The sequence below is a fragment of the Hippoglossus stenolepis genome, chromosome 20 (genome assembly GCF_022539355.2).
Source record: "Hippoglossus stenolepis isolate QCI-W04-F060 chromosome 20, HSTE1.2, whole genome shotgun sequence".
Classification (NCBI taxonomy): domain Eukaryota; kingdom Metazoa; phylum Chordata; class Actinopteri; order Pleuronectiformes; family Pleuronectidae; genus Hippoglossus; species Hippoglossus stenolepis.
The window spans coordinates 1,650,336-1,794,514 of NC_061502.1; the positions used below are offsets into that span (position 1 = coordinate 1,650,336).

At 40.9% G+C, this 144,179-nt stretch overlaps 1 protein-coding gene across 1 annotated transcript; it reads right to left on the reverse strand.

Annotated features, from left to right (window-relative positions):
- Window positions 1-2,877: 2,877 nt before the first annotated feature.
- LOC118099494 (heparan sulfate glucosamine 3-O-sulfotransferase 5) lies at window positions 2,878-78,959 on the reverse strand. The gene is made up of 4 exons (XM_035144149.2): window positions 78,579-78,959; window positions 35,852-35,927; window positions 6,657-6,798; window positions 2,878-4,608 (listed from the first exon to the last, which is right to left on the reverse strand). Exons 3-4 carry the CDS (start codon window positions 6,761-6,763, stop codon window positions 3,678-3,680), a joined length of 1,038 nt encoding a protein of 345 aa, XP_035000040.1. The 5' UTR covers window positions 6,764-6,798; window positions 35,852-35,927; window positions 78,579-78,959; the 3' UTR covers window positions 2,878-3,677.
- Window positions 78,960-144,179: the final 65,220 nt, after the last annotated feature.

A 144,179-nucleotide genomic window follows, 5' to 3' on the forward strand; every position in this document is an offset into this window, starting at 1 on the left:
GAATAGTTACTCCCGTCGGACCAGTAAAACTGAGGATCTCTTGTCAAGCCGATTGATGCCCATTTGAGAGGTATTATCAATTTCTGAATCTTGGTTCTGTCAGCGTCGTTCCTCACAGTGGCCAGATCTGTGTAGTGTTCTCTGCAGTGCCTCTGAGCCTCAGTCCAATTCTTTGCTGTATTCACCAGCACAAAGTCAGAATCCTCTAATGTTCCTGCAGTTAAGTTTGAGAACAAGAGAGGGATAGTTGAGATCACACAATGGTTTTCAAAATCATATCTTATACATTATGTTGTATAGTTAAGATCAATATAAAGCACATTACCATTGTAGCAGACATATGGACTCTGTGCATGGCATTCAATATCATACCATGTTCCAGACTTTGTCTGGACCACACATAACTGATTGGCTTTAAAATTGTTTGGGTCCCCAGAACTCCATTTCCTATATTCAGCTCCAGTCCCTGTGAACCCATCTGACCACTTCCAGTCAATATGACTGTACAGGCCAATCCAAACCTCAGAGCTGTGACCAGCGGCGGAAACTGTGTCTTTAAGTTTCTTCATTTCTTCTGTGTTTTCAATAGTGGCCAGGTCTGTGTACGTCTCTCTGCAGTAGCTCTGAGCTTCAGTCCAATTCATTGCATCAGACACAAAGTGGTACTGACGGAGGAGGCATGTGGAGAAGGTGAGGCACCCTGAGGATGAAACCAGTTATTTTTGTTATGTATGAGGACGCAAATGAATCTCTATATTCAGATTTCCTGGTAGACATGATACAAACAATGAAAGTCACTGACCTGAGAGACACAAGACACCAATGAAGATCCCTTCCATCCTGATGCTACTCTGTGGACTGTCTGTGCCAGTGTTCACCACTAACACCTAACTTAACTAGTTCTAGTGCAGCTTTAGGGAAATGTAACACCGGCTCTCTCTCTCTCTCTCTCTCTCTCTCTCTCTCTCTCTCTCTCTCTCTCTCTCGTGCCTTGAGATAATCTATTTTGTGATTTGGTGCTAAACAAATAAAATTGAATTAACTCATTACCCAATTGCATATCCTCAGGCTGTAACCCTCAAACAAAAACAGCAGCAATGCATGGAAGAATTATTCAAAATCCTAAAATAATTCAAATGAGTCAACATGATAATTCTTCTTTCCATTGGTCTGGCTGCTTTGCATTGTAAATCCTCTCTGGCAGGAGTTCTTGTCCTGGGTCTATGAATGTGTTTCAGGATGGAGTTTGGAAACTTGCTGATTTCAGAATGTCAGCTTTCACGGCAGGGTCATTCAGATCCAAAGGAGTCCTGCAGCTTCACTTCAAGAACGAGGAGAGAACGTTTACAGTGGTACTAGCTTTGTGAAGAAGTACTTGGATCTTTTATTCAAAACACAGTGATGAACCTCTGGTCTCCAGGCTGCATGTTGCCCACAAGACAGTTTGATCAGGTGTTCGAAATTCCTCACTAATCTCTGTATAGTGCACTATATGTTGACTTCGCCATTTTTTAGTGGTGTCTGAATTTTGTATATACCTTTGTGATTGATCAATTATTTCCCACACCGCATCAGTAAAAGTACTGTACAACCAATGGTCACTAACCACTACTGCATATTCATAAACCTGCAGAGCCTCTAGAGGAATGATTGTATGTTGAAGTGTGTGGAATCATTTTTTTTAAATGCAGATAGACATCGCCCATCGAGGGCCTCGAGTCTGGAGTGAGGACCTTCTAAACCCTGTAATACATGACCCTGTAATACTGAGACTTTTATGTCCTCTGTATTTTCTCAAGGAATTTATTTCTTTAGCCACTTACAGGAAGTATCTTTCACAATTAAAAATAATACACTTTGAGTATTTCATTGATGTCACGTCCCTAAGACGTCTAGGGCATGAGGGACAAACAATTAAAAAAGAAACCGGGCAAAAAACAAGAAACCAGTAAGATGCTTTCAAATAAAACAAGTATTTTGTTAAATAACTGTAGGGTGAACACAAAACGCCCTTCCCAAAACGGAAGAGGAAATAATAAACACAGCGAACCCCAAATTGAAAACAATATGCACGAAAAGAAGAGGATCCTTGGAAACAGGAAACACCACACAACGAAACACCAACTACTGCACACTATAAGTCCACACGCAGCTTCTCACACTGGAGAACTACAAATTTACTCCTCATGCTTGTCTCCTGTTCTTGGAACGATTGGCTGTCTCAGGGCTGTAGCTGCTGTTGCTCTCAAGATATTGAAAAAAAATTATAATAAAAAAATATATAATAATAAAAAGTATTGGAAGCACGAGAGTTACCTTCTGGTACCTCTACGGTATTATACGCCCTTACAAGAACTTGCATTCGGGCTAAAGAACAAAGTTGCAACAATCTGGTTTTGGGTAAAAATGACAACATAGATGGAGATTTTCTCCTCTGACATGCTCGAAAAACTCACAGGTGCGGGGTGGCTCAGCAGATAGAGTCGTAATGTATAAATTCCTCTTTTTCATCCAAGGATGCAGATACAGCCCCTTCGGAGAATGTCAGGAGATCATCTTCACTTCAGTGCAAGTCTGAAAGCAGCTATTGGGAATTTTATATCCAGTTTCGGCCAATAGACTACCACTCTCTTGTCTGTGTAATGAATACGAGCTGAAGTCAGGAGATGATTAGCTTAGTTTAGCATGGCCAGTTGGAATCATTGTGAAACAGCTAGCCTGGCTCTGACCAAAGCTCAAAAGCTAAGCTGATCCCCTCCAGACTATACTCAACGCAGATGGGAGAGTGGTAACTGTCTTCCTATTGATTTCCCAAAATGTTAAACGATTTCTTTCAATACCAAAATGTCAACAACAGCACACAATAAATCAGTTGACAAATGTCTACATGTTCTTTTAATTTAACATTTTTTAACAACACACATGATACAGAATAAATATCTGCACAGAAACAGATTATTCGTCATCTAAGAATAAGCTGTTGGTTTGACGGAGGAGGACAGGACATTTTTTTCAATATGGCTTTTTGCCAGGTATTTCGCTAACCAATGAGAACGCTGTAGGGGAAGAAACAACATACTTACAGTAAAACACAAGCTCAAGTCTAAAATGCTTGGAAGGTGCTGAGCCAAACTTGAATCACTTTATTCTATTGTCATGGTCCTTGTCTGAATGACGTTAGGTAAAGAAGAAGAGGTCACTGTCCAATGGACCGATCACAGCAATGATGGGGAATAAATGAACAATTTTGTTGATCATGAGATGTCATTTTTCATAGAGTTTTATGATGAAAAGAAAGCATCACGCTAAAAGCTTATCTTAACAGCATAAATGTCAGTGTTTTGATAGTTTTTTTTAAAGCAACAAAAATAATCACAGTTTGGAACAGTTTTTTTTTTCCGCAGGGAACATTGACAGACAAGTGAATTATTTTGCGAGATCAAGTGCTTTGAACTGAATCTTTTAGTCAAACCAATCAAACCATTTTGTTCTATTTTCACACATGTAAAAACAAACTCACATCAAGTTCCTTTTATATTTGGTCACAATGTTGTTTTTGTATTAAATCCAGTCAAAGTGCTATTAATATCTTTTGAGATCTTAAAGTGAGGTGTTTTGTTTTATTTAAAAAAAGAAAACACCAATCCAGGGATCTCATTTGAGAGGTTCAAAGCTCATCATGGCCAGTTGAATGTTCTACCAGTGATCTGGTAAAACTTCTGATTGAAGGGGTGAAAGAACTTCTGCAGTTTTGTCACCACTGACGGGTCCACCTCTGGATGGATGCGGCCCTTGCTGCCTGCCAGGCACTTGTTGAAGACAATGTTAAATCGCAGACAGTAGAATCCCCTGGTAGCATTGAAATACAGATTATATTGGCTGATCCTTGAGGGTAGGTTGAGGAAGCGCTCAACGAGCTGCAGCTCTGGCAGTGGGTCCGTGATAAGACGGTCCCCGTCCACAATGTGGAACTGCTCCACAGGAAAGTACTTGAGCCAGCGCTCCAGGTGTTTCGTGTAGATGCTGGTCCGGACAGCTTTGTACTTGGTGTTCACCTCACAGGTGTTGGTGTCGATGGCCAGCTTCTCAAACTTGTGGTAGGTCTTGTTTTTACGCTCCTTGCCCTCCAGAACTTGAGTGTAGTCAGACACAGCTCTGGTGGTGGGTTCGCGGACGATGATCAGCAGCTTGATGGAGGAGTTCATCTTGAAGATGCGTTCAGGGACCTCCTCTGTGATGAAGTACGCGGGGCTCTTCTCAATGGTGATCTGGTGAGGGAAGGAGAAGGGCATTTTCCCTCTGTACCAGTCGATTCCGCGAGCATAGTTTTGGTCATTGTCAAAAAAGTGAATCTCCTGTGAAGCCTTGACCACCGCTGGATGCAGGTTGAGCATCTCCAGCAGGGCGCGGGTGCCTCCCTTGCGAACCCCGATGATGATAGCCCGAGGCAGCTGCTGTACCAGGTTGTGCAAGTGAATTTGCTCTTTGGTGGCATTGCCCTTACGTAATTCATGGAGCAGGCCGCGCTTAAACTGCAGGGTGCGGAGAGGGATTTGCTCTGGCTCAGGGGGGTTCAGTCTGCCTTCAATGGGGCAAATGGGCTGTAGCCTGAAAGGGAAAAAGCAAAAGAGGATATATATATATATATAATATCTTCTTTATAACAAGGATTCCTAGCTTCATTTGTAAAGGGATGTCTTGGTTAAATCAGGAGTGAAACTTGTTTTTGGTACAACACACCCTGGAACAGCCATTTACTAATTTGCATTAGAAATTATTTTAATTCAAGACAGATTCTAGGTGTGCTCTCTGTCTGTTCTGCCATGATAACGATGCAGCATATCTACAGATGCTATTCATAACTATATCCCAAATTATATATTACATTATTAATTTTAATTTTCTATCCATGCTTCAAAAATCTTCCCAAGCATTATTTATCACTTTTTGCAGTTTTCTTATAATTATTTCCTCTTCTTCTTCTTCTTCTTCTTATATAACATTTTTAGCATCCAATAGACAATTTCAATAGACAACTGATAAGTAGCAATAAAAACCTTTTGCAGTGTATGAAAAGGAGGGGACCGTGAGGATGTTTCTTTTAAAGTACACAAATTTGAACAAGGCACCACATCATTACATTTTCTTCACCACAACCTGACAACATAGCAGTGATGTATTATCGTGTATTATCATGTGTTGTGTCATATTTTAGCAAATATATATATATATATTTACACTTTAAAATTGCCAATACTTTGGAGTTGTGTTTCTGGTTTCTGTTAGCTAGCTGTTTCTTACTAACAAACTAGGCTACTAAGTCCAATACTCCACTGCAAAGTATACTTTTCTGTTCAGGTCTTCTGTAGCTGTTAAATGCTCCACCACGTTTACCATATGGTTGTAACCAGTATCCACTCTCTGGTGCTAGAGAAGGGTGGGTTTAGAAGAGCTTTTATTGCTAAAAACACACTGGAAACAACGTTGATGAGAGCAGCAGACTGGAGGCAGCTGTAAAGTTGCTGGCAATAAAACCCCAAAAATCTTTAGAGATGCTTAAAAGGTTCATAAAACTGAGGGAAGCTTCGGAGTCAGAGTCAGTCACTACAAGGAAGAGACTTCTTCTTCTTTCACATTTGCACATTTGACCTGTTGGTTTTATACAAATTATGGACTAGTGCAGTCCAACACTAACTTGTTCATGAACCCCAGCTCACACCTTTGCACAGACACATGGGATAATTATCAGCTTTCTCAACAGCCAGAACCCAAACATAACCCAAATATGTGGGGTGAAATGTTTTGTCTAAATAGCGGAAAGCACCACTCCATAGAAATCATATGAAAATCAAGCCATCACTTTTCCTAATGTTGTTTAAAAGTTGCCAGTCTTCCCATATAAACTGCTGTTACTGCTGCTCCACTGGAGAAATTCTTGCCCTGAGATTGGTCTCTCAGGAGGCATTTCTTTTTTATTCTTTATAATAAAATTATAATAATACATTTAGTTATACAGCACCTTTCATACAGACAATGCAGCTCAAAGTGCTTTACAATAACATCAAGACATGAAATAAGAGATCAATAAGAACATGTCAGCAATAAAACAAAGACTTAGGAAAAAATACAAATAAAGATGAAAGATAAAAATAAAACAGATAAAATTAATTAAAAGCAAGATCGTAGAAATATGTCTTGAGTTGTTTCTTAAAACTATCAACAGAAGAAGCTTGTCTGATGTGTGGTGGGAGTTTCTTCCAAACCTTTGGTGCATGGAGAAAGCTGCTTCAACAAACTTTTTATAGTTTGTTTTGGGGATATTGAGCAAGCCCGCGGTAGACAACCTGAGGGAACGGTTTGGAACATATTCCAATAAACAGTCAGAGATGTATGTATACGTATGTATACGTCTAGGAGGCCGAGGAAAACCTCTCAGGTATGTCTGGGACATGGCACTGCCCTGTAAAAATATCCCTTTTTTGTTCTAAGAGCAGCTAAGTTCTCGTATGAAGCAGTACATTTAAATAACTTCATGAACCTACTTAACCTGTGCTATATTATCCGCACAATATCCAGTGAGAATCTTAAAAAAATAACGATGCAAGATTCAATGAAATGAATATGCAGTATTCTTAGGAGTGCCAGTGATGACTTACCTATCCAAGGTCCCAACCCTAGCCACGAGATAGAGGACACTTCCGATAGCGAGGCTGCCCAGTACGAAGAGCTTTTGTCTCAGCAGTGCCTGCTGTTTGAATAGCATGGCCCTCCATCAATCTTCAGGACTGCGTCTTCAGCCTGTAGACAGCAGAGCACATAAACCACTAATAGCCAGGGGAAGAGAGACAGCCTAATGTTTATTAACACACACTCAATCAAGTCTTACAAGTGATTAAGCCACGTTCACACGAGCCGGAAAAGTGCTGCAGTGCCATTACAGAAAACGCTCATCCACCAAACACCACTTTGTTACGTTCATTTATTTGTCTATTTCTGGCAAGTGGTGGATTGATTTGATCTAATATACTGATGTACTGTGGGAGCCCTGCTTTGATAGTATTAATGAGTAATGTTTAAAATTAAAAGATTGATATACTTCAGAGGAAAGATGATCCAACTCCCTTCAGGAATACGACTACATTTGACAAAATCTGGTACCCAATGCCAAACTCCCACACAGCACAGAACAAATAACAACAGCAAAAACAACAGCATGTTTTCTTCTCCGTTTGCTCCCCTCCACCCCCCTGCCCAAAACCTAATCATACTGATTTCTTTTCAAAATCTCCTCAAGTACTTTATCATCAAACAATTCCCCTGTCTTTTTTTATTCCTTTGCTGATGACTCTATACTATTTTATATCATCATTACTATAATTATTATCAATATTATTTTAATAATTTCTCTCCACTTCTTGTCTCCCTTCCTTGGGGGCCAGTTCAATTTAGGATTGATCTTTAGATTCTTTTAATGAGCTCAGCAACGCCTGGCCCCCAGTTATATATATGCAGAGTGACTAAATCCCCATGCTCCAAGCTCCGATCATAAGATGTATTATTATTATTATTATTATTATTATTATTATTATTGTTAATAAGAATTATAATATTATGTGCAACATAAACGTCTCATATTTAGCATAAAAAAGGAAAAGCTGGGGTAAAGTATTTTATATATATAAATATATACATATACTGTGTATATATATATATATATATATATATATATATATATATATATATATATATATATCTCAATCACAACTTAAGCATTTTTGTATACGTTTTCCTCTTGACTTCAGTGAAAGTCTAGACTTTCAAAATCGAGATCTCCAAAACTCGAATCCCCAAAAGTACAGAAATGTTTGCTAATTCTACAGAGAAAAGACATCTCAATATCATCTGACATCTGCCGGCTTACCACAGTGTGACTGGGAAAATCACATCATGGAATAACCGATCTCTACAGAAGTCATAGCACTGTTACATAAGGGCCAGTTGCACTCAAATCCAGCCTTCAAACTGCCTCTCATTACCAATAGATCAGATCCTCGAAAACATCTCATGCACAAGTAGAGAGAGGTTTTGACCCCAGTGTGACTGGAAAACATTTCACTTGTATTGCCTTGTGGTGACTTCACAAGGGAGACCAGCAGAGCATCTGCAATTTCATCAGTCTGACAGAGCAAAGGAATAAAGCCAGTTAGCCAGGGGCCAGCCCTGTTTGTGGAGTCCCATTTGGAAAATAAATGCTTTTCATTACATCCAGTATACCTCTGAAACAAGAGGGAGCCATACATTTAGTGGTTTCCATTGTGTTTTTTTTAGGGGCAGTACACATTACTTCTAAAGTACTCCACCTTCTTTCAGTGTAATGTATTTCAAGGAGATTTGATAATATTTTCATTTAGACTGTAACCAAGATTTTGTTTTTAATTTAAGATTTTTTATTCCCAGATAATAAAAGGTTGAATCCATTTTTTTAATTCAATACACTCTGGTGTTTTGCTGCTACAGACTTACTGAACTGGTATGCAGTGGCACGGTTGTCTTCCTTCTCTCGTAACAAAAAAGGTGTATTTATAATTATGTGCTTTTTAGAAAGTGTTCTCTCGTGGATGTGGGGATGGCAATGAGGTGATGGCAGAATTGGCTTGTTACGAAGGGGAATGGTCATTGGGTCATTTAGGTTGAAAAGTAGCCTAATGGCATCCCCTGTTATCATCCAACAAATTGGCTACTGGTTATAGATAACACAAGTCTTTGCCTTGTCTACATGATCAAACCGCTAATATTGTGTTGCTAGTGTGGTCCTAATCACCACCTCTTACTTAGCGACCTATGCTAACTGAGCTTAGACAATATGATAATTAGCTACACTGGACTTCTTGGATACTTCTAATCTGACATTCCTCTTGTAATGCTGTTGCAAAACAAGGGCTATCAGAGGTTTGCTACGGTGAAATATCAAGAAAATCTCCAACCCGCAAGTTGACAGGGCTGATTGCCTATAGGTATGTGGCCAGGGCTTAAGACTAAGGACGTCCGGTTGTCCAGGGCAGTGGTTCCCAAAGTGGGGGTCCCGACCATCCGGGGGGTCGCGAGATGCCGTCCAAAATCCAAATACAATTTTTAAATAATTTAAAATGGAATATTTAACCCATTATTGTATAAATAAATACATACATATGAGTTGAAATTAGAATAAAACCATGCAATAAAAACATTTCCATCAGTTTTTTTCCTTTTTCTTTGTTGACCCTTGAGGTTATTATGACACGGATTAGCGGAAGGAGCGAGAGTTGCAAGGCCAAAAGAAAGCCCTTACTAAACAAACAGACAATCCCAGCCGAAGGGCATCATATGAGGTGGCATATTGCCCGTGAGCTGGGATCAGTGCCGCTGTCTAACGGGACTATTGCCCGGCGCATCCCCGACATGGCCCAGGACATAAAGTGCCAGCTGGTGGATAGAGTTAAGAAAGGGAAATATGCTTTACAGTTAGATGAATCCACAGATATATTAAACTCTGCCCAGCTGCTTGTTTTCATCAGATACAGTTTTGACGGAAAACGTAATGCTGTTTTGCTCCACGCTGGAGGGGACGTGCACAGGTGAGGACATTTTTACAAAACTAAAAGAAGAGGGACTATCTTGGGAAAACTGTATTGGTGTGTGTCGGGACAGGGCTGGAGCGATGCTGGGGGAAAAGGCAGGACTGAAAGCGAGAGTCTTACAAGTGGCGCTGCACGTAAATTTCACACACTGTATTATTCACAGAGAATCTCTTGCAAGCAAAACACTTGCACCAGAGCTTAAACATATTCTTGACACTGCGATAAAAATGCTCTACTACATAAAAACACTTCCACTCTGTATCAGACTTGCCCTTGCGGGGAAATGTGCTGAGCCGCCTGTATGAGCTGCGGGACGAGGTGCGCATATTTCTGATGGAGCATGGATCCCAGCTCGCTGACCACCTCACTGACCCTGACTGGTTAACAAGGCTGGCGTACTTGTGCGAAAAGACTTGCTCAGCCCTGACTAACATAAAAAATAAATACAGAGCGCAGCTCAACGTGGAGAATGATCTTTGAGTCGCCGTCTCCAAAATACAGCCCAGAATGGACTTGCTCTGCTCCATGCATATTGCCCACCTATCTCATTAGTGAGTTTAACAAAATGAAAGTAATGTTTAGGCTAAAATAAATAACCCTCAAGTTTTTGCACATGGCAGCAATAAGGTGTCTGGTGCTCGTTGTGCATACAGACGCGCACAGACAAACACAGACATCACCTGCGCACTTGTTTATACTTATATGTTCACTCAGCCCTGCTGTTTATACAGGGAGATTCCCTGTATTCTGGTTATATTCTATTTCTTAGAATTGTTGTTCTTTTGTGGTGTGTTAATGCCCCAGTTTGCATAGGCCTAATAGTGCGTGTACGTGGCTGTGCGCAACATTATATACCACATCCAGGGTCGGTGGGGGTCGCCAGTCTCTGGCACCATTATTTTGGGGGTCACTGGCTGAAAAAGTTCGGGAACCCCTGGACTCCAGGGGATGGCAGAAAATATGTTTGGGACGGACAAAGCTCTTCCCAGGGACGCCTCCGGGACGAACAGGAGATTTATATGCTTGTATGTACAACAATGTTTGTTTTACTGTTGTAAATAATATCACTGACTGGCTACCTAGCGCAAGACCTGGGAAAGATTCTGACATTTTCCCGCACCTCAGGTCACTGGTGCTTGTGGCAGGAAACTGGAACCTGCATGTTGCACTGGTAAAAATCGAGGCCAAAGACTGCCCTCCATCGCATTCAGCGAGCCTGAGTACGCCTACAAACCCCAAGTTTGACGTAAGGACAACTGGCCGGCTGCTTGCTTCTTGCTAGCTAACGTAAGCCTGGTGCTTCCCTGGCTATGAATGACTATAGTCCTGTTATGTTGTTTACGTCTGAAGTGTATGTCGCCATTTACTTCAATTGTATCGGATTCGGCTGCAACTCAGTTTACCCCTGAGACTTCAAAACCCACCCCTCCGTCGGCATAGTGGTGATTAGATGATGAGTGAATTTTCATTTTCTGGTGACCTATCCCTTTAAGGCAACACTCCTATTCAGCACAAGTTGCATAGTCTTGTTTTAAATACTAAACACCCAAACTCATTAAAGTGGAAACTCTTTTGGACTGTGTAGACAGTTTCCACAGTCTTTGACCTGCAGAGACCCATAGCAGCTCTCTGCAGACACTACTCTGTCCTACTAATGAATAGAGAGTACCACTTCCTGCACATTCTTTATGCCTTATTTATAAGCATACAGTACATGGAAATTAATTGTTTGCCCTGTCAAGGAGCTGCAGCCAGAAAAGCTGTGTTAGGCCATGAGCACAAGAGGGGGATTCGTACAGAATTATCAATTATGGAGCAGTTTGTTTTCATAAACTATGCACTGGGACAAAGCCACACATTTTTTTGTGTGCATATTTAACTCTGCTATACAATTAGAGAGAAGTATATGCAGTACTATAGCGAAGAGAAAAACCGTCGTCACTGTTTGCTAATCTACAGAGCTGGTAAAGTGTTTCGTGCTGCTCACTTTAGAATTGACACATCTGCTCCTGCCAAGTAAGATCAATCCTGAAAGGAAAGTGTAGAAGTGATTTATCGTGTCCTTAATGAATACAGTGTGACCTAAATCAACTCAATAAATACACTTCAAGACAGTGGCATGTTATGAGCAAACAACCAGAGGGTAGCAGCATTGAGAAAGTGTTTTTCACAGATGTTAGGGATAATACCTTGAACACAGAAATGCTCAGCAGGGGAAATAAAAAATGTCTGCAGATGCTTTAGAATGAAGTTCACTGTCAGTAATATTCTTTGGGGGGAATCCTCCTGCAGTAAGATGGGCACAGGGTGTCTGATCAGAAAAATCAAATCGCACTTGAAAAGTTTTTCCCACTTGAGAGCTTGGAAAGTTCTGCTGATTTAATTTTTTCTGGGGAGCTGACATTAGTGTGGGACTTTTGCAAGAATTATGCTAGTGCTCAGTTTAAAGATCGCATGCATAATAATGTGTGCTCATTAAGTAGTATGTAGTGTGTAGTGCTTTGTCTATAAGCCAAACAATGACAGTATGTATATATATATATAATATTTACATCAAGATGGACAAAGTCATAGCTCCCAAAAGTAAAGCCAATACACCTTGATTGGCCCCATGGTGGCTGGGTGCAGTATAGGTCATAAAGCGATTCGACCCTCCCAATCACTACTACGTAGATATAACATCACCACTGCAGGATGGCAGCGCATGTACCTGAGCTATTTTGGCTTTCTTTAGTAGAGTGGGAGGAAGTGGAGACGTGTCATCCATCTATACAGTCAGTGATGCAGGAAATATAATGGGTGTTCAGCATTGCCAAAACGCCAATTGACCTTGTGAGGTTTTAAAGTGACACTATGTAGTAGAAGAAATAGAAGAAGAAATTAGTCTCTCTACCTCTTACAAGTCAAAAGTTGAATTCATGAACACCCTTGCTCAAGGATATATAGTGTTTAGATATATATTGCTCTATGATTACCAGTTCACTAGTTTTCTGATTTGTGCTGCACTATAGGATTTACCATTATCCTGCATTTGTTGGCCAAGGTGACCATTGTTCTGCAAAAGTTACACATGCTCCAACCTGGCAACGTAAACTTGTTTTAGTTTTAACACAATGGAGATTCCACAATTAAATTGATTTATCCTCTTTGAACCCTGAATGGGCTCAATGTATATCATACTAATCATCACTAACCATTAGAACTTGATATTTCTTGTATAAAAAATATGGAAACATGTTTGACTTGACTGAGGAACAGTCAAGAGGTCCATGGACAAAGACTTATTATCTGAGAACCATGAATATCCACTGTTAATTCCATTTTTAAAGTGTAAGTCAGGTGGAAACTGTGATCTAATGATAGTTCTGAACAAAAGGTCAGTGGGTCACAAAAATCATTAAGAATCATCCTCTGGGGGTCGATAATCTTCAGGTGTCAAATGTAGGAGAGCAAAATGACAGCCATCTCCATCCTTGTTCCTGTAACTTTACGAGCATTTCATGTCAGAAATGTAAAAACCAAAAAAAACCCTGTCCAAACATTTTAACATTCCAGTCCACTCCAACAAAGATCACACTCCTCTGTCAATTTTTCATTTTCTCTCATCTCAGCTCCTGACCTCTACACGTCTCACATCACCCTGCTTTCATTCACTTTGACCACACACAAAACAGGAAAGAAATGCAAAGCAGGTACATTTGCACACACACGTCTGTGGCTCAGCGGTCGTCCAGAAGGGCGGCGGTTCGATCCCAGTCTTCCCCATTCTGCCGAAGTTGCCTTGGGCAAGATACTGAACCCAAAGTGCTGCACATAGATGCACTGTATAAATGGGTGTGAATGGGTGAATGGCAAAAACTGTACTGTTAAGCGCTTTGAGTGGTCAAGACTAGAAAAGCTCTAGATAATACAGACCATTTACACACACACACACACACGCAGACATGCACACACACACAGACACACACAGTTTTCACTGACACGTCATTACTGATCCAACCATACATGAGCACAGTGTTCTGGGCTAATGGGCTCAGAAGGAAGCGCAGCAGAAAACAATTACAAAAAAAACAATTAGAGAAATGTTGACCGGCTTTTTTGTGTGTATTTAAAACACAGCAAAGTGCTACTGTTTACAGGCCTGATAGGAACTAATTAGTTTCCAAATTCGGGAACATGTGAAATTTTAATACCAAACTACACTGCTCTGTTCTCACTGGTAAAGCCTGGTAAAGTACCACAGCATCTTAGATTACTTCCTATCCTGTTATTGTGTCAGTGAAAATACCGCTGTAGGAAGAAGACCACCAACCCCTTCATCACACACATTTACTGTAAACTGTGGGGCCGGGGGCCTCAGTCGTAAGGACAGCAACGGTATTAACAACTGGTGGTGGCAGGAACAATCTTTGGAGAGACTAATGCTACATTGTGCCCAAAACTATCAAGTCGGATCAATTCCATATCCTGCACTTCACACATAACTCAGAGGGGCTTTGCTGTTACAGTGGGCTGTTGATTTCCTAATGTTTATAGAAGCACACAGTATCCATACAGATGAACAGGGACATGACAGAACTGAAGAACTGTGATAGTAATAATAATATGTCCAAAGCCTTATTACAATTTTAAATTTCCTCTCCGGGCATTGATTAAACCTCTTAAAGGTCATATCTTTGCCTCAAAATTACACATTTAGAATTTTTTTCAATAGAAAAAAAATCCTTCCTGGCTTTGAAATGGCTTGGATGTCATCCTACACATTTATATCATTTAGTATTTTACAGATCTATTTATATATAAATTAGACCTGCCGCTATCTCCTCCCACCCAGCAGCCGTTAACCTGCAGCTCTGACTGTTTATCAAACACACAAACCTTTGTTAGTTTGCTGTTCTGTTACAGTAAGAAAGGCAATGTATTAAGGCCAATTCATGCTGCTGCGTCGAAGCTACGCCGTAGCCTACGTGTAGACGTGTACGCTACGCAGAGCACTACGCACCTCCCCATAAATGTAACTATGAGTCGAGGCGACGCAGACTGGAAGAGCTGTGATTGGTCCGCTTGGTGGCGTCCCAGTTCCGGCAGTCTCACCGCCATTTTTTAATTGAGTTGAAGGAACAAGCGCCTTTTCTTCATTGCTGCTCTTTAAAAAAAATTGCTCTTCAACATCTATCAGCTCCAACTCCAACATGATCCGCTTAGTAACACTCGCCATTGTTCTGAAGTAAACAGATACGCCAGTGAACTTGTAAATAGGCGGACCAGAAACCGGTAGACACTCAACACCATAGAAACTCTACCGCTACTAGCGTTTCGGCGGTGTAATTGCAGCACGTAACACACCACATGCACAATAAAGGCAGAGGTTTAGCATGTAGTGCTTTTGTCAGACTCAGGCTATGTCCACACTAAAGAATTGTCATTTATATAAATAAAAAAATCCATCCATACATACAATACTACATCATTGTTTAAAGTCTCTGTTCCTGACCGTCTGACTAAAACGCAACCCCAGAGATTTCAAACGTCAGCAGGAGGTGATTGAGGTAATTTCTGTTGAATTCAAGTGTTCATTTTCAGCAGAGTTTGCTGATCCTCTCTGCAACAGAGGTGGTGAGTAGTGTTATCATGCTCCATACACACAATGTTGTAGAAAATTGTAAAATTAAGACCCAGATTGGATTTTTTTTCCCTTCAACAGTTTGAACTGCAGGATATTTCTGCACATAGCTGACTGTTCATCTTTTATTCGTGGAGCGAGCCAGCGAGTGACTATAAATGGCCGTCACCACAGTCGACTTCACACGGTCTTACAACTGTTCTCTTATGACAGAACTGGTGCACACTCCAAAGCAATGAAAGATCGAGTTATTCAGTCATCAAAAAACCTTTACATGTAAGAAAAACAGACAATAAATATTATGCATTCGGTTCTTTGTTGGTGAAAATATATTTTTCAAAGTTGGATGGAGACGCTTCGATGTTCATGCTGGAGTTGAGTAAGCTGAGGACATTGCGGAGGGAGACATGAAGAGGGCAGAGCATCGATGAATAATTCAACACTATGTGCCTTATTATTGTTATTGATGCACAAGGGAGTGATTCTGCTGTTCAGCTTAGAGCTCCAACCTTAACCGACCTCCACCCCACTCCTCTAAACTCGCGTCCATTTTGTGATATTGCACCTACATTATTTATCACCCATCACTACAGATCCCTTTGGCTCCAAGTCTACTGCCATCATATTATCCTGTGACAATGTGTTTTTTTATAAGTAACATCAAGGTAAGATATATATATATACGTACATGGGGTAGTATGTCAGAGAGAGTGTTTGTGTGTGTGTGTGTGTGTGTGTAAGGGAGGGATTCTTTGTTTCATTGTTGTATAAAGAAAGTAATCTTTTTTTATTTATGAATTCATAATCTTCCAAAATAGAAAGGTCCCGTCATTGTCAACTGATTGACACAATCAACGTTTTGACACTGATGAAAAACAAACTAGTTCACAGTTGACCCCTAACAAGTTTGATCAACATTCAAAGCATGCATCCTAAAGCTGAGCAACATCCCCTAAATACACTACTTGAATATAAATTCATTATTTTCCAAATAGGGGGTTAGATTAATTAGACTTTGGTGAATGTGAGCGTCAATAGTTGTTTGACTGTATATGTTGACCCTGTGATACATTAGCAACCTGTCCAGAGTGTACACATGTCCAATGTCAGTGGAGATTGGCACCACACACTTTTATTGTTGTTTTGTTTTTGGTATAGGTGTATGTATGAGTTGGTGTCTAACAACTGAAACCACCGAACAAATTGTCCACCGTTATCAGCAGGATTCGAACTTACACGCTTTAACCACTCGGCTACAACAACAAAACACTAGTGTGGATTGAACCCGAGGCCTCAAACATTTAAAGCCAGCACCTTACCAATGAGCTGCATGCCCTATGTACAGCATTTACATAATCTATCCAATACACAAATATCTCCTCATGTTCCGCTCGGTGTCCTTTCTCTATGTGGAAAACAAAACAATGTTCCTACACAACCCTTGCTCTGAAAATGAGGAACAATAAATCAAAGAGCTTGAGACAAAACTAGCTGCAATGACCAGCGACAACTGCTTGGAAGGCAGCAATGCCCACTACTCTACCACTGCTGCCCAAAAAACAAAGAATTTGGCTGCTTGATGAGTTAGCTGGGAGAAAAATTGAAAGAGGAGACAAGAAGAGAAGCCCATGAGAAGCAGAGGGTAGTACACCAGGACCATCTTAACCTGACCTAAAGCACCTAATGTTAGTAACTGCACAACCTTTACTAAGTTCTTGTTATCACAAAGGACAAGGTGACAGAGAACATGCTTTGCAATGCTGTGTGCATCCATGTATTTGAAATACAGAACTCAACATCTCCCCCTGGTAATAGCCTATCTCTGCCAGGGTGGTACTGCTGTATGGTTATGAGTTGGTTTCTAAACACTGAAAGAATCTAACTATTTTCCACACGATTTCAAACCCATGAGTTCGTCAGTCTCAAGACGGTGCAGAAACCGTGGATTGAACAGAACTATGATCAGGAGTTCCGTTGGGGGATGGTGCCAATCCCAGCCCTTGGGTGAGAGGGTTTACTTTGGAGAGTTCTATGCTCATGATTTACCACCATCGCTACAAAAACCAAGAATTTGAGAATGTCTAACCTATAGATATAAAGAAATTATGAATCTTTTTATTTCTTGTTCTTTTGTGCTGATGTATACTTTCTCAGTGTCGAGGAATTTTTGACCATCCTCACACATTACTGTATATGCCACTATATATTATGTATATTGTATACTATATTATATCTGTACAGGTGAATAGTGCCTGTCTAATTCCACAGATACTCTTGTCTCTCGCTATCAGTACCCAAGGTCAGGTTATAGATAAAGGACCAACCAACAGTACATTGTAGTGTCTATGTTGAGGGACATTCATGTCTAACTCAGATGCACCAGACAGAGAGACAACAACTTCAACTCTCACCAACTTTAACTCTTTTGTGTATTTCACCAGTGGCAAGACGTAAGGACACAATGTGATTTAGGAATGCATACTTTAGACTTTACTATAGGATGCGAACACCTACATGTAACATGGAGAGTGACAGCAATTCTAGCAATTCATGGATGTGCTGTTGGAATGAGTGACGCAAGTAGAGGGAGTTATACTGGGAGGCTGTGGGAGACATATTCAGACTTGGTGTTGACAATTGCTCATGTTACTGTGTTAGCGTTTGGATATTGTTCCACCTTCTGGTCGCCTTGATGCATCAAGTCCGCATTAAAATCTTCTGCATAAGACATCAGCTGCAGCCCGAGTTCTCCTTTCAGAAGCTTCCAGGAAAAAATTCCATAACAGTAAATTACCTCACTCAAGACACTAGAAACAACTTCAGATTTACATCAGTTCAAGTTGTAAATTTCCACCCTGGGGTGATTAAAGCCTATGTTAGATATGACATGAATGAAGACAACATACAAATGCCCAGGGAATAGTTTACTGAATATGACTCATGCAACATGAATTTGGATGGACTTCAAAGTGTATCACACTGTCTCTTTTATGCCTTGAGTAAAATACAAACTTGCGCAGCACGATAACAGCGCTGTCATGGCACTCAGATTTGTCAGCATGTGAAGAAGGGGATGTTCTAGAGTGTGGCAGTTTCTCATTATAGAGACAGTTTTCACAAATCCAAATTATAGAGACAGTGTTCACATGGCAGGTCTCTGCCATGTGAACACTGTCTGAAACTCATTTTATCCCCAACCACTAGGGGCTAATTACTAAATTTAACAATGAGCCTGTGAGTGTGTCTCACAGAGCTCTGATGTGACAACATTGAACCAAGGAATAATACAGGAGAGAATGTCAACACTGAGCGTAGAACTTACAGAAGCTATATATCTGGCTTTACTCCCGACTCTGACCTTCAAACACAAAATAAACCGGCAGTCATAAACTTTGAGTTGGGAGACATATCCCCACAAGGTTTCTGCTGTTTTATCTCAAGGCTCTGTGTAGAGTGTTACGCTACTCCCATTTTAACACATAACACCTGCACACAACACCCACACACATGCAGGCACGCTGCACACAAAGACCAACACAAGGTCGCTCCTTTGAGAGGTTCCGATAAATGACGAGATATAGCCTTTTAAGAGTTGTGAGAGAACACACAGTACATTCCACCACTTCAAACATTAAATGTTACCATGCCATCAGATTCTCTGGTCCTAAAAATATGCCAAAATGGAATAAAACATTCCCAAAGTAGGTTTGAGTGGTGAGAAAAACTGCACTTGAAACAGCATCATGCGTTTTATAAAAACAGGAAGGCGTTCCGATTACAAGTGGACATCAAAACTATCTAGACGAGAAAATATATTCATTGCATTTTACCTGGGATAAATTTACAGCCTCAAAAAATAAATGTGATCAGACTTGCCACACTGGCTCACACTGTGGTCAGATCTCAACCAGGACTAAAGGGAATCAGTTCAATCAATCAACATTATCAAAGCTGCACAAAGTAAGGTTCTTGTTTTGACCCACTTAAAAAACATCACCTACTCTGCAGCACCCTGTCAGCTTTACAGGGTTTTTATACTCTTGTTGTTCATTGTTTTGGTTTTTCCACCCATAACCTTACTCTTTGTTTTATAGTTGGAGCAGGCAGCGGTTTTCCATTAAAAGTCTCTGATGAATCCACTATATAAACTGTCTGTTCTACTCCCACTGCCTTTTAGCATTTTTACCTTGTTGTTTTGGTGGAGCTTTACAGTTTTGATTTAGTCCCACAACTCCTTGCCATTAACCTGCTTCCAGGGAGCTATGAGTAAAACCTACAATACCACATTCTACAAAGACTTTAGAACAACACAGCTATTATTACCACAAAGGTTACACATAAAGCAATGACAAACAAAGTGACAAAAAATAGGAATGGAAGAATTTGTTTTATAAAATATTTTTATATCATTACGGCATATAGTTAATGATGTTGGACTTTGTACCACAGTAATGTTTTACAATTATGCAATTATATATGTAACTGCTACATTTTGTGAAATAGAGCTTTGGAACTCACATTTCTGATGATAATGTAAAAAACAATTAACTTTACTTTGTTTTTCATGTAATCAACTAGGCCCTGTTATTGCCCAACAAACATACATTAGATTGTGACCTTGACTTTGCCAGGCACCAAAATGTGCTCACTTCATCTTTGAGTGAAAGGTGAATGTTTGGAAAGGAAATTCTCTCAAGGCATTCTTGAGAAATCCCATTCACAGGAAGAGGACGGACGGACAGACAATATGACATAATGCCTCCGGGACATAAAAACTATATTTCAACTTTTTCACTTGCAACTCACCTCAAACCCAGAGGGAGCAATCCACCTTTATCTAGCAGAGCAACCCAATAAGATTAACTAACAAGATCTGTTTTTAATCTTCAATTTAAGTGCACTAATGGAATTTGGTAGCGAAGGGCTTGGGTTACGGTGGAAAAGGACTGTGTGCGTGTGTGTGTGTGTGTGTGTGTGTGTGTGTGTGTGTGTGTGTGTGTGTGTGTGTGATGGGAGGGACTCTCTGGGCTCTCCACCTCTTGGGAGAAACCCTGAATCACATCAGGTACACACACCTGCTAGCAGAGAGGTCTCTGAAGCAGCTGTGTGAATCTAACAGCTGGTGAACCACCTCCCCCTCCCCATCGCCTAGAGAAGAGACTGTGTCCTAACAGGTTCATCCTACAGCTGTGGAAGGAACAGGGGGCTGCTGTTGTCTGGTTGTGGCCCTACAGGCAGACAGGCAGACCTCTGGTGTTGCCAAGCCTCGGAGCGCCACCTGTCGTGTCTTCACTCAATTCCCACAACTCCCTGCAGCACCTTGCCTCTGTGGCTTCTGGTTCTCCTCTTATACCCTGACATGCTGCTCCCCACATTGGGCACTCTCCTCACCATGTACAGACAGCAGGAGCTACAAGAATATAACTCTAAAAAGCTTGTTTGTTGAAAACCTCTCTATCCAGATATTCAGTTGAAGTCTGATTTACTCAGGATTACAAGTTCATGAGCAATGAGCAGTGAGCACGCTTCTGGTCTAGACACTATGTTGGTTTGTTAGAGCTCATGAAGTGTTGTAAGCACTCAAGCTCCAAATGTTACCTCCCACACCGATAAACAAAACGAGTCAAGGTATGCTCATCATGCTTCTGCAGAAGTGTCTTCATTATGAAGTGTCCCCCCCTACAGGGTTTGTTATTTACACCTATTACCAACAGTTTTTACTATTATCATTATTTTCCATGGCGCTGATGCTGACAGCTCCCTCCACTTAGCAGAAGATATAAGCCTAATTTAGGACCTATTCTTATATCATCTCTCATGGTAATTGTAAACATGACAAGTTTAAAAAAACACTGAAAGAGGCTCCACCTGTGAGCAGCATGCACTGTCCCCACAACACCTACATCACCAAGATGATCCAGGTCTGTGGGCAGGAGATGTTACACCCTGAGGTTCCTACAGTGCATGAGGAGGTCACGGGACAGCTAGTCTGTAATCATGAATGCCTCATTAGTTCACATAGATTTCTCTTATGCTTTCAGAACATCTCAATTAGCACCTTGCTGTTTAACACTTTCCAATGTTTTGCTTCAGTTTAAAATGGCAGTTCTTTTCTTCTTTGTTTCCAAACATCTCTTTTTCTGCCTGCGCAAACTAAAACGCAGTTGTGGAGTTTTCCAACTTTTCCATTGTAGCAGAGTTAATGGCTTTTCAAACAAAAACATAGTTATGTATGTAGCCTCAGGTGGAGGGGGGGGGATGACTTGATATTCTGCAGGGAAACAGCCCACTGCTGCTAAACAGGCCTGTGTAATCTCCAACGTAACCCACCAGGGCATTTGGCAGTCACCTGGTAATCCAATTTTATTTAATGCCTGAAGGCTTTGATAATCTTTAAATATAAACCAGTGAAGTACTTATTTAGAGCTGTTGGAGAAAAAATTGTCCCTGGCATCACACCTCAGAAATATCTGAATCTGGTGCTCTGCTAAGAAATATCCTAAATGATTTCATATTTCTGACAGTCAATTGATCACAAATTACACAAGGTCCTGATTGCCTACCATCAATAACTATTTTCCAATTAGGGATTGGAAATCAGTTAGTGGAGTTTTGGGGAGTTGCTGAGTCTTGGCCTGGTGTAAAAATAAAAACTGGTCCAGCTTTAAAGATTATAACTTCAAAGTTGTAACAGTTTTACCACAAATGTAGTAAAACAAAGTCACACACACGCGCTCGCACACACACAAATCAAATCATTATTCTTACGGCTGAAGAAGGGACAGCCCATCCACACAGGAAAAATCTTGTCACCTCATTTCATAGCTGGACTAGCAGAGGCCCTGGGGGAGAACAGAGGGAGGGAGGTGGCAGGCAGAGGTTAAAGCTGAGTAATGTGTAAGTGAGGAATCTCTGAGTCATGAAAACACTGCGGGGATTGCTGAGATATCTCCCTGCAGCGAGCTCACACCATTCACCTCCTTGTTTGTCAGCTCGGCCTCTGATCAGCTCCTCTTTGTTGGTGAGAACTGCAGCAACCTTGGCCCATCCTTGCAGTGTAGCTCTGGATAATTTACAGTATGCGTGCTCCCTTTGGAAACCATATCAAGAGCCAAGGAGCGTCCATCCACTGCTCACAACTGTAAGTGACACTGACGCAGATATGATGTTAGCGGGTGTTTTAAGCCTATGTGAATGTCCTGCAGATTGCCCAAGACAGGGCTGAGGGAAGCAAGGGAGGCTCCCGGTGTAGGAGCCGCCCTGCAGTGGGAGAAGACATATGCATGCGGCTAATTAGCCACACAGCGCTTATGCAAAAGCCTTTTAACTGTTTCCAGCCATCAAGCACCTTGTGATTCCCTCTGACAGGCCCTCTGCTCTGCTTTGCATAAAGATGACAGCTTGGGTGTTTAAAATTTCATCCACCTCTCTCAGCAGAGGCCTATCACTGCCCGGGATCACTGCTCCATTGGAGTGCTGGCAAGTAGCACGACTCAGTAGGACAAAGCTATCTTCTGTGTTTCATTAACCCTTTCTCAGAATGCTCAGCTGGTCCAATACTCTTCCTTCTTGATTTCAACATATCGTGTCAGTTTTGAAAAATGTAATAAATAATGTCAACTGTGCCGGAGGAGTGTGTTGGTCTCAGTGATGTTGGGGGACCTGTTGGGCCAGCGGCTGCTTGGAATACTTCATTTCTGCCACACAACTTTTTCTCACAACATGTAAAGAGGGCAGAAATCAGCATATCCACCCACGGGCCTGTATTACGATTTGAGATCAACACAGCCACGATATCTTTCCGTTATCTGTCTTGATTTAACCTAACAAATGCAATAAGGCCAAGTGCAAACACGATGCTGGTAATCAATTCGGTAAGTCAACCCTAATTTTCCTGATATAGATATGAACGTGTGCATATAGAAGGGGTGGTGTTTACTGCATATGACCAAAAATACGAGGAGTACAAACACATTATCCAGACTAAAAGAAACACAGTGTGAATGTGTAACTCAATGTTTTTATAGTAAAACTCTCCTTTCATTAGGGCAAGAGTCGTTCTGACTAATTTCGTTTGTTTTTCCATGACATTAAAGTGTAATTTACAAGGATTCTCATTTTGTGGATGAGTGCAGCCCTGGTGGGTTCTAGAACACTTAAGAGCAGAAATAAAACAACAGAAACCTCCAGGATCACCCACAGTGAACGAGTAACTCCCACAAGCAAAGAAACATAGAGCCATTCAGACAGTCAGTGGTACTGTGAGCACATATCTCCTATGTGTCAAGTTGTATATATAGAGCTCCAGCAGCCGACTTTGTTAAATCATTCCCTCCAATGGAAAGTTAAATCATTCATAAAGACTCTCATTGGCGTAGGTAAAAGGATTTCTCTGAAGACCCCTGTCCTCCTCCAAACCCCTCTAACAATCCAAGCACAGAGCTCCCTGGGATCCTCTAAGAACGGTGATGTCATGTTTCAAAGGAATTGATTGGTCAGCGCTCTGTGCTTTTATAGGGATTGATCTCTTATCTCCAACGTAACCTGCTTAGCTGTACAACACACGTTACCATGGTGATTTACCCCGATAAGAAGGGAATGAGCGTCGTAGGACTTAAAACTGAAAGTGACTTAAAGTTACCCTGATAACCGCAAATCCTGCTTAGTGGTACAGGACCCTCATGTCATGTTTACATTTCTGCTGATCAGAGCTGGAGGCTTTTCATTTAAAAGAATAATTTGACTTGGCAATGAACGTCTCTCTTTCACACTGAAGATAAAAGCCAGATATTAGTGTACAGCTTGACTGCAAACAGTAAGACAAACAGACAGATGCAAAAAACAACTGTGAAGCCAAATTAATTAGGAAGAAAAAAAGTGCTAATTGTAAAATAATTATCCAAATTAGAGAATCAGAGAAACATCTCATTAAAAAAAACATGTTAAAAACTTCTGCCAAAACACTTTTCCTGCAATGATGGATTATTACTGAACCGATTAGGACTGTGACTAACAACAGATTTTTATAATTAATAAATCTAAATGTATTGGAAACATCTTTGTAGATAGCTGTTTGTATGTTGTTTCTTTTCTCTGATCTTTTCAAGCATTAATACATTTTCGTCATTGGGTCTCATTTTACAAAGGAAACCTTGAGGTTTAAAGTTATTTTCTTAGCGTATTAACATTAGCTAAATAAGTTTCCAGACCAGAGCTGTCTCGATCGCAGTCTTCAGGTCACCTTATTGTCTCATGTCAGGCACAGATTGGTTGGTCTGATCATCCTCTGAATTTCAATTATATTCAGCAGACACTCATCCAGAGAGATGTACAGTGAAGGGTGCAGGAAGAATAGGGTCATGCTCAAGGACACAGTGACAAAACACTAATATTTAGGTCATTTCGGGCAATGTGGGACATTTTTGCAATTTGGAATTCTGTGACTTATTCTGATATCCTGACACGGCTATCACACAATATGGCTGTGTTTTGAGGTCTGAATAAGATATATAATAGAATATTATCTGCATAATTGTGGAATGTCCTCAACACTTGCACTTTGTTAGAGCACAGGGGAATATATAATATGTTTAGTGCAAAACATTAAACAGAAACATAAATCAGCTTCAGTAACTTTTAATGTAATCAGATAAGCAGAAACACAACTACAAAAGAAAGAAATTTGTTGCCCAAGATACAGTAGTTTTACAAATTCATCATTGGGTCTTGAAACATTGTACCAATACATATTTTTGTCTTTCTTCTCAGTTAATTTCTTGACAACTACTCCTCTAAATAACTTCACGGTTGAATCGTGTGTATAATTCTTGAGCAGGAAATTAAAAACACATTTTCAGCTATGCCAGGAGGTTATAGACACTTCAAATACTGATTCTACATTAATAATGCATCCAAATATATATACACCTATGTGTTACTTTTCTTGGAATGTCAGTCATGATAAAATATTTATTCATCCCTGCTGCTACCTAGGACCCAGACTACCTTACAGTCTGTGTTGTGTCTATACCAGACCCTGCAGTTTCTGGAACAGAGTTAGTAAAAATCCATATGGGAAGTATATGAGTGCTCTTTGTACTTTTGTGTCTTTGACAATAGGTGGTACTATATTTAACTCAGGCTTGTATTAGCTTTGAGAGACCTGAGTATGCGAGAGCTCAAAAAGCAGATAAGGATAATAAATCACAGACGCTGCTTCTGCCCCGCCTCGATCTGATCCATTGTTAGTTTGGACATGGGTTGTAGTTGCCTCTGATAATTAAACTTTCTTAAGAGAAAACATTTATGCAAGTAACAATAAGGGGAAGAATCCATCTAAAAATCCAGCCCTTGCTCGATCCTCAGAGAAACACTCCACAGATGATAATGCATCTTTTGTAAAAGACAAAGATGGCTGTGCTGGAGATCTACAGGAGTATTTTGCAGTGCCCCAAGCGACACACACTTCAACTTTAGTGGCTGCAATTAGCCTTTGGACTCTGCAAAGTATTCTTGCTGCCCTTAAATAAACACTTGATAAGATTATAATGCAGGAGATGAAGGTGAAGCCATTAAAATGCTCCAGGCCTCACACAGCCAGACACTGGGAGTCTCATTCGAGTGTGAAGAGGTCTTCGGTCACAGAGGAAACAAAGCTCAACTCTGTCTTTATTGTCCTTCTCAGACACATTTGCCATTTCTGTAATGTCACAGAGCAGCGAAGGAGGATGCAATAAAACACAAGCCTGGAAGCTTCACTTATTACAATTAATAATTCATATGAGTGCATTAACTTTGCAAAATCCACAGTTTCACATCGCAGGCATAGAATGTGTGTGTGTGTGTGTGTGTGTGTGTGTGTGTGTGTGTGTGTGTGTGTGTGTGTGTGTGTGTGTGTGTGTTTTGAGGGCAGGAGCTCTGCCATCAGGGCGGGGGCAGACAGAATCGAAATGCCTTGTTACCACCAATGAAGACTGCAGCAAGTAGGGACCATGAATATTAGATGGCATATGCAGATGTCGAACGTTAACGAACCCGTCTGTGTTGTTTCGTGCATCAACACAGAGCTCACTGAACATGGCGCAGCTACATACAGGCTCTTTTTAATCTCAACAGTGTTCAATATAACACACAAGGTGGAGACAGTGAAAGAATAAATAAATACACACCACAACACATCATGCTTCTTTGTGTCGAACACTTGAATCTATTCATATTTCTCACTTCTGCAGTGCTTGGATGCAGAGACATTGTTTTGACTCCAGGGGAAAGCTGGACTGAAGAAGTAATGTAGACTTGGACTGTAAATCCTGTTGATTTGTGTTGATGAAGAATCTAATTTAAATGACAATTTGAACATGCTGCTTTCAGCAATGCCTGCTCAGCAAACCTTTTTTGCTTTATGAACTTTTAGTATTTAAGGATTCCCAGACATAAAAAATTGTTCTGCTTGGCATTATAACTTAGTTACATAGTCGATTGCATAGTTCAAATATACTTAAAATTAGAAAAACCACACTGTTGTTGTATGCCTCTGCCAACCATTGCAGTTTCTATTTCTATTTCGATGGACCTTTGACCACTCAAATCTAATCAGCTAAACTGTGGATCTAAGTGAACACTTGTGCTAAATGTGATCCTCTCAAAGCGTTCTTAACACATTCATGAGGCAAAGAACGACTTTGTGTAGTTACAGTGACCTTTGACCTCCAAATTCTAATCAGTTCATCTTTGAGTCCATTCATTTATTCCATGTCATTTGGCATGGTTAACCTGAAAACAGTATGGCTCAGACCACTGGCTGTAGCCGGTGCAGGGACATAATTACATTTAATAATTCTCCCTCATTGCAAAAAATAAATGCTAATATACATATATGTAATTTCAAGTCATCTGCTACACACAAGAGGTCTCCTGCTTCAATGAGAAGTCTTTTCTCAGTGTGTGTTACCTGGTGGCACCTAAGTTCCACATCACAGTGGTGATGGGCTTTGCTGTGAGGCAAGGAAATGTTAAAAAATGTGCAGAGTGCACATTTAGTACATCCGTCTGTACAGTGACACTGACATTCCTGTGAGGATGCAATAAGAAAAACAGGCTTTGTACTGGCGGGTGACTTTAAGTAATGGCTGAGTCTGCGGTCAGCACAAAGAAATGATGATGAACAAACTATTATGAACATGTGATGCAGAAATAAAATGAAGTAATGTCAGAGTGTTTCTGCAGCTGCAGAGAGAGGAGAGGTAGTGAATGTGTGATGAGGTCAATCTGACTGTTACGTTGTAATTATGAACAGTGTGTGGTTCTATCATTTTAACAAAACACAACAGATGGATTAGTTTTTATTTTTCATCATGTTCTGAGCTGCATGAGCTGAGTTAAACCTGAAGTCACCTCCACCTGTAGTGTGCAGGGTCTGGATAACCTATTCTTTTGAAAAATGAATCCATAGTTCATTTTATTTTCTCCAAAGGGCAAAGTGAGAGTAAGAGAATTTCAGAATGGACACAGGCAGATGACATCCCATTTAGAATGGTTTCCATTCTCTTCGTGGGTTAATGGGCCGTGATAGAGTCAGTAATCAACATAGTTTGTGTGTGAATGTTTCACACATATATAGAGTTTCAAAGAATGATCTGAGAGTAAGCTCGTAGAATTTCAGGTAAATAAATCTCACAGTACCAGAAAGACAGGCTGATGATGTCATGTCTAGCTAACCACACCCAGGACTTGATATCAGAATGAAGTGCTGTGAAGTCCCATCACGCGCAGCTGTAAATGTGATTCCAGCAGCCAGTCTGAGACGTGACGCATCACAGTGTCTTTGGGTTTAATCACATTTTGAAAGCACCTACAGAGTAAATGAGGCTTTAATCTCATTTTTAATAAAGTGCTCCAACTTCCCAAAGCAAACCAAGTTGTTTCATGAGCATATCAAACAGCTAAAAACAAGTAAAACTGGATTCACGTTTGTTGTTTTTTTCTTCATAAAAATGACTTTTAAAGGCTTGAGATTAAATTATTTGTTAAAACATTTGAATGGCACATTTTATGCATTTGAAACTGCAATGCTTTGGGAGTTGTTTTGCTGGAGTAGGATGCCAATGACATCAAAAGACCACTATGCCAGATTGAAGCCCACCCATCTCACAGCACATGATTCTATGAATAGAATGAGTCAGAGCAGCATATGATGCAAGGCAAGAATTGCAAATATATTATAAATGTGGCCCTGGAAATGTGTGACTATAGGGACTATAAAGCCTTTTGTGTGGCTGCACACCTGTTTTTTGGCCTCTGAACTACACTGTTTTCTATTTTCTGTAGGATTCCTCCCATCAGCACAATACAGGCTGAAATCAGCATGGCCAAAGATTAATGTGGCTGAAAAATAATGATGGTGGAGCTTTATTTTGTCCCATGCCCAGCAGGTGTTCCAGCAGTGCAGCAGTTACCCTCCAAGTGGCATACAAACAGCTTGACGTCATTTCACATTTTATTCTCTCCTTCAAGTTATTGTCCTGTGAGCACATCTTATATGTTGACACTGTCATTATGCCAAAGCACTGAAGTCAAGGGCTTGTGTGAAGAGCAGTGGTTTATGGGAGTGTTCCTGTTCCCTGTGTAACCCGGTGGCGGGAGTTTGTCATGTATACAGAGTGGGTGACCGCAGTTACACTGGCTGACATGACCCTGCTGCGTCCCTCTCATGACTTACACACTGCTCTTGTCTTTTAATATCAACTGCAATTATGGCATCTTGTCTCAACTGCCCAGCAGCGACACACAATAATAAAAAATATAAAACCACAGAGCCCCGGCCAATATTGCTTTTGTGTGGCTTTCATCAGCATATTTCTTCCATTTATTTCATACGTTTGCACAACGGGGACATCTCTACAATAATCACTGTAAACACAAAACGGGAGTAAACCATTTGAATGTTTCGACAAGAACTATTACTGACAGTGATGGTGAATAGATCGGTGTCTGTCTTTTTCTTGGAGCAGTATTTTGTTGTACATCATTTCCTTTCAGATTCTTAGAAAAGGGAGGAGGTTTGGACTCGCTAGGAGTGAAGCTATACAGCGACCCCAGTGTGGCAACTAAAGCTGCAATACATCTATGATCGATATCTGATTCATGTAACAAGCAGCACAAGAGTGATCTGATTGCCTCGTAATGAAAGTGTGATCATGTACTGAGTGGTAAAGTGGGCGGTGTTATCTTGGATGTCCATCGATCTGAAAGGTCTGGCTGAACAATATGTCTGAAATGCTTTCTGTGTAGACACACTCTAAGTCCGGAGCAGCAGCATTCACCTGTTTTCAGCTAAAAAGCCGCCCACTTTGCAAAACTATTATCAGTGAGTGAGTGCTAAGGCCAGTGTATGTCCATCGTGTATTTGTCAAGGTAAATACTACACAGCTCGCAATCAATTGTGCTAGATCTAGTATTGGGATCAGAGCCTAATACAGAAAATGCACTTAGCCTGTATGTGCTAAGTTTAAAAAGGCCAGAAGATGCATTACTGCACAGCTGGTACAAGTACGAGCTAAAAATAGACTTAATCTATATGCAGACAAATTCTGCAAAACAGTCCTCCTGCTCTCCAACCTTTAACCAGCTAGACGTTATGCGCGGCGAAATACGTTTAATTACTGGACTCCTCTGTTGGGACTGTTCTTGGTCCATTGTGCTGGGAGCAGGTATTGATTTCAGGTTGTCCTCTGCCTCATTAGACCGTAGCAGAGCTCTGCCCTGCAAGCTGGAAGGGAACGGCATCAATCCATAAATAAGCCGACTACACCACATCTTCTATTATGTCGGGGGTGAAATATCTGGATGCCCGAAGGTGTGTGAGCAGTGAGCGTTCAGCCTTTTATAGTTACCCTGAAAGATTTAAGCCACGACAGGGCAGCCACCTTCGATGCCCTGGGGCTGATATGAGCGCCCTGGGTGTAAGGCGGCATTTGGTGTTTGCACTGAATCAGAGGTAATTATGTCATTGTAATTATTACTACTTTCAGTGGCCTAGACAGGAGACGGAGACGGAGACATGAGTGAAGACAGGCAGTCAGAGTCATGACCAGGACCAAAATGATGGTTCCTCGCAAACCCCGCTCGCCTCACAGCCACAGACCAATGGCCTGGCTGCTCCTGTATGCTTGATCACTTCATTAGAAATGCTAAAACAGCAGAAGGACATGTGAAGGGATAAATGAATCCTATTTCTTACAAACTTTGTGAATGACCAGAAATAATTGATCTGGTAAACCCATGTTAGAAGTTTGCCTCCTGATTTTAGTCTAGAGAGGCCTTTGGTTTAACTGTAAAGTAGATGTGCAATGATTTTTTTCTTGCTCTAAAATTTGAACATGAACTCTCTGCTCCTGACTGGACAGACACACTAGCGGACATTGGTCCTTTCAGACTTATCAAACGGGAAATACATGGCAGCGGTTTTTCAAACTACTACCAACTATCGGCTTCTAGTAACATTTGAATTAAGAAATAGGACATGAATCATTTCATATCAGAGCTTCAACAACAAATTCAATAGCTGCGAATAAATTCTGTGAGTTTGGGGAACCATTAAGTCATGTTATTGTCGAATATGTTGTTGGAGAGCAGAATATTTTGATCTTTGATTGAAATGTTGATTTCCAATATGAAATAAGTAACATAGACAGGTAGACACAGCTTCATTGCAAGGGATCTTGGTTGGGTTCCACTGCATTGGAGGATGGGTACAATATGGTTTGGGTGATGTCACTAGGTAACACCAAAAACGTGTTGCAGCATATGTGCTCTCACACCAAAACAAGGTGTGAGGGTAGTGAGTGTCCTCACCTAAACAAAGAAAATCTTCATTCAACCTGTATAAATTTAACACCCTATGACACTGATGTGTCCAGTTGTATATTTTCTAGCTGAAAGGAACCTCTGTGTCTCTAAATCTTTCAGTCTTCCTACTCCGCCATTCAGTCACTGCTGCCTCACACAGACTGAACTAAATCTCAGTAATTTAAAAAAGGAAATGAGGAAAATTGATAGCTAGGCCTCAATTTTCTGTACTTTATAATGGATGACAGGGGAGGGGTCGAGGGCAGGAGATTTATATGGCAAATCTGAAAATGTAAATTCCAGCCCCTTCAGAGGCAGCCTAAATTTGTGCTGACAGGTGATAAATTAAACACAGTGCAATAGCTGATTTCAGAGGTGCACTCCTCATTTTAGTAGATGTGTGCCTGCATGTGTGTACACCTGCATTATCTTGAGCCCATATGTGCATGCTTGTATGATGAGAGTTAAAACATATTTCATCCACTGTGTTTGACTTCATGAGGTTTTCAGAGAACTATTTTTAACGCCAAATCATAATATACATTATCTCAACAGTTCCTACAATAAGCAGCACTTTGGCGACTGTAGAGAGAAAAAACTCATTAACTCTAAGAAACCTCTCGCATAACCAGATTCTACCATCTGCCTCCACCGGTTGGTCTTCAGCTCACTTATTTCTAGCAGGCTGCCCACATAGATCTCCACAGCTCCAGAGATAGTTTTCCTCTCCTTCCTCACCATTCAAGTGACACACGCCTGACAAAAGCTATAAAGAGATATACACTAATACTGTGCGACTGGTGTTAAAGGTAACCTTCACAAAAACCTTGATAATGTATGTATTCTGTTGCTTGCAATCGTTTGTGTTTGCACTCAGTAGGTATGCACAAGCAAGCATCCCGGGCAAAACAATAAAAGCTATAAACAATAAAAGCTATAAAAACAGTGACATGACATACACATGAATGAACATGACATACCAAGGTCGTGCACCCCACAACAAGGGAGCGTTCCAATGGACTGGTCTCGTGAACAAAACACGACCCAGTTAGAAGACAACATTGGATTTTCCTGGAAAATATACAGAGTCCTTCTGCATAGAACTCAGGCCACAAGCAGCCAAGAAATTTGGGATGGGATTTTTTAAAAGTGACATTACATTCCGCTCACATCTGTCATAAAAAAAAGTGATTACCTACTTATAGTACCTTTAAAGTCAAAATTACAGTAAAATATAGTTTTTCTTTCGCATCTATACACATCCTTCGTGTTTGTTGTGATTCCGGTACTTAGCTTGACTTTCTGGTTTTCGACTGATGCTGTCAGTACTGTTATTTGATTGATGGAACATCTGTGCGGTTGGGCACTATAAATAATTCATTGTTTCAGTACCAATAACTTAACATGCAACAGTTGCCATAGACGAAGCTGGATCAATGGAAGAGAGACAGCTGCTTTCGCTGGAGGGAAAGAGGCTGACAGAGGGAGAGTGGATTTACTGCTCTGCAAGATCCCCATCGCTGTATAATGAGGGAGAGACATAACACTGAGCGTGTGGAGATTCTCAATGACTTAGCAAACACTGAAATGACATGCATGAAATAATCTCTAGAGGGTATCAATGCTGACCTCCAATCAGAGAATGGAACCTCATTTTTCTGATATAAAACTAGTTACAAACACAGGGTTTAAATATGTCAGATAACAAGACAGGGGTGAAACTAATAGGGCAGGTGTTTAATAACGGAGGGAAACCAGGCAAGGACAGGAAGTAAAGTGGAGGGACATACAAGGAAAAACCCTTCAAAGTAAATCCGGAAATAAAGAACTCGAAGTGCAAAGTAGCAATGTGTGTGTCTGTATGGACATGCAAACATGGTGCATGCATGAACAGGGGCCCATTGATGCAAAGAACAATATAAAATCACCTATTTGGGATTATTATTTGGTTTTAAAGTTTTAAGTTGATGGACCGAAGTGAATTAAGTTGTTGACTTTGCTAACAAGTAGCTTGGCAAATTATGGAGAAAATAATTTCCCCCTACTCTATATGCAGATAATCAAGACCGTCATTTGTGTTCCTGGAGACAATATTATGTTGTTTTTACCCAGTCTGAGTTTACAGATGTGACCGATGACACTTTTTGCGTGTGTGTGTGTCAAGCAAGTACGGAGGGGATGAGTGAATGAATGAACGCGCAGAGATGAAGAAAGATTTGACTTAGTTAAAAGTATTGATCATGATGTGGTGATCGGTGCGGATATTGTTGCTACAAACAAATCAATGTCTGGTCATTGAGAAGCTAAATATACATTTGAACTGTAGCAGCTGAGTCAGTGTCTGAGTGTGTCTGCACGTCAGCGAGAGAGAGAGAGAGAGAGAGAGAGAGAGAGAGAGAGAGAGAGAGAGAGAGAGAGAACAGAGTCAGGATGGACTGAATTAATATATATATATATAATATAATATATGATAACTTTCAGTTTCTGGGTTATTAATTTATAGAGTTGAATGAATTCTCCAGGAGACCAACCATCAAATTACCTAAATATATGAAAACATTGCCCAAACAATCACACAAACAAAATAACAGACGATGGACTCAAAGGCAAAGTCAAAATACCAAAGTCAGAGCGATTCACAAAAGTAAACAGAAAAAACCCTCAAACAGTCCAAATACAAAAAGTCTCTCAATAGTTAAGAACTGGGGCAGAATGGTCACAGTACAAAGTTAAAGCACAAGGGATCATCTTCCATGTTAAAATGTTGTGAAAGGACAGACGTCTGAAAATGCTAAAGTTACATAACAAATGGGTTCGTTAAAAAAGGCAGGAGAATACTTTGTCTCAAACTGTGCAGGCTACAGAGGGTTCGTCATTGGCTCAGTCCATGTTCCCACAAAATATTGTGTTTTTGTGTTCTTTTAAAGATAACTTGAATGTATGTGTGAAAAGTGGGTGAATATGAAGTAGTAATATAGGCTAAAGTACTGCATGCAGAACAAATATAATATTACATTTTTGAGTATGGTCTCTTTTATGTTTTCATAGTTTTAATTTGTATGCTAACTGTATTTTAAATTGACACATTTGTTACTAGGTATATAATATTCTTCTGCCCATATATGTAATCTTTACAGTTAACATCTACTGTTTCCCAAATGCCAGGCATTATTTGTGACCTACACAACTAATAAATCCCTGTGGGATTTATGAAAACAGCTTTTCAGGAAGAAATGCATACAGCATCACCAATGCCATCAACTATGACTAGTCAGCTGAGAGAAGCTGAGATATAACTAACGTGGAATCAGCTAAAAATGCCCAAGCACACAAGACAACGTCTCAAAATTACAGGGTCAACAAACTTTTAATGTGAGAATTAGGCATTGCCCTTACACTTGATTTATGGCTTTCAGTGTATATTTGTGTTGTTTACACATGCCAGCAGTCTTAATTTGATGATATTTCAGAGTGGAACTGTCACTTCATTTCAGAATAAGCCTATAAAGCAGCAAAGGTGCTGACACATGAGAAGAGATATGAGAGGTAGGATTAATCATGTGCCACAGAACGTGTATAAGTAGGGACATAGCTCAGCTAAGCTGGAGGGAAAGAGGTAGAGGGAGGGAGCGAGAGAGCAAAGACACTCACACACATACATTGATGGATGAGCATGGTGTGGATTTACTGCTTTGTCTACCTACACTCAACTCCACCCCCACCTAGCTGAGGGTAGAACTAAACTAACAGAACAGGCTGGCGAGGCAGCAGCAGGTCAAGTCATCAAAAGCAAGACAAATTACCAATAATCACCAAGGACACAACTAATCTATTATTAAACCTATATTTTTTAAGGCCTTTTAGCCAAAAAATCTGAAACGTATTTAGAAAGAAAAGATTGAAAGGGGTCACTTCCATAACAACTAAGCAAACTTCAACTGCTGATGAAAATTCGAAAAACTTCCAGAGCAAGTATAAGGATTGTAAATGGAAAGGATTTTATCAAGGACTAGTCATGTTAGCACAGATAAAGAACTTTTGTGCACTACTTTGGCTCAGGAGATAGAATGGTTCATCCATGAACCAGAAGGTTGGCAGTTCAATCCAAGTCTGACCCATTCCGAATGCTGGAGTGTCCTTGGGCAAGATACTGAACCCCAATTTGCCCCAGATGGCTGTGCTGCCAGTGTGTTATGTGATGGACAAAGTGCTGCTCATCACTCATCAATCAATCAAGTTTTCTTTGTATAGCCCATATTCACAAATCACAATTTGTCTCATAGGGCTTTAACAAGGTGTGACATCATCTGCCTTTAACCCTCAACAAGAGTAAGGAAAAACTACAGAACATTTTTTTTAACAGGGTAAAAAGAAGGTAGAGTTGGATGGGGTCGAACAGCCCTCGTCATGTTGCAAGCATAACTAGCAGAGTGGAACTGTCACTTCATTTCAGAATATGAAGTGACATATGCTCATATTGCATCTATGAGCATATTGCTCATGTGCAGGAATGCAAAAATACAGCATTCCTGCACATGATTGTGCACATGGAGTGTTGTGAAGCTTCTGCTCGGTGCGCAGAGAACTAAGATGAGTTGACCTTTGTAAAGTGCTACCATGTGCTTCTGGACAGTGTCTGGAATACAAGATACTAAAAAGCCTAGATCCATACAATAAAAATCTTCTTATGTCGGCAACACTACATTTGTCTGGCTCCAAGCCGGACACGGATGTGGTATCGTGTGAATGAGATTTCAATACATACCCTCTATTCCTCATGACTGCCAGAGGTGGTGTTTAGCACCTGGATACTTCTTTATGCACATGTGCAGATCCCGTGTCTGTAATGCAGAAAGAGAAATTCAGACTAAAACCAAACGGACAATCGCAAATGTTAGATCTATTGTACAAAGAAAAAAAATGATTAGGATTACACAGAGCAGAAAATGAAATGGAAAAATGGAGTGCCTCCACCCATCCTGAATTACAAACTATCACACCATGAAAATGTCTGAACAAACCCACTGACTGATTCAGCTCTCAGCCCAGGGAAAGGTTCATTCAGTTTCTAGTTTGCATGACAAATGGGCCGCGGAGGCTGGCATCCAGTGGGGAAACTGCGTGCTAAGTTGAAATGTACCCACAGATGAGAATAAAACACAACTCGTCGGTGTGAAATTGCTCCTCTCCTCAGTTAATTAAAACCAGCCCACTGAGTGTGTGGACGCCTGGATAGAGAGGAGTCTTAAATCTGAAAGTCAGAACCCCGGTTGTGTAAACAGTGACCACCGCTGAGCCAAAGCTGCACATGAGGAACTCTGTCCTCAAATAACTGTCTCACAGAACGTGGTCTCCTTCAGGTCTGGAGACAGAGCTTGTCCTCCTGTGGTACAAAGTGTGAGAGTGGAGTTGATCTTAATTGTGCTGCTTGCAGGAGCAATGCACTAATACTGCAAAGATCAGGAGGTCAGTGCCCCACTGGGCTGGGTGATGAGGAGAAGGTCTGTCCTAGTACTGTGAACACACTGGAGGAAAGAATCCACCATCTAATAATAAGGGAGTGGGTAAATGCTATTGGCTGATAGCTTACCATAGAAATATCAGCATTGTCAATTCAAACAAGGTCAACGAATATAAAAAGTAAAAACAACAAATGTTGTGTTAAAGCACTTTACAGAGAGATATGATTATGATATTATCTTTTAATGATTACCATCAAATAAACATTCATAGATTTGAGAAAACATAAGTGCACAATGCATAATTCTGAATAAACTAGTCCAGTAGCTGTTCTAAACCTGACAGTTTAGGCTGTTTGTTTGTCCTGTGTTAATGCTCCTACTTATCACTGAGTCCTCCTCAAACAGTTCTACAATATACTTTCACTTTTCATTGTTTGTGTGCTGGACGATGTGTGCAGAGCTTTTCATAAACAGTCTGTGGTGTAGAGTGAAGTTAGAAAACTTTGCGTTCATCCTTCCTAGTTTATCTGCAATCAAGATATAGATATAGATATAGTTTATAGTATAGTATATTATGTTTTTCATAAAATGAAACTGAATTTGCTTTATTACTTTTCACGTGTGTGGCTCATATACAAGTTGATTGATTTACTCAACTGCTGTCATTTTTTCATTTGAGAGGTCTCCAGACAATCTTCAAACCCAAGTCAACAAGTTTTCAAAATAAAACCTCTGTAATTCAGCTCAAAATAATGTAATGCAGCAACAAAACAAATGTGTTTTGACTTTGAAGACAAATTGCTAAAGAGGAAATGATGCTCTGAATGTTGCCATGATGGAGATCAGCACCAACAACTCCCATGAATGTCCGAGTCAGTCCATCATGGTGAAATTTAATAAATCACGTTGTCAAAATGATCTTATTTGATATTGAACTCGGTCCACAGACGGACCGTTAGCACACTGTTCCACCCCCACTGACAGCTCCTGAGCGCTAGTCACCTGTCTGTTCTCCTTTTTATCAATGTTGAAGGTGTCGTGTGTCTAAATCGCTTTACTTCCCTTCGACATTTACAAAAGACCTGCCAAGTGTGAGGCCGATAAGAAGAACAGTTCCCAAGATATGCATTCCACGGACAGAAAGACAGACTTTTCTGGGTTTAGTAGGTAGATTAGCCATAAAGAAAAGAAAATCGTCTTTAAATCAGTTTGGGAATACTGGGCAAGGGCATTCTAATGGTGAGTGGGAAACTATTCCACAGTTTCAGGCCAACAATGGAAGAAGTTATTGGTCATCAGATCAGAGGGGTCCTGATGTGGAGTAGTACAAATAAAAGAATCTTGAAATCATCTTAACTTCACTGGTAACAGATGACCATAGTCCAGCCCAGGAGAGATGAGGTCGCTCTTCCTGGTGCCACAGAGGAATCTTACAGCTGCATTTAGAGGCAACAGCATGTGAGATAAGAATGTCTGAAGAAATAAAACTACAATTTCCAAATAATCTTGTATCTGATCGGACACAGAAGAAGTCTGAATCCAACCTTAAACCAGAATCAAAGAAAACCCCAAGATTTCTTGCATGGTAATATACATTCAATGACAAAGGCCCAATTGAAGTGAAATCTCCCTGCAGCCAAAATCTAGGTCAAGATGCAAAAATCTGGACCTAAATTTACCGCTGTCCTATATTCAGCTGTTACGCCGTCTTCTTCAGCTTTTCAACTTGCTCCGCTCTGATTGTGCCAAAAGTCGCATGATATTTTTCAATAAGACATGCTGTGTATCTGTCTGAAGCGTGATGCACAAGGAATATGTTGTGTATTTGAAGTCCACACTGTGAATCGAAGACATTTGTAAAAATGTGTTGTCATTGTTGGACACATTTCTTCAAAGTTCAACTGAAATTAAAAATTGTGTTTTAAGTTGTCTTGCAGTACACATGCACTATATACCGGCATTTTATATTATGTGTCCTTTAACAATTGAAAAAATTAAGCTTTCTCTTTTTAACAATGTGAGGTTGAAATTTTGTGATTGACAATTTTTATATGGACTAATATATTGAAGGTGGATAGATTATTTTATTATTATTTTATTATTTAGTATTTTTGGTAATGCCATGACTTTCTAACCATCAGGTCAAATTTAATTTCTCCAGTAATTTGGTTTATGCCCAACTAAATGTGCACCTTAGTACAATGGTCAAAATTCTGTAGTTCAACCGAGATCAAACAGCATGTTGTTTATGCTGCAGCATGTGCTCTGTAAATCAAACATCCCTTTTTCTCCTCTAAGAAAAAGGACCTGAGGGAGAAAATTATACTCATTGTCATGATTGATCCCTGTATCTTTGTATTCATCTATCATAGTGCCATTAGAATATCTGTCTTTCGTAGCTGAGGGACTTCTTTACAAACTGTCAAATCACACTGAATCTGCAAACTGTGCCATGAGCGTAACACAGGCCACCACCTTTGTAATATTTTGACAAAAACATTGGGCCTCATGAAAGAACATTTTCGTTTTCGTTTCCTACATTTCATTACATTTGTTCATACGGTGAGTTTGTACAGACACTACAGGTCAGATTTAACAAAGGCTTTTTACTTCATCAAAGTGTGTAAATGAATTTGCATAATTCTCACTCCATTAATACTAAATAAGGCTATGCTTCCTGCCCAGGACGTGTTCATTCATGAAAAAGACATCAAAGAGTAAAGAGAACAACTTTACGAGTTCTCAGATTGAAGTCCTGATCATAGATGCAGAGAGGAATGTCTAGAATTTTTAGCAGTGTCAGCAATGGAATTAAGTGACCGACTAAAGCAGTGCTGCTAACGCTGTTAATGCTGTGTCACTGAAATAAGGACGAAATTCAAATAACATAAAAAATGTCCTGTGACAATAAGGTGATTGATGACATGGATGAAAAAATACATGCAAAGAACGTTCGTCCATTGTTATATTATACAACTTGCAGCCTGTTAAAATAAACTGACAAGCCATCTCTGGCAGCCACAAGAAGTGGTTTCAGTTACATGATGTCCATGCTAACTTAAAGTTAAGTAAATTTCAATTAAATTGAATTGAATAAAGTGAAGTAAAGTAAAGTAACGTTTGTTGAAAGTATTAGAGTATTAAAGTACTAGATATTGTAAGAACAGGAAATAAACAGACTGGAACTTAGGTGTCCCACATTACACAATGTCCCAGATTATCAGAATTACCCTATATTTGAGGAAATTGGTGAATGCAGCAAGTTCATCTTCGTACAAATCTGTTCGCATGAAAGGTTTTAATTAAGGCAAATTGTTTTTTTCATTTTCATATAAAAATAATAAAAAAAAATACTTTATAATATATTATAACTATTCCTGTCAATTCGTTATGATTGTGAATAATTTACAATAATTGCGATTTAATTGACCAACCAGTAAAATAACTATTGTTTGCCACTTTTAAGACTTCCTCGACATCCACTGCTGCAGGAACACCTTAGATTAAAGTGTCTTAATCCCAGAAAAAGCCTTGTTTCACACAAACATTATATTATTCTTTCATTTTTGTTGTCCTTGTATTTTTTGTATATTTGTCTATTTCTGTCCGTTGAGAGCAAATGAAAAACCGGAGTCAAATTCCTAGTATGTGAACCCATACATGGTCAGTACAGCTAATTCAGATTTTCGATACCATAAACCTCCCCAGTAGTTCACAATGCCATTTAAAGTTATTTAGTCAATTACTGGACTTGAACTGCTTGGTTTAAAATTAGAATATTGGTTGTTCTAAAACTATATACTTATGTATGTAAGTATGTATGTAGTAAGAGTCCATGCCGTCCTGTCCCACCTGGTATGGACACAGCAATAATTGTGCCTCTGAGAAAAAAATATTACTCTAAAACTGGACACATCAATTATTCACAGGCCACTTCTTTTTGATTGTCTGCTTCATTTCAGACTATAAATTATCTCACGCAGAGTTATGTAGTGCAGCAACACCCATTTATGAGAATATGATAACATCAATTTTGAAGTCAGAGCACAGAGCAATCAATAAGAATTATATCGTGCTTCAGTTCATTGGCTCTGGCCTCAAAGGGGGACCGTGAGGCAGAGGTAGAGATGGCGTCCAGGATATGTTGTGATTACAGCGCTGAAGGCTGAACCCAGAGGTCAGGGGCTGCGGGGTCAAACCCCACAGGCCCGCGTGCCCAAAAGCAATGTGCACCACTTTAATCACATAAAAAAGTGGCTGCATGTAGAGGAAATCCAGTAAATCACACATGATAGGGTCACACACACACACACACACACACACAGCAGTGAAACTGTGCTGTGTTACTGCCGCAGTGTTGAAATGACTGCTCCTGGAGGACATCAGACTCTGCCAATCATGTCCATGCTTACACGCTGCGGCGACGGGCATGTGTTTGCCAAGCCTTGCAGAACAAATATTCATTTAATTTATGCAAATATGCACAAGAGTAGATTCATTTTAATTATTAAAACGAGACCGCTCTGTGTGCAACAGATTGTTCAGCTGGTGAATCGGCTGCATACATGTCCTGTCTAATTATTAACAGCAACGTTGTACATGGGTGAAACAGAACAGAAGCGTTTCCCCGTGGCTGGGACACATTGGGAGTCCAAAGGACTGTCTTTATTTCTGATCGCTCTCCTGTTTTTTCTCCTGCCCGCCTGTCATTCTTTGTCCCTCACACTGTCTCTTTCTCCATCTTGAACTCCCCCTCTGTTGCAAAGACAGATCCTATTCTTTATCATCATCTGTGATTGTACACACCAAGTGAATCCCTGTCTTCACTGTCATTCTGTCAGAGTCATCCTTTATGTTATTGTGCTCATCCTGCCTCTACGAGAGTTAAAGCCACCTCTGGTGTCCAACCCTTTTTCTGTGGAGTTTTGTCTATGTAAATAAAGGTGTGCCCTTCCTGCTCCACGGTTGGCTGCAGCTCGGAAGGCGTGGCATTCCCTCATCTTCACCAGCTGCTCCTCTCCAGTTCCTGCTCCCTGATTGGCCGGCCCAGTCCACCAAACCCTGAGATGACAGGAACCTGAGGCGTATATAAACCCAGACCGCCTGCCAGTCATGGTAGCTGTACTGGGCTTGCCAGCCATGCTTCTTGTGAGTTACTGTTAAATGGTTCTATGAATTTTGTATAAGATCAAGCATTAGTCAAACTATCCCCACCTTACACTGCTGGAAACTGGGTGGGTGTGTTGATGTGTGTTACTCACACTAGGTTTACTGGTGCTGTACATTTGTATTTTTGTTTTCTTGAGATATTCTGCTTACTGTTTTTTGTTGTTAATTATTAACTCTAGGTTAACAGTCCTCTTTTTCCTTTGTAGTTTTCCTCACTCTTATTTTTTGTGAAATAAATAACTTATTTGAACCAGTTACACCAGGTTTTATGTTCCCCTTCCCACACGAGCTAAGGGTTGTAACAAGTACAGTATGTGCAGTGAGACGTCAGGATGTTAGATAAGAAAATGTCGACATGGGTTGTGTTGAAAGGCAACAAGAAAACGGCACACTTTATTTTGTTGTTTAGTTTGAAGGACTCGCTTTCCCCAATCTCAACAGTTACTTGTTGACTACAAGGTTATTACTGATGAAAACAGCCAACGCTAAAACCGTTTTCAGACAAAAACTCCCTATTATTGTACTTATTACACAGAGGATGAGTGCATGTTAATTGTGAGCGGATACAAAGAGATTAAAGAAAGTTGAATGGTGAAATGTGAAACTGTTACAGCGAACAAAGTCAGGAGGTTAATCAAAACACATTACTGACAGAATACATTCACAAGAGACGGGATTGCTTTGTCATATGTTCTCTAGAATCTTCATTTGTAATGTGAATGACATGTAAGTGCCCAATAATAAGTGAACACACTTGAATTAAAGTCTACATGCACTCAATTTGTGAAATTGACCCTAGATTCTATTAGAAATTCTTTCTAAAGCACTGAGGCACTTCGACTGTCTGAGGATGATAATGTATTTACTTGCTTTTAACATTCATTTGAGCTGAAACCACAAAGGAAAGTTCACCTGCAGCTACATTTGAATTGGGAAGTCACACTCTTCTTTAGTGTATTTAAACAGAGCATCTAAAACTGTGTTAAAAGTGCAGGTGCGGATGCAGCAGGGTTATATCTCTTGTAAACTCATCTCAGGAGGAAAATAAAAATATAGTTCAAGCTGTGATATATGTTTGTTCACCTTTCTGTGGCAGAAAACTGTAATCATACGTGAGACGTTGTCAAACATGGAGAATTCCCACAAATCCCACAATCCCCGCTCCGACGTCGTGCAGCAATTTCTTCAGCTGGATAGTGTGAGGAGGGTGGTGCTTATAGAGACTAACACACAGAGTTAGAGCTAACACTCAGGGTTGAGCTGCAGTGTTAGTTGCCATGGCAGCAGGGCACGGGTTAAACCTGACCTCCTTTCGTAGAACCAGTTAACCACAAAGTTACTCCCAACTTCTTATTTCAAGTTAAGTCCACTTAGATCATCTGAGTTGTTCTTAGTGACTTCTCTTTTGAGTTGAACTCCAGAGACTCTCCTTTTCTGAAGAAAACAGACATGATTTCGATTGATGATTATCTGACTGTGAGGACTAAATCAAAACCCCTGCACCACAGATCAAGGAGGCCACTAACAGGTGACACCAGAGACATGAGGTGTGTGATTATACTTGCACTGGGTTCAGTGAATGTGGTTCTGCATCTGTGGATTCAAACTGTTACAATATAAATAATATAATAATAATATAAACAGACAACTTTCACACAGAGAAGCATCATTTAAAAATAGAGCAAAGAACAAGCAAAACAAAGACAGTTACTTGTTTCCACTGAAAGAATTACACCCTTGAGATTAAAAACAAAACAGGATTATAAGGAGGGAAATTTTGTTCCCAAACTAAAGTTTACTTTATAAAGTCATTCAGCTTTCTGGAGTCAAACTCTTTCCCAAGAACGTCAGAGACAATCCCCTGTGTCAGTGCGTCCATGACATCCCCAGCTGCTCTCCGAGTTGTGTTTGTTAATTAGTTTGGATGTTGTTTGTGGGGCTGGAGCAGTAAAATAATTAACAATGACAAATAACATTCGTGTCCACTGGCTCTTATCCCTCCTCCACAGCTGTGGGGATCTCGCTCTTCTGCAACCAGTTTTCATCAGGCCATGGGAGCCAAACCAAAACCGCTAATGCATTAATTTAGAACATGACCTGGCATCCAGCTGAGAGAGAGAAAGCATGAGAGAGAGAGAGAGAGAGAGAGAGAGAGGTTGGTTGTGTGAAAAATTGCAGTGTCAGCACATGAGTCCACTTTTAGCCCTCTTGCATCAAGTTACTGTGTATGCGCTGATGCAGCCCTGGGAAGCAGAAGTCCGTGCGGGACGAATTGTTTATTAATGGATGAGACTCGCTAGATTCATCAAAGCCGGAGCTGTGTGGCGCCATGTGCAGGAGTTTGATATCTCAGTTAGTGAAGGGAGGAGTCTACATGGCAACTTGAGATTAAACAGAAATAGATATTAATCAGAGATTTCCGCCATCTTGCTACTTAAGACCCCTGATTATGACCACTGTGCTCGCTGATGCTAAACCTAAAAGACGCTGGCATGATGCCGCTGTTGTGTGATGTTAGATAGTGAGCGAGTGTTCCTGACTCCTGAGACGTGACATGTAACACAACAGCATGGCGTCTGTCCTGACATGCTGGCTCTGTGACTGCTTCCATCATTCAAGCCCTTCTGAAAAAGCATGTGAGCTTGCCACTTTAGTTTTGACGAGAGCGAACCTTCAAAAATCGAATGATATATGATAGAAAATACACCTTGAGCTAAAACTAATGCTGTCACAACTACACTTGTAATTTTATACTGAAATAGTTTGAGAGGTGTTGATTTGACTTAATGGAACTTAATTTTGGAAGCTGCAGTTTGTGATGAATTAAATTGAATTGTAAAACCCTTACATTTTCTTTCCACCCCTTTTATATAGAACATAGTAGATGTGTTACATTTTAGTGCATCTGGATAAACAGATCAGAAGTTAGCTGAAGTAATAAAGTTACAACATGACGATTTATTGTGTATATATTTTTGATAATATAGCTCACAACCTTGACCTCAGTAAAAGCCTACATTCAGCAATCATGCAGTAAGAAAGTGAAAGGAAGAACAAATATAGATAGAAATGTCAGAAATAAATAATCGTCAAAACACAGTGAGCCTCAGTGTACATATTCAAATACACCTGTGGCGTCATTAGAGATGTCTCCCTCTTCTGTCTAGATGCCATTTGGAGACAGACAGATAATCAAGATGAGCAACAAGGCAAGGTTTGAAAGAATTGATTTCAGTTTCTGTGTCAATGCGTGTGTACTCTAAACAATATCGACTGAAACAGAATGGATCGTGTTGGAGTTGAAACCAATGAATTAACGGAACAGTTTACTGAGAACACAGACACAGAAAAGAGAGAAGACGTTGCAGCAGACGATGTGTGAGACCACCTCACTATTTACATTTCTCAGGAAATGCATTTCAAGATACTGGATCGGATACGTGGCTATGCCATATCTATTATGTACCTACAACTTTGATTCAATGCAGGTATAATTCATCTTTAAAGTGATAGTGACTCCTCCTGGGAAATTACAAAACATTTTTCGAAGCAGTCCACCAACAGCTTTTTCCGGGTTTGCTCTTGCTCGCCTTCAAGTTGGAAAGTCTCTAAAATCCAAGGCAAACAGGAAGCATTCTTATTAAATGCCCAAAAACGTCAGCACCTAACCATCTGGATGTCCATAGCTGGATGTCTGGTGTTGGATAATTATTAAGTCCATCACAGTTATTGGCAGGTATCAGTTATCGAAACAAGCAAAAGACACACAAGCATTATTTAATATGTAAGCTCACACTCAGGTGGTGCCTTGATTCATCAGGACAAACCGCTGCTTCGTGGCGTTGACGTCAACTCTTCCAAACAGCTGGACTGTATTTGCCCCCCCACATCAACACATCCTGTCCACAGCTCTCGGACTACTTGTATCTGAATGACACATTTGGCACACGCTTGAACTTCCAACATATAACTCTATGGGCCACTCCCATGGGTGCTGGAATCAGATCAACTAGTTAATCAGAAGCCTCACATTAATCATGACTGATCAAAAACGTCAGTGCCCAGCCAGCTGTGAAGGAAACTAATTTTGGCTGCTTGTATCTGCTTGGAGATCAAAGGCTTTGCCATCAGGGTAATTTCTCTCTATAGCATAACTGGTACTGCACTGTCATCATTCATAGAAAAAGTCCCAAATCGATCAGAAAGGTATTTTTGTATTTGAACAGATATAAGTGACCGTAATATAGAGTAAAAGCATAGTACCTCCAGCTCGCCATGTTACCAATGATGCTTGGGTTGGAGAAGGGTTTGAATATTCATTTAACTGTCATGCTGGCTTCCACACAGACAGTATTGTTGCATCAAGTCAGTCAGTCTTAATGTGCCGTAGGTACAAGAATTTCAATAACTGTTCAAAATCAGCAGCTTTTTACAGCATTAATTCCCTCTTCACATAATTGGATAGAATACCGAGGTGCCAAGTAATATTTCTTATGGGACTGCCCTGTCAGGAGTGCAGATTGTCTTTTGAGGCAGAGGAAGGGCTGAATGCAAAGTGACAGTGAATCTTGGAAATGGGACTCTTTAGAACATTATTTGTCATAAATTACAGAGAGGACCTATGCTCAAGGTCAGCTGTAAAAGTGACTACGAGCAACGCCCGGTCTGCCACCATCAGCCCGGGATTCATCAAGAAAGCACCGTCCAACTTTATCTGTCTCCCAGTGGCTGTCCCTCCTACGGCCAGTTGAGGAGGGAGCATGAACCCAGTCCCATGTGACGGCCTTTTAAATTTGGGCCAATAAAAGATGGTTGGTCTCATCCAGACTAGTAGAAGACTTACAACTGAGGGCAGACAATTACTTGGCAGCCTCCATAAAGACTTAAAAGGTTGAACTGATTAATTTGCTCTTGTCTGGCACTAAGTGAAAGGTGGCGCCTGGTTTACTGATCCCTTATGAGCTCACAGGCCATTTACTGTAAAGGTGTTGCAAAGACGATCCATTTCAATTTAGATTTTTTTTTTTAAGAACAAATTTGTTGGCAACATGAGAACACACTGGAGGAATCACGCTGCACTGTCAAATGCTGAAAGGTGCGATATGTGTGTTTCTCTACTAGGGTGTGGTTTCTTGCCAGGATCGGGTGGTGAACACTCGGTCACATTTGTAAAGAACATCAGCTAATTTTTGCATTTATGAGACGATAAATTATGAATGTCCCTCTGAGCAGTGCTGCTCCTTCAGGGCAGACTGGATGCTACAGGGACTTCCGATTGGAAAGTGAGAAGAGAGGCCAGGGCTGCTTAGCTTTTACATTGCTTCTCACTGCTCTAGTTGAGTAAATTAATATAGTTTGATGCTGTACTTTTCATCCTAGAAATTGGAAGTCTAAGTAGCAGTAGTAGTTTTATTTATGCATTGACAAATCATTCACTAAAACAAGGTTAATTTTATAAATTTTAACTAGATACATGTGTGCAATGCTTAGCTACATGCATACATTTCCTACCTTCCATTTATTGTTCTACTGGTTTTCAGTTCATTTCACCACTTCCATTTCACAGTAACTTACAGAGTGTCTGACATGGATGGGAAATCATTTCACATTCATGGGGGCATGGACCCTTACTGTATATCTGAGGATACGCTAACATCTGCCGCCTTCCTAAAAACTGACAAGGTCAAATGAATCTTTCCATGACCCAGTGCTTCTTTCAGTAAATGTAAATTTCTTTTACAGCAGTAGCAGTGAGTTACGGTGATCTGTGATGGATCAGCTGCCTGAGGCGAGATGGAAGTCTCTGAAGAGCAGAGGCAGAGGAAAGCTAAAATTATAAACCACAGCTACATTTATACATCTAGATTAATTTAGATTGATCTAGATTTATAAAGCCAGTGGTTAGTTTTGTATACCTCTTGAGTAAGTGCAGGGCTAAGATTTTTAAGATTTTGCTGAATACTTTTATGACTCTTCATGGTCGGTCTCCAGATTTCACCTGTGTGCTGCTTTAAGTCCTCAGACATGAACCTGCTGGCTGTTTACCTGAAGGCGTGGCTGTCATGGCACACTGACCCTGGAACTAGCTTTCCAAACCATTGTCTTCTCTTTTCTTATAACTCATATCATTGATTAGCCTCATAGTAAAATGTATGCTTGATATCTCATTTTACATCTGATATTTACACCTCTGCCATACCTCTGTGTTTGTTTGTTTGTCTCTTTATATGTTAGCTGGCAGGGTTGCGCAAAAACTACTGGGTGGACGAATGCAGTATGGGTCAGGGAGGAACCCATTACATTTTGGTGCAGTTCCATTTTTTTCACACTTTCTTTAACATTGCAAAATAGGGCATTTTGCTACATTTCCATTGATTTCACAGAGATAAGTAGATTGAAATAAAACTCAGGATCGAGTGAATTCAACCTTGTCTCATAGGGCTTAACAAGGATCAACATCCTCTGCCTTTAACCCTCAACAAGAGTCAGGAAAAACTACCCCAAAAAAGACGTAGTTTCATTGAGGGACTGTTGTGTCTAGACGGAGGTATGCACTCTACTGAGTACCATTCTAGTTATGCTTCTATTTTGTTATAGTCCATCGTAGAACAATGATTATGAGTAATGATATCCAAGCAAATCTTTAAAAGTCATAACAATGTTTTTGCTGATTCAACACCTTTACAAGGAATACTCAACAATCTGATCTGATCCTACCACAACAACATCTGTGTTTGCTCCAGCGATCTCACTTAGACTGCACCAGCACAAACACAGTGTGTTGCAAATTCTTTTGCATCCATTAGTTGCATATCAACAGAGTGATTAGACACAGATTTGCAGAAGTGATGCAAAGGAGTTTTATGAATGTATGAGATTTATGGAGGAAAGAGGGAAAAGGAGAGACTCTCACTGGTGAGTTCTGAGATGAGTTGAGGATAAATTGAACACAAATACAGAGCAACACTGATGATGTCTGTCTGAACACATCTTGGGATTCTGCTTTGAGATATAACAAAATTCTAACAGGCATGCTGCTTAAGATAAGATAAGATAGATAGGATCATGCAATACATAAGTGTAAGAATAATAATACTTAAAATAAATATAAAACTAATATATACAGTGTAAAAAAAGAAGAATATATGTGCAGTGAATGAATTGCACATGAACCAATCTATTGCAGAGACTGCTGTGAGAAGGTGCAATTTGGGTTTCAGTATCTTGCCCAAGGACACTTCGGCATTCGGAATGGGGAAGACTGGGATCAAACCGCCGAGCTGCTGGTTAGATGTTAGACCGTTCTAACCCCTAGGCCCCAGCCTCGCCATCATCCCCCCCTGTCCCACCACCTCCACTGGGTCAAGGGGGTATCCCAGGACTGAGCTGGCCCTCCTGATCAGTCTTATGTGGTTTTTTGAAATGATACAAAAAAAGCCTAAACAACAAAGTGATAGCAGTTGGATAGAACCCTAAAGAAATCCCATACAATGTTTCTCTAGTGACCAACATCTGACCGTCCGTACCTGCCTGTGCTGTGTGTAGTTTACTGACATCACACTACATGATGTGACCTCTCGCTGATGTGCTGAGCTGCTAACATTCCAGGCTTTAATGAAAAATGTAATCCCACACTATCTCAGACGGCACCATTACATTTGCTGAAAACGTCTGTCAGACTCGGCTGCCATGCGTATTCCTCCGCACAGGGGATGGTGACGCGCGATAGCACCAGGCTTATTCTGCTTTATGCCTCAGCCCCCAGTGACAATTTCCACAGGGCATGCAGTCAATCACACTGTCACCTGCAGCAGCCTTCAGTCGGACTGCACCGCCTTCGCTGAGGATAAAGCCCAACTGCTCTGTCTCCTCATCATCTCCATGCTGTGTGTGTGTGTGTGTGTGTGTGTGTGTGTGTGTGTGTGTGTGTGTGTGTGTGTGTGTGTGTGTGTGTGTGTGTGTCTGAGATAGGCCTGCTCTGAGATTCCACATAACCATCCAGCATTTCTGTCTTCCTCTGTCTGAGCTGTGTGAGATTTCCACACTTAATGCATGGTAATGATCTTGGCTGATGTAATTTGTTTGGCATGTAGACGGGACCAGTCAAAGCACAGGTCTATTCTCAATTGTCTTGTTTGCTAATAGGGTTTGAGGTTTAAAGGGTGCAAGGGAAAGCATAATCGGGATGCAACGGATGAATAAATGAACATTGGACAGTGTTGTCAGTAATCAATCGCTCATCTACCGTGCAGATGATAAGTCTGGCAGCCTGATTATAATGGGAATATGTGTTGATTACAGGTTCGCTCTTTAAAGAGTCAGTTCACACAGGGATACAATATTTCTCACTTATCTTTGGTGGGTTTTGGTCTTTCTGATCCTTTTGGTTTCATTTTCTCAGATTTAAAATCTGCAATATTCAATATTTTATCCGACTCTTTCATTCTCCGCATAGCTTACGTTGGGGCATGCAATAATGGAAAAGTAACTCCTTGCATTAAAATGAATTAGAGATGCAGGATTATATTATGTTTGGTGTAGTTATTAATAATATAATCATTGATCTGTGTCATACAATAATACAATCTGCTATATTTTTGACAGAAGTTGATCTGTATAAGAAACTGTTCTGTTGGTACGGTAATGGGAGGGGTAGGGCTGATTTTAAACAATCCAAGATAATCTAATTTACAGCCCTTTATTTGTCGAACAACTTGTGAACCAACTTTATTCACCACCTCTCATAACTCCTCCACAGTAACCATCTACAGAGACGACGAGCATCCGCTGCCACCCTCCCCTGCCAGGACACACGTGGAAGCTTTAACAGCGACTGCAAGTGTTCATTAGAGATAGTCTGCCCACGTAATTGCCCGGCTCCTGTGGCAGACAGTACCTGCCAATCAACTATCACCAGTATGACAGCAGCCTGCCGTGCTCCAGCACACGCTCTTGTATCCTGACATTTAGACCCATTTAGGCCCATTAGAACTGAGAAGCCAGCCCCCTTTTGTGCTTGTCTGCTTTGCTCGCACAGAAGATTAATGTGTGGCAACTTAAAAGAGCTTCCTTAACCTGTGCTTAGCTGTGGTTTGTGTCTCGAGGCAAGTCTGGAGTGGCAGGGGCCTGGAGGCACTTGCACTGCTTCTGAGTATGCCTGTATCAACAAAGTTCACTTCTCACAGTGGCTGTTCCACAGCACAAGGAGAGGGAAGGGTTTGAAAATGCATAACATCTGTAAACTGCAGGATGGTGATTGATGGAGATCACTGCAGAGCAAGTCAACAATATCTATACAGAGCATTTCATATGCAAGGTGATTCAAAGTGCATTAACACTGAGATGAATGAAAAAAACTAAACTAATAGTTTCCAGGCATGCACACAGCTCATTGAGGCTGTACCTTAGGCTAAATGCTAACACCAGCACTCTAATAGCAGCTAGTCACACTGCTGACAGTCTTCACAGGGGCCTGTAGTCCCAGGGTTACTATCCATCTTCAGCTAATTAGACTCGCCTAACCTCTCCCACAGCCCTGACTACTCCATCATGATTGGAGCTGATTGGGGCGCCTGTGGCTCAGGGGGTAGAGTCTTCCCCATTCCGCATTCTGAAGTGTCCTTGGGCAAGATACTAAACCCCAAGTTGCCCCTGTTGCCGGCTGTGCTGTGCTGCCCATACATAAACTGTATGAATGTGTGTGTGAATTGGAAAAGACCTGTCCTGTAAAGCACTCTGAGTGGTCATCAAGACTAGAAAATCACTATAAAAATACAGACCATTTATCATTTACATGCATTTGACAGACAATAATATGGGTGTTGTGTGTTATATTTACATATGTACAGCTTATGAATACAGGATATCACTATTCTGCCAACTTATATCGCTTTACTGACTGACTGTGGATATTTCACATCAGTTTTGGTCGTGTTTTCAGAATCACTAACCCTCTGTAGAACAACCCATGTGAAATTTGAACATAGCATTTCATTCAGACGACTCACGTTGAAAATGTTTATTGCAGGAGCAAAACATAATCAGAGCTCGGCGTGTTCATCCCTTGCCCCAGATATGAATACATTCATATAATAGGAGTGACCTTTAAACCCCTTCGAAGCCGGCAGGTGGATGCTGAAGTGTTGGAGGGGTTGAATCGACAGGCAGCGATACTGACACATGGCAAGGGTGAGATGGGAAATCTTTGCAGCTTGAATAAACCGACACAATTGACAGCCCACAGGGAGACATGACTATGTATCAAATGTTTCTACTTGTAAACACATTTTAGGGTGTTTTCAAACCGGCCCCCATGGTGCGTCAGCGGGAGGGAACACAATAATCCCACTTGCCAGTCGGACTAAAGAATTGCACCAAGACCCTTTAGAGAGAGGGGCTCTGTCCGGTCCAAAACTAACGTGTTTTTGTTTTAAAGGGGACATAGCATGCCCATTTTACCACAAGTTGATATGGTTCCTTGGGGTCTTAATGAAATGTCTGTAACATACTTTGGTCAAAATACCACAAGGATCATATAAAACAGCACCCTTTTTACCCTGTATAAAACAGCCCTCCACAGAGTGACCTGTTTTGAGTGCCTGTTCCTTTAAATGCTAATGAGCCAGCTACCCCCTCCCCCTCTCCCCCATGATTTTAAATGATATAAATTACATATTTTATATGATATAAATTATCAAATATGCATCCCATACTTTGTATTCTCCTTGTTGTCCTGGAGTTTTAATTTTACCAATCACATAATTAAATGTCCCCCTCTCGGCCCCATCCACTACAAGCACACAAGCAGACAGACAGAGAGAGAAAGAGAGGGGGTGGGGGGAGATGAAGACCATCATTTACCCCCGAACCCCGACATTCAACGGGTACAACAACAAGCGGAGAAAGCAGAATCGCGGGCTGACCTTATATATACAGTCTATGGGGCTGACCAGCGGAGAAATGCACGTCCCGCAGCTTGAGCGCTGCGCTGCCTCGCAGCGCAGCGGCGCTTCCGCGTCCGGTGTAAACCCGACGTAACGAGTGGGGGGGCTCTGTGTGTTTGTGACAGTGGTACAGTAGTGCTGAACACTGCGGAAGTCTTCCACACTGTTGGCTGTGTGGCGTTGACACAAATTCCAGCTCACGCACGGGAGAGCGAGCGGTCGCTCCCGAGCAGCTGCTGCAGCCTCCCAGTCCCAACGATCCAGACAAATGCCACATGTGAGTGAATCGCGGGCTGACCAGCGGAGAAATGCTCGTCCTGTGTGAACAGCCAGGCGGCTGCGTGCTTGGGAGCAGCCTCGCTGCGTCCGGTGTAAACCCGGCGTAACGAGTGTGGGGGGACGGGGGGGGGACGGGGAGACGACACAAAACCCAGGAAGCTCAATCGAGTCACTCAAGCATGATGTTTCTGACTTAGAGGAACCATAACAAAACGCGCGAGTGTTTTTTCCCCAGAGTTTTTGGGTTGGTAGACATGCCAGATACCCACATTAACCTGTAGAAGCACTAACAAAGTGGAATTTGCATGCTATGTCCCCTATTTAAGTGGTCAGGTCTGAACTCAATCTGGCTGCTGTAGCCAGGTGTATAAAGTCTGACTTGGACGAGCAATGCCTCAGATGCATCTGACCAATAAGTTAAGTGAACATTAGAATGTGGTTTATAGTTATTTTGCTTCATTTAGATTTTACTGTGTGAAAAGAAAGTGAAGGAAAGGTAAAAGGCTCCTAGTTAACAAACTCATTAATTGATTTAGACCAGAACTAATAGGTTTTAAAATACCCTCTGGTCCAAAGGGGTGCCACTCCACCAGTTCAACTATTCCCATATAAAAGGTAGAGGCAGGGAATAGGAAAAGAGTATACAGGTATTTGACAGGCATGTGCAATTCACATCACAGTCGGACTCAAACTCTTAGCCATATTTTTTTTGTATCTGCCAATATCTATTCAGTTTAATGTCGCAAGTCTAGTTGAACTTAAAGGGAACATTTTTGACTCTATAATTCAATAAATTCCAAAATCTAAATGTTGATAACCCAAATCTCTGAAATCCAGAGTGACAAGTTGCTGAAAAACATTTTCTATAGTTTTTTTATTAATTTCACTTATTAAAGAGTTTGGATGCCATTACTATTTTTAGGATTAGATAGCACATAGTGTTTCTATATATTTTCTCGGATTATGCGATGCAAAGTCTCTCTTTATCATCATTTTAGAGTTCTGTTGGTTTGTTCATCTTCATGCCACATTCTTCCTGATTAGACATTTTCTCTCTTTCAACCTTTATCTGACAGAATGTGCAATGGCACTGTTTGTAAGCTTCAGATTTTAATCGCCCAAAATTTGGGTTTGCTTATGTTGTGGATAGTTGACTGATGTTCATGGGTGTTTCATCCTCATCACCTCCAACAACCGGGCGTAGCCACACAAAGACAGTGAAAAATGATCCAGCCTAGAGTTAAGACTCCTTTTGCGATTAATCATTTGATAACTAATAGCTGCACAAACTCATCAGACACAGTGTATGAAAGTAAAATATGTCATCAATGAATTGCTGTTTGAGATAATGGAACAGATTGAATGTTATTGGAATAAAAGTTCTACCCCACCTCAGGTTTCTCATCTGCTCAGATCTCATTCATCATGTTCAAATCAGCAGGGACCAGCTTAGAAAGTGAGATCAAAGAAACTGTGCATCAGTTCTGTTCAAATATAAAACTCGAGTTCATAATCAGATGCATCATCGATTTAAAACCAATTTTCCTGCCAGAGCCCCGACGATTATTAACTGTGAGCTGTGGTGAAGTCAGACTCGGAGACAGAAGTGTTGGGCCTGTTAACTTTTAAGTGTGGGATCAGAACACTTTGTTAACTCTGTAGTCCCCATAGGAATATGTAAATTACTTTCTGCTGTCACACCAGGTCTGATGTTGGAACAGGAATTCTTTGTGAAGAGAGGGATTTGCAGCACATCCACTCAACTCTGCTTGTTATCAAAGCAACAACAGAGGTGATGAGGCCCTGTGGAATAAAGTATGGGATTCAATCTTTTTTTTTTTTTTAAAGCTACCTTTTTAAGGATAGTTTTTGTTTTGCTCACAACAGTCCCCATCTGTACATCTGCATATTTCACCCTATTAACTGAGAAAAAAACTACAAGCATTTATAATATTGCTGAACATTTTGGTTTTGATTTTTAGAACGAAAAAAATTATGCATTTATTCTAATTCCTCTTTGCCCAAGGCAGCTCAACCAACAGGCTTCACTTTACTTCACCTCAGTGAGCTAATGGAAGCAAAATCAAACATAATTCTACACAAAAAGATTTGTATTGTTAAACAGCGATTATGTCCATCTGTTGGTGTCGACGTACATTAGTTACAGTATCTGTGTAGCGAAATGCTTCATGGGAAGTTTGCCTTTCAGACCTTTAATCAAACTCCGGGCTCTGAGAAAAGGTCCATGCTAACTGGGACACTTCTTGTTTTAAGAGGCTGCAGACCACACACAGTGATTCAAAATATATACATAAGGAACTCAAACTAAATCTTTTTTGTGATTGATGAGAACGGGGAAGAAAAGCCTCTCTTTTCCTGCGTGGCAGCTAGCAGTAATTTACCTGGCTGTACATTGTATTCAAACACTAAATGGACTGTCTGTAACTCATAATGATGTTGTAGTCATTAGATCGTAGATATGACGAGATATTCTAGATTTGCACAGTGTTCATTAGCTGGCATGTGTGGTGCAGTGGTTAGCACTGTTGCCACCACATTCTTGGTTGAAATCCTGCAGTGGAGGTAAATTGACTGTAGGTGTGTGCGGTATATATTATGGGTAGAAAAATAAATGAATACCACATTAATAAATATAATAAATACGCTGGCCCTCTTGAGAGCATGTAGGCGGCTGTGTAAAAATGTAGCGGGAGACTTTTCATGTTTTTCAAGATGATATTATGCTTACTTTCTGCATATTCCTCAATTCATTTGTGTTACAAATTACTCAGCCAAGCTGCGGGCACGGAATATTCCAACATAGGAAACGCTCCACACTGTGCACAGAGAGGGGGAGGAACTGAGGCTTAATAGGGGCCCAGCAGATCAGTTTTTCTGCAAGCATAAAGTTTTAGCAATTTTTTTAAAAATGTAGTTCAATGACTGGAAAAGAAGTAAAAAGTAGTTTGAAAAATAGTCAGCACTACTGTCGAGTTGAGGGAGCGTACAGTTAGTGGGGAAACACGTAAAGCAAGTGGTATGGTCCTATTAGTCTGGATCCAGCAGTTCCTGTTGGCTGACGAGTCACAACAACAGAAACTAAAGTTTCATTTGGACACAGGAAAGCAGCCGATTCTAACAAGACTGATGTATTTTTGCCACTTTAATTCCATAACGCTGGCATCTTATTCTACAGTGCAGGGAAAACTTTGAGTACTTTACGATTGTTTCTCTGGCTTCATTCTTAAGCGGCACACTGTACAGCATTGCAAACTCAAGCATTGCATAATTTCAAAGAGAATATTTTTACTGTTTTGAAACAGGCTGGATCTACCCTGCAGCTCCGACTCTCCGGAGAGTGCCAATTATCTTGTTTTTCTTGTCTTTGATCATCCAAACTGAGATGGTGCAACATCACGCCACACTCAGGTGACGCTCTTATCTCCCGTGTCTGCCGTTAAACGCGCACACTGAACAGAGATCACATCTGTTATGTGCATCTGCTATGCGCTGATGCAAACAGCGGCGCCTAACGATAACAAGTGGCAGGAGAAGCTGAAGTCCAGTTGGCAGGCGCCAGGCGCGTTTGGCATAACTGCACTCGCTGGTGAGGTGGTGATAACGTCAGATTGCTGAAATCATCAGGCGTGTATGCGAGCCAAAGTTGACGCCTGACTGATGCAAACCTATTAAGTAATACAGTCTAAGATGGCCAGCACACATCTGGCCAAAAGACCGTTGGCAATAACCCCCCGCCTGAAAGTTTGTTCCAACTTTCTCGCCAGGTCTCTTCCTGTGAGCAAAACTAAGTAAAAATGAGAAATAAGCAACTTGAGGTTTCAGCTTAAAGGGATATTTTTCACCATGTGAGGACAGTGCCTCCCGGTGTTATGACCGTAGGTTTAATAAGGAATGATTAACTCATCAAGTACTGCTCTGCTGTGTTGACAAATAAATGTGGAGGGTATCGGCTGTGTGCTGGGGGGGGGAGTGTAAATCACAGCCACACATCAAGTTACCGATCCACTGACGGCCGCCTGTGTGATCTGTGTGTGCTCCACCTCACCGCCTGCAGTGACAACTACACACACACACACATAACTTCCTGATGTTAAAAACCATGATGCTTTTAAAGGTGTAGGTTGACATTTTTTTAAATATGTTGACTTTGCTCTCTTTATAAAAGAGTGATACGTGTCATGTCTCCAGGTTAACTACAGAGCTGGAGTCAGGAGCCATTTAAGATTAACTTCTGCATGTTCATTGTTCACGGCTGTTTTTATATCTTGAATTTTAGCAATTGAATTTGACTAAGTGTATTTGAGTCTTTAATTTGATGGTATGTTTTTGGACCTGAATTGAGTTTATTGAATAATAGCTACTTGGATTAAGCTTTTGAAAATTAACCATATGCAACTCAAACCACATTATTTCAGAAAAATGGTATTAAATTAAAAAAATATTGATTATATCGGTGATTATGACAGTGACTTGCTCCTGTCGTCACAAGGCTCAGTTTGGCCCTTAGGCTCTGGGAAGGAAACTGTTTACCAAGAAATAGTTCCTCCACACAAGTCAAACCCTAAAAGGAGTCTTCTGTTTGCATGTAGATTAGATTCATGGGAGCTTTATGGATCCGTCTTGGATCGGCTGACTCCTGCTTACAGTTCTTGTGTTAAGCTTGGTTAACCACATAGTGACTCCAGCTGCATACAACAGCACACAAACATTAATTTGAAATTTCTCCTGTCATCTCACTGTCAAAACAGATACTTCTCTGCCATATGTTAAACAGCTTCATCATCAACAAAAACACATCTCATATGCTCTGTGATACCACAGAGGAAACCTGTGTGTGTGGGCCCTACATGATCGGTGGTTTGTTATTGTACAGGACACACCACTGCTACACACATTAAAATGGGATCCTGCTTTAATCACATTCCAGATCATGAAACTAACACAAAATCAAGTTGGCTTCATAAAATATGGTGACTTTTGTTACAAAATGGAGGCTCATCCATCGATCTTCATGCTTAGTGAACACTGCTCAGTTGGAATGTCTTAATGGAGCTGCCCCTAAATACATGACAAACGTGAAAGTCCAATAGATAACTGGAGAGTGGTCTTTTAGGAATACTGAGGGTAGAGTCTGCATGGAGAAGCCACTTTCAGTTGCTTTTGGAACCGACTGCCTTACTTATAGAAAGGCTCTATCCATTGGTTTTAAAACCAGATTGACAACTTGTTTATTAGTACAAGGTAATGCCATCATTGTATTTTATTCTATTTATATTTATTATTTTACACATTTCTATCTACTTTATTTATATAATTTTTCGACCTAAACTTATTTTTAATGTTTTATAAAGATTTAGAATTTGTATTTATTTTACCTTCTCTTTACCCCTTTTATTCTACAGTTTTTAATTTGTCTCATTTTGCTTCAAAATACAGTTAAACTCTGCTTTCTGTTGTTTAATAGATTCCTTTAAATTTTGTCTGTGTTTTGTTTTTAATGTCCCTGTGCAGAAACTTGAATCTGCCTCTGTGTATGAAATGTGCTTGATAAATAAAACTGCCTTGCCTTAGGGTACAGAGCACAAAAAAGCCTGAGAGGAAGTGCAGCAGTGCTGGTTGGCCACAGAATCCTTAGTCTTTTCATTAAACAAAGCCTGCTATATGTTACATTCTCTGCACAGTAACAGCAATTTGACCAACAATGCTAATGAGCTGCCATGTTTGGATTAAGAATATTTTTTAAAGACTGTACAAATACCTGCCTGTCAACGGTGATAAGCACAAAAAAACATTGCAGCCGTTGAGCACGCTGCCCTCAGCTCTTATCCTGTCATTGTGTGTCTGTGGCCTGCAGCGTGATCCTGAAGAGGCTGATTCAGCACCACGGACAGCAGCTCTGCCTGACATGACTCATATTCTACTGCTACAGAAATCAGCTTTTACACCAACCTTCGTCCTTTTCCCTCATCTTGTGTCCTGTTTAGACTGTTTAGACTTTTCTCTAATTAAATTGAGCAATTAGTTGTTTCATAGTATCACAGGCTCATTTTTATCTTGAAGGATAATTCCAATGAATTAAAACATACAGAGATATACTAAGGTTAACATTACATTTGTGATTATGATCAATAATAAATAATTGCCTCATTAGACTAATCATTGGGTCTTTAAAACAACAGGAAACAATAAAAAGTCACAATTGTCTACAGCTCAGGTGTCTTATTTTGTCTGACCGCCAAAAACATTCAATTAACTTCATTGCAAAACCAGAAACACATTTAATTTCTTCATTTGAGAAAATGAAAGCAGCAAATGCTTCCTCCATTTTTGCTTGAAAAATAATTAGAATGGTAAAAGAAACCATCCACAACTATTTTGATGATGAATTTAATTATATTAAAACAGACTTATCATTGTAGCTCTGACATCATGCATCAGTGCAGTTATGTCAAATGGGCCCCAGAAACTCAGGGTCCACTGAGGAGCTCTTTCAGTGATTTTAGCCTCATCTCACAGTCTTCCTCAGTGAATGCAGTTATTCATGCATGGCTCTATATCAGCACACAACATTTGCAATGGACAGTTTGGGTTATAATCAAATTGTTCCTCGATGTGATGCTTTGTGTTGGAAAAGTCTGTGTCAGCATCTATATAAATACAGACCATTGACTACAAGCAAAACTCTCCATTACTAAATAAAGTTAGAATTTATGGTCAATTCCAGTGTCTCTGTAGAAGTACCACTTCCATCCCTGTAGTGCAACAATACGGTAGGTCAGACTCTAATAGGGGCATGAAAGACTAAAGTTTGTTAAGCACTCATTCACTGCTGTGTGTGCATGCGCATACAGACATTTTCATCACCTCCTCTCCGCTGGATTTCGGCAGCCGGATGGAAAAAAGAAGGTGTTTGGAGAGTAATGTAATGTTCAATAAAACTAGAATTACCACACTGTGGTTGTATGCCTCAGACAACCAGTGCAGTTTCTCTAAACATATTTCTATATATGCTTTTTTTACACCAAAATCTAAACAGTTCTTCTTTGGGTTTAAGTGAAAGTTTGAACCGAATTGGAAGACCTTCCCTCAAGGCATTCTTAAGATATTGGGTTTACGAGAATGGGACAGATGGAGGGACAACCCAAAAACATGAGCGTGTGAATTCCAGCTGGGGGTGGTGTGTGGGGCAAACGCTTAAAAGAAACAAAGGTTCTCAGATGAGGAATGATGGTAGTAACAACGAAAATGAGATCAAATTATTTATAAACAATTCCTAAAGAATCGTGATTAGAATCACTCACAGCTTACAGTTGAGCAGACTTTATACAGCACTTCCCAGAGGTAACTTTTATTCTATTAATTATTCAAGTCCCTGTCTGACCTCAGTCTGTCAGAAACGTTTTCTTTCTCTTTTTGTTGATCAACCGTGGCACTGCTGCTGAATTTAAAGGGGACATAGCATGCCCATTTTACCACAAGTTGATATGGTTCCTTGGGGTCTTAATGAAATGTCTGTAACATACTTTGGTCAAAATACCACAAGGATCATTTAAAACAGCACCCTTTTTACCCTGTATAAAACAGCCCTCCACAGAGCGACCTGTTTTGACTGCCTGTTCCTTTAAATGCTAATGAGCCAGCTCCCCCCTCCCCCCTCTCCCCCCATGATTTTAAACGATATAAATTACATATTTTATATGATATAAATTATCAAATATGCATCCCATACTTTGTATTCCCCTTGTTGTCCTGGAGTTTTAATTTTCCCAATCACATAATTAAATGTCCCCTCTGCCCATCCACTACAAGCACACAAGCAGACAGACAGAGAGAGAAAGAGAGGTGGGGGGGCAGAAGACCATCATTTACCCCGAACCCCGACATTCAACGGGTACAACAACAAGCGGAGAAAGCAGAATCGCGGGCTGACCTTATATATACAGTCTATGGGGCTGACCAGCGGAGAAATGCTCGTCCCGTGTGAACAGCCAGGCGGCTGCGCGCATGAGAACGGCGCTGCGCTGCCTCGCAGCGGCACTTCCGCGTCCGGTGTAACCGGCGGAACTACTGTAACCCGGCATACAGTAGAGCTGAACACTGCGGAAGTCTTCCACACAGCTGGCAGTGTGGAAGACCACAGGTGAGCGCAGCCACCGCTCTCTGCCACGCAGCCGCCTGGCTGTTCACACGGGACGAGCATTTCTCGCTGGTCAGCCCCATAGACTGTATATATAAGGTCAGCCCGCGATTCTGCTTTGTCCGCTTGTTGTTGTACCCGTTGAATGTCGGGGTTCGGGGTTACAGTAGCGCTGAACACTGCGGAAGTCCTCCACACTGCTGCTGTGTGGCGCTGACACAAATTCCAGCTCACGCACGGGAGAGCGGCGGTCGCTCCCGAGCAGCTGCTGCAGCCTCCCAGTCCCAACGATCCACACAAATGCCACATGTGAGTGAATCGCGAGCTGACCAGCGGAGAAATGCTCGTCCCGTGTGAACAGCCCGGCTGCGTGCTTGGGAACGGCGCTGCACTGCCTCGCAGCCTCCGGTGTAAACCCGAAGTAACGAGTGTGGGGGACGGGACGGGGGGTGGGCCAAGACCATGTGTAGGAGACTTCCAGTGTATTGTTACGACACAATACCCAGGAAGCGCAATCGAGTCGCTCAAGCATGACGTTTCTGACTTAGAGGAACTATAACAAAACGCGCGAGTGTTTTTTCCCAGAGTTTTTGGGTTGGTAGACATGCCAGATACCCACATTAACCTGTAGAAGCACTAACAAAGTGGAATTTGCATGCTATGTCCCCTTTAAGAGCTTTTCTTGTGTGGTAACACTTCTTCCAATATCTCATGAGCTCTATCAACTATAGTTATAGGGAGGATGCAAAGCAAACATTCAAAGAAAGACATATAAAGATGTCAGAAATGATTACATTGATATCAATATTGAGCTCAGCTGAAGATATATGAGCAGGGAGACACTTCACAGTCCTGTTTATAAAACCTTTTGAGGACTATCTTGTCATGAGCGGACTGTGGGCCAATCCACTCAACTAGAGGGTTTTTCATCTAATTTCATAGAGAGAAACAGATGTGTTGAAAGAAAGACAGATGGAATTCCCACTCACAGAACCAACCTTCCCCTGACAGAGTTGAAGTCCCAGGTCTCAAGTGTCTAGCGAGAGCATGGCGCGATCAATGTCCATGAGGCAATGCGGCGGCACGTATTTCCCGCCGACGCGTTAAGATCGAAACTGCATGAGTGAGTGAAGTCACAGGTGGGTTCATTATGTGGAGCGTGAAGGTGTCAGCCTCATTAAACCCAAGTCAGATCGGTGGAGTGGAAAATAATCATACCACTGGGACTGCAGGCGTTCGCTGTGCAGCACATTTATCACTCTGCAAAAAAAGACATATATTATAAATTAAAGAGATGCTAGTTTCGTTATTAAAGAAAAAGACAATTATTTAAATGTACTTGTTAAAAACTGGGATTGTTCCCATCCCAGTCTAACACTTTGGTACAGGGCAAAATCTCACTGCGACATGGAATGTATTATGAATAATCATTAACCCAGAGGATTGTCATGCTGACTCTTCCTCCAGCACCATAGTTACTATAGGTCTAATACTTACAACATGGCTCGTAAAGGTTCTGGGTTAATACTCTGTGTGGTGTCTGCACGTTCTCCCTGGGTCCGAGTGGGTTTTCTCCTGGTGCACTGGATTCCTCTCACAGACCAAAGACTTGCCAGTTGATTAAGAATTGCCCACAGCATGAATAAATGTTTGTCTCCAAATGTCAGCACTTTGACAGACACGCTGTCGAGGGCGTACCCCGCCTATCACCCAATGTCAGCTGGGAATCGCTCCATAGAGGATAACTCGTATAGCTACATAAATTAACTAAAACAACTTGGATAAGGCCAAAGAAAGACTGTGGTTAAGGTCAAGAGCACATTCTGCTCGAAACCTCAGCCTCCAAGGGACATGGAGGCTGGAGTGCCCTTGTGTGGAGGCTAGGCTTGAGCCCCTCCTCTGACAGGCTCTCCTGCAGTGTGTGTCCATGTCAGCACAGTTGTAGCTCTGCCTGGTATAGTGATGAAGTCAATGTGACAGGATTTAGCGCATAATCGGGCAGATTTAGGACCTGATTCGCCCCTTCACACAATCGCAGGGCGCTCCCGACCGGAGGTAAATTGGTGCAGATTATCTGCCCAAATAATCCTGAGGTGTGAGGAGTTTACAAAATAATCTTAATGTTACAGATTGAGTCAGAGCCTCCCCGATCTCAAATCGCTAATATCAAACATTGATATTGACGGCTCCGACAGAAACCCGCTATAGCCAATGAGAGGGAGCTGAGCGGGAAGAGTCACCAACCGGATGTTGCGTACAACAATAATACATCCCAAATCACCGTCAACCCGGCTAAGAATTTAGTCTACGGAATCTGATTTGGTTGTTCAATGTGAATATTGGAGGATTTACTCCACTTTATTTTATTCTAACTGAAATAAAGTGGAGTGAATCAACCAACACTTTATTGAGCTGCCAGATTTTTGAATGGGATTTTCTGGGACGTTTAGGGCGACAGCAATACTTAATTAATATATGTATTAACGATGAAGCATAAATGTGGAACACTGAAGTCCACTGACTTTGTTTGCTTGTGTGCTGGGCTGACTCACAAGGAGAACCGTCTACTGAGATGCTGAAGGTTTGACACACAACGAGTAATGATACTAATACAAAGCACGTGCATTGATATGTCTTAGACATATTAAGTGGTAAATTACAGCAAGGTGATAAAACACGATATATTTGCTGAATTAAGCAAAACTGAAGCGAGGGCTCTCAGTGCAGGTGAGGGCAAAGTGAAAGCAGAGACTCAGCAGAACAGCGCTGAAGAATGAGGACTCTGGCCCGGCTATGTTTCCTTCAGCACTTATAATTGCAGTCTCAGAGGTTTTACACTATCTAGCATACAACCAGAGCTTCCCCAAGAGGAGCATCGTCCGGACAGAGAGTCTCAAGGTGCTCGTTCAAATGTTCTCCCCGTGTGTGAGCAAATACAACCTGAAACAAACTGGCTCCGAGCTTATGGGATTTCTCTCTGCAGGTTAATATGTGTCCCATCTTCCTCTGTTCCCCCCCAAGGTCAACAGAGCAATGGTATTGAGTCAGAGATATGGCAGCAGAGCTGAACTGTGCAGATAAAACATCTAGGTTACATCCCAGAGGATGTTCTGTACCCTGACTTGAAACACATTTCCACCTCATTCTATCCTGTGACAGAAACTCATAGATGTACTGTGATGCACTGTATGTGATTCTGAGGAGAATGTCTTGCCCTGAGGGGACACAGAACCATTTCCCACCTGTTTCTCTATTCTGAATTGTAACAGGTTGCATAATGTTGAATATTTTTTTTCCCTACTGAAGGTTTCATGGAGATATGGTGGAAAGTGGCAGCTTGTTAAGGGGGGAACTGACAGCAGACCCAAGAATCGTATTTTCTTTGATTTTGGAATCCAGCTCGAGTTGGCTGTATTTTTGAAAAGAGGATAACATTTGAACAATTCTGGCTTTTTTTCAAAGAGTACACAGGAAAAGAAGCAATATTGAAAATGCAAAGTTGCCTGAATTGCACTTAGGAAAAACAGGTCTGTATGTGAAGCATAATCAATCACTGTATATGTTCAGGAATACATTTCGGAATAATATGCAGAATACATCTAATATTTATCCTTTTCTCTTAACAATTATTTACTTCTACTTCAAAATGTGTAATTAAAGGGATAGTTCACCAAAAATTGAAAATTCACTTATTATCTACTCACCACTATGGTGATGGAGGGGTGGGCTGAATAATAATTCTATAGTCCAAGGACAGAGCTTTTTTTCTTTTGACAAAGTCACCTGGCCACCTCAGTCAGACAGCACAGATGCTGCAGCATGGTATGGTTGACATCACTCCACATGCTCGATTTGTTTAATAAGAATAATAATAATAATTTATAAAATAGCTAATATTGAATTTTAACAGTGCCCTCTGCTGGACCACAACATAAACTATGTCTGGCATCTGGTTTTTGACCGTCAGATTTGATTTGGAGACACTTTCCCATTTTGAAACTGGGGTGACTGCATAGACTCTCTGTGCTGCTGGGTTGAAGACGTAAGTGAAGCAGACACATTTTTAACAATTTGCCAAAACCTCCATATTATAAGCATCATCCACTGTCATGGCTGCAACTGTGTGGTTTATCTGAATCCGATTAATTGTTCAACTATACAAAACACATACAAATAGAATCATACAAAACTATCATCATTAATAATGTCCATATCCAACTCCCTCAAAGGCTTTAACTTCATGTATTATATGAGTGTAGACAGACATCTGCAACTTGACTGGTGAGAGATGGTATATATCACAAAGTATATATCACAGCGAGAAGTCTACAGCACAATGATGTGCTGATATCTTTCCCTCCTTTATTCTGTGTCCTGAACTGCATGCACATACACATCACTAATAGGACATTGTCCGGTTAACAAAACCAAAACCAGTCCTCAGAGTTTTGTTGCCTCTAGAATCTTTCATCATTCCGACAAAGCAGGAAGGTCTGCACAAGATCACTATTGACACAGCTAATTGACAAAAAAAGGGGAAGCCTGTTTCCACCCAGCCTATACACAGTGGAACACATTAAACATTAATAGGTTTTTCATATTTTCACTGCAGAATATTTCCAGTTTTTCTGCCTTCATGGCCTTTGACACTTCCTTTATTAAATCCCCCAGAGCGTTTAAAAGCTGACTTGAATGCAGAGTTGGAGAACTGACCTGAGACTGCAATAAACCTGTGAGGACTGCTGCCTTCTTTTGGGAAGAGCTGGCGCCGGATATAAATCCAGCAGCAAAGGAAAGTCTGCATCAATGGAATGGTAAATAAAGTTTGTCTGTCGGCAATATAGCTGACTATTCATTGAAGTCTAGCAAGTGACTTTATCAGCTTCAATAACGACCTGGGTCTTTATTTATCACAACTGCAGAAGGTGCCAGGGTTGATTTGGGCCAACCTGGTTGTTGCATAATCGGCCATATTTCATTACAAAGCCTCATTTTCATCTGCTCACTTTTGCCCTGATTCTCTGTCCTCTCATCCTGCTACGGGGCTGCACATGCACACACACACACACACACACACACACACACACACACACACACACACACACACACACACACACACACACACGCAGAAGTAAGCATGCATACACGAACGCACACACACACACACACAGAGTGATCAGAGCAGAGGCGTTGCGACATAGTAAATCAGCTTTTGTGCAGTAAAAAGTAAAAGATCAATTAATAACTTTATCAAACCATTTCTTCAACATGTAGAAAAGTGAGTTTTAACTGTTTAACTGCTTCACAATCTCCAGGCAGCATGTTACAACCACAGCTGGTCAGGCTAATAACAAGTTGTTATGGAGTAGCTAAAACAAAATGGTAAATGGTCTGTATTTATATGGCACCTTTTGAGTCTTGATGACCACTCAAAGTGCTTTACAGTACAGTTTTTGCCATTCACCCACAGATTCATACAGATCTGAATGACAAACTGATCATTACTGTGCAATTACTATCGTATAAGCAATACAAAACAAGCTTTGGGAGCAGCAGCCAGAGCTTGTTGAACTTTTTCCTCATAGAGGCTGAAGTACAACCTGGACCGAAACAAGAAAAGGATCTGGACTGAAAATGTAGGCGAGTACGACTTCTGTGTGGATCACATGATGCACGCTGATGCCCACAAAGGTTTTTCAACACACCTATAAACTCACTGAGCAACCTCCATAGAAATAAATGAGGCAACATCTATAAGTAGTTTTGGTGCAGAACTCAACCAACACACATTCAAATATACACTCAGTTTGATGCCTCCAATCTGCATGAACTGTGTGAGGAAACTTGACCCTTAGGGCCACCGTAGTTTGAAGTTCTCACCATGAACCACAATATTCAAGATTCACATCTGGCCTGGGACCTTTTCCATTTCCCAGCTCTCTAAATCCTCTAAATTTGAAACTGTCTGTTTCTGTCTGTTTAATCTCTCTTCCTGATCTCTTGGGGCCTGTTCTACTAAGATCCCAAATAAAGAGTGCTAAATTGAAAGTAGTATTTAAATGTGCGTTACTGGTTTCCGCCATGGAGCATTACGGAGAGCAGAGTGACCGCAAGCGCAAAGCGAATTTTTATGCCATGGAATTGGAGGTGTTAGTGGAAGTGGAGCTACAGCAAAGAAATATTAATATAACTCAAAGAATAAAACAGGTGGGGGGCCGGTGGAAGAGATGCCTCTGACCAATATTGAGCAGCTGCACTTCACTTTCTGTGGCACGAGCACTCAGGCGCGATACTCGGGCCATTGTAATGCAGGCTTTTGCAAAAAAAATGTAATAGGAAATAGGAAGACATAATGAATGTCAATGTAAATTTTTCTTTAGGCTTGAGGTAAGTTTTCTGTTCTGTAGTGGCTGTGAATGCTCAGTTTGGTTTGGCTGCAGCCATCTGTGCGCAACACTGTGCCGATTAGCACCTACCTTTCAAAAGTATTAAATATAGACACAGTCACAATCTCAGCAATTATTTTCAGGCTTTGTAAATCACAATGTTTGTGCTAAATTAAAGTGTTTGCATCTACTCCTCCAAATATTTTGGTAGAAACGCCCGACACTGCATATTCATTAAGGCAAACGTACTAAATGGACAGCGCGTGTTATCTGCACGCAATCCTCAGTGCGCACCGTTAGTAGATCAGCTTGCATGTTTTTTTGCGGGTGAAATCAAGTTTGCACACGTTTTTACACACGCAAACCTTTAGTAGATCAGGCCCATAGAGTCCATTGTAACACAAGGTAATGAATCTATAATTAAGCAAATCTTAAACCATATTCAGGTTTATAGGGCAAGCATGCATCAAAAGAGAACCCACAGCAATAACAGCCTGACACTACTAACTCTAATAAAAGTGTTTGATTCTCTCTTATAGTGTGAATAATTCAGCCTGGTAATAAATGAAAGCCACTCCGGCATCATCTGAGACGTCCACATATGAGCAGCAGAGACGTCTCCATCCTGTGGTTTTATTGTCCCCCGTGGCAGTCAGTGTGAATAAATTCACTGACCTTTGACCTTTAGCTGATGAAAGTTGAGCTTATCTGCTCCATCTCATTTTTGACAATTTAAAAACAGACCACTTATAGCACTGAGAGCCTATTTATAATGTGCTGTCACATCCTGCTTTGTCACAGCACATTATGAATGAGGATAAAAAACCCTCGGTCAGAACAGAGACTGCCCCCCCCACCCATTCCCGATAGACTCAATGAGATCAGTATGAATTAAAAAGGCGAGTGCACACTGTTAATTTCAATAAATATATTATCTTGCCACTCTTATAGCAGTTTTTTATCTTAGCATCAGTTTAAAGCAAACATTAATCACCTCAAGTGGCATTAACTCTTTCCACCGTGCTCAACATCTCCTCTTCGACAGCAATGCATGCAAACATTTCTTTTAATTGAGCTGTGGCTCCTGCCTGTTTCTATGCAGCTACTTGAACCTCCATCACAGGACCCGTGCATGAAAGCAAGGTAATAGAATACAGCCGCGGGTCATCACATTTAATAATATGACTCATCATTAACACAGCGATCGATCTGGCATAAGTGAAAAGAATACTTGAAAACACGGCTGGGCTGGAGACTAAGTGCTCCATCAGATAAAGGAGAGCTATAACTCAGTGGTGGGAGAGAAGGAGGCTGCAGCCGTTTTTTCTCACTCAAAAGACGGTTCAGATTACCACTCATCAGCTTCACTCCCCACAGACACAAAGCCACACACTCCAAATGCTTCCTTCCTCCAACAGGATGGGTGAGGTTGACCACTGACACCTGACAGGGCCTCATCTAGGATTTTAGCCACCAAAAGAAAGTCAGAGTTGTCTTTTCTTATATATTTGATCTTCACCCACCAAATTCGAATCAGTTCATCCGTGAGTCAAAGTGAATGTTTGCACCAACTTTGAAGGTGTTTCTGAGATATTGCATTCACAAGGCAAAAATGTGCTTTGTGAGGTCACAGCGACCTTGACCTCTGACGCCAAAATCTAATCCTTGAGTCCAACTTAACATTTCACATTTGTCATTTACATTTTGAAAACCGGGTAAACTGGCTATGGAATGTTGATAAGTTTCACCTCTCAACATGATCAAATAGATTTTCCAAGTTTATTGTGGACATAAATTTAAATAAACTCCAGAGTCCACTGGAAGCATAGCACATGCATTTCCAGTGGCTCAGATCCATCTCTACATAATATTTCAGTTTAGCACTAATGTAAAACTCTCCACTAAATCAGGTCATGACTGGTCATAAAGTGTGAAATAGAAGAGAAGTAACCTGTTAACGCAGACGTTTTTTTATTTGACAGGATCCTAAAGCCACTTGTAAACGTGTGTGAGCAGATAACTTGTAAGTATATACTGTACAACTCTGGGCTTGCCTCCAGTAAATTACTACTCCTGCCTGCTAGACACTTTTGGACCTTCCTAAGATTGTCAGTTCTATCCGTTAAGAATCATTATAGCCTCAGAAACTCACACACAGGCAAGAAGCTGAGGAGAAGGTGGGTCCACAAATGGAACGTTTGCCAACACTGCTAAGTATTTCATGCTTATTGTTACTGTCCCCAGGCGCTGAAGACTTTGAATCTTTAAAATGTTCTATGCAGTGATACTAGCCCTCAATCCACAGCCCTGCAGGGGATGCAATGTACTGCCAAAGACATTGGTGGCCATGGTAACGCCGACAGCCCCTCCCCATAAAGGCTCTAATTGATAGCAGCAGAAAATTAAGCATCAGACCCAGATCAATGGTGCTGTGTGCAGACAAACCGACAGACGGCCAGACGTTCGGCATTCACACAACCATGTGTGCCAGTCAAAGCTTCAGATATACGGTAGCTCAGCTGGGACAAACCATGAGACAATCTAAAAAGGTTTGACCTCAAGCTCACCCATTGAAAATATAACTTTTAGTAGATTTGATTAAATTTGTATGACACATTTATGTCAGATAACGTTATTTCCAATTATCTTGTCCTTCAGATTGTAATTTTCCATCAGACAAAAGTCCCATTCTGTCTTTTTTCCACCAATTCTAAATTACCCCACTTCACAGAACATTTGATGGGGCTGCCTCTCATTTAGTCAGACATCGCATTACTCTGCTGAAATGACTTGGAGTAAATCAGCTTGCTGCTAGAAATATAATTATGAATGATTTTTGCATTTAGCACGGCAGCATTATGTCCAGGCATGTCAATAAAACCTGAATGGTAGGTCGTTTTAATGGCTGTGTTTCAGCAGGTTGCAGTGGGGCTGACACTGAGAGAGAGAGTCTTCTCTGGAGAGAATGGCTTGAGAGAGGGAGCCATGGTACAACAGAAGCCAAAGCTGGAAGGGAGAGCGGTGCCACAGCCTCGCAGTCTGTCTGCAGACAGCTGGGGCGGACAGACAGCAGCTTTTTGGTCAACACACAGTGCTGGGTGAAAACACTCGCACAGACAGGACAGGAGGACCGCAGGGTTTTTGTCTTAGTTTTCTTCACTCTTGACTGGGTTTGTAACAGACGTGGCAGACGCACAGGCAGAAATGAAAGAGTCAGAGCGACAATGGGGATGAAATAATTCAGAATACAGTCCAAGATTTGATGCAACACTGAGCTCAGAGTGAAGAGAAATCCAGAGGAAGAAATGAGGGCGCTGTAATATTGGTGGATTTGAGCTTATCAGAGACATTTGACAATACAAAGCTGGATTACCAACTGGCCAAAATGTTCTAAGACCTAAGGACCCCAGGGCATCTAAAGCCTAAAAGCCTGTGCACACAGGAGGGTTTTCAGCTGAATTTCTAAGTAATACGTTCAAAGTATGGAGCAGATTCGCACCCAATTTAATCAATAGGGCTGTGTACACAGGCCATATAACAGTCCTTACCACATATCACAACCCAAAGTGTATATATATATTCTTCAAGCACATTTTCTTTTAGAACCAGACCAATAAATATGAGCCTGTCAAACATACACATATCAGTTTTGCATTTATGATTGCAGATATGCTACAATATGAACATTCATTTTACAGAATAATCAATGCAGGAAATGTTTTTATTTATGTTGAATTCAACTTCTTGCACGGCAGAGTGACAAGAGAGGGTGGGTGTCTGTCCGAGGTCTGCCTGCCTACTGAGGGGGCGGGAAAAAGTAGGTTTAGATGGTTCACCAGGCCACCGACCAGTGCTGCCAATGGTCAGTCCGACCGTGACAGACAAGTCAATGTGTGTGTGTGTGTGTGTGTGTGTGTGTGTGTGTGTGTGTGTGTGTGTGTGTGTGTGTGTGTGTGTGTGTGTGTGTGTGTTTGAGAACTCTTCAATGAGGCAATGGTGCAAAACACTTGAAGTTCAAGACGTTATTTGTGTTAACACAAATTTATCAACAAAAAAATGATTGAACTCCATCCGCTCTAGACTGAGGACAGAAAGATGCGGCTGGAAAATACAAATGGCCCTTCAGTTATCAATTTTTTTCATAATTTGTGCTTATGTGCTTATGTGAACACTTATTGAAAATGTCCCATCACATTATTGAAACTCTCAGATATCTGTCTCAGTCTTAAAATGCAGTATGTCTTATGCTCTACTCTCATCCTCTTTCTGAGTTTAACCGTGCAAACTGAACACAAGCACTCGACTGTTTACATCCTCAGCACGACTGCGCCCCCTGGGGAATAAAAGCCCTCAGCCTGGCCACATCTGCACTTTCCTCCGTCCACTGAGCAGCACGGGCCCATAAACAAGGTTCACGGCGAGATGAGAGATGATGCTTTATTTCCAGACACCTCATCCACCTGGACTATGGCTTTGCTTACTCCTCTGTTTCAAACGTATTGCTCTGTGTAGGGCTGCAGCAGCAGGGACAGGAGGTAGAGGTGAGACAGAGGAGAGAGGCTGGACAGTCAGAGGGAGAGGCCCAGCGAGAAGAAGGACGAGAAGGAGAGCGATATCCACGGTCATTATTTATGTGTTCAGAAGTCAATTACAGAGCAAACACAGCAGCAGTAATAAATATGGATCCATGCAAAGCTCCAGCGCAGCTTCAGTCAAAGGCTGTAAAATGCATTCACTGCAGAGGGAAGAGAACTGAGGGCAAAGAACACAAAACATAAAACATGAGCAGCTCCGCATCCAGGTCATCACATGATTTGAAAGAAAAATTCATGTTTTTTTCTTTTTAGTCCCTCTTAAGATCATTTGATACAGTGTGTGTCTTCCAAGCTAATTTTTAAAAGCACATTTTCACCCAAATCTCTACAAAACTATGTCTAAAACACAAAGCTTGCACAAAGTGAAAAGGTCTGAATAATTTCTGAAGCCAATATAAGTTATAAAGAAATATGAATTAATAAATAAATCATGGACGTGTCCTTTTAGAGCTTTCCATCAGCCGCCGACTCATGTGAGTCCAGCTGGTCACTTTGTTAGATTAATTTTTGATTCTAATTAAAGAGTTTTGATTAGCAAGTAGTGATTCTCCATGTACATTTTACAACCACATGCTTGTAAAATGCATATGCTGTGTGTGTGTGTGTGTGTGTGTGTGTGTGTGTGTGTGTGTGTGTGTGTGTGTGTGTGTGTGTGTGTGTGTGTGTGTGTCCAGCTCAAAGGTTTTGTCCTCACTAATATTAGTCACATTAAAAACATTAAAAATGACGTCCTCATTGGGCGGCCTCTGGCACCGAGCTGACAACAACACACAAGAGAAAGTCCATTGAAAGGCTTAAGGGATGAATACATGAATGAGCTTTATGTACATTGTGCTTCTTACAGCAGAGCATCTCTAAGACACATTGTAAACACACACTAGAGAACAAAATAGTCACAGTACCATGTCTCTTTCATATGAGGACAATGTGCCTCAGCTTCATTCTGTCATTTTGCAGTTTATCTCTGAGCAAATTAGTATATTTAGTAACAGCCTCTACAATGTGAAGCTTTTTTCAGTTTTATGTTAAAGCAACTTGAATATTCTTCTGTGTTTGGCTGTTGTCCTGAACAAACAGGGGAAATCATAACGCACAATGTTCTAACATTTTACCGACTGAATTCTTCAAAAAGAAAACTCATAATCACTTATGTAAATAACACTAAACTGTGGCCTTTATTTGAACCACAGAAGAAATTCAATTGAAAGAAGTGTTTTTCAGTTAGCTGAGCTGTAGAAAGCAGAGGAGGAAAAACATCTAATTAAATGAATCCCAGGACACCAGTGTGGCTCCGCTGTGGGAGGACGCCGAAATTGCATCAAGCAAATCTGGGGAATGGAACCCATATGGTTAATGGATGTGGGTTATGGCATTGTTTTGGAAGGCTCTGCAACACGCCGTCCTTCAGCTGCTGCAGCATCACAGACCTCCACAAATCATTACGGCGGGATAATAGAACCCACTTGATCAGACGCAGGAGGAAGGGGTGCCAGGGAGAGGAAGACCCGTCTGTGAATAATGATTACGGTCACCTTAGTAATATATCACCATCGGCGAGAAGATGACTTGGATAAGGGTGTCTGTCAGCACAGAGGCCTGACAAATTTCTGCACCACCTCAGATTTCAGTCCCACAGAGCCACCCTCCTCCTCCTCTTTGCATCCGCCCCGCCCCCGCCTCCATAATTGCTTGCTAAGAAAGAAATTAATCCACGTTGAAGGCACCCAAACACGTCTTTGTAAATTGGAGATAGCAGGTTGACCCTAGTGAGTCTTAGAGTGATGACACAGCACGTCACAGGGCCTCACTTCTCACTGATGTGTCCTGCTCGCTGAAGTTACCAGGAAGCTGTAACCAAGGTCGTGTGGGTGCAGTATAGGTGGGCCTGAATACTGGATGAATTCAATTAGTGCCTCTGCAAAGGCGAACGTGAGTGAAATGCAATAACTGGCCCGGACATGAGGAAGGGGCCGGACTGATGCTCTGGAGAGGCTGCTGTAAAATCCGACTGATAGACTTACTCTCTCCTTCGCTCCTTTCTTTTCACAGTTTCACTGGAGTTGGCAGCCTCCCGGGCCGAGCTGGGCCGGACCGTCTGCCAGGCACGAGGCACGAGGCATGAGGCACTCCATTTGTTACTCCCAGAAGGTCACTGAAGAGCGTTTTCAGGCCCTTCCTCAATGTCCGCTTCCGCCCTGCCCACAGAAGTCATTAAGATGAATAGGACAATATGGCTTCCTGGCTGCTGCAGCTAGGCGTGTGTGTGTGTGTGTGCCGCCATGACCTCTGGTAGCTCAAATTAGAGCGTCAGGAACTCATCTACTGCTATCGTCTGATGAGAGCAATATGCGAAGACTGTGATGCATGGGTGTCACACCGAGGTGATGCAGAAGTTGTCTTTGGGTTGAGGTGAAAGATGGCAGATAACTGGGAGTACATGTGATCAGTCAGTGGGAGCAGTGTAGTTACTGTTGAGGACCTTGAGGTCATGACCTCAGTTTTCTTTTCTAGTAATTACCAGGTTTTAGCCTCAACGTAACCAAGTCAAAATAGCTAAATAACTAAAGTCAACATAACCAAATAGAATCAATAACATCCGCATGTAAACTGTTGGTATTCATGTTTAGAATATACAAATTAATAAATAAATAAATATATAGAGTCACATTTTCGAAACTTGAATCTCACATTCAAACTGACACCTATGCACAGACAAAACACTCTAAAAAGTGTAGTTGTTTCTGATTTTACTTTTTATCTTATTTGTTTATAATCCTCTTCACATCCAGATAGGCATCAATAAAAAAAGTCTTCTGGGAAAAAAAGCCTTGCACCACTGCAACATGAATCATTTCATTTGGTCCGAATGGGAGCGTAGCTTCAAAAAGAGTGCTGATGGGGGGGGTGGGATGCATCCGGTGCGTTTTTTGCATTTTCTAGTTTCTTTCTAGCTTTTCCAGGATTACCAACCCTACCTTTAACTAGGTCTGTGCAACATGAATATCTCATAATCCTGATATAGATTTCTTCATATCCAGATAACGATACAATTTGTTACTTGTCACTCAAACCTTTTCTCATGTTAATTGTCTTCTTCCATCTGGATAATCCTTATTTCATGAATTGTGTGTTGTGTCTGGTGTTTATGAGCTCTCCACTGTCCTTTAGTGTCTCTAATCTGCAGCATCCTTTTCAAAGTAATAGTTTTCTCATATATGTTTAGACCAAGTAGCTCTTCTTGAGCTCCTTGTTTTGTCTCGGTCGGAGTCCTTCTCCTATTCTGTGTCACATTCACTCTCCTCCATGTCGCCTTAATGCTAATTTCCTGCCTGCATCCATGTTGCATGGGTGAACGCAAAGTGACTGTGAGAATGAAATAAACGATCATATGAAACCACAGACATTTTTTTCTATCGATATTCTATAATGATTATGATTGTGATTATTATTATGATTACATATTATTATTGTTTGCTCTGAACACACACAAATATCGTGAAAATTTTTGTTTTTAGGGGTTCTACCGACATGTCTAGAGTCATAAGTCAGTCAAATTTACACTATACTACTACGATAGGCTGAATTGACTCTGTGCTGTCAGAATCCCTAATGTCTATCTAATAATATTGACTTAATCAATTTAGAAATAATAGAAAAACTACATTATTTCAACTTTAAACTGCTCTTATCTCATGAGCAAATTGAGCCGATGATAGCCGTTATGAAAAGGAACTGTTACAGCAGCCAGAGCAGCAGGACTGTCTATGACACACATATGCTGGGAGGTGAAGGTGAAGTTTCACAGAGGGGAAGTTTTAAATCCGATGCTCAGACATTGACTCATTCTGGTTTTCCACAGGTGTTTTATAAATTGTTCCACACGATCAAATACTGACGACTGGAACAGGAGTACACGCCAGTATTAGCGAATACATGAAAGAGCGTGTTGCAAAGAAGAATACAAAATCATCTATTTTCTCTTTACACTGGACAAAACCAGCAGGTCGAAGAATTCAACGTATGTACCTTGTTGTCTTTGCAAATATGTAGTGCGCCAAAAGATTCTCACAGACACATTTCCCAGCTCTATATTCAAAAAATCAAGCGTGTCATTTGTGTTCGTGAAGACCAAATGATGTTGTTTTTACCCAGTGAGAGTTTACAGATGTGACCAATGACGCTGTGTATGTGCGTGTGTGACGATGTTTGTCGGTGTGTGTGTGTGTGTGTGTGTGTGTGTGTGTGTGTGTGTGTGTGTGTGTGTGTGTGTGTGTGTGTGTGTGTGTGTGTGTGTGTGTGTGTGTGTGTGTGTGTGTGTGTGTGTGTGTGGGCGCGAAGGAGAGAAAGGAGAGAAAAGTAACAATCAGTAGGTGGTGATCAGTGCTGATATTGTGGCTACAAACAAGTTAACATATGGACACTGACAAGCTAAAAATATCTAGCAGATCAGAGACGTCAGCTGAGTCTGTGTGTGTCAGCGTGCCAGCTCCAGACAAAAAGAGAGAGAGATGGACTGGATGGACTGAATTCATTTATGAATATATATATTATATATGACATAAATAAGTGTAAATTCCTACGTTAAAGCTTGAGGAGGAATACCATTATATGAGGAAAATAAAAGGACAAAATTGCCCCAAAAATCGCCCCCCCCCAAAATAAATTATAGACAATGGACAGAGCAGTAGAAAGTGACAAGCTGAAGTTATGGAATATTTTCCCTCACAGCAAAAGGACAAATGAGTCAGGATACAGAATGTCACAGAGCAGTGATTAAATGTGCTGCTGTCTGTGGTGAACGCCCTGCAACCTTTCCACACCAGAGAAATGATAGAATTTCAGAAACTTTTCTCAGTTCAAATAATGCTTCATATGAGCATTTTCTGATCTACCAACTCCAGGACAAGTGGGCAGCAATACTCCTGCTACCAGAACAGCATGTTTGTCACAAGGTCCTTATCCACAGGTCAGGTTTGTGACCAAACAGGTCGACTGATATGGTTTTATCAGTGCCGATACTGGTAATCGATACTTGGAACAGATATACTGTACATTAAGAATAACACAAAATCCAACACAAAACTAGTGCTTCATAAGGTCTACACACATAGCTGCAGTATTTTTTCCACCCGAATTTTATCAATAAATGTCATTAAGTAACTAAAGAACGGCAACACAACTGTAAAAAAGGTTTTAATAAAAACTGATTTTCTAACTTTCATGACGGCTGTGGTATCACACCGCACTACTTTAAACTTAAATCTAACAAGTGTATATTTGTATTTATCAGCCGTATGTGGTTCTCACATAGGAACAGTGTATATGCTACCTGGTATCCTTTTATCATATATAATGATGATAGTACATGACCACACTGTAACAGACGGAATCAGACATTTCAAAATGAATCGAATTTATCAACAATCTCATTTTTCATGAAATCATGACATTGCTTAATATCTACTTCAATAATCTGCAGGATTGATCATTGGTTGATTCTTACATTGACTGGTTTATTTGTTCATTTATTTGTTGGCGAGAACAGTCTCGGATTACAAAGTGATTGTATCAGGTAAAATAAATTATACTACACGATATTATAGCACAAAGACAAACTGCTATCGATCCTTCTGCAGATACAGTGCACAACTGGAAGAGAGAAGAGACTCCAGGAATAAGCGGCACCATCATGGTGTAGGTGTTACACCGGTGCACTGTAACATGCAGCTACACCTCTCAGAGCTCATTGCTCCGCTCCTTTCTCTGCGAGAGAGCTCTGGGCAGTTAACTAATTACAAAAGCCATCTTAGATAGTTAATGCAGAGTAATGGTGACAGGAAGCAGCACTGGAAATAGCACCTGTCGCCTGGGACAATCGTAAATCCCCAGAGACAGTGCACCAAAACCAACACAAGGGACAAGGGAAGAAATGCATGTTAGACACTGAGGCAGGAAACGTGTTGCACCGGACTTCTCAGCGCTCCACCTCTGGAAATGCCAAGGTGGAGGATCTGAGGATGAAAGTGGCAACGAGCACAACGTTGCAAAGACACTGTGACAGGGCTGGAACCAACATCAGACAATGGATGTGGAGGGAGATTCATGACAGAGAGAAATACACCGAAAAATAGTTTAACAATGTGTAAGTTTGAGCTGTTTCACACTCTGCTGAGTGCACGTTAAGATTTATTTTTATTGTCTTTAGAAATTACATGTTTGATCAATGAGCTGCAGCAGCAATATAACCACCCTGCAAGGAGGCTCACTCAAGTTTCTTGTTTAGAAGATTGTTTCCATCCTGACAATGCCAGGCTGTTGTTTCAGTATGAATATTATACACAACAGTATGGAGAGCACTGTAAACTCACCATGGACCCTGGCTGAACACTGTGTGGATGTGAAGGGATCTTTGAACTGCGTTTCATCCTGCCTCTTGTGCACAAAGAGCATATTTTGGCTGATTGTAATTCTTCATTTAAAAAACAAAAAGAGAAGTTTACCTGTGCAGCATCCTCAGCGGGACACGGCGCCTATCCCCTTGCAGCCAGAAGGAAGAGCCGGGATGCAGCGGAGGTCGGGCCGCTTCTCCACATCTCCCGCGGAGGCTTGTGCGTCCAGGTGTCGGCGGTGTGGAAGTCAAGGGGGCTCCAAGTCTGTGGTTCCTCTCGCGCAGGAGCAGCCAGGTGCGCACAAAAAAAAGCAGCAACAACAACAACATGCAGAAAGGACTCAGTGCGCGTCCCGTCGTGCGCGCTGGGTTCAGTGCGCGGTGGAGGAAAACATAACAGGAGTTCCTCTCAAGTCCACGCGTACCGGAGCGCCGTCCTCCTGCACCCCGCGGACCAGTGTGGTGCGCTGTTGTGGACCGCGGACTGACTGGAGGAGGCTGCGCTGGGAGAACCGGGGCGGGTTCCTGGAGGGCGGGAGGAGGAGAAGGGAGGAGGAGAAGGGAGGAGGGCGGATGCGCCAAAGATGCTCAGCTCATTGTGGAGATTGGTTAAAAGTTTCTCTAAGAGCAGCCGGGAGTCATTTGGTTTCCACATTTCTAACAGGGTCACGTTTATTCGACAGTTCAGGGTTGAGCTAAAAATGATATTATTTTGCTACATGAACATGATTCTGTTCTGATGAAAAGAGGGTTAGAATATATTCTGACAAATGAAAAAGTTAAACATAGTAGTCTGACATGGAAGTGTACTGGTCTATAAGCTTTAAAGGAACCCAAACACCTCATCACCACCCATCCATTATGATGCCATGCCGCCTCCCATGGGTAAATCATTTTCATATATTTTTCGATCCCTGAAATTTAAAATATACATTTCCTGTCTGACATTTTTAAAGATGGGCTTCACAGCAGGTGAAACGTTGCAGGTCGATGTACATCGGGTGTGTTCTGCATACTGTGACATCCTGGAATATACATCACTGCAGTGAGGTGAGAAGTTCAACCACCGCACTTGTTTTCTGTGTGGGAATAAACATTATCTTCAGAAAATGTATGTGCATTTTTACACGAGTGTGTTTGTGTGTGTGTGTGTGCTTTCTGCAGATACAGCATTTTTGTTTTCCCTTATTTTCCCCCCTCACATTTTCTGCGATGTGGAGATGATGTTATATCATGTTTCTCTTAGTCTGCAATCTCCTGATCAAACAGAAGCATGTGTGTGTGTGTGTGTGTGTGTGTGTGTGTGTGTGTGTGTGTGTGTGTGTGTGTGTGTGTGTGTGTGTGTGTGTGTGTGTGTGTGTGTGTGTGTGTGTGTGTAAGAGACAGGAAGAGATTCAGCATTTCAGCTTACATATAACTTGAGTGTGGAATAAAAAATGGATTTCATGTCATATCAACAGTATGTGAGCTCGCGCTCTGATTGCCTGTATCCTCCCAGATAAGCTGTCAGTCTGACACAGCATTTCACTTTGCTGGTAAGCAGCTCAATCTGCCTGTGCAGGGGTCCTGCTGCTTCATCCCACCCTCACGTCACTGAAGGTATCTGAGGAAGGCTGTGTGTCTTTGCACGCCTGCGTAGGACCAGATGGTCCTGCGTAAGAACTTTAAATTATTCAGCCGTCCCACAGCAGATTGAAGCTGTCATGTGTAAGACAACTTGGCCGGCCTCTTCCTGTGCCGGGGAACACCGGCAGATGAGCGAGTGCAGCTGCCGCAGAGATGCTACCAAGTTATGCAACGCCATATTGAAATTTCTCTAATGCACAATTTAGGCCTGGCTCACAATTTACTGCAGCGATGGAATGATTTCTTTTTCAGAGCAGATTCAGAGTGTGTTATGCTTTCACAGAGAGGGATGAGAATCATAAATTATTCACCTGATCCAGCTTTTATGTGTGAATGCTAAGCTTACAGCAGCGCTGGCACATCCAGAAACAAGCAGTTAAGCTTTTTAATAGATACACAGCGTCCGTCTGTGCCGTTCTCAAATGCATCACATTAACTAAGAGTGTGTCAGACACAATTATGGAAATGACTGAAGTTGGACAAGAACCGGTGGAAAGCCATAAAACAAAACATTGTCATAAATTTTCTGAAAGACATCATGTGGATCCTTAGATGTTTAATGTGCTTCAATTACCCACACTGGCCATTAGTGATATTAGAGTGAAGCTTTACTGATGGCAGGGGTCATGATTAGAACCATAATTTAGCAGGATAACTCCCGTCACTTTAACACAGCCATTGACACTATAAATACACGCCATTACCAAATACTGCTGTATAATATATCTCTACATTACGGATGATGTATGTTCCACATTTCAATTTCTCCTCATTTGCTTCCAACTTACACCAGCTGTGCAAGGCTGAGATGTTGTCAAGGTTGAGATGATCTGAACTGAGCGTCACGGATGTGGTGTCGTCTGTATTTTTGTTTGCCGTCACAGTGTGGGTTGGTTGGGTGCTGGAGGAGCTAATCCTTTCAAAACAAGATGAAGAAATCCACTTCACATGGAGCGTGCTGTGTGTATACCTGAGTGTGTGTGCTGTAATCATCCTGAGAGTGGCCCATTAATCCAGTTGGGGGTTGGTGCTTTGATCTGTGGTTGAGTGGCGATACAGCGAAGCTGTCGATCTCACCTCCTCCGCTAAGAAACGCTCAAAATTAGGAAGGAGGCTTCTTATGTGAAATGGGTTAATATCACCTCTTCAGTCGAGAGGCCCGTCCCACTCGTACACAGCTTAGACACGAGGCTCATTTTGAGCAAGAGGTCCAATTTCACATGAGGGCCTCTTTTCAAGAGGAAAACAAGGTGGTTATGTTCTCCACAAAACTACCTCTGTGAAGAGCATGTAACCAATCTGAGATCCTTACTGGGTAATTGCACTTGGTCTTGACTGCAAGTGTCAGCTAATTGCATTCGACTAATTTATATGTGCACATCCACAGTGCATGTCGATTCCAAACAGCAGGCTCTGTTTACACAATCTAAGCTTGTGGTGCAGATAGGAAACATCCAAATCCACTTTCATTAACTCGAGAAAAAAGTTTGCTGCACCAGGCTCATGGCTCAGTAGAATTGTACTTAGTTTCTTAATCAATCATGAGAAGACCATCTGTGTGTGTGATAGCAGAGTGTCGTGTAATGTGTATAAATAAATATGACTCACTTGATAATGAGCCTTTAAATAACAGTGAAATACTGGAACACTAACTTCAGACCAGGTTGTTGTTGGTCAAGAGCACAATCCCATTCTGCTGCCTCAAGATAGCAATGCACCAACAATGAGGCGGCTCAAGGCTGCTCAGATGGGCCCAAGTGCATTTTCTATTTAAACACATGCCACATGCTTGGTGCTGCTCTGTGCCAGGTATAAGACAGAGCCCGTTTGGTCTGAAACCTGCTGTATGATAGTCGAAAGTGAAATTTAAAGAATCAATGAAGGCAACGTTCCACATTTCTTAATAGAAACTGGATTAATTGATTAATGCTGTTCTCCTCATGTCTGCATGAGTTTTCTCCCAAAGGCTCTCAATTGACTGTACGTATGATTGTGAGAGTGAATGGTTTCTGGTCTCTGTATGTGGGGGCGGCGATACGCTGGCGACCTGTCCACACAGCGTACCCCACCTCTTGCCCAATGTCAACTGGGATTAGCTCCAGCTTCCCCCAACGACCCTCAAAGAACAAGCGTTATAGATAATGGATGGATGCATGATTAGTTATTATGATAATACATCAACAACTGAATTTTTTTAAACGTTATTTTAGCCCCTTTGATCTAGACATTATTTGGACCTGGTAACATTTACACCTATATAATTATAGGTCCCTATTTGATCCCAAAAGTCACAAAAATGTTGATACTGAGATGTCTTCAGCCAAAGTATCCGGTCTTTCAGTTCAACATCCACTCATTGTGAACCCAACATTGTAACATTTTTGGTTATTTTTTGGGTACTGACAACCCTTGATTAAGTTTGATTTAAAACCATTACGTTGGCTTATTACAGAAAGAACCTGCAGTGACTTGAAAAACAAGATTTTAAATTGTTATAATAATTGTATTTATTATTTGATTATGTAAGAAGCACAGTTTTTACAAAAAAATCAGTTTTTCTCTTGGAATTGATTAAACCAAAAAATTCATGGCCTTTAAAAATGGGCCCCACCTCTGTCTTGACCCACCACTCAGCCGCTCGCTCATAGCTCTCTCTCTCTCTGCTCCCTCTCTTCTCTCTCCGACGAGCAACACATTTCTGTACACTGTGCACACTACACAATGGTAAATGGTCTGTATTTATATGGCACTTTTCTAGTCACTTGTTCACAAACACTTTCATTCAGTGCATCTATGTGAAGCACTTTCTCAATGAGACCTGTCAGGTAAATTTGGGGTTCAGTATCTTGCCCAAGGACACTTATTTATGCCGAACGGGGTAGACTGCCGACATTCTGGTTAGAGGACAACCCGCTTGATCCCCTGAGCCACAGCGGCCCCCAAAATATAAGTAATATACGAGTAATTCAGGCGGACATGTTGGAACCTGGAGACCAACTCCAAAGATTATGAAGAGTGAATTGTACAGTGTTGCCTACGAGTCGCAACATAATGCCCCCAGCTAAGTACAATGTAGACCAAGTCACTTTTATTTATATAACAAATCGCAATATATGGCACTCTACATTGTACCTTACAATATTCTGGGTTGTGTTTAAGGTACCTGACAAGATTCTAAAATAATAAATAATCCTGTAATGTGTGACTTTCGGGCCATGTAGGCCACTGTTAAGCAACATTTACACAGTCCTGCTTTAAAGGTACAATCCCCTAAATTTGTAAGGGTATCAAATAGTTCCCACAAGTTTCAAAAAGTCCCCCCAAACACTAAAAACTAAAATCTGGGATATGAGGAGAGAACTATAGTTAGTTCAAGGCTTTTTCTCCATCCTTTTTAAAGTCAGTTCAGCAAAGACACATATTGACTTCCACATACATGACAGGCTGTATGTGTCAAACTCGGGGAGGAGTGGGTGCGCTGGGCTCCTGCGGACACAGAGAAAGGCGAAGCTGTAAATATTCATGGCGTGGCTGACAGCATGCAGTGCCTCTCCACTGGCTCCTGTCACTCCATTGATCTCTCATACATGACTTTCACGTCCAATGGCCGCTCTGCCTCACCTCAATCATGTGGGAAGACGTGCCCTTTCTCCCACCTGCTTGATGTCCGTTCCTCCAGGAGACGGGAGCATGCTGATCACCCTCTTCATCCCGGGCTACATCCTACTTGTCATTATGGTATGCACATAGTCGAATTTAAAACAGCTCCCAAAAGATGCCTCCACTGCAAACCCAAACACTTTTGAGCCTCTGCTCTTTAGGAGTTACTTTGCACTCAAGTGTCATAATGTGAGTTTTCAAAGCCCTTGGTTTCTTAAAATCTGCCTTTAACCACCCTCTTCTGTTTGAGCTTTCCCAGAATGCCCTTTAACAAAACCCATGAGACATCTTGATGAATATGAGGACAAAGGACATTTTCTGTAATCTTAGCAACACCATTTAAAATGCTACATGATTGTGGCTGTAATGCATCATGGTCTATTGAAATCTATGTGGAACCATGAGCAGAACATGTGAAAGCATTCTGAACACAATACACATTAGCTCTTTCAACGGTTATGATTTTCTGTATGTTTGTAATTGCTTAGAAACTCTCCAGTAAACCTGCTTTGTTTACATAATGTTACATACATGTATGTCTACATACACAGGAGACAAGATATTGTTTAAGTTTAGAAGTTTAGTGCTGACAAATTCTGTGGGCACTTGCATGTTCAGTATATGGGATTGGTCCAATCATATGCATTTCTCAGATGTGTTAGTATTGTTTCTGACACTAATTGAAATGCTAATATAAACAGATATCGTTTTTGTTTTTAAATTAAATCTCATTATTGTACTTTTACGGCACATGCAGAATTTGTATATGGACAGTGGTGTTTTGTGCCTCTGTAGAATTGAATGCTATATTTGCAAAAGTCATTTAAGCACTTGAATAGCTGGGGCAACATATTGTTGATTTGAAGTAAAGTCAGAGACAGAACTTGAAGAGAAACTATGTTGTGATGGTCCCGCTGCAACTTTTTGCGTGATCACGATAGTGACAGTAGACTCATCCAAAATGTCTTGCCTATGTTGTTGGTCCAGGATAGTTCACGTCAACTCACCAAAACCAGACTGCATCCAACTATTGTCCAACTCCAGTGAGGACGTTCCTGTAAGCCCGTGTCAGCTGACACGGGTTGACCTGTTTAGATGGATCCCCAACATGGGTTTAACCTGCACCAGTGTGTCAGTCTGAATGGTGTTAAAATGACTTGCCTTGTTATTTGGATAAAAAAAAGTGTGTCATTTGTAAATCGCATAAGTCAAGAAAAGGAGAAGTTACTGCGTTAGCTTTGATGTTATAAAACGGGCCATCTACGCCTGCCACCTTGAGGGAGAGCGATTATAGATTCAATATATTTGATGCTTTGGAAAACTTTCATGCCGTTGAATTATATTGAGATAGAGAGAGAGAATTGAAGTGCAGCATAAAGTCTGAATTACAGGTTACAATTTAGAAAAATATTGTCGCAATGTTTTATTAATAATAATGATAATAATAATAATAACCTTTCACGGAGTATTGGTGAGCCATTTGATAAAGCACGTCAACCCAGACCTTTGGGTTATTCTATTATGTCACTGTCTCTGGCTTCCTCATGCTTTCCGTGGAAATGGACAAATGCTGGTGCTGTGTGTTAATTTCTCCTGAGCCTGCACTGATACACAGTTAGCGTGATTTCATCATGTATCTGCACCTTGGTGGTAAACAGCCCCGCTCTCCCCTGCCCCTGAACGCAAGAGCCCCGACTTGTTCCCCTTGATAGTGCCTATAATAGATGCTGGTGTGGGCAAAATAAAAACCACGCAGCTGTTCCGTGGCGCAACTGCAGCCAGTGTGTCCTGAGCATTAAGGGGATCGACAATGACCAGTGGCTTGTTGTGATCGCCCTGTTGGTTACATCTGCAGAAAACCAATGTGCAACAGTTTCAGCAGCTAAATGGAATTCAGCCATCATTCCTTTCATTATTCCCACCTGAGCTCTTCCCACTGTCACAATGAGCTATTTTTTTTTATCAATGTATCTGTAGTTTATAATTTAATTGGTTACTATGGTGAGTTTGATGTTATCATGCCTGATACCATTTTTCCAAAGCTATGAAAACAAAACCCAAGTTGTAATGAACTGTTGTTTTCATTTAAATTCCACAATAGCTTTGTTGGTCATCTGGGACTGTTCCCCACACTGAACCCTGATCCTGCCTTTATTTAAAACTCAATACCATCTGATAGCACATGTACTATAAGGCTAACCTGAGGCGTCGACGTCACCTTATTGCTTCTGTTATCTGTTCGATCTTGTGCTGTAAATAGAGACAAGCTGTGCTCCTCCTGAGGGGAAAAAACAGATTAACATGGAGTCTTGAATCTCATCAGGTCGTCAGTGCTTCGAGTCTCTTTCTACAGACCCTTGATGTTCCACTCTTTGTAGCTGAGGCAGAGCAGATCCACGGTGACTGATATGAGTCAAGTCTGCATAGAGTTCTTGCAGATTTAAGCTTCAACAAGACACAACTTAGACTCTAATATCTGTACTGCCTGTAATTAAGTTCCAGAGCTTATGATCATTGATTTCCTGTGCACAGTGCTTCTTTTCTCAGGTAATAATTACCCATCCACACTGAAAGGGCCCAGGCCCACCTAATTACTTTCATAAGACCTTTGTACACTTTCTTTCAACGTGTATCAAGAAGAAAAATCAATACATTGAAAGAAAAGAACCTGTATTTACTGTTGCTCGGTAGATATATTAAAGATAAGGATAGCTGAACCCATTTGCATGCAGTAACTAGTAGCAGAGCCTCAGAAACGTTGTCTTCCCCTGAGCTCTTGTTTTAGTCGTGCTTCATGAATCCTGGCTGATGTACAGGTGGATCTCAGAGATGAGGGCCCTGGCAGAAAGGGGTTAATAGCCTGTTTGCTGAGAGGATGAAGAAATCTGTCATTATCCTCAGTGAGCCATTCCCCTCACGCTGCATGGGACTTGACTGTTAATTGTCCAGAGCATTCGTCCAAACAGAAACACTGGGAGAACCACAGATGGGGCTGCAAATCGACCCCCAATCATAAGTCTTAAAAGGACTCTTGTCTTTATGAAACATATATAAAGCATTTTCCACTAGGTGTTGTTATTTTAGAGGTGATGATAACAGCAATAGGCTAATTCCTTCATTCATCTGCACTATCCAGTTGTAGCTCTACATTATTAGTCAGATTGTTATACAGGCAGTCCAGTTTTCATGACTGAATGTTGATCAGTTTTGATGCCTCCGTGCCGGAGACAGCCACTAGCTGGAGGCATACTGTTTTCAGGTAGTCCGTCTGTCCCATTCTTGTGAACGCGATATCTCAAGAACACCTTGAGGGAATTTCTTCAAATTCGCTACAAAAATTTACTTGGACTAAAGGATGACATTGTTGTTACTTTTCAAAACACGTTTTTTGCATTGTGAATGCATTATTTCCAGAATGCCTAGAGGGAATTCTTTCATACTTGGACGTAAGGATTAACTGATTAAATTTTGGTAGCAAAAGGTAATGTACATTCAAGGTAAAGTATATTTATGTTTTTGTTGATGTGATAGCCTAAGATCAGCTTGAGAAAATTTCTTTAAATGTCGTACAAACATTCACTTGGACTCAAAGATGAACTGATTAGATATCGGGGGTCGAAGGTCAACCTCACATTGTTGTGAATGAGATAAATCAGGAATGCCCCAGGGAATTTCATTACATCTGGAACAAACATTCACTTGGACTCGTGGATGACCTGATTAGAATTTGGTAATCCAAGGTCAAAGGTGACCTCTAAAAACACATGTTTTTTTTGTTGTTGTTGTTTGCAACAGGCCTTGTCACCCACTGTGGTACACTGAGCATGTCCAGCTGCTCTGAGCTAATTAGGTGTTTGTTCTCTTCATCAAGGCTGAATGGAGAAACAGATGATAAGGACACCTAACTATCTGGGAACTAATGTATGGAAGCATTTTGGATTTGCCTTTCATTGATACCATAGAATTAAGGCTTCAAAATGTAACTGCCTGTGGTAAAATGATCACAAGAAAAAATCTGAGTAAGCTGCCCTTCACAAAAGAGCAGAAATGCATCCATTTTACAACATATTAGTTTAAGATTAGGTCGGAGTACATCTACAGAGCCAGTTCACATCCAATAAATGCCATTGTACCTTGCCCATATTGCAGTAGAATTCTTCTAATGCAGATTGTTTAGTTAAGGATTTGCACCTTCCTCCTCCTGGACTCCAAGAAAGGTTACATCAGGATATGAAGTAAAATTACTTTCTTCAGGAGGACGACAAGGATCGAAGTTTTAGACAACCAAGTATGAAACTGGTTTATGTAACTAAAAAAGCTCAAATCTGTCAAGCATTGTTTTCATATTCGAGAGAATCAATACAGATGATATATAATACATGCTTATGTGTACATAATACACAAGTAGTTCAGTAGTCAGAGTCACACACAGCACACAGACGAAAGCAAAGGTCAACAAAGTCAGCAGGGCACAGAGCTGAGCGCAAAGAAACTTAATGGGGTAGGGCAGCTCCATCGGGGAAAAGAAAGATGGCTGTGCAGCAAATCCATGAGCAGGAGGACACGGTCAGAGGCACCACGGCTGTCTGGTGAAACCAGCTCACAAGACGAAGAAGGGGGGTGTAGAGAGGAAGAAACTTGGCTTGAGAGAATTCGGGTGTTGTATGGTGCGTTCACACCAAACCCAAAGCAAATGTTTGGTGCAATGAGATTATATACAAAGTCAATGCAAAGATGTGAATAGACACACATTTCGCATCACTCGCACCAAGCGACACAAACTGAATGAACGCAATAGATGAAAAATTTGCATAATTTGCTCGAGTTGAAATATCTGAACTCAAGCAAAACTAAATTTTGTGATGTGATGTTGCGAAAGCCAATCAGCATTAAGAATGACACCCACAAAAAGTGTATTTACCTAAAAGTCAGCTTCAGGTAGCACTGGAAACTGCAGTAATCTAGAAGCAGCTCCTGGAGAAGACGGTGACATTCTCTTGGCTGTGTGCGTGTCCAGATGATCTAGGGTTGGGCCATAGGCTAAAATATTCCAATCGGTCACCGTCAGGCCAACAACTTTTGGGTGACGATAAATTCAGGCAGGTTTGTGTTAATGATGGTGTGTGTGTATTGCACAGGTGCGCCGCACATTCCATGCATGTCAGGGAATGCATGGAAGAGCTTGTTGCAAAGAAGAATACAAAATTGCCTATTTGGGATTATTTTGGCTTAAAATCCAGCAAATTGAAAGACCTAAGTGAAATAATTTTTCGTCTTTGCAAAAGTGTAGTGCGGCAAAAGATATAGAAGAACAAAGGTCAGTGAGCAGAGGATGGACTAAATGAATGAATGAATATATATAATATAATGTATAATAAGTGTCAGTTCCTATGTTTATCATTGACACAGTTGAATTCATTTTCAGGGAGACTGACCATGACAAATTAACAATGAATGATATTCATCCAATAGGCTATCTGTTGTTTCCACAATAGGTACAACGGAGCATTTAATTCAGCCAGTAGTCCTTACTTATATTTTCTAAAGCAGAAAGCAAATATTTGCAGGTTGTTTACTCGCGTTGCTTGTGCAAGTACTGCGAGTAATGCAACGTGTAAATTCAGTTTACGTTTGGTGTGGACACAGCTTTACTTGTTCTTTACTGTTGAAGAGTCTGATATTAAAGTTGTCATTTTTATTAATTTCTTTCATATTGTGGCAACACCTGTTGTTTCAACTGAGCCTATGGTTATAAAATAAACTTTAATGAAAAAGAGGTGGATTGAAATGTTAAAGAACTGGCCCCACATCTGTCCCTCACACGAAGGAGCTTGATCCAAGAGCAATAGGCCGATACACCTGGCAACTTCCCCGCTGCTCAAGTAGATACTGTACAGGAAAAGGAGGAGTCAGAAGTCCATTTGTCAACAGTCACAAAGTAAAACTAATCAACCGCTTTGTCCCTGCAGGAGAGAAGATTAAGAGAAGAATTGGAAGGTCACAACAGTGAAGGCTGAGCAGAGTCTGCAATAGGTTTCAGGACAAATCTGATAAGCCTGCAGGATACTGCTGCATTATGGCCACATTGAACTCTAGGGATTGACTTGATAGACTTTATTGGACTTATAGACTGCAGTATATACAAACAGTATGTGATGGAAACGCTGAGGTAGCCTAAGTTGACAGCAGAGGTGGAGCAGCAGTGCAGAAAAAAACGTAAGCATATAAGGGCTTTGCTGCCAGGTTGGTCCCTAAATAAATAATAGTAATAGTCCAGCAAGAATCATTAAAAACAAAAATAAATGCAGACAGCATTATGTTTGTTTCTAAATATATATGTATGAATGTATATTTATAATTTCTAGGAGACAGTGAGCACTAATTTTACACTTTGCTGTAGTGTAATTGTTCCTCAATTGTCATGAACATTTGCATTTTATTATCTTATCAATAATAAACATGAATAATTTAAAATGTTTAATTCGAAATAGACTTGGTCCGACTGTGGACAATTTAATATGCAGACGTGATCTGCCGTCAGCTGCAGGGGTGGAGTTTTAAAAGTCGGATACTTTCTACCCTTCTTTGCGTCAGTGAGCCGACAATAACTCAATTATTTTCTAATCTAAATTAAATCATCTGAGCGAAGTTTCTTCTCATGCTCAGATTTCACATTGCACATGTAGCTTTGTTGGACTCACAAAACTTGAAAAAAAATAATAAATTCCATGCTGAGAAATCCTCCTTTATACATTTATTTCTTTTAATTAGCTTACCCAGCCAGAATTTCTGTTGCCGACTAGTGGAGTGGAGGTGGCTCAGTGAGCACCTCCAGGTGAACCAGGGGGAGGGGATTGGCACAGCAGAGACTAGTTGGCCAATCAACTCTCCCTGGATTCAAAAAGGCAGCAACTGAACTGCCAGAGAGGAACAGAGACACTGAGACACACAGACAGAGACACTCGGAGGAACACAGAGACAATGCTGAGCTGCAAAGCTAGTCACCAGCAGAAATTGCTGGCACTTTAGGTTTAGGTTTATTTATGATTTATTTGTGCTCCAGTGGTTAAATAAACGAAGTTAAAATGCTAAAAAAAACAAATGGTTTGTCTCTGACCCTGGAGGCATCGGCATATGCCACAATAAGGAATCCCATTCTTCATGATCTTCAAGCATCAACATGCATGCCAGTCCTGTTATGGTCTGACAACATCCTCTGCCTATATTGTGCCTTTCATACCTTTTCACAGTTTGTTTCTTTCAGTTCAGCCTAACATGTTCTTACGTTGAGTCTGCAAACCACACTGTCCTCATCAAATTATCACATCCTGTGAATTTCTAAATGTGGACACAAACTGTACTGTGGTTGAATGGATATAGAGAGAATCACCTAAAGAGGAACAGAAGGCCTTAATAATGAAATGGAGAAGTTCAGTGTGCGACTGGAGGGATATTTGCTTGAGATCACAAATAAGGATTTGTGTGGGGTGTCATTTTGATTTATGGGTGTCAAATACACATTAATAACAGCTTTGGTGAGTTCAGGTTGCCTAAAGCTCGCCTTCGCTCTGTGTGTGTTTCAGTGGGGGATTTCAGCTCAGTGGCTTTAATAACATGCATGAATGAATAGGCATTTTTTTAAAGAAAGAAATTTGTTGCAGTAATTTTTTTTCTTCCTCGCCTCTTTCTGCTATTAGGGAGCAATCAATGGCCAATTGCCTTTTTAATTCCTTCTCCGGGATCTTGTTGAAAGTCAGACACACTTCAAGGTATCTGCCTTAACTTCCTCCGCGGCTGCCCCCCCATTCGTGCTCGGCAGTGGGCACGAATAATAAAGATAATGTTCGCTGAGTAATGATTTCCCATTTTCTACTTTCTTGTACTCTGTTATTAGTTAGATCCGTGTGGCAGTGGAAATTAATTTTCTTTTCACTTAGAAGGGACATTACCGTGATTAATTTCGGCATGGAGTGGAGGAAACTGGAGGATTGGGGCAATATGAGGAGTGAAATCAATTTGCTCTGATGTGAATAGAGCCTGTGAATGTGGGGTATAAACAAGTATGAAATTACCCTCTCTGTCTTCACCAATAATAGGAAGAGAGCCTCACTTGGCAAGGCCTCTTTGTGCTGGAAATGTGACCCTCTTTGGCCTTCATTGGATGACAAGACCTTGGAAATGAAATTCTCTCTATCTATCCGCCATTATTTCAATATCACACAGACCACTTGTGTGGCTGGCAACCGTAAAATTAATTAACAGCCAAAATAGGGACAACATTCAGTGATGTTCCTGTTTGGTTTTATATGGAAGCAAACCATGGTTATGGTGGTTTGAACCATACCCTGTCTAATGTTTATTCTGTGGTTCTTGTTAACTTGGCTGCCCTTAATATTTTGCCGCCTGTTGTCTGTCACCCGACTGTCTGCCTTTCTACCTGTCAGCCTGGTCTGGATCATTTGATCTATTAAATGAACTTCACTACAGCAGCCTGTCCATGTCTGCGCTCGGGTCCGCCCTGCTTGATCTTCTATCATCAGACGACGTGACATCTGAGTCATCAAGGAAATCAATGTAGCCTCTTACAAGCATGGGTGCATTAGGCAGAAGTGGATACTGGATATCATGTTCTGCTCATTGCTATGGTTTCTGTGAGCTTCAGTTTATTAATGTGTTGAACACGAAAGATGTAAAATAAAAAAAATGATAGAATTGGATTAAGTAATATAGTCATCCTTTCCAGATGGTATTGGATCACATGGATCGAATTCACAAAATAAAAGAGTCATTTTGTGAGGTTTGTGAGGAAAATGTATTATGATTGGTAATCAGACATTTCATCACTTATTTGTCTGTGGTCCACTTCTGTGGGCTTGTCAACTTTGAAGTTTAATTGATACCATTTAGGCGCAGATGTTCACATTTGAATTTGACTATTAAGATACTGAAAGTTCTGTCTAAATTTTAAAACCCTAAAATTAAATTATATTGTTTTTTAAATTGCACCACTTGAAAGTCAGATGACATACGATCAGAAAGATGTTTTCGATATATATTTTAGTGCAAAAGAATTGTATTTGAACTTCAGCAAAAAGCATTTGTTGTGATAACATTTCAAATTGTTATTCTGATATGATAAAGGCAATGGTTTGACTCCATTGGTTTACACGATACTATGGATCTGCTGACATTAAATAAACTACATTAATGTCATGATTCACAAGCTACTGACCTCATATGAACACAAGATTTACCCCAGACTGATGTTAAAGTCATCCTAACATTACATCCATCCGGTATCAGCCTTTTCTTGATTTGCTGAGATTTACTTCCAGTCACAAGAGGATTCGTAAGGTCCAACACTAATGTTGGGTGAAAGGGTCTGGCTCACAGTCTGTGTTCTAGTTGATCCCAAAGGTCATGAGGGAACTCTGTCGTCAGGGGCAATATTCACATTGGATGAATCTGTAAAATTCCAGATTACCATCCGTACAGAATTTAAAATGTCTTATCTAACAGAACTAAGATCTCAAGAATTTACTGTTGGCTTGTGAAAAGACAAACTCAAGTCTCCTAGATGAAAGCTGAATTAGTTACACATCCCAACCTCATAGATCATTGAGTATATGAGTCATTTGTAGGGATACTGGGCGAAGTCAAAGTCAGGGCTGTGCTGGCCAGTTAATTTATTTTGTCCGAATAGTGTGGTGCAGGGCATTACACATGAGCCTGGTTCAAGATCGCTCTGATATCTTCAGGGACTCATACAGATCTAATGTTGTTCTCACTGATGTTAGTTGGTGCCGGTTGGAAACACAACCAGCTGTGGACTGCTGCAGCTGTTACATTCGAGTTTTGGGCTGTACTTGGATGTCCACACAGACACTCACCAATGATTGGCTTCCGGTCTGCATGTCACTTATAGAGATAGTTCCCCGAAGAATGAAAATTCTCTCATTATCTACTCACCACACCACTAAACCCTTTCTTTTTATTTAGTTAACTATAAAGTCAATCAGACCTTTTATAAAACGATGACAAAAATTCTCACAAAATGTAAATTCCTGCTCATTCTGTTAATCTAGAGTCCATAGACTGGCCATCAAGGCTCATTTGAGGGATTGAACTGAATCGGGTGCTGTCATGCCTCACACTCGGCCTGAGAAGCATGAAGGTTACTTACCATCTGTTACAGTGGGACACTGAAAGTCATCAGACTTGATAGATCAAGATGGATGGCTGAAATCTATGTCCGATCTTGGCATGCTGGGAAGCTCACTGCAGGACCAACGAAGACAGATGAGCACTATTCCGCGCTGATTTTGGGGACACTTTGTACCATTTCTCAAGTGGTCGGAGGCTGAAGGACCGTCAGGGTGGGCAGACTGGTGTCCTTGGCTGCTAGAGCGACTCGAGCTCTGGGTCTTCAGGGATGGACCCACTGACTGATTACAGGGAGAAGGGCGAGATGGGCTGCCAGTGTTTTTCATCAGCTGGTCTGAGACAGAGCATTGATGTATGACGGGAGCTTTCCTCTAACTCTTGGTCTGGTGGATCAATAGTCAGAGAGCTGGCAGAGCTGGGGAGGGATCTCATGTCATGAACGACAAGCTGGTGCGGACAAAGAATGATGGTGGGTGTTTCTCGCGGGTCTGCGGACGCTGGAGAGGGACTAATGTTGTGATTACATATGGAACACAGCAGCCTCGGAAACTCATCATTCCTCAGTGGACTGAGCTACTTTCTGAAGATGGTGAAAACATTTAGAGCAGCCCCTCTCTTTTCTCTTCCATGTTGTCAGTTCGTTCAGCGTGTTGTTCTTTTCTTAGAAATTCAGTTTTTTTTTGTTTTTTTTCCCCCCTTGATCTCTTGCTAAATTTAGTGTGGTATTAAGATCCTTTGGTTAAGTAAAAAAAAGAAGAAGCAATACTTCAATGCACAAAAAAGAAAAGCACATTTGATCAAATGTATTTAAGATATCACAACCAAATATATTAATTATGCCAAAACATGGGGCTTATGAATCTCATACTATTTTTCAATTGGTGTAATAATGTCTATTTACCATTTTACTACTGTGGTGCAGTTGGAAATTCCTAACTGTTCAACACTTGCATAAATGCCAACATCACTTTCCACCATTGGGCCTCAACAATATTGAAACTTGAGTCGTAGTATGGGCAGTGGTGGGTACAGTAAACAGAAACAACTACTTTATAATGACTCAAGTAGAAGTACTCATACACTTAAGTCTCGTAAAAAACTACTCAAGCAGTGACTAACTTCATTAGAATGTATTGCGTTCAAACTGGATATTAAGAGGTAACAACAATGTAAAGTGCACATTGATTGTAATTAACAAAGTGACATTTTCATAACTAGTCAATGCCAAAATACATGCTGTCAACATTCCACAATAAAACTTGAAACTCATCAAATGGACCCACATTTTCTCCCATGACTGTCAGCAGACAGTTACTCCACTATGACCAATAGGAGCAGAGGGACGGTGTTCAGTCGGTCATCATGTTCCTATCTGACTACTCATTCACTGCTGGATAGTGAACTGCTAACCTGGCAGAACAGTCTTGACCCTTGACTCAGCCGGAGTGAAAACAGCGTGGCTCTGAGGATCAACGAGCCATTTAAACTTGCTGACTTTTATCATTTTTACTGGGATGTCGTGAATGAATGCCTTAATAAATCAATTAGATTAAAAGAAACATATCTGTCATGTACATTTAATAGCATATTGGACACTGCTAGTGTTCAACAGGGGTGTCATAACATGGATTGATAGAGCTGAAACACGTTTAATGGGATTGATAGGGCTTTCTTTGATTTCATTACTGTGAATCAGCGTTCTCAGGGCCAAATGATGTGCAACCAGCAGTCAGTGAGATTATGTATCTTTCAGGTCACCTGACTTAATGCCAGCACATCCTTTTTCTGTGGTGGTATTTAAGAACAGTTCTTGTAAAACTATAGTTTCTTGTTACTTTTCAGATTGAGAATTTCCATGAAAAATAGAAATATCTATCCAAAACCTTTTGGTTCTTGACCTGACAAACAGTGTCCAGGCGGCGCTTTTCTGATCTTAACTACTCAAGCCATTTCACTACCAGTCACATTTGGCAACCTTCCAATAAGTGGATGAGACAGTCTAACCTCTGAGCCACCTAACCCGTATTTGAAACTGTGATAGAAAATATACCGAAATCCAAGCAAACATGCAAAAAATGAAAGATGGAGAGTAGAGAAGAGGACCACTTCAACGTACGACTGGATTAAAAAGCAGAGGAATGTTCGGTCCATTTGCTTTGCTAAACAAAAAGGCTACACTTGCCTGGGCCAAAGGCGAAATGACCATCAATCATTGACAATCTGAAGTACACCCAGGCTGAACCTCACATTCCTTGGCAATGAAGGGCTGCGTCAGTCGTCGCTACTCTTTCCTCACCAGAGGACACGTTCGCAGTCTCCTCAGCCAGATTGTGACAACACTCTGTAGGAGTCCAGCAGGTGGGAAGACCAAAAGGTTGTCCTGCCCCAACTCATTACATATGGGCTTTTGGGCAGGTCCTCTTGACATACAGAGGAAACATATTTGAATTAATTAATCATAATATTTTCTAATTATTATCAGTCCCCAGAGTCACCAGTGGTGACACACACTGACATACAGACAAGAACATTTTCTTTGTAATGGGAACACAAAGACCATAGACCCAGATTTCTTAATTTCATAGAAGATAATATATGAACATGTATGGGACTAACCTTTTTTTCACCTTTTGGAATCAGTGTCAGATATGTTCAGAAAATATCATGTCATTGTCATGTGCAAATATTTAACCTCATTTAACATCCATTCCAAAATGTCAGCAATAAAACTTAGTGAGCTCGCTGATTTTCATTCCAACAGTAATCAAGTTTTAAAAGTAACATCAAAGGTGTAATAACCCAGAATTATCCTTTAACATTTGCTAAATAAACTCTTTGTTACTCGTGGATACTGTAAGCAAGGTGACCCAGGAGACACTGTGCACAACTAAATAAAGACATTAATGTCTTAGAGTGTCTCAGTTTGCTGGTCACTGTCCAGTGCAATACTGAGTATCCAATTGGTCTGATCATTACATCAAGAGGAATTAAAGGATAGAAATTAATTACAGGCATGAGTTGCTTCAATACTGCATGCTGTCATATTTGGTGCATCACGTTCCACACCAGCAGATCCTGTCACTTACCTCTCAAGAGTTATTGGCGTCTAACAATTTGAGAGACTCAGGAAATTGGTAGTGGGGCAACAGAGCGTGACAATCAAGATCCATTTCCTTTTACTGTGGCCTTGTATACCAAGTAGCCACAGCACTGTCGGATGAGTCCAGTCATGACCTCAAGAAAAATGGGAACATGAGCCTTGCCTTGTTCGTGTCTCTGTCACTCCAACACTGAAAACCTGCCTGATTTATACTTTTCCATTTGGAGCAAGATGGTAGAAGCATAAAACTGATTCATAACAGATGGTATTTGAAGGAAAGCTTCAGGTTCATGCCAACAAGTGTTGCTGTCAATGTGTTCTCCAAGCACAGAGTTAAAAGGTGAGGACAAATCATCACTGTACAAATTCAGAAAAGTGACAGCAAAATGTAAGTAAGTGAAATTAGGCATATTGGAAAAATACACTGCTTGTTGGATTACTAAAATCATTATAATGTCATGTTTAAGTCAAACATCGTCTCGACAAGTGATGTTTGATTTTTTTTAACAAGAACAAATAGCTTTGAATTTCAAGGCCATGAATGATACGATATTAAGTGATGCTGCCAAAGTTACCATCTACCTACTAATTACACTATTGTCTGCCTGTCTTTCTGTCAGCCTGTGGAACACGTGTTTTATGAGCGATCCGTCATCGGGAACCAGCGCTCAGGAGCAGTGAATGGGGGCGGGGCGCTAACAGTAAGTCTGTCGATGTTCTCACATAAACTACAGCACTGGGTCAAACAGGGGGTTCAAATCGCTGCCAGATCATTTCGATAATTTTATGTTTATGTCACCAAATCAGACTGAGACACACAGCACAGGCGCTTACCTCCATCATGGCAACAACATTCATAGAATCAATTCCTCTTTAGAAATTTCTCTTTCAAGTAAAAGCCCAATGTTCGTTATGGTGCTTTAATGCTTCATATCTGAATAGCAGAGCTTTTATTTTGAAAAGTTATGAACTTGGTTCTGAAGATTGTGTTGATCGCTTAACAAACCTCTGAAATGTAATGTATGAAAATATAGCACCAGTTCAGTAGATGAATCAAATTTCTATAAAAGCCAGATAGGTGAGCAGTAATCAAGTATATTTAATAATATATAAACCAGGTAAACCAGATAGAATGAACACAAATGTTTTGGCGTCACTCTGCACCATCGACTGTTAATAAAATCTTTTTAGACATTGTCCAGCACACAAACAAAAAAGTGGCAGTATAGTGTCTGTCGGAGAAGGACTCGATTATGACAAGGTATATTTGTGAAGTAGCTCCAGAACATCACCACAGGTCAAGAGAACAGTCCATTCCAAACAGGCAGGTTTAGAACAGGCACAGCACTAGTTCTACTAAATTGTACAACTATGTGCACAAACCACAATCAGGGGATGACAGTAAATGTCAAAACACCGAGACGGCAGATGGCAAAGTTTTATCAGCTACACACCAATATCTATCCAAAGTTAGCCATTAGCCACCATAAGCTTGAGTGTGTTTCAGAGTAAGATGACGTTATGTCGGAAAATGGTTACTTTAGTCAGTCATAGCTTTTAGCAATGTAAGCAACCCACGATAATACAAAAAATAAAATGTATGAATGCTGACATATTGTGTGTTTATGCTATTCCTGGTTTTGCTCTCGTGAGCCATTGAGCTCCATTGTTCAAAAACTGTGAACAATACATCATTGAGCCACACTGTAGCATGAGCTGATGTGTTCTTTCATTACAATTAACATGTATCATAGTTGATTTTGACTCAATCCCACACTCATCATACTGCTGCAAGAAAAACTCACCAGAGTATCAGATGTGTGTTTAAATCCGCTGCAGGAAATAGTCCTCAACAAATACACAAATACATTCATCTGGGAATGACAGACACTTGTTTTGGGGGAATTTAGCCTTTTTTAAATTGTAATTGAAATGTGTTCAATAAAAGCCAATGTGCTGGGAATCAGGAGTATTGAGGGACAAACAGCAATGCTTGTGTTGGCTTTTTAATGGGACTTGTTAACAGTCTGGTAAATAATATAGAATATCACCAACAAGACAAGGGTTGATGAAGGAAGCTTGCACTACTTGTGCTTTGTCATTCTTGTCATAATCCATGTTTCTTGCATTTCTATGACGAAGATGTTCAGTGAAATCGTCCAATAAACCTGTTTAACACAATAAGAGCCAAGTTAACCACTTTCATAGGTAATCAGTCCATATCCTGGGACTGGTACATGAATAGATCGCTCCGTATTTGGTTTAACAGCTGAATCCATTTCTGTTTCACGTGAGCATAACAGCCACTTTGAGCAGCTCAGCATCTGCTCAACATTTCTATCATGTTTAGTCCAGCTAGTCCACTGCATAATTCATGACTTTATTTGCATGTTAATTAGCAAAGAGGCCAAGATGTATCAGGCTTTAATTGCTAATGTTGCTGAAAGGTCAGTTCAGTCAAGAGCTTATGACGGTGTGTGACAGCCAATGAGCAAACACAGCAAAAACAAGAGTGAGTGTGTGGAAATGATTCTGGCTCTGCTCTGAGCTTCTGTCACCTGGAGAAACTTCAGAACAGAAGTGGGAGGGGAGTTTCTCCTTCGAGGTAAAAGATTATACTTGTTTTGTTGGAATTTTTAATGATGAATGTAAAAATAGTAGTTGGAATATATTTGTACGAAAATTACTGAAGCTATTAGCTAGTAACACTTACAGTGCACAAAATTTGTGCTTAGTCAACACGGAACAAGTGAGGAACGATTCTGAAACGACTAGAGTTGATGAGTCATTAATAGTTCATTAGTAGTTCCCTAAGCCAGGACTATGATTATGAATTCCATCCTCTGTCCTTAACCCTCAACAAGAGTAAGGAAAAACTACCCAAAAAATGTTTTGGCAAATGTTAATGCATGGAACTTGCTCATGTTTGTCTTTTCACAGGTGATTCTGATGCCTGGGACATAATCCAAACCTCTCACTTCTTTGTGGTGGTGGGGGGATCTGAGAAATATGGTTGAGGCAAAGTCAAGAACATTTTTAGTGATAAATGTCAGTATATTGCCAGTCTTCTAGTTAAAGAGGGAGGGTTAAATGGGTTGCGTTCTGGTATCCTCTTAATTTCCCTTGATCAGCATCACTAATGCATCAGAAAATAATGTGTTTGTAAATGTTACTGTATTTCAGTCAGACAACTCACGTTCAATAGTAGAACAGGTTTAGTGTTTGGTGTCTAGACTCCAACTTAATCACTCCCCCATATGATTACACAGGTATGATGGGAGTGATGAGCAAATACTTGTAACCCCCGTCGCAGCCTGCAGGTGGATGCTGGGGTGGTGGAGGGGCTGAAGCAACTGGTAGCAATACTGCAGCAGCTGCTGCGAGCAAAAGGGGTGATGGGAAATTTCTCTTTGCTTAAATAGACCACCTGATAAGGTGGGTGTGTATTATAGATGGTTGTGGAGAGTGAGGTATGTCACATGATGTTTGTCACTTGATTGGAGCAGCGCAGCTCGAGTTGGCTGCCTGAACTAGCTATATTGTATTGTATTTATCACAATATAAATATTGTGATAAATACACTTTCCACCTCTGATTTGTTAATGAACTTATTGTGATATGATGAGGGACCACTCACTAACTAGTCAATTCGATTTATCACTTTACTTTGGTCAGCAAAAAAATGGGACAAAATTGTGAGGTAATCAGGAAGTAATGTGGTAGCTTTCAGTAACTACACATTAAGACTTGAGGGTAATGGTGAGGTAATGAAGTAACCACTCTGTGTGATGTATCACTGTGTAATGAGGTAATCATAAGGTAAATATTGACTCGATAAAGAAATAATGAGGAACCGTAAGGTAGCATGTATCACTGTACAGCGTGAGTAGCACTGTTTTGATGATGATTTAGATGTTTGATACATCTTCTTCCTCACTTTGGGGAAAAACCTTGATCCTATAATTCCCATAATGCACTTTGTTGAATTTGGTTATGTCACATCTGTTCCCTAAATTTTGTCTTTTTCTGTTTTGCACATGTTCAGTTACTTAGTTTCTTCTTCTTTTGTTACTTACCCATGTGCCTCAATTGAAACAGCATCACCTGTGGTCTGCTTTCCCACTCCCTGCTTATTACTTACCCCGCCCTCATCAGTTTAATCAGTGACTTGTTTGTTCATGTATTCAAACCTGATGTTTTCTTTACCTCGTGGTCCGCTCGTCTTGTAAGCCTTTCAGCCTCCTTGCGATTTCTGTATGTCCATGAGCAAACTGTGTTTTTTCTCCCTCTCTCAAGGCTCTGCGTTTTTTGATACATCCACCTGAATCTGATTGATCACCTATGAACCAAACCAACGTTTATGTAAAGACTGTATTTGAACTTTTACCCTGCCTGAGTCGTGCACTTGAGTCCTCCACCTGGCCCCGGTGTTGGCAGGAGCCTGAAAACATCTGCGTGGGGATTACATTTGACCTTTCAAATGAACTGTAATATATTATAATTACATTCAGTCCCTAGTAATGGACAACCTCCAAAAATACTGACTCCTTCATGTCATTTGACACAAAGCAGACCCACCCTGCCTGGTTATACAAGCTTCCTATTATAAACCTGTATTCTCCTCGGCCAGATGACATGATCAGGGTTATTTTCTCAGACTTGATCATGCATGTGTCCACATTGTTGTAGAAGTTTGAACACAATCACTGAAGCACAGCCTACTCAGCTGACGTCCTCTGACACTTTCATAATGTACCATTACATTCATTCATTTATCAGTGGCCTCCACACCGATCAACTTTTATTAGCAGTTTAAAATAAGTTCAATCTTTTTTTCAGTCGTACACAGCCCCTATACTTGCCCCACTGCTCTCTCTCAAACACAAATGCAAACACACACAATGAAAACCTGTCTGTCTCGAACAACAACCTTTGTGTTTGCAAAAGGACCAGTGAAGTGAGATCCAGGGCCTGTTCTACGAATCGAGGTTACTGGCTTATCAGAGTCATTTCAAGAGTAACTTTAGCAGTGTCTCAATTCAGGGGCAGTATCCTTCAGAGGACCCGGTCTACGCAGCCGTCGTCGGCCGCGTAGACTGCGTCTGCCGAACTGAAATGAGACTAGTCTTCTTATAGCATCACCAGCTTGTCCCGCCCTTACAGCCGTCACCCTAGCAACAGAACTATGGATGAAAAAGTTTGGTTGATTATAAATGTTACAAGATGTTTTTTTTAAACATGTGTACCGTTAGATGTTCGTTTGAGTACCAAAGTGGATGGCTGGACACATTTTTCGTCCGCATTTGGAAGAGCCTTCGAAGTGGGACAGAATACTTGTGACGCTGTGACGCGAGGTCTTTAAATGCAGCCTCTTCGTGATTACCCGTACCATGAGAGGTGGATAGGTTTAACCTGAGGTATGCTGTCATGGCAATTTACACTGCAACTGCAATTCCACAGCTCCAGCATTCAGGTATTTGATCATATCTTACTTTAACTGGCACGATTAGTTTATTTCGTCCTTGATTGTTCTATTTATTCTAATGTTTTGAGCAATTAAAGACATATGAGATGCTAATTAAAAATACTGTTCCCTCTGGACTGTAATTTGTGCTATATTTGTGTTACTTGTTACATCATTCTAATTTGTGCCAAAAAAAAGCAAGCAAACATATTAACCATGAACTATATGCTTTTCTCCCCAGAGGATTTTATAAGAGATGTGACCCTGCGGCTGTCTGCACTTTTTACACTGTTTTAAGATGTTCTGTTAAAATATATTTTTTCTTTTAAAGTAGGTCGGTGGTTCAATCCCTGTCTTCCCCATTCCACATGCCTAAATGTCCTTGGGCAAGATATTAAACCCCAAATATAGCCCCATGTCAAAAAGAAAGGTGCCACACATAGATGCACTCTATGAATGTGTGTGAGAGGTAAAAACTGTAGTGTAGAGCGCTTTGCGTGGATATCAAGACTAGAAAAACACTTTATAAATACAGACCATTTACCAGTCATTTGATCCTTGTGGGCTTTATGTGTCCATGAACTACATTCAGCATCTAGACATATTTTCGACCTTTTCTACTATGGACACGCCTTTCGCTTCTTTGATCAATGTTTACAAAGAGCAACACAGAGGTGGAAGCTTCAGGTGGATAAAGACCGATTCAGATGTTTTAGATTCTGAAGGACTTTTGAGGTATCTTTTTGTGGATCTTATTGTGGCTATGGACTTGTGCCTTATTTTCCTTCACATCTGGTTTTGTGTATCTGTTGTTTGCTTCTTGTGTATTTTTTTTTCAGTTTATTTTTTTTCAGTTATTTCCTGTTTTATTTTGGATCTTACCCTTGTGTCTCATTTTAGTGCACTTACGTCCTGACTTTGTTTGCTTTCCCTCCCTCGCCTGCCCTAACTTGATTGTTTCCACTTGTGTTTTTAACGGTTCGTCTTGTCACCTTCCTGTCAGAGTTCCAGCAGTTTCCTTGTTGTTTTGACCATGTCTTTTTGTTTAAGTGTTTTTAGATTCCTCTTCTTCTGTGTACTAAACCCTTCAGTCATTTAAGACTCTTTTGTTAACTGTCCTCAACTGTGTCATCTGCATTTGGGTCCTCAACGTGGACGTAACAGATAAAGAAGATCAAGTGGATCCAGTTTCATTGAGTATGACTTAGCAATTGAGAAACTGTAATGATGAGAAGTAGTGTCAATTCATCGAATGTTTTTATGTTATATCCTGATTTACTGCAGTTGAAATTCCATTTATTTCTGAAATTATTACAGTTAGAATAAAGTAAACTGTTTTCTCGTACATCTTCATATTAAAAAATAAACATTCAAGAGTACATATATTATATTAATATTATTTTACTCTTACTCTTTACACTTATTTTCTATGTGTTGCCAATAAGCCTAACTGCCACAGTGTTAAATTTCACTGCTTCCCTAAGCTCTTCATCTCTTCTCAGAATCAACTAGTAGTCTTCCTCTGGTGCACAGGTCCTATGCAGCAACTCTCGGCTTGCACTGCTGAACATGGATAGCCCACATACTCCGATTAATTTAACACTTACTCAGCTGACCAACGTCTTAATCACCTCTGTAGTACTGTTTAACACAATCACAGTAGTTATACTCCTTTTCTCATGGGGTTCCATCAAAGTGGCGAAACCTATCCCAGCTTGAATTAGCTTCAACCTCCTCTTCCACAGGCTCAAACCATTCTACTGGATGCTGAAGTGTCCTTGGGCAATATACTGAACCCCAAGTTGGCCCTCATAAAAAAAGTGCTGCTTATAGATGCACTGTATGAATGTGTGTGAATGGGTGAATGGCAATAACCTGTATTGTAAAGTGCTTTAAGTGGTCATCAAGACTAGAAAAGCTCTATATAAATACAAACCATTTACCATTTACCAATGCCACAATGCAGCCGGGCCTAATCAAGGCCAATTCTAGCCAGGATGTAGTAAGCCTTGTGTTGGGCATGTGCATGGACTACATAAGAGGCTACAATGTCCCCAAAAGAGGCAAAAACCTGTGCAGTGTTATTACATTACATTACATTTCATTTAGCTGACGCTTTTATCCAAAGCGACTTACAATAAATGCATTCAACCATGAGGGTACAAACCCAGAACAACAAGAATAGAGAAAGTACAATTTCTTCAAAAAAGCAAAACTACAAAGTGCTTTTTTTTGTGTTTTTAGTTTGCGGCGGAAGATGTGTAAACTTTCTGATGTCCGGATGTCAATGAGGAGCTCATTCCACCATTTAGGAGCCAGGACAGCAAACAGTCGTGATTTTGATTGCAGCGGAGCAACAAATCTCAAACCACACTTTACTAAAAAAGGAGTGAAGCAGAAAATAGCTGACGGATTGATCGATTGCGTAAATTGCCTACGACAGATGATTACAGCCACATGAGAAAAAGGAAAAAAGTTACGAATAGGGAGTGAATCTTACAATGTGAGCTCAATGGCAGAATTAATATTTGAAGCTGCAGAATTTTATTACAAACTATTTTCACATGTGGCTCTTCCTCCACAGCCTACATTGTTGTGATTGTAAGTTTAAATGATTAGTCAAATACTCCTCAGTATCGAGGATCAAAAACTTGACATTGAATTATAAAGAAAATACATTTCATCCGAAATAGGTAACCAAAATAATTCCTTAATAGTGTGGCAGTTTTTGCAAGACTGCATATCCAATAATAATATCAAAGGCCCTGTCAGGAGAAACTCTGAGGCCTGTTGGGCACTGGAACCTTGACTTCAATGGCCCAGATGCCATTTCAATATGTGCCGTGGTTTTGTGTGCATGATTGAAGGTCTCTTGCATCTGTTGCAGGGTGTGTGTAGGGGGTCAGCAGATAAAGCATGTGGGGTAGACCTCAAGCTGAACTCCGTTGAACTCTCCTGCATATTACAGTCTGGAATATGGTGATGGTTCAGGTAGGTTTAAGACACCCATAACATTAATGTGTGCTTGATGTCATACAGAAAACCAAATCCTTCAAATGACATACAAAAGAGAAAAAAGTACCCCCCCCCGGGTAGTAACAGTCTCTTACCTCGAGCACAGCTCTGGGACATTGATGCTTGAAATATCCGAGAATCGAGGACAGAGCCCGGCCTTTTTGCCTCAATAATTCATATCAGGCATCTCTCCTCACAGATCATCTGACGGCACAGAAAGCCAATATCAATGATGTGACTCACGTCGCTTGGTGGAAGATTCATTTAAAAGAGCTCAGCATGACTAAGAGGGGTTGATGCAGTTATTCTAAATATAAAATCCTCTTCAGGATTATATGAATAATTGTCTCACATAGAAGAATATGTTGAACTTTGGGCAGGCCTAGCAGCTAGCCTACACCATACTGCTATAATATATTGATTAGAAAATGAAATACATGATTTTGTTGTTATGTTTGTGATGTTGCTCGGTTGCTTTGTTTGTCGTCTTGCCAGTGATGTGGGCTCAGATCAGCAGGTCGATCAGGGAGAGTGAGAACAGGTTTGCATGATCAGGTCTCGGAGAAAGGAGGAGCTGGGCAGACTCAAGGTGACAGATAATGGGTGAAGTATGGTGGTCGGATTACCTGTGACCTATTCCACAGTATGTCTTTATGGCACTGCCGGTTGTTGCTATTGAAGAGCTGATTGTGCTGTTACATTTAAGGTTACTATGGTTTTTCAGATAAAACGCACAGTAATAGTTTCTATTGTTGACCCCCTTGAAAGAATGACATATGGCCATTGCAAAAAATGCTTGATGATTCCTAATGTGACACAGCTAAAAGGAAAAGAAAGTCCAAACTCTTTGTAAAGCCATCTATCCACCCTGACCGCTAAAACCAGTGTCACACAAAAAATTACAAATGCACATAAACACCAAATTGCCTCGGGCTGTAGCTTCTTGACCTAGCTGTTCATTAGATACTGTTGTGTTAGTGAATGTGGCAGTACGGTGGGGTGTCCTTCTCTCCCAGGCTGTAAAGCAGTGCGGGGGCTCATCAAGGACACAGACGCTCCATTCAACACTGTTATGTCGGAGTCAGAAAATGGCTGTGAACCTTCGACGGCTGGATGAATGCTGGGATATCCACTTAAGGCTCAGCCAATCTCTTCTTTTTGCATATCGCTGAAACATCACTTAACATTTCACCTCGACACTTCAACTTCATAGTGTTATAAAAGTGACACATATTGCCCACTAAAGGAAATGGGAGCATGAAATGGATCATAAATCGTAACAAGCGCCGCTCTCTCCTGAAACATGCTGATGAGTTCTTCAACTTGGGTCCAAATATTATGACTCGGCGAGGATGTGTGTGAGCCACCAGCAATCAGCCAAAGTGCTGATCGTTAACTGATTTACTAAATACATAATGTTGTGTTGTGATTGGACATTGTGATGGGATTGGGAGGAAGGTGACGGCGACCCCTGAGAGTAAAAGAACCACTGTATGATATATTTTTACCTTCTTGAATAGTGTTTGTGGCGGGGTCAGGGTTAGGTAAGGGGCAGGGGACACTAGAGTTCGAAAGTTCACAGGCAACATGCTTCTGTTGTTGCCTCGTGTCATTATCTCTTTTTGCCTGAGAAAAAGAACAAAAATAAAGAAAGAGATTGAGAAGGAGATATAACGAGAGTATCCTGGACTGTCTGGTCCATTTGTGGAGCCGAGGAACAGATCTCAGGACAGTAAAGCAGTATGTGTATATTTCTATGTTCAGGATGTATAATAATGGATTTATATGTGTTAAAGGGGGAAGAAACCACCCATACCTCTTGCTTAGATATTTCAAAATTTGGTTACCAAAAGAAATCTGTATTTGAAGAAGGAAATATAAAATATTGATCTGTTCCTACTGGCTACTAGAGGTTACCTGCACAAGGTTAGACCTGGGGTTGGGGTCAGGTAGGGGTTCAGGGGAAGGTTTAGGGGAAGGGAACTTTACTTGTGTCCTATGGAAGGTCACGGGAGGTGCACTGTCTGTTTTAAATTAACTTTGATAAAAATGATAAAACTGGTTGTTAATTAAATAAAGTACTGCACACATAAACAGTAAAGACAAATACTAAGGAAGCCTGTTTCACTGTAACTCCCCTCACATGACCACCTGACTTGAAGTACAACTAAATCTCCTTCTCTCTTTCCTCTTTGTCCCCGTATCTTCCATGACAAAAAGAACAGTGAGAATGTAAAACATGTCAAACTCATCGAATGGCGCCAGACATGGTACTGTTAGTCATCTAGTCAACTGTGGTCTGCTAAAGACTACTAGCCTACTAATTAGCAGCATTCTGACAAAAGAGACATGGTTAACCGAAGGTGCCCGAGATTTTTATCAATCAGATTTGAACCAATCTAGTACTGACAATACCATATAACTAATTAATGAGTGAGGTAGCTATAGATTTCATTTTATGTCCATTAACTAGGCTACTGTTAGCTGACCAATCATTTTTCCTGTATAGGGCGCTCAGTTTGCTTTCATCATTGACAAAATAAGTGGAAAGGCGGAATCATGTTTTTACGTGACACAAACAGGATTTAGATTTTGGGTTAACAGATGTGTATTCAGAAGTGTGTCATCCAGACTGCCATAGCGTTACAGGCTTGGGCTGGCCTTGCAACATCAGGACCACAGCTATCACCTGCTGGGGTGCAAATGCATCTTGGCACAGCACAGGGAACGTAGACTAACCCAGGCATACAGAAAAGCTTTTACAGTAAACTATGAGGGAGGACAGAGTTTTAAAAAATGAAGCAAAAGTGAATCAAGGTAGCATGAACAGGCAGGAAATATCAAGGAACAATGAAGTAGAAAGAAAAATCAGGAAGTAAACCTCAGCAGGGTGTTTTACGGTGCAGGGAATTATTTCCCTAAAGAATTCAGACCCAAAATACAAAAAGAAAAGACGAACAACATGTGGGAAGTGTTCCTCTATGAACCACTTCCTTGCTTTCCAACAAAGAGCTGGCGAATGATAGAATGGATTTGCCAGCAAATGAGAATCAGTGATAAAGGCAGAACAGCAGAAGCTAATTGAGTCCAATCTAGCAGGCTGGATTCATTAAGGGGCAGGGGAGAGCACCTATCGATCGGGACCCTAAAGATCTTTCTAACTGGACAACAAGATTGGTAACGATTGGAATATGGTGTCCACTGTCGCTGACCCATTACAGAAATAAATCAAAACGTGAACAACACATAGACACTTTGGAAAAGTTTTAGTCCTAAATTAATATGAATAAAGCCAAATTCAGGATGTTATCAAGATCCAGACTTTATTTCTTGAGATATTAATACAAATTTGGGGAAAACTCTATTTTGCAATGTTAAATAAAAGTTAGTATTACTATTATTATTATTCATGGACCTTTAACCAGACATGCCACTTAATGTAATGGCTTCTTCCTTAACCCACGCTCCATCCCTTCACCAAGTTTGGGGCAAATCAGTTGGCATGGAAGCAGAGGCCTTGATGAGCAGGTGCACATGAACATTGTTGGCTTTTATTGTGGCTGTGGTGAAAAGTTCAGTGTAAAGGATGCCTTTACATTAACATATACATATGACAGACAGCAGCCGCAGGTGATATAAGATGATAAAGGGTGATGATGAAATAAAGATGGAATCAGTATTGTAAACTTAAAGTAAACATTTATTTAATCTCATTTTCCAAATCACAACCTTGTAATACTGTTAGATTGTTGGGTAAATCTAAAAAAAAACGTGTGTTTGCCTGTGTAGCTTGAGTGACAAATGACAGCAAGTGAGAAGGACCTGGTTAAACTCCTTCTGCAAAGTCTCGCTCATTAACAACCATGATATTGAAATGGCTACATGTCACAGTTTGATTACTTGCTCAATCATGGCCATGGGGACATCCATCCCCACTCTCACTCGTAAACGGTAAATGCATTGTGCACTATATAAATGTTTGTAAAATGTCAGTCAAAGGTGCATACACTTAATTTTAATTGTTTATGTGCAGAAAGATGTTCATGATTCAGAAATTTAAATAGAGTACCTATGTTTTGAAGGAGCAAAAATTAAGGTAGGATAAACGATTCTAATCCCAGGTCAGCCGAGGCATTTGCATGTTGTCCCCATGTCTGCGTGGGTTTTCTCTTGGTTCTCCTCCCACATTCCAAATAATACAGATTGGGATTCATTTAATATGGAGACTGGAGGTGTGAATGTGAGCGTGGTTGTTTGTCTCTATATCTTGGCATATTTCTTTTGAATCTACACATAATTTTATGCATCCAAGTCCCTGGTGTCTATAGGAGACCTCTATTCAGTTCAAAGCCTCTGCTACAATACAAGGCTAATGATACACTCAGTTTTAAATATAGTGCAGTCACAAAACATTTCAGGACTAAAAGCTGCTTTTAAGTTAAAGACCCCCTCGTCACTGAGACCTGCTCATACTCGGGCAATAATCCTCATCACTTCAGTGTTTTGTAGAAATACATAATAATGACGTTTCAATCCAATTTCTGATGGTGAGTAGTTAATATGGACTCAATCCAACACCAGAGATCACAGGTATACATTTATAAATACAGATTACCTCAGCCTCAGCAGACTGACAGAATTATTCATTAAAGCAAAAATGGTGTTCTTCAAACCTCCAATTAGTTTGACAGTTCATTAATGCACATTAAATAATCACCAGCTAATTCATAAATAAAGGTACCTTCACAGCCTTGGGCAGATTACCCGGTAAATCGCTGCTTTATGTAGAATTACCACATCAAAGTCTGATCATTTGATGATTATCTAAATTTAAATTAATCTCTCCCCGTGTTCCTGTGTATTAATGAATATTTTACTACATATTCACACAGATCAGTCACCTGTCAACCAGTCACTGTAGGCATAGTTAGGAAGTGCATTAATGAAACATATCATCCACAGCAACAGAATCGGTCTTGCTTCTAATTTTAGCTCAGGGAGTTCTCTCTGTTCCTTGCTATGAGTTGCTGTCAGCAGCTTTGTGAATAGGCCTTAAGAGGAAACTCTTTCTGGGAGCTTTTCATTCAGGATGTGAGATAAGAACCTTTGTGAATACGGGTCCTGCTCCAAATCATCCCCAGCTGACACCAGAATATCTTTCTCGAGAATTTTGTACGAACCAACTAAAGATGACAACCCTCTGGGGGTTACAATATTGTTAGGTTGAGATCACAGCATAAAATGTATCGGTGCTGCTGTTGTCTCTCAAAACAAACTTTACTTTGCTGCCGCTGACCTTATTCTACTTCCTAATACCCTGCCCCACTGCTTTTGACCCTCATGAATCGAAATATTTCTGGTTTAAGTCCTGTTCCATAACCAAAACTTCAAATAACCAAGTACACCAAAGTACACAAACCAAAACCAGGATCTTTTTCTAAAGCACACAATGCTCAGTAGTTTTTATGGCGAACTTGATGGCGAACAACTGACATTAATTAGCCTGTATGCATGAGAAGCTATAAAATAGTGTTGTACAAGCAAGGAAACACATCAAACCTAACCAAGCACCTGAGTGACGGACAGCAAGACCTCCTTTAGTAACGCAAAACATGACATGTTGGTGAATGGGATAGCTGGCTGGCTATCTGTAGGATGGTGATTGGCTGTTAAATTATATGAAATACGTTATGTTAGTGTATCTGTAGCATAACATCATAACGTTCAAATGTTTATTGCAAAAGGAGAACATTTTAGTGTTTGGCGTCTAGGCTCCGACTTCATCACTCCCCCCCGATATGATTACATAGATATGATGGGAGTGATGAGCAAATACCTGTTACCCTCCCATCAGAGCCTACAGGTGGATGCTGGGGTGGTGGAGGGGAGCAAGGGGAGTGATTGGAAAATGTTTCTCTGCTTAAATAGACCGCCTAATAAGGTGGGTGTGTATTATAGATGATTGTGGAGAGTGAGGTATATCACATGATGTCTGTCACATGATTGGAGCAGCGCAGCTCGAGTCGGCTGCCTGAAGTAGCTCACGAGTGTCGCTTTATTATGTATCGTAAAAAGCTCGACAAGCATATTAGAAAAAGTGAATTCCAAAACAACAAAGAATTAAGCTACAGTTAGCTGGTCTCATTTAGGTGTTTTTTTTTAAATGGATAAATAGCTTAAGCCTACCGTTACTAGCTACTACTTCTAAAGAGCAGTGGCTGGAATTGGCCTGTTGTTAAAATTAAGCAATGTGGAACAAGGTCGAGCATGTTGTTCGCAAAGGTTGGTGTTTCCATCCCTGGCTCCTCCAGTCCGCATGCTGAAGTGTCCTTTGGCAAGATACTGAACAAAATAAATTACTTCAATTAGAGTTTGACTGTGACTGTGCGATGGAAAATTGCAGCAAATAATAGCATTTTATGAATGTGTTTGATTGGGTGAATGTGACTTGTAGTATAAAGCGATTTCAGGGAGTGCTAGAAAAGTGCTATTTAATCCTGGTAATCAATCTGTGACATGTATCCAGAGACAATTCAAAAGGAGACTAACCAGGCCCATCCGACTTCCTGTGATCTGTCGCGTGAGTTACACAAGGCAATCAGAACATGTGACTTTACGATGTTGTTTTCTGTTATTATTCATTTACAGTCAATGCATTATTACTGGCATTCAAGTTTCATGTAAAGCTGAAGAATTGCTCAGCTTCTTAAAATGGCAGCATTAAACAAAGAGGTGACTGATGGCAGGAAATAAACCTCAGGGGTCAGTGGCCCGACACCGAGCCAGCCTCTCTGTCTGTGTAAACTCCAGCGGCTGCAGAAAGAGATGGATCCACACGGCCGCAGTCTCTAAGGAGGCCGTCATTGCCATGGAGCTCAACCTCCCTGAGACACCTGATCTGAATCCAATCACGGCGGCCGTCTGTGTGTGCTCTTTGCGAACGCCAGCCGCCCAAGAGACCGGCTGCTGCGGGTCCCTCTGTCGACATGAATCTAATGCAGAGCCATCTCGGCCTCCTGCTGCCGAATGACACAGTAGGACAGTGGTTCCCCAAGTCGGGGCTCACAAGACACCGAGGGGGGGTGTTTGTGTTGCAAGATGATTTCCAGTAATAATAAAATAAAATTTGTTCCAGCATATGTTAGCTATAATTGTTACAAGTTCAATTTAAAAATAAAACCATGCACGTAAAAAAGTATTTCGGCAGCTCCTACATTTTCTTTGTCTCCATGAGGTGATAATAACAACAGCATCAGCTACACGTCAATTTACTGTACCACGATAAACATTGTGTCATTTGCATTAAGTTAATATATTTTGAGGAATAACTCACATCAGTATCCTACACTTTGAATGTAGTGCAGGTTGTGTGTTGTCTCTGTCACCATTATGGGTTGGGGGCAGGTGGTATTTTGTAACAGTAGTAACAATGGGGTCTTTTCCAATGCACAATGCTGATGATAGCTTGCTCTGATCAGAAAGTCAACAGCATATCTACAGTTCAGTAATCACCATATGATATCTCATTTATTAAATCGCTGATGTGTTGATGTTGGAGGCCCAGAATATTTCTTATCTAGTCATGATCACGTCCCGGAGTGTCTGCCTTTCATCTTCGAAGTAACAGATCTCTAGTGAGCGATCAAGAAAACCTACGGCTGGCAATAGCTTCATGTTACAGTATAAGAGTGTTATCAATCTTTTCATCTAACACTGATCGATAAGACAAATAAGATCATTTTAAAAAGGTCAATCTGTTCTTTCAAACCGGTTCTGATCAAATTCAAACAGAGCCATGCCCCCCAAAGTGAGTTATTGTGCCCCCCCCCCAGTGTTGTGCATGAACGCGTGCATATTTTTTGTTAACTATGAACTGAACAATCAGTTTACAAATGATGAACGTGTTTTAGTTAACGTCGTATCAGGCCATCATGTGAAATACCAGGAGTGGGCGAAATGTGTGTGTGTGCGTGTGCTCCCAAACAGCACACACACACACACACACACACACACACACACACACACACACAGGCCCCTGGGCTCCGCCCCCACTCACTCCCTCAGAGCAACACACGCAGTGAGATCAGAGCTCGTTCACGTGAAGCAGCCAGTCAGTGTCTTTGTAGAAGAACAGTGAAACACAGAGTTTCTCTGGTCTCAGCTGCTCAGTGATCAGAGCAGAAGCTGCAGTTGGTTTGAGACCGAGCTGGACTTTCTGTGTCCTCCTCCACTCTGCTCTCACTGGAACTAATAAACACTCATCACTAGTTATCAGGACCTGATCAGCACATGAAGGAACTTAGTGTTTGTTTGATTCGCTCCAGAGTTTATGAGGCTGCATTTAAACATCATGAAAATGACTCGTCAACATTTTGTGCTCAGTACAACACGAGACGTGATGCAGAGTCAGGACTCAGTGTTAAAATGAGGGGAGCGACACGCAGACATGATCCGACTCCATCGATTCAGAACTAAATCTTAAGTTTGTCACCGAAATCATCCCAATCAAAAATGGAACAAATGAACGTGAACTAGTTCATTTTAAGTGTGAACTGCCACAACACTGCCCTAATGCCCCCATTAGATTTGTTCTGACGCCGACTCTGAACGCAAAGCAAATTGTACAGGTCTTGGTCTTTTGTAAATTGGAGTATTGCAAACCTATGCTCAACACAAGAAGAAAAACCACAACAACAACAACAACTACAACAACAAAGAATTGTCAGTAGATGGTGCACAGTCCACTATGCTGCTTCTCATGGATTCCCTGTTGATGAGTTTGAGTTTCTGACAGAGATAAATAGGATAATTCTCAAAACCACAAGGGTCATTTTTCCCTGCTACTCTTTATTTATTTGTACGTCATCTCCTGGCTTGTGTACAGCATGTTAAACATCGGGGTGGCAGGGCTTTTTAATCTCACTGTGCGATGTGTCGTCACTTTGAATGTGCTGTTATTGCCTCTATTAAGGAGATGAATGAAGAGAGGAAATGGGCCTGAGGGAAACTTATTGGGCCTCAGTTGTTCATATCTCTGTCAGGGGCCAGATGAGATGCACCAAATGAAAACCAAGCCCAATATTTCACTCTGATCTGCGAACGCCTCGGGTGCACTTGCATTCCGCAATTGAGAGATTAATGTCTGTCATCATTATCATTTATTGCGTTAGTGGGATTGAGATGGCGGGCTGTGGGTTTCGGTTCATCTTTTCCTGCACATTATCCCGACATTTATTTATTTTTCCCCATGATGAGAAAACAAACAGAGCGTGAGTCCGATTGCCTGTGAACAGCAGGGATTTATAAACAGTCATGACAAACTTGTGCGAAGATGACAGTAAATACCATTCGTCTTCATCGCTGCAGGTAAAAAAAAAAACTGAGTTCAGCTGAGAGGCGATGAGACTCAGCGGAACACACAAACACGCACACGCACGCATCTCATTCCGGATTATATGCTCTTTGTGTTAATCACATAGATTTATTCTAAACTGCAAATATGAAAGAACCGTATTATATTATAGTACTGTGACTATTTCTATCCATACTCTGGTATGTAAGTGGCTCATGGTGATTAATGAGGCACTCAACTTCCTACCTGCTCATACTGGACTGGGAATAAAAGAATATCATCTCTCTGAAACCAGTTTGTCTTGGGTCAAACATACAGAGTGATGGATTGCTCTTCTACAAGGCACACATTAACATGGTTTTAAAAAACATTCAGCGAGATTTCCATAAATGCAATCACACCCAAAACCAGAGACACTTGCTCGTTGTCCAGGTTGCTGGTGTCAGCAAGTCTGCGTGTCTTTGAATGCGACATCACATTCTGGTTCCTTTCACACTCTGTCTGGAGGAAATATTGTGATGGTAAATGGTGTTTTTACATTAGCAAGCACAGTGGCTGTCAGTGACAATGTGTACCTCCATTATGCTCCCAGTAGCAGGAGAAGTAGTGCAGAGTTATAAAACACACTCATTAGTCCAGGAGGATTATAGCATTATGCTAAACCATAACTTTAATTAGTCCCTCATCTGTGCTGCTTTTAATGCATTGTGCCTCAAGATGTAAAGCAGGATGTCATCCACTAATCAGATGGTCTGTGGTTCGATGCCCAGCTCCTCCTGACCACATGTTGAAGTGTCTTTGGGCAAGACGAAACCTGCAAAAAGAAAAGCACTTATAGGCTATACATGGAGTCCATTTACCATTTGTTATCCCTTGATGGTTACCTCATGGCATCACCCTTCAAAGCAAGGAAAAAGATATTCAATTTACTGATTCAGTCTCGTAAAAAAAATAAATAATAATAATTAACGTAACAACTGTAATCACGATCACCACATCCAGTGAATAAAGGTAGAAGGATTTGGATTTCTTAGCAGTGAAGAGGTTGATAAAAATTCACACTTGTGCAACATTAATAAACAGACAGCATGTTTCTTCAAGCAAAACATGTACTATAAAATAATAAAAGTACAAACACACAGCTGTTTCTCTACAAAGTAAAGGCAGAACATTGGTTTTGTTGTTGCGATGCTCTATATAAATCCGAAATACGGGACTTTTATTTTGAAAAGTTACGAAGTGGGGGTCTGGAGATTGTGTGGGTTGCAGAGCAGACCTTTGAAATAGTTGACATGGAAAGAATACAAAATAACACCAGTTGAGTCAGTCATGAAAATGTATATAAGCCACACACATGAGCAGTAATAAAGCAAATCCAGTTTCATTTTACCTAAAGCATTGACTTTAAAATTGATGGGAAAAAAACTGGTTTTGTTATGGATGCAGTAATTCTGAATTAGGCTCGTTATTCTGGAGGCTTGTGATGGAATAAAACCTTCCTAGAAAACCTATGTTGGTTTTGCCCTTTCATTTTAAAACACATCTGTAGGCGAAAAAAATGATGTCATACCCTACCTCTGAGTGCACATGATGGAAAATCTACCAAAATTGTACTGCAGAGGCCGCACACACTAAACCATTACATGCACCAGGACATACAAGGTCATCATTTCAATGTAATATTGAATTTTCTCCTGCGGCACATGTGTACTAACACAAATGAGATTTCTTTAATCTGATAATTATCTTCTCGTCGTGAGCCTGGTAATATATCAGCATGGTAGTTAGAGGTAAATGCCCTGGTTTGGATTATTAAAACCTCTATTACCTGCTTCACTTTGGGCTACAGAGGGCTGAGCAGCCATCTGTGGCCTGCCTGGTCGGCTCCCGACTCTCTGCTGCTAATCTGGACTGAAGCAGCTACAATGAGGGGGATTAGTAAAAAGGCAAAAGAGAGAAAATGGGGGAAGAGGGAGAAGAGAGCCGCTTATATTCAACAGTGTGAGTTGACTGTAGTGCAGAGTCTGCTTTTTGAGGCCTACTGACATTATCAAGTGGACTGACATTTCAAATATTTGCAGTGCTCAGCGGGTCCAAATGTGGTATTAGTGAACCATGGACCTCCTCCAGCAAGCCATGCATGGCCATTTCATTACAAGTAAAGGAATGAGATCTAACAGCCACTGCTCCCCAGACCTTTACAATGCAGACAATGCAATCTGAAGAGCAGGTACTTTCCTCCAAACAGCCCATTGCCCTGCACCGACTGGCTTAAGTGCAAGAGGTGCATTTTGAAGCACGGGCATGGAATGATTAATTTAGGTCAGAGTGCTTCAGTAGTGTTTGCTCTATCTCCTTTCCTCGTGTGCACCCTAACACCTGTTTGAGACGACAATGTAGTAATAATCCACACAACCTACACACATTCTGTGGTACTGACAGCAACGCCGGTGGTGTGTATCTCATCTGAAGGCTCTCGCAAAAACTAAAAAATGCTGTCAGAACCACCTCAGGAAATAAGAGCGTTGTGAAACTAATCTTGCCAAAACAGATTAGGCACCATGAGTGGATACGTCCCAGTTCACCTGCGTGAAAAGACATCCTGGCATGGCAAAGACGGCTAGAAACAGAAATGAAAGCTAGAAATCCAGATGAGAGGAAGACAACTGACATGACTCGCTGGTGTAACACTCGAGCAGAACACAGGAGCGCCGCTGATTGAGGCGTCTAAAACGAAACTGCTTTTGTTCTAAACTTAGCTCAATGCTGCGTCTGATGTCAGATACTATGAGAATAAAACAGAGCTTGTGACTGCAGCTGCTGTCACTCCGATGCTGTTTTCACTCTGTGACTTCACTTTTTAATTTGTCTCCAAGGCTTCAGCATGAGACCATTTAACGAAACCATGTATTTATAAGCTTCTTTATTTCACACGCACCCACTTTCTTACTTTTTATAGCTTGAAAAAGGTGTCTTTTCACAAAGAAGAATGTACTGCTGCCACTTCACATGTCAATGGGTACCTCTTTGACGAAAAGGGAACTTGTTTTGAAAGACTACACTTGAAGACTTTGCACTTAACTTCCATCAAGTACTACTTTAAGTATACTGAAGTCTAGTTATTGGTGGCCTGGGATTAACCCACATAAAATATGAGTGTAAATTGGAATGGGCAAAAATATGTTTTTATTCATTCATGGGTAAGGGACATAATTAAGTCTACTGAGAAATAAGCCGGCAGTTCCATATATCATGTCAGAAAATATATGGAAAAAATGTTTTGCTATTTTAAGCAAGTAGTGCATTACCCACTCCTAACATGCCTGTTTGTAGTGCTAGCAGAACCGTGCACTGCAGAATCAGTTGTTGTCTTTCGTTGATGAGATCCAGTTTTTAGATGTGTCACTATTATAACGTTGGTTGATAACAGTTGTTTAAATAGTAATGTTAGTTGATATTGTTCATCACTGTAATAATGTTGGTTGGCAGCTGATGACATAGTGAGTGGTGTCTCAGTTCCTAGGGGAAGATTTTCTAGCCCTACCCCTGTGTCTCCGTTTGGAGGAGGACACTCCCAGTGATTTTATTACTCTAGCTTATTTGTGGCAATGTTACACATTTTTTTTACAATTTCCCTTCATCCAGTAGCCTTACTGCCTGGTTGTCTCTTGTAGACACAGTGAACATTGTTTGGCAAAGGGACAGAGGAAAATCCTAAAGTTGTTATTAGTTTAATGTTAACAAAGCATTCACACATCCAGCAGACACAAAGCAACAGTTGTATTCAAGTTTCTGGCCATGTAACAACGGTAATTCTCACTCGGACAAATTACAGTAAACGCTGCTAGATCATTTTGATAATTTGTTTTTTAAATTTCACCAAATCGAATTGACACAGACACTGGTGCAGCGGGTGCCGCCCTCCGTCATGGCAACACCAATCGTAGAATCACTTCCTGTTTCGTAATTTGTCTTTAAATTAAAAGCACAATGTTGTCTTTATATCGAGTTAAATTAGAGAACTTTTGTTTTGTAACTTGGGTCTGAAGATTGTGTCGATACCTTAACAGACCTCTGAAATAGCCGACATGCAATGCATGAAAAATAACACCAGTTATGTTAATCATTTTAAGTTATACATGTATACATATATATATATATATACATATATCAGGTAACAATTTTAGATGACATTCAGTTTTGTTTGATGCAAAACATTGACTATAAAATCTCCATTGCAGATAAACCAGGTATATGAATGCAAATGTTCTAACTTTACTCTGCATCACAGACTGTTTATAAAAACTCTGCAAACAAACAATTAAAAATAACAGTATATTGTAGAACTGTTTGAGGAGGACTAATGACAAGGAATAATTCTGAAGTACCTCCGGAGCATCACCACAGCGACACAGCCCATTCTAAAGGGGCACTGCATTACAAGTGCTATTTGCCCATTAAGCCTCATGGCCTTACTGGTGTTGCTATATGATAGTGTATATGTGTGGTTATTATACATACATTTTCCCTTTGTAGATTCTGTACAGTAATCCTGGCTCTCATGTGTGAAGCTTAAAGGTGCAGTTTGTCTTTGCAAAACTACCCGACACATGCCAACACTGTGTGCCGAGTAATATTCATCTGAATTGAGAGTGGCTCTTTTGCCAGCCATGAGAGGTTTTCATCTTTTCTCGCCTCCACCCTCTGCTGTTTGGCCTTGTGTTTGATTTAATGCAACCTGTAAACCCCCGTGGACCACAGGCTGGAGACGAGAGAAATAGAGAGAAAGGGTTTGTGTGAGTGAAAGCAAGTGAAATAGCACTCTAGTCATCAGGACAGCGACTCACACTTATATTATTACGCCATGTTCCCGATGAATAAGTCAAGACGCAGCCTGGTCAAAAAACTACAGAGTGCATTGAAGTCCCGCTGTAAGAGTCCTTCACATCAGCCTTCACATCTACTGCTGCTCGGTGAGAATTAATGCTATTATGTAATATTAAACACCTTTACTCTGAGTGCTCATCGTTGACTAATGCATAAATTGGCATTTTGGTGCTGAATGAGACCTAGGGGTGTAATGGCTTGGATGGGGTTGATGACAGAGATTAGTCTTAACAGCAGGCAGGCATGGGCGGATCAGTCCTGGTCAAGGAGAAGCTCATCGTTAAATGCCGCCGCTGGTTTTCAAATGTCCTGCATTGTACATTTAAATGCTCCTAATGAGGATCCTCAAAGAGGGAGACAGTGTTATCTCCTCCCTCAGAGGCGCCGCTGTCTCATTGTTCACGGTGCCCGGCATGAGAGAAATCCATCAAATCTGTTGGCCCCAGGCGGTGGTATACAATTAAAACACCTCAAGGCCGATTTATACAGGAAATAAATGAGCCATGTATGGCGGCACCTGAAAACAATTACAGCCAAGAGTCAGAGAATAGTGAAATCCGTGCAATAGCAAGGTGGGACCAGAAGATTCACCCTGGAGTACTCTCTCTTATTAATTTTCTCTTTTCTATTGCTGCTTTTGGGTCTTATTAAACATGTTTAATATACCACAGACGGCTTTAATCTGTGATGAAGGCAGACTGCCGGTATTTATCCTTTTTTTCCAAAGAGAATAGCATACATGTCAAGCCAGTTTTACTGTTTGAATGTTACAATAGAGGTGAAGAGAATTAGGATAATGTGAGAAATTAAGAGACAAAGGTCAGTTAACTTTGAGTCAAATCAATTAAAAACTAATTTAAATGTAGCTCAAAATTCTAAATTGTCAATGTGAACTATATTCAGTCTTTATGAACTGAACTTTGAGCTTTGGTCAACTCATAAATATTGGTTCTGGTGCCTGCTGAGACCACAAAGAGCTGCAGCACATGTGATAATGGAATAAACTGTCTACACACGCTGTGCAACAACTCAGACGCCCTCTCAATCCAGCATGGGAAGGACGGATTTCCAAAGATATAGAATCATCCTACCAGCAGCTCTGAAGAAGCACACTGGCTTTTTCAGGGCTAAACCATTTGCTGCTACTTTGGGTGTCAGAGCTGCAGCTTTTTTGGCCACAAATTGACGTGACATGTTAGAAAGAGCAGGAAAAAGCTGGTGGATGGATCATGAATCAACTGGAAAACTTGTTTTCTGATACATTTCTACATTTGCTCCTTATAAACCAGTCTCTTCAAGAACAGCAGAAACAGGCATGTAGAATTCCACACTTGAACTGTACACTGATCCGGCACTGCACTCACAGTAAATCTGAGCTGATACCTGCGATGGACACAGTCCGGGCACTGTCACTCGAGAGGCTCTAACAGGCAAAACTTCAAACGCCCATTCATTTGCTGACTCAGCGACCGGTTGGACAGGAAGCTGGAGGATTAGATGGTTGATCCAGGGCTAAGCGATGAGGCGACTGAAGAAAAAGTAGGAGAGTGTCTCCTCTGTGATTAAAGACTGGAGGCTCCTGACATGCACGATAGCCCCATGACTCCTGAGACCCCGGCCTGGGAGAGATAAAGTGATGGCTCGCCTCCTTCCTCTCTGCAGCGTCCGCGGCTGCAGCTGTAATTCACCCGGCTTCTAGTGAAGCCTTTTAACAACTTCCCTACTGCCTCTGCACCCCATCCCAACTGCATCACTCACAGGGCTGGAGAGGTGCAGTGTGGGGATGCAATAGGAAGAGAAATAAATGAGAGAGACAAAAGGAGCAGAGGTTTTGCATTGATTTCAGGGGATTGAGCTGCAGGGAGGGAAATGCAGATACAAGCATCACCACAGACAGCATTACTGACAAAATGGAAATCCTTGCAGAGGTTATATGACAAAAGAAAAATAAATAACGCTTTGAACTTCTACATGGAAGTGCAAAAGGTTTACTCTGTCAAATCAGTTACACCAGAGGGGGGAATATTCACATAGTAATACCTCACTTATTTCTGTCAATACAGATACCGTTCAGGAAATAAATTGCACTGTACATGGTGATCAACACAAGTGTCCATTGTCTAAAGGAGGCCATAAGTAATTCATTCATTCATCATCCGGTGTCGTGGCCCGAACCTCACTGCTGTTCCACATCTGTGGAGCTGACACCCTTTAGTCTGCTTTAATACAGTGTGTATATGATTTCATCTAGAGTATGATATGTAAGAGATGTGGATATAAGATATGTTCTAACATATGAGGTATGATATAGCTGTGAAAGCTATTGAGGCGTTTTGTCATAAAAGAGAACAAAAACAATACACGTTTGTATCATATTATTTCATTAATTTCTACAAAAGAAATTTACACAACTAATTTGGATTGCCAAATACATTCCAGAGGAGATATAAAGTAAGTGCAGCCCCGGTTGTCTTCACTGGTGTCTTTCCCAATCCAGTAAGTTCACAAAACAGCACAAAACTCTCCCTGAAACTACAATTGTAATTTTATGTCATTATGTTTGTCTATGGATTAAACAGTGAGCTATAGAGCTGCTTTAGACTTTCAAAGTAAACATATTTCCCAACATTTTCAAATATTTCTTTAATGTTAGGTTAGAAAGAACATGTTTTTTTTCAATATGTCGAGTTCTTCAGGTCAGTGCCACATTTTTCAGGGGGTGAGCAAAGATCATCAGCTTCCCTTAACCTTTATCACTCCTTTGCCTCAACATAACTGTTTGTTCTTTTTTTTTACCATAAATGGGCACGATAAGGAGAAATGTACATGGTTGCAGTGAGTTTTTTTTGCTATGTGGGTTGTGACATTATTTATTCATCAGCAAGCCTAGCTTTAAATAGCTTATGGGTTGGTTATGAATTGGGAAAAGAAAAGCTGCGAGGACATTGAAAGCTTCACTGAAGTAAGGGACTCGCTAATTCACCACACCCACACGGTCTTCCATTCAGCATTTATGAGGATTTACAATGTGTGATAAATGTATGATATGGAAAATATTTTACCTAAAAAGTGTCTTTCCAGCAGACAAAGGTCGATATTGGCATTCTCTATTAACATGTGTAAGTACAACATTACTCTCTTTTTATCTCTGATTTTGAGTTTGTCAGTTATTTGGTTCTGAACCAGTTGTGTATAACTGTAAAGCCGACTGGATTACATTTTATAATAACAAAACAAGGACATGTTGGAAAAATGAAACATCAGGCTAGTCTCAAAATTGTTTGGTTCTGAACAAATCAGTGCTGTATTAGTGAAATGGTCACTGACAATTTTTTTCGCAACACAAGCAAAGAAAACGTTTCACACAGAATATTATGACACAATATGATAAACAAAACCACAATCATTCTAAACCTTAACTAAAGGCTGTTTGCTGTCCACAGCTAACAAAGGACAGGACACTGAATGCAAACCCCGGTCCCTGATGTCAAAGTCCTGCACTTTGCACTTTGTATGGCTACCATCAACTTGAAACTCCTGGCAGCTAGTGTGTTTTTAGCACAACTTCATAGTGAAAACAATATTGTAACATTTAAGTCTGGACACAACTGTCTTCTGCTGCAAGAAAAAGGGATGATGTCAGCAAGAGAATGAAGCAAAATAGTGAAAACAGCTAATAAACTGTGAATCCTTGTGGAAAACAATAATGATCCCAAAATAAATTACAGTTCTTTACCAAATGTGCAAATGTGTGTAGTTAGAGCAAGGTGCAATGTAGGATAATGAGAGTTACATGAGGTATTATATATCCCACTAGGTGGCTAATGACGGGGGCTAGGGACTAGATCAGAGTATAATTACATTTTCTATCCTGATGTCCCTAACCAGATTTTTTCTACCATGCCTGAGATGTTTTACCCAGGTCCCAGTAGGATCCAGAGTTGGTGAAGTCAGATGCACAAAATTAACTCCTCCATTCTTCTCTACAGTACATTACTTTTATCTTTTCTCAGTGCCAGAATGTCAGGTCAGCAAGTCTCGTAGTCTAACTTTGATTTAGTTTCACTTTTGCTGCAAAACCTTGTGGAAAATCAGGGCACTGTGCACAGCTCGGACACTGGCAGCAACTCAGGGGAGAACAGTCCCACTGTCCATTGAAAGTAATGGCTTTCCTGTCTGCAATGTTGCACTTGTACGCTTGCTGTGAAAGCAGGGGGAGGCCAAACGCTCAGATATTAAAGTGCACACAAGCTTCTTTTCTGCTGCTTTTGTTTTAAAGCTGGTCAGTCATAGAATTACTAATTATTGTAAAATATGACTTTACCAGAACTATTGTCCTGTGGAATGTTGTGCCAACCCAAAGAAACTCTCAGAGACAAATGATGCCTGTGCTCTGTTGCAATAGGCCCAAAGTGTGTATGTGTTGGTGACAGTTGCCACGGGCAGGAGAAGAGATTTTGGTACACAGGAGAACAGAGTGCACAAACATTTAAATGCATGAAAAGGAGGTTGCACTTGTAAAATATAGTAACAAATGGTGAATGAAAGCTCCCTCCAGTCGATGTGTAAGCCCTGTGCCTTGGCAGAAGACTTACAGATATAATCTTGCTGGCATCCAAGCTGAGATGATAGAATAATGCCAGTGAAGCACAGGGACTTGCACAGAGCAGGAGCCATAACTATGTTTACTTGCTACTTCTGCCTCTTAACACACAGGGAGACAAGACATATAAAGTAATTTTCTTATGCGTGAATACAGTTACACACATCTGCACGTGCTTATCATAATCCATGCATCATAACTGAACTCATGGTGGTGGAAGTTGAGTCAAGGGCAGCTTGACAGACGGAAATGATGGATGACTGGTTAGACCGCTGCCGCCACAAGTGGGCAATAAATTATGAGATCAATGCCAACAGGCAAAATCAGATACTTTATGGGACAGAACTTGTTCTGGAATCAGATGTAATGAGTGATATCACCTCCATTCTGAATTCTAATTCTCATTGATGCCATAACTGGTCAAGCACTGCTTCCCTTGCTTCTCCTGATGGCCTCTGAATAATGCATTATATTCTGAAAGGCGAAACAGGACCGGACGGATCTGCATACACTGACAAGTAGAATGTATGAAGCATCACATTAAAGGGGAGTGAGAGTGGAATACACAAGATGATGAAGCTTGGGTATCGGTTCACACTCCTCGCATGGTGTACCAAGGCCCATAATTCCCCTGGAAATCAAGGGCAAACCTCATGGCAATGGATCACATCGCTGTTGTTTGCTCATTAGACGGAGGGAGAATTCAGCACAATGTTAACAACCACATCACCTTGCTCGTGTGTTTTTTCAAGACTTGTTTATGCAGCAGACATTTATTCTGGGGATAGAGTTAGGGGGGGGGATGATCAATCACGGGCCGCAGTTAATAAAATTACAGCCCACACCGGCTCGTACAACCCCTTGATTCATCACCTGCTGCCAGCGGCCTCCTGCCACACCCTATCAGTCTGGGCCACTGAAAACCTCCAGTCTGAGGGAGACTTTGGGGAAATCAAAGGCAAGAGACATGGATGGGATTTTCATTAGCAAACACTTTGCTTCCCCATGATATCTGACAGTTGTAAATGAGTGCCCATCTCCTGCCGGAGGCATCGGGCAGGCGCAGGAATGACTGACCAGTAGAGAGGAGCGTCGCTGCCACCATCACAGGAGGACGGGGTGATGGCGGGTGAGGAGCAGTGAGCAGCTGCTGCAGCCTGGGGGTGACCTACAGGAGGGAATAGCACATCTGTAACAGCTGACAGGCCAATAAGGGCCTGATGTCCCATTATTATCAGCAGCAGGTGGATGCAACGCAGTAGAACATCAGCACAGAGTCACACTGTGAATCTCGGCTGAATAGAGGTTCATCTACCGTGATCAGTGATAACTGTCGTGCATATGGCAATTATTCATCTGACTGATTCTGTCCAGACCTGCTTTTACTTCACTTATTAGTGTACTGTTACAACACTATAATATATGTGCTCTTTTCAGTGAAATCAGGAGCAAAGACCAGCAGTTAGTAACAAAATACAGCTGAATAAAACGACTGTTCATTTTTCCTCTCAACGCTGATTGGGCCATGATTCATAAAAGGCTTTCATTATAATGGGCAGGCTTCAACAGCCACTTATCACTGGTGTGGTGAACATTATGTTTAGTTAAACTGAATAATCTTCCTCCTCTCCATCATTTTGTTGATTGTTCCTCATTTTACATATGAGACAGTTTCCAGTGTGAGAACGGAACAGTTTGTTAAAAGAGGTGTTGTTCGGTAGACAAACCCAACAGTTCCCACAATGAGCAGCACTTTGGCGACTGTGGAGAGAAAAAACTCCCTCATTAACTGGAAGAAAACCCTCTAGAACCAGACTTAATGTGGGCGGCCATCTGCCTCGACCGGTTAGGGTGAGCAGGTGGGAGGGAACCCATAGTCACAAAGTTAGTAAAGTAGGGAAATGAATAAATATGGGGGCAGAGAGACAGAGAGAAGGGGAGAAGTGTTCAGTGCATGATGGGAGTTCACACAGTTCACAGACTTACTGGGACGTCCTAATAATAAACAATTACAGTAATCTAGTCTCGAGGTAACAAATGCATGGACTAGTTTCTCAGCATCCTTCTGACACAGGATGTTCCTAATTTTCATAATATTGCGCAGGTGGAAGAAAGCTGTCCTTGTTTTATATGTGGGTCAAATGACATGTCCTGGTCAAACATAACTCCAGGTTCCTCACAGTGGAGCTAGGGGCCAAACTAATACCATCCAAGTTGACTATCTGGTCAGACAGTGTTTCTCTGAGGTGTTTTGGCCAAGTACAATGACTTCAGTTTTGTCTGAATTTAGAATCCAATACCTGTGACTAGAATTTTTGCTATTAACTATAAATGACGACGATATAATTCCTTGCTGTCATGTGCGTTCAAAGTTGAACAGAAATAATAGCAAAGGATGTAATAGGATAAAAAAAGTAAAATATAATGACAGTACATTGTCATACAAAGAAAACGGCACATCGGAAAAGTTAAAAAGGCCTATATAACACACAGTAGCATCAAAAGTTTGAAAAACTGGATTCTGCGGGATGAAGAAAAAATAAATCACTTCCTTTTGTGTCTGTTGAAATCACTATGTGCCTTGCTCAGCTCAGACTGGAAGCAGGGGAAACCAACTAGCATTCAAAAGAATATGCATATCAACACCTCTACTTCTTGTTTACATCTTGTTTACACAAATTGAAATATATAATAGCAAACTGGGGTTTCAAGAGGGGTTGTGTGCTGTATTGGACACAATAAATGTACATAAATCGTGCAGATATGCAAACTCAAGCTTAACATTCAAAGAAACATTTTGATATCTTCTGCATTATGATGGATATGGAGCTGTCACATAGGCTGCTTCTGCTGCCCTTTGGTTTGAGAATGAATTAAATAAATATTCAGTTATTTTTCTGGGTCATATTCAAACTATTGTGTCCATTTGTTCTATGTTTACTGTCCTTACACCCCTTTGTTATACAAGTTTGAAATTGGACTCTGGCAAAATTCCACATCACGGCAGTCAGCACAAGCCTCCTAGCTTCCAATTTTCCAATCGGCCACCATCTCCCAAACTCCCACACTCTTCTGAATAAATTTGTAGCTGACAAAATTATTTAAAACACAATTTAATTGGCCTCCTGTATTATCTTTTGTGGATATCTACTCTGGGTGGCACCTACCTTGTAAACATATGGTGACCAGATGTCCAGGTTTGTCTGAGATTGACGAATATCTATAAAACACTGAAAAGATTCACTACCAAATTGTCCTGGATAAAATAATAATTATAATATAAATATATTATTTCAGTGCATATACTGACATCTATCAATTACAACCACAACTTCATTTCCTGCCCCAGTGTAAAAACATAAATCAGGCACCACACTATGTCCAGTTGTCAAGGTTGTATCTCATAGGCTAGCGTCACATGCTTTGACGCTATTGGCTCTTTCGTATAAAACGTTTGAGTATACTAGCAATAAGCTGTCATGCAGAAACGATAGTCTTGCTTTTTTTTCAAAGAGCTCCCGGTGGCTTAGTTCTTCCTTCATACGGTACTGGCAATGAAAACACTTTCTCCACGATGTCCACAGAGTTAAACTGTGTGCTTGGTAGGCGTGCACACTCTCCCCCTAATATTTCCTTTCAATATTAGAGATTTGCTGACTTTGAGGTAACCTCTTCACAATTGGTTATTAACTTTGAACATTATTGAAGCAATTTTACACTTTAAATATTTGTGTAATTATAGGCTCTCCAAGAGTTAAAAAGCATTTGTAGGTTATGGTTAACCTGTAGTGGTGTTAGCAGTAGAAGTAGGAAGCTGCACGGCTGGGCCAATGTGATGCCACATAAATTAGCAGAGACAGAATTAGATAAGATGATTATTGTAAAAACCTCCAAAATAATAAGTTATTCAGGAACACTTTGTCATGATTTACCCATTTATTGCACAATGGGAATACAGTTATGCTTGGCGCGGATGGCTCCATTCTTTGGATGTTCCCTGGATGAACCAAGCAGCATGCTGAGATAAAACAGGGACCATGTGCAGAAGCCCCCCGGTGGGCGTAGCAGGCAAGATATATTTGTTCAAGATGAATATCGTTTACAAAAACCATGTTTGGACTCAGTGCTAAAAGGTGGAGGCTGGGGTGGTGGAGGCAAGTTGCCGGCAGCAGGGTGTGGGTGGCGTGTGTAGCTGAGCAGGGATCAGTGAGGAGGTCGTATTTAAAGGGAGCGCTTTGGTGAGAGAATGGGCTGTGATTGGTGGGTGACTGACGAGCACCTATAAGCCTATCGTAGCTGACAGCTTATGACAGCTGAGCATATGACTCCGTGTCCTGCATGAACTAACGCAATGCTTCATAAATAGAGCCAACAGGCGGACTAGTAGAGGTAGTGAGGTCTGGTTTAAGAAACTGGGCAGGCAGAGGTCCTGTCTTTCTTTGACTGGTTTCCAGATAACAGAGAAAACTTGCAGACAGGATTAAAGACAAAGACAGGGCTGCCCGCTGAGTGATGGACCTGAGGCATATAGTAGAGTATTAGAAAAGCAGGAACTTAACTGGAACTTTATAAGACTGGCAAAGAGGTGGAGTCATTGAGGGAGATGATTGGAAGATGAACGTGTCCAGAAGCCCAGCACACTAACACACACACACACACACACACACACACACACACACACACACACACACACACAAAATGAAGTGTCAGCTTGATTCAAGGGCAAAAACAGGAGAGGAAGATTGTGAATAAGGACGTAATCCTACCAGTGACCATCATTATATCATTTTAAATAGTAGCAGAGCTTTTAATGCATCAGTCCTTGATAAACCAATATGCTATAGAGCCAACAGAGCCAACAGAAGCTGAACGTGGTTCTATCATCATCCTGAGAAATAAGAGACCTGTGTTTAAGACAAGGTGAATGAAGCCCGGCAGCTCCATTTACAGTCTCATTACTGGGAGAGAGTCTCTGTTAGAGACGCCTGGAAATGCCTCCCAGCCTCTCCACACTCTCTGTGCACTGAAGCACGGTGGAGCAGCCGACTGCCGCACCACTGTTGACACAGACGAATGGAAAGGCTTTGTTTGCTGCATGTGTGAAGTTCGGCCGCCACACAAACGGAGAAAGAGAGGGAGTTTGTAAGAGCTATACGGGCCTTACAAAGCAAACCAGAGGCTTGACATTTAGTTTCCTGTATAGCTAATGATCAGTTACAGTATAGCACTGCCCGGAGAAAGAGAAGAAGAGTAGAGAGGGAGGAGGCGGGAAAGGGATAGCCACCACAAATCAATACGAGGAAAGCAGATGAATAGATTTCCAATTCAAACCGTCCCAAAGTAGCTCTGCTAATGACCTGGAGGGCTGTAATCCAAGGTGTCGGACACGGGAATGCACTCACAGGGCTTGGTGCCATGATCAAATCATAGCCCAGATGTCCTCCACTCTCACTCCATTCACATTCTTCAGAAACATAGTACACAGCCATTGATCTCCATCTCCATCCCATTCCTTCACCCTTTACAGCAATGACTGTCTTTGTGTCACAGGGAAGACAATCTGGTTTTGCTCTCTGTGTGAGGTAAGCTTTGCCTCTTCACCCATACCTCCTACGTCTTGGAGTCACACTTCCTGCTTTGGAGCAAAACATTACCAAACATAATTGCAGCAATTGAGTAAAAATTGTATCACAAAAAAGTAATGCAAGTTACCTTTTTGTGATTTGGTGATTAAATGCACTGGACACAGGCTGCTGTTCTGGCTATGCTCTAAAGCTAAAGAAGGAAGTAACCTGAAACAACACAAATCACTTAACATCACAGAACATTCAACAAATTAGGGCCCGCGAAGGAGGCGATGTTACCATGTGGCACAAAAAGTAATTGTCAGACAATGAAAATAATTGTAACTCTTTTCTTCAGAAAATAACTGAAGAAAAGAGGAGAGCCATTTGCCGCTGTAAATGAAAATGTTGCCAACTGTGATGTGAGTAGGAAGGCTGTTCGCTATTGTGGCAACACCACAAACTTGTTTAAACACATAAATGAAACAGGAAAAAAGGAGCGAGGAGGAGATGCCTCAGCAGCACCCAGACCCCGACACAAAGACAGAGCTCACTGACAGAGTCTTTTCAGAAAGGCAGAGATAATCAGGTATATAGTAGTGGCAATAATATCATAGACAAACTGTAATCATTTGCTGACAGCAGACTGATTAAATAAAGCAGACTATATTTAGACATTGAAATAATATATTCATATTCATATTCAATGTTAAGAACCTTGCTCTAATGGAAGGAAATCATAATCGTTGAGGATAGTTTGTTATTTTGGTAAATCATTTTCATTTTTATTATTATTTTTAAGAAGTTTGAAAATAGTATTATTTATCCTTATTTACAAAGACTGTCATGTATACTTTAATTTTAAATGTGAAATCAATGTTATTTGCCTATAAAAACTGTCCTGTGTTAAATAAAAACTACCGGTATCTGCAATATTGGCCCTAAATTACTAGTATGGGATCGAAACCAAATTTTATGGTATCGCCCACCTCTTTTAACACACAAATTACCAGCACTGTAACTTATGATGCAAAACAGTAAAAGCTTTGTGGTAAATATGGGTTTTGATGAAGTTCATCAGTAAATGTACCTTTGTTCTTTGGCAGTACGAGATTGTGATAGATGTAAGACGTCTCCTGACTCCATGTACAAGAGAAAGCCAAACACTTCAGTGGACCAGTAATATTCTTAGCTACAAATGATAACGCTCAAACGCTTTAAGCCAACACTTAAGTCATAGAAAAATGGGTCAAGGTTTTAATTAAAATGAAGTGTCAGCTTGATTCATTATGATCATTGTGGTTATATACTCAGACTGACTCGACAGAAGCATCATGTTAGGAGCTCTCATCATGCACAAGTGATTCTATCAAGTAGACTATGATAAGACGGTTAAAAGTGTTCGAGAGAAAAGCAAATATTAGACAAACTGAATTAACTGTCCATCTGTACAAGTATCCACCACCTGAACATAGCCTGTGCATATTTGGTGCTGGCCTACAGAATGAAGGCTCTTACATGTATTTCTAAGTCCTCTAATGTTAGAGTAGGGGCAGCAAGGTGGTGTGGTAGTTGGCACTGTCGCTTCACAGCAAGAGGGATCGGCTGGAATCTTTTTGTTTGCATGATCTCCCAGTGTCTGAGTGGGTCTTCTCAAAATGTACCAACTGGTTGTTTGTGTTTGTATGTTGACCCTCTGGCCCACGCTGGCGACCTGTCCAGGGTGTACCCTCGCGACCCTCAAAGGATAAGCAGTGGGGATAATGGAACTGATGGATGTTCAAGTACAATTTGGTCGTAGTTTATATGATGTCTTAGTTATGTTGCACACTTTAATTAAAATGTGTGTTTTTGAGTAGTTTATACTATCATTATGTGTATAATATCTGTCTCTTATATAGTACATGGAGTATTGTTTAGCTCAAATGTTTTCAATCTGATTCTAATAGTTTTAATCTGATTCTGTTCCATAGGTCATCTGTGCAAGCACTTTAAGCAACTTGATTATTATGATGGGTGCAAAGAAGGAAGTCAGTTGAACCATGATGACTAAAGTCCTCTAACCTCAAGGAAGAAGTCATCATAACCTAAACCATGATGTTTTAACAAACCTAAACAAACTGTGTTTATCGTCTGCTGCTGGTACTGTACATTCCTGTGGGTTGTATAAAAGGCTAGAAACAAGTGACTGTGGTCAATTGTGTGAGATGACTTGTTGATTTGTATTATGATTCGTGTGAAGTCAATAAACTACAAAGCTACAAGATCAGCAGTGATAACTAGTAGGTAGCAGTGATTTAAACAATGGTACTGTTATATAATAATTAAGTCTGAAAGTTGAAATCATGATTTAGGACCTAAATGGTCAACATGAGATATGTTTGACCTACTAAAAACTACTTTGATAATTCAAAGATAGCTCAAATCCAGGAGGTAAAACTTTTAGTATTGATGGTTCGTATATATCACGTTTCTGGCAGGCAAAGGATTACTGTTGATTTAGCACACCTGTACGTGGTGTGACATTTAATATTTATGCAGAACACAGACACTGCTTGCCAAGAAGCAATCCCCCGAGTATTATTAAATTGGCCCTGGGTAGCATGGCATATTTATTCCCTCACAGGTTGTGAAGGCTGTCACAGGTAGGGTTATTTAGGTTATGATTTAAAGGCATCCCAGGCTCCTCAGCACTGACAGCACAGAACGTGTGAAAAGACCCAACACAAGGAAACAAAGAGCCAAAAACTGGTGAATATCCTGCTGTATTTATCCAGAATGAACACCGGCACTCCAGCAACCTTGTCCTTTTTGTTGACACCCTCTAATTTGGTCTGAAAGGTAATTGGGTGCATGATGGATGTCCTGCTCTTTTATTATGTTGATTCATCCCTTGGATCTCAGACTGTCTGTCAAGATTTCCTCTTATAATTCTCCATCATGGGCACTTTAAGTAGTAACCATCTTTTTTTATGGCTTCAATCGATGTCTGTAAGAAGCTGCCAAAGTCATATTGTTGTAGACATGTCTCAGCACATCATGTGGTATTTACCACTAAAAAGGCGCTTATACAGTGCCTTTAAAATGCATTCATCACTCTAGGGAGCTTTCGAGTTATACTGCTTAACACTTTAAAACTGATGTAGATTAAATGTGTTTCCCCTGTGGTCAGCAGAAAAAAAGACTCTTAACAGATATCAACCATGTGACTCACATAATTACAACTATCAGATACAAAATACTATATTTAGTAGGACACACATTAATCATCACTGGTGCAGCCAACTGGTTTTAGAAGTCATATTATTTGTAATAAGACATAAGCCGGTATCATGAGGACATTGACACCTTCATTTCAAGTGTTCTTTGGCTAAGACACTTTCCAGCACATTTAAGCCGTTCTCAGACAGGACCTCCAGAGTATCTCCGGAGATTTGGGATTCAAAAAATTAATAAATTCAAATAAAAGGTATTCAGTTTAATTTTATGCACCAAATCATAACACAAGGTCAAGACCCTAAAATTTATAGAGAAACAGTTCCCACATGTATTTGTTGTTTACTTACTGTCCTCAAGCAACCTGACAGGGCTCCAGCAGCTTTGCAAAGAACAATGGAGGAAAAGTGAACTACAGATGGTAGAGACCTGTCCACAGGTTCAAAGCTGTAACTGACTTGGAGAGAACATGTATGCAAGCAAACATTTGAATTGTGTTTGTAATCTATTTAAAGATCTGTTTTCACATAAAAGTGTTTTTTTCAGTTGCTTTGAATCAAAAAAGGCATGTTAAATCAATTTTGGTTCACAATTTATTACAATATCACATTGAAACTTTCAGGGAATTAGTTTTCATAGATATTGAGGATGCATATGTTAAGCTAAGTGTCCATTTAAACCGTGCATGTAGTAAAAATGGATGAGTAAGAGTTTCATTTGCTTACACCTCTCCATGTGTGACTCGTTGGCCCATCACAGACCACTGTAATTCTGCTCAGAACAGAGAATCACAGCATCCAATTCCCCATGCAGAGATAGGCTGTGCAGCCCAGAAACTCAGTAACAGATGACAGTGTCCAGTTTCCAGTAGTGTGGAAAATGAAGGCTGCCTGTGGAAGTGAGAGAAATCTTCTTGCTCTCCCCTGAGCACACTGAGCTGGGCGGGGTGGGAGTGTCACTGTGGCGTCTGATAGCCAGCTCTGCATTAGCATAACGGCATGTTCCTCTCCGGGTCTGCCTCTCCGTCTGTCTGTCAGTCAGCGACTGTCCTCTGGGACGGCAGGTCGAGGCCTTCCCCAAGGTTGGACACGAGACGACGGAAGTGACAGACAAGGACTCCACTGGAGGAGCACAAGTTTTTTTCACAGTTTTCTGAAATGTCAGCAAGATGCATGGTCCTGCCAGCTGCTATGATTGAGGGTGGAACCCATCTGTGTAAATGAGCTGAATTTATTTCCTTCCCAGTCTGACTTATGTGTCATTTCAAAGATGGACAGGCAACTGACCCCCTGCATAAACTCCATAGAGAAGGGAGGGTGAGCTCTGTCAAGGTCAAACACTCTTTCATCTTGTCTGGCAGAGGTCAGGCACATTATTTTTTTTCTATCGTAATAGTTGTGAAATGGCTCGAGTGTCCTTCTTGCATGGTGGGCTCAAAGACTCACATATAAGCAGGGATAGGACTAAAAGGAGGTGCTTTGGTCTTAGGAGAGTGGCACTACTTCTGTAGTGTCGCTGTATTCTTCCCCTCCATGACATTTAACTCATCTTACAGACTAAATGGGGCTGGCACACAGGGTTAATCATGGATGGATTACTGGCAGACCAAGCAAAGGCCCAGAGACGCAAGAGGGTAGGGGGCTAGAGCTTTGTGCCAGTTAGAATTTTATTAAAGTCGTAGAGTTCACTTAAAAGTAGAAATGCACTGATTCACCACAAAGAGACATACACTCAATAACTACAGAGAGATGCAAAATGACTGGACACAACATCACCACAAAGAGACAAGAGAACCAAAACGACTACAACCTACTAGTGGGGGTAGATGTGCAGCAGCATTTAGACACACTCCAGCAACAAAAGCAACAAGAAAGCATCAAATATCAATTAAAGCAGGTTCACACTATCAATATCTGTATAATTACTGAACTGTGGCTGTATGCAGTTTTTATGTTCATATTTCGATACACAGATTTCTACATACTTTATTTCCAGATTCATATAAGGTCACTGTGACCTTTGACTTTCGACCACTGAAACATAATCACTTTAGCTTTGAGTCCAAGTGACAATTGATCAAAAGTAGAAGAAAGTCCTTAGATATTGCATTCAGGAGGCCCAGAACATAATGTTTTAGGCCACTGTAACCTTGATCTTTGACCTCCCGGCACCAAAATCTAAGTGTCTAAGAGTCTAAGTGAACGTTTGTACCAAATTTAAGACATTCCTTCAAGCTGTTCTTAAGATATCACGTTTACGAAAAACATAAACAAGGCCAACATGACCAAAATGAAATCCAAGTTCAAGTGAAAGTTTGTGCCAAAAGTAAAAGAATTTCCTCAAGGCGTTTCGGACATCTCCTATTCCCAAGGCAAAAAAACTATCTTCACCACCACTTGAAAATATTGTATCCAATAGTTGCAGGATCCACCCTGCTACTGCGGACCAGCCAAACAAGAAAAAGGAACAGAGTGATAATATCCAGCTCCCTTAAAGAGCTGTAAGTCTTATCACTAAAATGGATAGGAACATACCAGTGAATAAACAGTACCCTCCCATCCGCTGCCTTCACTTGCCCGGCTGAGCAGTACCTCCCAAATATGAAGGCAGAGATTCTTGGTTTCTGTATACTTACAGACTCACCCTTCCCCAAGATGCCTAATTAGAGCACTTCCCATTAACATATGGCTCCGTCAGCATGGATTTTCCCCATGTCTGTTCGCCACATGTATCGAAGTAGAACAGCGTATCTCTGCCTGATAAGAGACTCACGTTGCATCTTCTCGCATCTTAAAACCAGACCTTTCCCAAAACTGGAGAGAAGAAAGACTTTTTCATGGAATCTCTAAAGTCTCTGAAAAGCAAGGTCACAGGGCTCAGTTGATCAGTAGCTGACACATAATGTTGCGTTCACACCCAATGTGGGGAAATTTTTTCACACGAGATTACATACAAAGTCTATGAGAAAGCACGAATAGATGCAAATTTCGGTTCACTCGCATCGGGTGACACAAGCAGCACAATAGACACTATGATGAGAAATATGTGTCATTTGCTTCCCTCACTCGAGATTAAAATATCTCGACTCAAGCGAAAAACGTGCGTGATGCGATGATGTCACGAAAGCCAATCATCCTGTGCCAGGAAACGGATCCTGGCACACTCCTGAGCTATCTACTGATCAAACTGGCCACTGGTCAGCCTCAGGTGGGGCTGGAAACAGCAATAATCCAGACAAAGCTCCTGGAGAAGAGCTGTGTGCACCTCTGGATGGTCTCGTGGACCCTCACACTACAGCACTCACTTCTCAGGCGTTACCACAACAAGTACAACGCAGCAGTTGTAAATGGTCTGTATTTATACAGAGCTGTTTTGGTCTCGATGATCACTCAAAGTGCTTTACAGTACAGTTTTACAGTCACCAATTCACACACACATTCATAGAGTGCATCTATGTCCCCCTCTCCTCTTTTCTGGAAAACAGGTGGATATTTGTGGGTTGTGTTTACTCACATTGCTTGCCTGAGTAAACACAAATGATCCTGCAGCCAAACTTCATTTTCACAACATGAAAATTTGCATCGTGTTTGATGTGAACATAGCACAAGTTATAGTTACTTAGTTACAGTTTGTAGTACCTTATTGGTGTCGGTAGGAATATATTCAACATTTTACTGTAATGATTACTGAATATTCCAACATGCAGACACAGATTGAGTGAAAGGCTTGAGGAAAAAAACTGAAATAAACAAGTACACAAATAAATTCAAGGACAGATGGCAGCATATGAGTCATTGTTAGTTTTCAGACAGCTTGATGACCAGATTTTCTTTTCTCATCTTGGTGTCAGATTCAATGAAACACTTTCCAAACTGTCAATTCAGCCTGATAATATTTCTCAAAATGTGAATTAATACATCTACAGTATTTCCATTCACTCTGCCAGCAAGTTTTGAATGGATAAAATATCCCCCTGGCCTTTACATCAGAATATGAGGAAGTGAAGTCAGCACGCCTTATCGACTCTTCATGCTGGTGCCAAATGGACCTTCAGTTGTAGAAGCAGCAGCCCAGTGCTATCGGACACTTCAGCCTGTTGTTCACTGTCCACACACACACACTTCCTGCTAAAGATATTGCACACGTCAGCTGGCTGACTAATGAGAGAGCAATTTGACTGTCTTGGCCAACAGAGAATTGCAGCGTGTGAGACAGGAGGAGGTCTGATATTTGAGAGTTTTCTGGCCATAGACCATGGGCCTGCAAACAGATTCATTCTTAAGTGACACTTATTTTTTTTTTTTTAATGTAGACACTTATTTTTTATATTTGGAATCCTTACTTAATTTTCATTTAAGTCACTTAAGAATCTTCACTTTACTACAAGTGGTACCAGTTATGTAGCCTTCACATAAGTTGTGTTACAATTCCAGCTGCATCTTTGAGCTTTGACAGACAGAGCAAAGAATGAAGGTGGAACACCAATGAAATGGTCTGGTCTACAGAGGATTTCCCGTCTGCATCACCGGCTTGTCACACCCATCTTCAACATCATACTCGTGCACCATTAGCTACTTTAAGGGCTATCAGGGCTAAGGGCTCGGCTATCCACATCAAGCTAGCTTTGTCAGTGGTGCACATGAACCCTGGTATAAGTTAGCCTGAGAAGGATCTCCCTGTTGGATCGGTTAATGCTTGGGAATAGAAGAACCAACTAGCTGCGGTGTCTCAACCAAGTTGTTTGGGTCGTGTTAAAGGGAGGGGCAAACTGTTAGTCACGGTCAGTAAGGATTGAGAAATTGCTGAAAAAGGAGTTTAAATGCATTAACTCTTAATTAACATATATTTGATGGATAAGAAAATAAACTATAAATTAACATTATAAAATTGCTATAATTCATAAAGCATCAGTGTGATGTGCATCATGGATTTCAACTTTGCTGAGCTCAATCAATTTGAATAATTGGGTAATACTGCAAATGGGTTTATGTGGGCTGGGGGAAAATGTATAGATCTGACACAATTTGACACATTTGCACAATAAATGTCAACAGTCCAAGCTGTTGAAATCCTCTCTGCTTTCTGAGCGTCATGGCCTCTTGTCTCTCCATGAGGATGCATTAATGCCAGACCTCTTCATCCTCTTCTCTCCTCTCAGCTCAAGTGCTGTACTGGCATGAATTTTGCACAAACACTTCTGAAGCACGAAAGTCTTTACATATACATCCCTCATCCATTCCCCCATCCGCCTGCTTGTGGTGTTAACAACAGGTTGTCTGCTGCCACTTGGACAGTCTCATTCAGACATTCAACACTCGACCAGATGAACTTGAAGAGTGGCCACTGCATCACTACAGACTGGACACATAATGGAGCAGGACAAAGGCTGGAATTAAGAAAGGCATTGGTGACCTTATATTCAGACGCTTTAGGTGCTTTTTCATGTATGAGTCCGATTTTTCTTCCTGTGAGAGATGCAGCTCCGTGCGGCCTGTGATCATTAGTCTTACTGATTTGTAAAGAAAGACAAAGGTGGAACAAATCCAACTTTCTTTGCAATTCACTGTATTGAAGTAAATAAGAGTAGCTTGCAGGCAATTTGCATTCCACTTCTCCAGTAATGAATCACACCCTGAAAGATTCTCTTTTTTATTGTCAATAGCCTTTGAGATATGACTAAAGGCTGTGAAAGTGATATTTATTCCTGTGGTATTGTCAGTGTCTCTTCCCTCCTCCGGTCTCCAGCTGAATGGAGCTTGTAAGAAAAGCTTTTTCAGGCAGAACAAAGCAGGGCATTAATCATTCAGAAACGGCTTGCGCCGTCCTCTGGGATCCGACAGGGCTCAATGCAAAATCTGTTAAAAGAAATAGTTTTGGAGACTCCGCCAAAGGTCAAGTAGATGGATTAAGTGATAAAAGTCTGATGAGATAGAAGTCGACTACACAAAAGCAATATAACTGGGGTGGAGGCCCTGTCTCCTTGCAACCTTTTCAGAGGTCCTCAAGAGGACAGACAGGCGCCCCAATCCAATGTGACCTTAACCAAAGTATTCTGCAACTCTGAGTTATCTGTGGCAAACTAGATAATCTCATAGGTCAGCTGATAAGAGCTTTGATTCTGTGAGGGAGGTTGAAAGAATCTACAAATCATCATCATGGTCTCTTCAGTGTATGATGGTGAGAGTCTGCAAATGAGGAGCAGGAACACTGTGCCCTGAAGATCTGGCTTCTTCTCGCCGGGATCAAGAGATTGTTAAAAGCTCCCTCCATCAAGAGTGTGCTTACAGCATGTCAGGTTGACCATTTGGTCACATCTTTACTCTGTGGAACCATTTCTTTTTGGTGAGAGTGGTTCAAAACGTGGCACAAACTGCTCTGCACATTGTAGGGGTCATGGAAAAATGTCATATCTTCTTTGCAGTGTGAAGATCCTCATGTACCTCGAAGGATTTTTATTTTTGAGCCTTGCCCATAGATGTTATAAGAAACCAATGTTCAACTTAAGAAGAAACATTATTGTACCATCTTTGCACCAAACGGCTAACTAACACCAAGGTTTGAATTCAAGTCCATTAGATAAACGCTAATCTGTCTCACCAATACTTTGGTGTTAGATTATCAAACACGGTGAAACACATCTTTCATTAAGGGTAAAATAACTTCTTCAGCAACACTAGTGTTTTCAGTTCTAACTTTGTACAAAGAAAATTAAAGCTGGGATCTGAGAATATCTCGTCATTAGCAACTTCAAATCATGCAGTGTAAGAAAGCAATAAAAACCTCTAATAAATACCAAGATGAATGGGAAAGTCATTACCAAAAGTATGTTGGAATCAATCACCAATCAGCCCCAACAGGGGCTGATTGGTGATTGATATTCAGTTTTGTCATTATGGGGAATGATGTGTGGATTGATTCAATGCAACAAAATGTGAATACTTTATGTCGACTGAACTTCTCCTGAACTAGCCCAGACTGTGGTTCTGCTTATTCTACACTCAGTGTCACTCAGTGCAATCGAGCTGCTGTTATCATAAGAGATATAAATGAGAGGTTAACACTGTTAATATAAGATGCCAGGTGTAATCGGATGAAGACGTAAAGAGAGTTTGTTGTGAGGATAGCCAACACCGGTGTCGATGGGGTGTCAACAAAACCATGTGATCTCTGCAGCGGAGTTATTACGTGATGTACAGCCTCTGTATATTTTGATGCAGAATAATAAGCAGAAAAACTAAGTAAACATACCTTAGTTAAGTTGATACATAGTCTGTCAGTGTCTTTCAAAATAATATAATTAAATCTAATAAAAGGATAGTGCTGCGGAGAAGGTGTGTTTTCCAGCTAAAATACAAAGGAATAAAATATAAATAGATATTTAGTTTTTTTTACATATGAATGTTTGGTTTTCATCATTTTGATTGTGGACCAAACATCAGCCACAGCGCTGGTTGTCTGTTTATGCAAAGTTTATTAAAAAGAAATCACAACAGTCACAAAAGTGCTCTTCAATCGGCCTTTGAATAAACATGTGTGTAGCTGATAAGAAGAACAGTTCTTGAGATATACAAGTCACATACTGACAGAGCTTTCTGGAATCACTAGACAGAGGAAAGGTCACTGTTATTGATAGATCGTTCTTTTTTATTTTCTAACACATACAGGTAGATGGAGGGTGAGGAGGGGAGGAGGGAAGAGGGTGAGGAGGGTAGGGGGTTAAGGTGTAAGGTAGTGGGGGGAGCTGGGATGAGGGGATGATTGACAGGGCAGAGGGAGAGAAAGGATGGGAGAGGATATTAGGAGGGTTTGAAGTTGAAGAGAAAACAGGGGAACCTCCTCCTCGTCGTCCCCTCATTCTCCTCCTTCTCTCTCTTCTTCCTTTCTTTCTTTTTCATCTTCTCCCTTTCTTTCTTTTTCATCTTCTCCTCCTTCTTCCTTTCTTTCTTTTTCATCTTCTCCTCCTTCTTCCTTTCTTTCTTCTCCATCTTCTCCTCCTTCTCGCTCTTCTTCCTTTCTTTCTTCTCCTCTTTCTCCTTCTTGACCCTCTCCTTGTAGCTGTCGGTCCTCAAGACCTGTTCCTGAAAACACAGAGACAACATAAGTTTCACTCTTTTCTTTTTCAAAGTCTGAATCGGAAATAAATCAACAATCCAATATTATTCAATCAGAATGAGTTGGTGTAACGTACCTGAAGCACAATGTTCTGCTGGATCAGGAGTTTTATGGCGTCCTCCAGCTTGATTTCCCTTTCTAGGGACTCCTCGTGCTCGGTGGACCACCTTTCATCTAAGTCTCTCATTTTGTTTTGCAGCTCCTCTATTTCCTCTGACCTGCCCTCACTTTTGAGCATGTAGTGCTGCAGCTTGTCCTGCTGGAGCTTCAGGTCTGCATTCAGGGAGACGACCTCTTCCTCTTTTACTTTAAAGAGGGAGACGACCTCTTCCTCTTTGACTTTAAAGCTCATGTTCATGTTTCTGAGCTCCTTCTCCAGTTCCTTCTTTTTGACTTTTTCAGACTCCACGAGCTGAATCAAGCTGGTCAGGTCGTCTTTGGACTTCAACAGAAGTGAGGCAGAAGACTCCAACTTCTCGACCATCTTCTTTCTCTCTTCTCCCCAGGAAATATTTTTCATGGTGATCTGCTTTTTGAGAGCAGCGTTTTCAGACCTCAGCTTCTCCAGCTGTTGGTTTTCAGCCTCCAGGTCTTTCACCCGGGCATTTTCAGCCTTCAGCAAGGCATTTTCAGCCTCCAGTCGGCCGTTTAGGACCTCCAGCTCCTTCAGCCAGGCGTTTTCAGCCTCTAGCTCCTCCAGACGGGCGCTTTCAGCCTCCAGCTCCTTCAGGCGGGCGTTTTCAGCCGCCAGCTCCTGGTTCTCCCTCTGCGAGTCCTGGAGGGCTCGGCGGAGCCTTTTCTTCATGCTGCACTTGTGTTGCTCATCTCCTGAGCTTTTGATCCTCTCCATGTCGATTAACAGGTGCTGCAGTGTAACAAGAAGGTTTCTGTAGAGTACTTTCTTCTGTAGCTGTGTACAAAAGTTTTTGTAGAGTATTCTCTTGTCTTGTGATGGTCGAAAGTCACTGGAGAGAAGTTTCTCGTGTGTCTGATGTTGGCTCACGGTCGTCGTGTCTGGTTCCACTGACAAATGTTTCTCTTAAATAGGTGAGCTAAATTGCTATGATCTGTTTCATTCTACAACACAAGTATGACTTTGAAGTTGATCAAAGGAGGATTCCTATCAAAGGAGGATTCCTTTGATCAACTTCAAAGTCATACTTTAATCACAGATGAAGACCATAGACTGTATATATAGATGGACGAAGAGTGAAAATGAGGCTAGTAGTAGGCGTTCACCCGGCGCCATCTTGCCGGTGCTGACTCCTCCTAGTTCCTGGCTAACCAATAAATGGGCAAAGAGGAGGAGCGCGAGTGAAGACTGACAGCTGAGCCACGCCCGCAGAGCTCAACTTTACCTGGTTAGCTCAGGCTAAGGAGCTAGGCTACATGCTATCCGCGGCCGCAAACCGGCTAGCGCTGCGGTGTTGTTGCTTCAGGATGGTCGCGATCTTTACAACGAACTCACTAGAGGTAAGTAACCTTGAAACTACACAACAACAAAACCTATTGCTTTATCTATTATCATAATCATATGCTTACATGCCTCAAGTGGTTTTTAATATGTAATTGTTGTAAAAGTTACAGTTTATTTAACACGTGTAATTAACAGATTGAAGTAAATTAACTACACTACTACAGAGTTGTGTGTTTGGTTGTGACTTGATTTTAATTTTAATAAGTTAATAAGTTAATATCAATACGCTACATGTGTAAGTTGCATGTGATAGTAACTATATGTTCCACAAATGTTCTGATACAGGCTGGTATAACCACCATTACTATTGCCACCTTCTTTATTTAGCCTGTTATGGAATTTACAGTGAATTAGACAGTTTAGATATGATTATAATCTCCACACTCCACTGTTGGTTCTCATATTTATTATATAATTATGTTTTCACACTGAGAGAAGTGGAGAGACTTGATGTGGACTGTTATCAACAGCTCTGTGAGAGATTATCACCTTGAATATTACAGATGAGGTAGAAAGACATTTGATCTATTTGTACAATGTTTTATTTCTTTCAGTACATTACATTTCATTTAGCTGATGCTTTTATCCAAAGCGACTTACAATATGTGCATTTAACCATGAGGGTACAAACCCAGAGCCCAGTACATTGGTTCTGTCTGAAATCTGTGGTGCTTCCACCTGCTGAACACAGAATAAACTGTAAGAACCAGTCTTTGCTGGAACATACACAACATAAAACATCCTTTTATAGTGAGTTTCTTCTTTTCATTAGATGAAGCACTGCAGCACCTGATGTCCTCAGCATCCACTGTGGCAGCAGCAACATGGTGGAGATCGGCAGCTTCAGGCTGGTCAACATGAGGACGACCTGCACCAGCTTCATCTGCACAACACTTCATGTTTTCCCCTTACCCTAAAGATGGCCTGCAACTGTTTAGAGTTGGCAGTCATTGCTAAGTGTCATGGATAATAGAGTTAGTTTCTATATTCATTATGGTTGGTTAAAAAAATGAACACTTATCAGAACAATGTTTATCTTTTACTTTCTGATTTGATACACTTTAGATAAAACCCAGTGTTTTATTTTCTTCTTTGCCATAAGAGACAAAACACAGTCAGCACAGCTGTGTCCTTCAGGCTCGTCCGTCCCTAATAAAATGACAGGAAACATAAAAGTATGGCATTATTGTAGAGGAAGTGTTACTTATGAACAAAGTTTGTATCCTTATTTTCTGTGGATATTCAACTATGTATTTGAATATGGTTTTGGATTAAACAGTGCACTACCAAGACAATGAATGTACAGTATGGAGTTCTTCCACATTAATAGTATTGCATATATAATTTAATACATTATGTATTATGTGCAATACTTTGCTTTGATTGTTTGTAAGTTATGAAAACAGGTCTGTACCTGGAGTCAGTGTTGAAGTGATGACTCTCAGTGTTCAGTCTGGTTGGATTCCAGTTGTG

Bases quoted from the DNA above. Each gene is read 5' to 3' on its own strand.
- LOC118099494 (XM_035144149.2), bottom strand. From the start codon at position 6,763: ATGCTATTCAAACAGCAGGCACTGCTGAGACAAAAGCTCTTCGTACTG. The intron at 4,609-6,656 runs GTAAGTCATCAC...TTTCCCTTTCAG, and splicing joins AGGGTTGGGACCTTGGATAG to GCTACAGCCCATTTGCCCCA.